Source organism: Staurois parvus, unplaced genomic scaffold, assembly GCF_062004578.1.
Source record: "Staurois parvus isolate SC_StPar_1 unplaced genomic scaffold, SC_StPar_1.0 ptg000393l, whole genome shotgun sequence".
Taxonomy (NCBI): Eukaryota; Metazoa; Chordata; class Amphibia; order Anura; family Ranidae; genus Staurois; species Staurois parvus.
Window position 1 is genome coordinate 21,022 of NW_028318189.1, and position 144,179 is coordinate 165,200.

At 43.2% G+C, this 144,179-nt stretch overlaps 1 protein-coding gene, 2 long non-coding RNA genes and 1 pseudogene across 6 annotated transcripts; 2 read left to right on the top strand and 2 right to left on the bottom strand.

Annotated features, from left to right (window-relative positions):
• Nucleotides 1-14,130: 14,130 nt before the first annotated feature.
• Nucleotides 14,131-34,526, bottom strand: WNT8B (Wnt family member 8B). Of its 2 annotated transcripts, XM_089686191.1 has the most exons (6): nucleotides 34,470-34,526; nucleotides 33,524-33,662; nucleotides 32,887-33,102; nucleotides 27,056-27,181; nucleotides 24,247-24,389; nucleotides 14,131-14,981 (listed from the first exon to the last, which is right to left on the bottom strand). In XM_089686191.1, exons 1-6 carry the CDS (start codon nucleotides 34,524-34,526, stop codon nucleotides 14,415-14,417), a joined length of 1,248 nt encoding a protein of 415 aa, XP_089542317.1. In that variant the 3' UTR covers nucleotides 14,131-14,414. The 2 variants fall into 2 exon arrangements, with proteins under 2 accessions (XP_089542317.1, XP_089542316.1); XM_089686190.1 differs by lacking the exon at nucleotides 32,887-33,102.
• Nucleotides 34,527-38,113: 3,587 nt separating this feature from the next.
• On the top strand, nucleotides 38,114-66,248 carry LOC149455470 (uncharacterized). 3 transcript variants are annotated; one of them, XR_016314049.1, is made up of 5 exons: nucleotides 38,114-38,321; nucleotides 49,143-49,300; nucleotides 53,946-54,063; nucleotides 55,354-55,393; nucleotides 65,767-66,248. It is a non-coding gene; the product is annotated as an uncharacterized LOC149455470 (long non-coding RNA). The 3 variants fall into 3 exon arrangements; XR_016314050.1 differs by lacking the exon at nucleotides 55,354-55,393; XR_016314048.1 differs by lacking the exons at nucleotides 55,354-55,393; nucleotides 65,767-66,248 and adding an exon at nucleotides 61,416-61,639.
• Nucleotides 66,249-72,222: 5,974 nt separating this feature from the next.
• On the bottom strand, nucleotides 72,223-76,200 carry LOC149455471 (uncharacterized; annotated as a pseudogene).
• Nucleotides 76,201-135,948: 59,748 nt separating this feature from the next.
• On the top strand, nucleotides 135,949-137,969 carry LOC149455472 (uncharacterized). The gene is made up of 2 exons (XR_016314051.1): nucleotides 135,949-136,284; nucleotides 137,240-137,969. It is a non-coding gene; the product is annotated as an uncharacterized LOC149455472 (long non-coding RNA).
• Nucleotides 137,970-144,179: the final 6,210 nt, after the last annotated feature.

Consider the following 144,179-nt stretch of genomic DNA (forward strand, 5'->3'; position numbering starts at 1 on the left):
CAGAAGTTTTCTCCTCTATTCTTGTTCCAGTGACAACTTAACTGCTTCCAGACCGCCCTATAGCAGAACTACTGCTACAGGGCAGCAAGGCTGCACAAAATCACGTATTTATATGTGATTTTGTATTTCTGGGTAGGGCGTGCATGCCCTACCCACACCGCCATTGGCGGCTACAGCTGTTGATCACCGGGTCTCGGGCGAAGATTCCCCACTGGCACCCAGTGATCATTGAGTATCACTGACGGGGGAGAGGTCTGTATGTAAACAATACAGATCTCTCTCCTGTCAGCTCCAGCAAGCTGCTTTGAGCAATACAAACTGCATTCCTCCCTAGTAAAACACAGCAAACACAGTAAACCCTTTGATCACCCCAGATGTTAACCCCTTCCTGCCCAGTGTCATTAGTACAGTGTCAGTACTTTTTATTAGCACTGATCACTGTATTGGTGTCACTGGGGATGTCAGTGACAGTTCCCCCCCCCCCCCCCCCCCCAAGTGTCAGAATGCCTGCCGCAGTCCCGCTGTAAGTCGTTGATTGCCACCATTACTAGTATTAAAAAAAAAAAAAATCCATTATATATACCGCCATTTGTAGATGCTATAACTTTCACATAAACCAATTAATTTACACGTATTGGGATTTTTTTTTAGCAAAGCAGAATACATTTTAGCCTAAATTTATGATGAAATTAGATTTTTTACATTTTTTTACTGGATATGTTTTATCGGAAAAATGTAGAAAAATATTTTCTATTTCAAAATGGTTGGTCTTTTTTGTTTATAGCGCAAAAAATAAAAACCGCAGAGGCAATCAAATACCACCAAATGAAAGTTTCATTTGTGGGAAAAAAGCGCATAAATTTCATTTGGGTGCAATGTTGCATGACCGCACAATTGTCCGTTAAAATAATGCAGTGCCATATCGCAAAAAATGGCCTGGTCAGGAAGGGGGGTAAATCCACTGCAGGGCAAGTGGTTAAAGAGTATGTTCACTGTTAATACCATGTTACTTTACACCAGGGGCAGACTGACCATTTAGGCACTGCCAAGGGCCCAGGGTCAGTAGGGGGCCCCATGAAATGCCCCTGGTACCTTCCATAGGCTTTTTTGGATATGGTTTGAGTGTGGGCGAGGACACGGGCCCCATGATCCTCTATTGCTCGGGGGCCCTGTGACTATTGCCAGCCCTTCTCACCAAACTCATGACCGAAGAACTAGCCAATCTAAAACCGCGCTGTCACGTGCGTAACAATGCCATGCCCAGCTGCACCCTGCACAAAGATTTTCCAGCGGATGGACCACAATCTGTTTATCTGCAGCCTGAGAGCGATTGTTACTGGGTTACTCGGCAATATTAGCAATAACACTATGATGTTTGAATAATCGTTTTTATACTGAATGTCACTGTAGACAGATGTATGCAGACATTTAAAACACACAGTAGTGTTCTTCAGAGACAGGGGTGCTTTAGTTTGCATTAAAGAACTGTAGAAACAGTTCAACACTTTCAGAAAGTAAGATTTATTACTAAAAGGTCAAAAGTGTGCAATAAAAATATTTACAGACAAAGATGTAGCTAATATATATATAAACGTACAGAAAGCAATAGCACAGCAAAGAGCTAACAGGAATTTAAACCAAGGCTGACTGGCAAGTACTTTATATAAGCAGATTCCAAGTTTCAGAGCCAAAAGGATGCTTTTATCTCCCACTGTTAGTTCAGATGTTAAAAAAGGGAGATTCTTCAACTTCTTTCAACTCAGCTTAGCTTAGCTTTTTCTAGCAACTCCACAGGGTGTCTCCCTGGCGCAGTAAACCAATTGCCTCATTTGGGGAGAGAGTTGTAGGTGGAGACCCAAGCTATGACCAAAAACTCTCATAGCTTATATTATGGTTCATAACTTATTCTCGGTGCATTTAGCAGCCTTTCCACTAGTAGATTAATATGCAGATGCATCTGCTGAATGGTTAGATATGAAATATCCGCTTGAATGGTTTAGGAGATATAATTTTCTGCTCTCCTGTATATGCCAGATAGGGGGTGTGATATACCAGGAGACTCCCTGGAATGCCTTTGAGCTCAGTGAAGGACTTGGTTTATGGCTTGACGAGCCCTTCACTAGCAAGAGTTTCCTAGACAGAGGGGCACCAGATAGTGTGTGATTTATAACCATGATGCCCTCCCAATTAGTTTGCTGCCTGTGATCTACATCAAACAGACCACATGTCACTCAATAGAGAGGGAGGGGGGAAGAGGAAAGCTGATTTGGGGAGTAGGACATGATAGAAGATGGAAGACCCTTAACAAGATGGAGGACCGCGTCCATCTCTGTATGCATGATTGCTACAGGCCCCATGAGTTGTCAGTCCGCCCCTGCTTTACACCCATATTCAGGGTGTAACATGTCACAAATACAGCAGCCTCGCACCCACCCCAATTGCCCACTGTGGATCATCTCCATGCACCCACTGTCACACACTGCCCACACAGCTGCATCATTCATTCACAGCAGTCTGTGAATGAGTGAACTACAAGTCCCATCTGCCATAGTGGCAGATGGCTTGTAGTTCTCAATGATAGACGTGGGCACTCATCAACTCCCTTGTTGTTTACTGACACTCCTGCAGCTGTGTAACTGTGCCTGTATGGAGGTACAGGCAGACAGCTGTCAGGTGTGTCTGCAGGAGCCTGACACCCACTGATTGCAGGTGCAATGCTTTCTAGGCTCCATGGTAAAGAAAAAAAATAAATGCACATTATTTTTACCTGCAAAATCCATGTGTATTATTTTTTTTGCATAAGGTGAACTTTAGTTTTTAGCATTTTGTTCACTAGGGTAAATCTCAACACCAGGAAAACACTGCAAAAAAAAAAAAAAAGTCAGAGTTGATAGTCCTTCTCAAACTGAAAAAAAAAGTTTTCTCTTTAGATATACCTTTTAGGTTGTCCTTTCTTTTCTCACAGCGTTTTCAATTGGTAAATTCTTATACCTTTAACTGTAAACAAAGGACCCTGCAAAAGGGGACTATACTCTCACTTCTGAAAAATGTGGCATTAGAAGCATCAGATCATCCAAACCATGATCTACAGTAATATCGGGGCGACTTTACTAGAATGAGTACCAAAGATATGGCAACCTTGGGTAGATCATTTTTTGCCATTGGGTTTTTTCTGTCTCCGTACTCAAACTCTGACACACGCTGTAGTTGAGATCATTTGTGCTCCCGTCCTTCTTGGGTATGTACAGAAATCCCCCCTTTCCCTTCCTTATATCTTCTTTCCCTCTTGTTTCTGCTCCCCTCTATTTTCTGACGTAGAAGTTCCATGATGAGAACCAGATTGCACTAATATTCAGTACGGACTTAAAAGTTGATTTCTGAGCTTTGTGACTGAAATGTTATTTTAGTCTTGGGCTGTTCAATTTTTCATCTGCTCTTTTTTTTGTGTTATGATTTGACCTCTGTACTCTGAAATGCACTCAATGAGGGTGCAATCCCCACATTATGTTGTGTTTTTTTTTGTTTTTTTGTACTGAGATGTAACTATAATGCTGTTACTGAATAACAATTATAAAGAAAACCCCTTGATTATAACACCCAATTAGCTGAAATGATACTGACAAAAAGTAGTTAGTGTCTTGATCTATGTACACATTTTAATGCTGGAAATGCCAATTTACGGGTAACTTTACCAACTTGTTTTATTTGAAGAATTAAGCAGAGCCAGTTTAAAAAAAAAAAGAAGCTCTTGGGCTTGAATTTATTGAATTTTCTAAACAAGAAAAATAGGGAAGCACAGTTCTCTCTTAGTAATTTAAAAATTCTACAAAACTTTACATGTATAAACAAACATTTATCCACAGAGCTGATGTAGGTAATCTGTCCAGCTCCTACTTCCAAAAACGGCTAGCAAGCAATCATGTTTTGCTGCAGTCAAGGTTAGACAATAAAGCTGGAATGCTCTGTACTGAGGTTCTCACATTGTCATAGTCTTTCTCCTTCATGTGAAATGACCTAGCCGTTGCATATGTAGGTGGTACGCATATGGGAGTAATTAGTGTAATACAGTGGAAGAAAGGGCCTTTTTCTAGACCAAAAACCTCCCACCAGGAAATCACCACACTAGAATAGGTAGGCAATGCTATCATTGGTGTAGGAAAAGGAGCTGCAACCTCTGCAACATTGAACAGAGCCAGAGTGGGGTATACCTCCAATATCTGTGTACCAACCATCACCCGCATTATAGGCTTGATTAAAAGGATCCTGTCTATTGTAAACCCAAAGGGTGTGTAGGGTCTGGGTGCTCAGTAACGACTCCTCTTTGCTTACCAAAGTGAGAATTGCAGATTAGAAGTATTTAATTACAGATGCTGCTATTTATAAGTGAATGCCATATAAAAAGAGCTGGACAGATATATACCTTTACACAGTGTTTTTACTATGCTGTTTTCCAATTACATGTCCATGTTAAACATTACTAGAAAAAATTATCAACAGATTTCTGTTCTGTACAGGATAGCAAACCACGCTGTGCAAAATTCAGTAAACTCTGCACTTGGTGCTACATCTATAGCAGTCAATGGGGTTGATTTATTAAAGGCAAATTGGGAAGTTGCACTTGGCAAGGTATTTTGCCCCAGAGCTTAGTGAATGTTGTGAAGCATCACTTTTCAAAGAATGCCCAACTATGTGCAAGGAAATTAAAAAAAAAAGGCATTTTTTATTGCACATGATTGGATGATGGAAGTCACTAGGGCTTCACCACATTCATCAAGCTCTGGGGCAACTTCCCTTGCAAAGTGAACAGTCTATTTGCCTTTTGTAAATCAATCCAGTGAATTTAGGATTAACTGACTTTACATGTGCAGGTCACTTGCTCAGAATGACAAAAAATCATCTGGACACAAAATATGAGACTGCTCCTTCAGTCTTGCAATACATTTCTGTTACAGTATTATAGATATAAAATGTATTTCTGATCTTTGTGACTAAGTGGTAAATTTTTAAAACACGCTGAAAGAGTTCTATGACCAAATCTGCAGCTTTTTATGGCACCAAAATACATATGAGAAACTAGCCAAAAATCAATTGTATGGCCCAAATCAAATTCAATATAAAGTTTGCGCCAATGATTTTCTTGCTGTTGAGCACTTGAGCTTTTCTTACTGACTTTCCTCCACTGTGTTATACATATACTTCAGTACCTGTGCAATAAATTAAAGTAAAAGTGCTTCACTTTCTATATACAATCCCATTAAAATGTATCTCTAAATATTAATTGTTAGTAACCAGAAAATCCCTTAGTAACAATGACTAAAAAATTACCTTAGATTATAAGCACATTTAGGCACAAATGATTAATTATTTACAATATTTCTCTATAACAAAATTATATAATCAAAATGAGACAATTACTTTGTCATTTTACATTTTTCATACAAACAACATATTCAAATGTAATAAAAAAATAAGAAAGAAAAACATTGTGAGAGCTTTTTCCCCTCATAATTTACAAAAGGGTGTCCCTAAGCAAAACTCATATTGCAGTCTTGTCTAAAATCTTGTAAAATAAGTTCTTTTGTCTCCTTGGGACTTGTACACCAAGATTTCTGCATCTGATTAAATAAATCTTTTGCTTCGCTGCTTTTAAACCAAAGGAAGTCTTAATATCACTGCATATTGTTTTATTGTTAAAGTACTGAGAATTTTTATTCAAAAACATGACAGACAATTAGCTTTTATCATCAAGGCATTCTTATTTCTTAAAATAAGCCTGTAAGCAGCAAGCTCCCTTCCCCAGCAAAGTCTGATCTTCCACAAGTAGGCAGGAGCTTATGACTTGGTGGATGTCCTTGAGGCTCAACTACAACTTTCATGCTTTAACAGTATATCGGGAGGATAGCACCATCGGTCAAAGCTGCGCACCTGCCTGTCACTTCACAAGGGAGGATGAATGTGTAGGCAGTTGGTGTTTGTAGGGAAGGGGGGGCATGCCAGTACACAGAATGCAAATGCAGCAGTTTCTTTGTGCCCTTTACAGTCCTTTTCAATATGATTGGAAGGGATTGGAGTGCGTAGACCACAGCTGCTACTTTGCCTTAAGCCCCGTACACACTGGCCAGATATTGGGCAGTATTGGCCAGCTCACTAGAAACTGGCATCATTTGGCCTGTGTGTACAGCAACCGGTCCAACAGAAGCTGGCTGAACGTCAAAGGGGCATGACCAAAAAAGGTCTGCCGATCGGCATCCTATCAGCACTCTCAGGTAATGGCCGAGCGCCTGAGAGAGCGCTGATTGGTATTTTCTGGTGGGTGGGGGGGGGGGGGCTGTCCCCCTGTCAGAACACAATAGCTGAGCGGAGAGATCACTGTACTAACTTCAGATTGTTAGTACAGGATCTCAAGCCCAATTCTGCTTTAATACATCTTTAATCTCTAGCAGCACATGCCATTCCTTTGCTCCCATGCTGGTCCATTCAGCTCTCAGGATTTAGGAAATTACCCAATACTGCCAGGTATGGTGGGGCATGTGATTCTCTTCACCTCTAATGACAATACAAATGATATATGACTGACCTGACGTTGTCCCGTCAGTAAAGTGTCCTCAGCTCTGTGTAATCTCCAACTGCAGTAATGCAGAGATCACGCAGGGCTACTTTTCCTTGTTTCAAATGTATACTAACTTACAACTAAATTTGCTAAAGTCAGACATGTACAAGATGAATTGGGATGGACTTTTATGGATTACTGCATTTAATAATCAGCACTGAAGAATTCAGAAAAATAAGTTCATCTATGCTAGATAAGGTTACAGCTGAAAACTCCAGTAAGAAGGCTGTGCCACCAAATACCCAAAAGATGGATGAGAGACCTAAACTCACCAGTATCTACACCAACCTAAAAAAAAGTTTAGATGGATGGCCACTTACAATAAAAAAAATCATAAATAATGCCTATTGTAATTGCCTTGTGAAGATGTACAAGATTTGGTAGTAGAGGCTCAAAGCATCTTGTCTGTGGGTTCTGAAACCTGTTTTCTCAGCATGTTTCTAGCTATTATATCCTTTCCCTGATATTCTTGGATTTTTCATTTTAACAGACAAGCCAGGGCTGCTTTTGTAAGGCCAGCTTCACACAGCAAAGTGGAAGTGCACCTGTGCACACACTAGGGACATTAATTTATTGACACATTCTCAACAAAAAGTAAAACAAGCCACCCCTGACCTCCCTCGCTGCTTGTAATGTGAAGCGATTAATTCTCAACATCACAAACAACAGGTCAGGACTCTATCTTGGGCCACATTCCTGTACAACTCAGTGTGGTGTGAAAAGTGAGCTGAAATCGCATTGGATCGCACAAAAAGTAGTGCATGCACTATTCAAAAATGTGGTACCATGAAATCCGGTGCAGACAGACACACTGCTTTTGCAATCTGCATTTGGGGGTGTCCTTAGGAATATATTGACACCTGGGGCAGATTTTCCGCCCAGTGCATTTTGAATATGGTGTTTGAAATTAGCACAGAATGCGCGTTTCGTGCACCGCATTCTTGTGTGAACGAGCCCTTAGGTCCCTTCCACACAAGGTGGGCTCTGCTAGGAGTCTGTTTGCTCAGCAGGGGATCTGTACACTGATCCCTGCTATGCAGGCAGATGGCTGGTCCGTGTCCACTTCACTATGTAGAGCCGACACAGTGTCAGGACCTGTATCGTTACTTGGGTCACCTTCTGGTGGCATTGTTGTTCCTAGAGTCAAAAAGCGCAGTTCTGGTGGCCATCAACGGTGGTTCCTGGCAGCTGGGCTGTACAAGTATATGTGCGGCACCTGGCATGGGCTGCTGGGAGGTATATCATCCCGCCCTTATCTAAAGTTCAGTGCTTCAGTGTTCTTCCTGCAAGCCGTGTCCCTGCCTGAGCTTGATCCTTGTTCCTGTACCTGTACCTGACTCTGAGACCTGTTCCTGTGACCTGCTCCCTGTATCCAGCCCTTCCAGTACATTGCTCCCTTTGTTTCCTGTCTTAGTCCTGACCTTGCCCCGTGTAAGGAAATATGTTTTATTAACTGGCATCCATTTTGTATAATGCCTCCAGGGGACACAGGCATAGGCTGATTCCTTCACCCTGCTCCCTCCACTTGTATATAGTTAGACTATCGTTTAGATTGCTGCACTTTCACGTTTATTTTATCACTTTACATTATTAATGGTTCATTGGTTTTGGTGTGATATTTATTCTCATAAACTTCATTTAACTTTACTCAGCCTGGTTCCTGATTTCTTACAGTACAGCCCACTGATCTGTTCATCCTTGCTGGATACCTGCTTTTGGTATTCCTGACACACAGACACAGCCCGCTCTCTTCTATAGGCAGTTGGATGTAAACAGACCCCCTGTCCATTTACACCCGACTGCTATCTGATCCAGTCTGCTAGACAGAAGGGGAACGATCCCCATCTGTCTGTTTTTAGCAGATCCGATTGGATGTAGGCGGTTTAAGTGGACACATGTCCATTTACACCCTGAGCACCATAGTGGAAGGTCTGATTAAGTCTGTCCCGAAATACTGACAGGTGGACATGACCGGTCCGTCCATGTGTGAAAAAGGCCTAAACATTTTTAAACCTCTGCTGTTTGATTACATTAGTGGACCGGCAGACTGCCAAAAGTCTGGTACCAACAGAAAGTAACAAAAATTTCCTGTGAACTTTGAAAACAAGTTTCTCCACAATGCCTTTAGTGGGATGTGAGGGATTTTTTGAAGTTCTTTTACTACTTGTTCAAATATGTAAAGACTTTAGTGTGCTTAGGGTGGGCACAGGTTTTTTAAGGTACAGAAGAAGTGACAGCACTATGACTGACGCTGGGTCTTTCTCAATGGTTGAGACTCCCATGTATGGTCAAAAGTTCCATTTAGGATTGTTGAAAGGCAACTCTTAAGCCCCCTATGTTGTCTCCTGAACAAAATTGAAAAGCCTCCTGTAAAAAAAAAAAAAGATAGTGATAGCTCTTCTAGACAGTGAAGAGTCATATATATGTGACACACTTTCAGGTGTCAAGTCCTTGGTCTCCTACTGTGCACAACAGTTTCACTTGTCAGTCTCTACCTGACTTGTAGTTATTATATTATTATACAGGATTTATATAGCGCCAACAGTTTGCTCAGCGCTTTACAATATAACGGGAGACAATACAGCAACAATGCAGTTCAATAAAAGAGGGATAGGAGGGCCCTGCTCCTTGGAGCTTACAATCTAGGATAAATCTAGTTGGAAACAACATAGAAAGGAAAAACCAGGCATCCAACACACCCAAATGTGTGTTAGATGCTTTGGAAGATTTTTTTTGTAGTGGTAAAACAGGTAAAAACAAGATGAAAACAGAGGCAAGGACAGTCAAACAGATACAGTATGTATTAAAAGTATTCTTTTACAGTAAAGCCTTTTTCCAATATTTTTTCCAGGTAGCAACAGAATCGCTTAAAGTAAACTTTACCATGGAAAGATGTGGAACCACAAATAAAACCAACTGACGTGTATGTAAAGGGGACCACAAAAGATATCCAAAGAATATTCATGTATAAAAAAAATTCAGACACCAATGTATGTTGTAGATAAATAGATGCCCCTCTGATTAGAGCTACAGGAACTAAAGAAATAGTGTATAAATAACATTAATTAAAATTAGCATTAATGCGGACTTGTTTCATGCCAGAATTTTCTTTCGATATCATTTGTGGTGCTTGTTACACTTGTGTTGATTAGCAATTCTGCACTAAGCTACCACACCAGATAAGGATACATATTTTCAAAAAAGTGACTTATTTTCAGTCCAATGGGGTATGAAAATGACAATCATATGGCGGAAATAAAATTCCTTATCCTGGCATTAAATATTCCTGACTTGAACATTATTAATCAGTCTTATTTTTAGATTACTTTTATTCCATGACTTGAAACAAACCATCTCACCTATACTTTGTGGAATTAAACTCAAGGGAATGTACAGTGGGGCAAAAAAGTATTTAGTCATCCACCAATTGTGCAAGTTCCCCCACTTAAAAAGATGAGAGAGGCCTGTAATTGGCATCATAGGAAGACCTCAACTATGAGAGACAAAATGAGAAAAAAAAATCCAGACAATCACATTGGCTGATTTGGAAAGAATTTATTTGCAAATTATGGTGGAAAATAAGTATTTGGTCACCTACAAACAAGCAAGATTTCTGGCTCTCACAGACCTGTACCTTCTTCTTTAAGAGGTTCCTCTGTCCTGCACTCATTACCTGTATCAATGGCACCTGTTTGAACTTGTTATCCATATAAAAGACACCTGTCCACAACCTCAAACAGTCACACTCCAAACTCCACTATGGTGAAGACCAAAGAGCTGTCGAAGGACACCAGAAACAAAATTGTAGACCTGCACCAGGCTCGGAAGACTCAATCTGCAATAGGCAAGCAGCTTGGTGTGAACAAATCAACTGTGGGAGAAATAATTATAAAATGGAAGACATACAAGTCCACTGATAATCTCTCTCGATCTGGGGCTCCACGCAAGATCTCACCCTGTGGGGTCAAAATGATCACAAGAACGGTGAGCAAAAATCCCGGGACCACACGGGGGGACCTAGTGAATGACCTGCGAGCTGGGACCAATGTAACAAAGGCTACCATCAGTAACACACTACGCTGCCAGGGACTCAGATCCTGCAGTGCCAGACGTGTCCCCTGAAGTTTGCTAGAGAGCATTTGGATGATCCAGAAGAGGATTGGGAGAATGTCATATGGTCAGATGAAACAAAAATAGAACTGTTTGGTAGAAACACAACTCGTCGTGTTTGGAGGAGAGAGAATGCTGAGTTGCATCCAAAGAACACCATACCTACTGTGAAGCATGGGAGTGGCAACATCATGCTTTGGGGCTGTTTCTCCGCAAAGGGACCAGGAAGACTGATCCATGTACAGGACAGAATGAATGGGGCCATGTATCGTGAGATTTTGAGTGCACACCTCCTTCCATCAGCAAGGGCATTGAAGATGAAACGTGGCTGGGTCTTCCAACATGACAATGATCCCAAACATACCACCCGGGCAATGAAGGAGTGGCTTCGTAAGAAGCATTTCAAGGTCCTGGAGTGGCCTAGCCAGTCTCCAGATCTCAACCCCATAGAAAACCTTTGGAGGGAGTTGAATGTCCATGTTGCCCAGCGACAGCCCCAAAACATCACTGCTCTAGAGGAGATCTGCATGGAGGAATGGGCCAACATACTAGCAACAGTGTGTGCCAACCTTGTGAAGACTTACAAGAAACGTTTGACCTCTGTCATTGCCAACAAAGGATATATAACAAAGTATTGAGATGAACTTTTGATATTGACCAAATACTTATTTTCCACCATAATTTGCAAATAAATTCTTTCCAAATCAGCCAATGTGATTGTCTGGATTTGTTTTCTCATTTTGTCTCTCATAGTTGAGGTCTACCTATGATGCCAATTACAGGCCTCTCTCATCTTTTTAAGTGGGGGAACTTGCACAATTGGTGGCTGACTAAATACTTTTTTGCCCCACTGTAACTGGCAAGATCACTTCTGTGCTTACATCAGCAGTCAGTTGATAAAGATTTCTCTTGGGGTATATGCACACCAGATGTGGTGGGACTGCGTTGGGCGGCTATTCCAGCATATCCCCACCACATGACAAGGCAAAATGTCTTGCTTTGCGGTGGTGTGTGCTGAAAAGTACTGCATGTGTACTTGCACCATACAACAGGCAATTGAACTTTTTGAAATGTCAAAAAAAAAAAAAATGAACAGTGTGTTGCGCTGGACCTCACTGCATATCAACCACTGCATTGTAATTCAGCGGCTGGTGTGAATGGACCGTTAATAATGCATCTCTATGCAAAACCACTGGCTTTGGGGCTGGCCTGATCTCCAAAAAAATGTAATTCACTATAATAGTCACTAAGATATTTTAACTACAAACTATTTCATGAAACTAATTTCTGTGGTTGTTTTGGTTGTGTGTATGATTCAATGCACATTTCAAGAAGGCTATATGTTTGAACTTGATGTTAGGATTTATTAGACATTTGATCCAAACTGATGATCAATATTTAAGACACCTGATTTCAAAAGATACCTTTTAGCTGACTTATGTTGTTAACTGTCTGTCTTAACTCTATAACTGGTGGAGCATGGTTGTACCAAAAAACTGTTTTTTTTTTTTACTGTCCGCGAAGATAATTGTTCTTACAAGAACCTGTCACAAAGTTTGGGGTTATTTTAGTGTTTTACAGTTACTAGTTAAAACCATACATGGGCTATTCCTAGTACCTGTATATGCTTTAACGTGTTACTAAACCCACAACAGTAGACTCAGTCTGTACATGCAGTAAAGTATGCTTGTTATACTCACTGTGGAACCTAAGGGGTTAATCCTATGCACTGTGTAAACAGGCTGTTTAATCCTGACTTTTCTGATCCTAGAGATCATTGCTAGAGAGGTTTTTTTTTTTTTTTTTTTTTTTTGCTTGGGAGAGTGCATGTGATCAGCACAGGGCCAATCAGCACTGCTCAGACAGAGGTCAGGGGTTCTGCATGCTCTTAGAGAAAACGCCTACAAGCTTTAACCAGTGCTCTGCTGAACACTGATAGAAGTCACAGGACTGCTCTAACTGCTGATGAGAAAAGGTATTTAGCAGTTTACATTTAGTAAAATAATTGCACTTCCATGTTCTGTGGGAGACCAGATATAGTAAATGCAGGGTCCTGAGTTTAGTAACACTTTAAGGACCAATTTACTGGTAGGCACTCTATGTTCCTACATGCCGGAGAGCATTTAGGAAGCTGTATATTCCCTGCACACCAGGGTCACCAGAACTAGTGTCCCCACTGGAAGATTTCCCCTCTATGCCTTCTTTGGAGACAACCCAACATTTGGAATTTTTGTTCAATGTTACTATACAACCAACTGTAAACATAAAAGTAGAGCGGGTGAATCTCCCTGATGGGGACACCTGACAGGTGTTGTAACCCTTCTCCACTCTAACCAAAACTCAAAAACTTTTGTCTTTAGAAACCTGATTGGTTACTCTGAGCAAATGCCATGTTTTTCCTTGGCTCACACTTTCAGTAATGACACCCATTGCTGTATATACTTGCATGTGGATAAACATGTTAGGATCCAAAACATATGTACTATATATCAGAAAACCTGGTTCTGTGTCTGCAGTGTCTCCTATAGGCGCTTTAACATAATGTAATGCTTTGACTACTAAAATGGGCAGCAAATCTTCTGCACCTTGTGTATTCTTTCCAAGATTGTGTATTTATAACACACAGTTGTGTTCATGTAGGGGTCGATTTACTAAAAATGGAGAGTGCAAAATCTGGTGCAACTGCGCATAGAAACCAATTTCAGCTTGTTCAATGAAGTTTTGACAAAAAAAACCTGAAAACGGATTGGTTTCTATGAAGAGTTGCACCAGATTTTTCATGCTAGTTTAGTGAATCAGCCCTGCTAGTTTTACAAGGTGAATTCATGAAAAAAAAATTGTTTTATAGAAACCAAAACTGCATATTTTAAAAAAAGTTCCCTATTTTCTCTAAAACATCATACTGCATGGTTACATTGTGTGTTATTAAATGGAGTAGGCAGAATGAAAAAGCATTTTACTGTAGTTGTAAACCATTGTTTCCCAGATCTGACCCTCCAGCAGCACTAATCATGCGTGTTTTACAGACCTCTACACAGAATCACAGTTCTTGTGGATTGATGCTAATTAAAGAGGACCATGCAAAAGGGTCACGTTGCAAAGAAAACACTGTAAATAATATCCCATTTTATTCAGTATAATATGACACTTGAGGTCACTTAGCATTTCTGTGCCTTTTCTATGTAGATTATTTTATTAGCCCCTTGTATTTTAGTATGTGTGTCGTGCCTCCTCCTTTTATATTTCTGTAGATAGTGACAGTCTGAAAGCAAGCAGCTTCTGTGGTTCAGTGCTCTGTGAACCTTGTATCACGAGTGCACGTCATATTAAATGTTAATTTGAAAAACAAGGATTTTAGATAAATATTAGGAAAAATCTATAATGCATCAATTTTAAAATGTATAAATAAATTGCAAACCCATATAGTTTCTCTTTAATGACTAAGTAGCTGGACTGGGCTCTTCTTTATCACTCATTGTAGATTATACTGTTAATTTCTTTTTTTTTGCAAGGTCCACGTTAATACATCGGTGATCCTCTGTTGAAAACATGCAATTATAATGAAGACTGGTTTGGAAAATACTGCTGTAAACCCTGTAGTTTAGTCTCACCAGATGCAGAAATCCATTATGGGATATCCGACTGTACAGGCTGCAGTTTCATAAATGTTTTTAATTACAGCAATGTAACCTTTTTAAAATTTCTTCCTTAGTTTACGTTCTTTCTTGCGGGGAATTCCACCACCACTCCTCTCACGCTTCTCCTTTTTGACGCAGAAATATTTAGTGACAGTTTTCCTGCACTGTTCACATTTAACAGCACAGCACCAATGAAATTTGCAGTTGCAGCTGGAGACCATATCTGCTCTTCTCTCCTCCACCGCCAATCCGCAATCTCCACACAAGCGTCTGCAGCTCCGCTTCTCCCACTTGCTAAGCATCTTGCCTCTCTTAAGGCACTCCCTGCCTTCTGTTCCCAGTAGGCCCAGAGTCTTGTTCTCCAGGCAGTAGTCTGGTGAGTCTTCTAGGTGGACAAGTTCTTTCTTTGAAATGGAGCTAAATGTTTCGGCTATAGCACCCCTGCTGGCTGCACTATTCCCGGCTCCTTGCAGCAAGTCAACTTTCAGAGCTTTGTGATATTTTTCCTTTAAATAATAACCTACTTCTCTAAATTCCGGCAACTGCAGCCAGCAGGTTTGAGTTGTACAGCTTCCAGAAACCCCATGACATTTACATGTCCTCTTCATTGTATTCTTTACCGCCTAAATAAAATGGAAGTAGTAAATAGGATATTGCAGTAATTTCACTATATAATACACAGTATATACCATATCATAGAGAAAAGTTAACCATATCATAGAGACATAATAACATGTACCTTTTGATCTGCAATAAATAGGAGCTCTTGAGTATGGACCCTGAGATGACAACCATTAAAAGCTGTAACTGCTATAGAATATTTTCTTGACCTCTGAGGAAGTCTGCATAAATAAATCCCTGACATATGACAATACCTGCGCATATTGCACCTTTTATCATTATCAAGCCGTCCTTTAGCTCCAGTAAAGTGACTTTGTCTAGGCAGAGATTGTGTCATCAGTTTGCTGCATGAAGCATTTCCTTGGTCTTCTCTGCCCCAGTGATCAGACAGCCAAAGTGGTCCTTATGGGCTGATCTGTGTCAGACATTTGTGAACACAGTCAAGATTGCTATGATTTACACAGGAAATAAATACTGACTCTAGATAATTCCTAAACAAAGATGGCTCAGTCCCTCTGATGAGCAGATGAAGCATTATCAGTGGGAGCACTTTAATTTCTGTTTTTGTGGTGAAAAGTGGGTGTGGCTTGGTACTATAGATGGTACTATAGATGAAAGAAAATGAGTCATGCATATATTTGTACTTGATGCGTTTCAAGACCAATCATAATCTCTTCTTCAGAAGTTTTTTTTGTTTTGGTTTTTGGGGTTTTTTTTAGGATTTTGTGCTGTATATAGTTTAAGTATACTGCTTTTGGTGTTTTCATTATTTGCCATTGTGATTTTTCAAATGGTTTTTGTCACGTGAGTGTAGTTGCTGTATCCACATTTCCCCTCTCCTTTTCCCTCTTTTTTCATCTTCTTTCATCTTCTTTTCCCTGTTTCTATTTTTTCTGTACTTTTTCATATTGTCTATGCTTCTCAATTTGCAATTCTTTTGTCTCTCTGGTGCACAGGGGCCGTGGGTCCCAGGGTTCCTCGGGGTTAGTGGCCTCTAGGACTGGGATTGGGGGTGGAGCAATCTTCCCATCAGGGAGAGTCTTGGTTGCGCTCTCCCCGACCGCTCCCCTTCCTGGTTCTGTTTTTCATGCGTTGGTGGCGGTGGGGTGGCACTGCGTGGCCGGGGAGTGGCCTACGCGGCCAGCATGGGTAGCAATAGGCCTACCTATATGCATCTTATTATCACAGATGCTGATTGGAACATTTCCAAGTCCAACTGGGGGTATAAGAACACCAACTTGAGAGACCTCGTGCAGCCATGGTAACACATTGTCTCATCAGACCTGGTAGGTTAAACACTTTTTTTTTCTTTTTTTTAAATTTTTTGCTACACTAATAGCTTTATATGCCTCTGCCTGGACAATACCATCTGTGTCTGTTACAGGCTTCTAATACCAAAAGGTTTTTCCTTTATGGGATTTGGATGCCAAATCACCACCTACCCATATCAGATGGGTACTTATGTACTCCTAGTAAGTGCTCCTCCTTTTAATCTTTCCTACCCTTACTGATTTTTTGGTATATGTGTGGCATTGTAATCTATTTATATTTTATTGTTTACTTACACGGTATTACCTATATTAATATTGGGGATCAGGCATCCCATTTGGTCGCCCCTTGGTGGCTTTGGAAGGGCCCCTCTAGGAGATGAATAGAGCAATGGTTATTTTCCTCTGTCCTTTTCTTCCTTCACTTTCGGTATGAGAGGATTGTGGAGTCATTAGCTACACTCATCTGACTAATGATTTTAACCTTGGTGGTTTTCTCATATCTTCTGCCCCTACATGGGGCCATATAAGTGTAAAATTATGTTTCATGAGATTGTAACTACATTGTTTTTTGCTAGACTTATGTAAAGATTTGATACATAATGATATGTTTATCATAGGTGTCATGCTTTTGGAGCACTTCTGAAGAAGAGATTATGATTGGCCTCAAAACACGTCAAGTACAAATATATGCATTGCTCATTTTATTTCAGCTATTGTAAAACCACGTTTGGTGATACTGCCATATTCTGTAACTATATGTCTTTTACAATACTGTATAAATAAAACATGTTTTTTTTTGTTTTTTTTAAACTGTTCTTCTTTATAATACTTTTGGTTTAATTTGTGCCTTAAAAGTCCCACTGCTAAGAGGGTTTTTCCACTGTACATAGTGCAGACAGTGGTAATGTTAGGAAGTCCATAGATACAGTGAAGGAAATAGGTATTTGATCCCCTGCTGATTTTGAATGTTTACCCACTCACAAAGAAATGATCAGTCTAAAAATCTAATGGTAAGTGTATTGTAACACTGAGAGACAGAATAGCAACAACAAATTCAAAAGAAATGCATGTCTAACAAATTATGCACTGATTTGCATGTTCATGAGGGAAATAAGTGTTTGATCCCCTTCACAAAACATGACTTAGTACTTGGTGGCAAATCCCTAGTTGGAAATCACAGAGGTCAGACGTTTCCTGTAGTTGGCCACCAAGTTTGTACACATCTCAGGAGGGATTTTGGCCCACTCCTCTTGGCAGATCCTCTCCAAGTCATTAAGGTTTGGTGGCTGATGTTTGGCAACTCAAAATTTCAGCTCCCTCCACAGATTTTCAATAGGCTTAAGGTCTGGAAACTGGCTAGGCCACTCCAGGACCTTAACCTCCCTAGCAGTCTGATTATGTCCATATTTCTGTGCTCAAAGCGGTACATTTTTTTGCATGGAAATATGTATTTTTTTTATTTTAGGCCTGTAATTTTTAGGAATAACTCACTGAAATCTGTCCGAACAAGAGTCTAGTAAACATCCCGGGTATGATAAAACTTGAAACACAAAATCATAAATTATAATTTAATAAATAATCATAAAAATATTAATATGATAAATTTAATTCAATAATATAATCAAACCAAAAACACTGAAATTTGAAATATAGCGCCAAGTTCTCACATCACTGAGCAAAGTCGCAAAATTGTTTTCAGTGTCTGATGACGAATTTCCCCACAAATCATTATCACTCAATTCTGGTGGTTCTGATTTACTATCGCTGTTCTCTAGCTGGTCTAAAACCGCTTTTGACCTAAAAGGATGCTTTTTGGACGCCATGGACATTTCTCAGTTTCCAGGCAGAACGAACAGTAAAAATGCAGGCAGGGCACAGGACAAAGCACTAGGAACAAAATGTATGTGAAATGGTTTGATACAGTAATGTTTTACTGTGATTTTAATGTATTTAATGAATGTCACTTTTTGTCATTTTCAAATTTCCCGCCGTTCCGTCCCCCGTACGTCCCGACGCTCGCAGGGGACGGAACACAGATGACAGATGCCAGCATCCGCCGGATTACATTGCCGGGGACATTGCAGGAGGGACATCGCGGGAGCACAGGACAAGGTAAGTGATCGAGGGATCACGGAGAAGCACCGCATGGTAAGCCCGAGTGTAGCTCGGGGTTACCGCTTGTGGTACTAAAACTTTACCCCGAGCTACACTTGGGAAAACCGCCAGGGAGGTTAATGTGCTTCTTCTTGAGCAACTCCTTTGTTGCCTTGGCCATGCGTTTTGGGTCATTGTCATGCTGGAACACCCATCCACGACCCATTTTCAATGCCCTGGCTGAGGGAAGAAGGTTCTCACCCAAGATTTTGAAGGTACATTGCCCTGTCCATTGTCCCTTTGATGCGGTGCAGTTGTCCTGTCCCCTTAGCAGAATGTTTCCACCACCATGTTTGACAGTTGGGATGGTATTCTTGGGGTCATGGGCAGCATTCCTCCTCCTCCAAACACAGCGAGTTGAATTGTTGCCAAAGAGCTCAATTTTGGTCTCATCTGACCACAACACTTTCAACAAGTCCTCCTCTGCATCATTCAGATGTTCAGTGGCAAGCTTCAGACGGGCCAGGACATGTGCTTTCTTGAGCAGAGGCACCTTGCGGGCACTGCAGGATTTCAGTCCTTGTCGGCGTAGTGTGTTACCAATTGTTTTCTTGGTGACTGTGGTCCAAGCTGTCTGGAGATCATTGACAAGATACTCACATGTAGTTCTGGGATGATTCCTCACTGTTCTCACGATCATTGACACTCCACGAGGTGAGATCTTGCATGGTGCACCTGACCAAGGGAAACTGACAGTTGTTTTGTGTTTCTTCCATTTGCGAATGATTGCACCAACTGTTGTCACCTTCTCACCAATCTGCTTGGCGATCGTTTTGTAGCCCAGTCCAGCCTTGTGTAGGTCTACAATCTTGTCCCTGACATCCTTGGACAGCTCTTTGGTCTTTGCCATGGTTGATGAGTTTGGAATCTGATTGTTTGATTGCCCTGTGGACAGGTGTCTTTTATACAGGTAACAAAATGAGATTAGCAGCACTCCCTTTAAGAGACTGCTTCTAATCTCAGCTTGTTACCTGTATGAAAGACGCCTGGTAGCCATAAATCCTGCTGAATGATAGGGGATCAAATATTTTTTTCCCTCATGAACATGCAAATCAGTGCATAATTTGTTAAACATGCATTTCTTTTGAATTTTTTGTTGCTATTCTGTCTCTCAGTGTTACAATACACCTACCATTCGATTTTTAGACTGATCATTTCTTTATGAGTGGGCAAACATTCAAAATCAGCAGGGGATCAAATACTTGTTTCCTTCACTGTAGATACAGTATATATATTTCTGGATATATGCATATATGTGTAATTTTTGCACTTATTGTTTGCCATAATTTAATTTTATTCCAACCTCCTTTTTTTTTGTTTTGCTCTGTTTAAAAAAAAAAAAATCATTTTCAGCCAATAGCAACACAATTAAATAAATCACCGGCTTTTCCTTTTTTTTTTTCTTGTAAAATTCCAAGTAACCATAAACACCAAAACAAGCACCGAGAGCACTGTAATGTATCACAATGTGTGCTGTGCTGCCGAGACAATTTCCTTGCCTCTTCCTGGCACAGTCAGCACCTCAGTTGGTAATAGACTACCTCACTGTCAATTCCTGTGATACCCAGTGCTCAGACAGACCTCAGCTGCGATTTCAGCATCCTTTCTGCTCCTGAAAACCCTCTAGGGATGCACTGACATTGCAGCACATCCCTCCAGCCTTCCCCTTTAAAGCTGAGCTCTGGAGCCAAGAAAGAGACATGAAGATAGAGAGAGAAGGCACAGTCCTCCCGCCTTCACCCACTCACCTATCACCTTTCAGCCTATCCAGTGTCTATAGAAGTGAGGAGTCTGTAGCTGGGAGCCGAGGCAGGAGCACCACATGGCACCCCTTGGCAATAGGAGGTCATAAGGCCCCTTCTGTCCCCCCCCCCCCACACACACACTCAAGCCACACCCACACAAAGCCCCACCTACATATTTAAGAAAATAACTTGTGATAAATAGTGTGCAGAGGGCAGCAGGGCAGAGCATGGGGGGGGGGGATCAGGTGGGCACAGTACAGAATGCACAGGGGGTCAGGAAGGCACACTACATTGGGAGTAGCAGGGCATATTATGGAGCACATTACAGGTAGGGGGGGTGCAGCAGGGTATATTACACAGGGACAAGGGCACAGCAGGGCATATTACATGGTGGGTAGGAGGGCACATTATGGAGCGCGACAGGGCATATTACATGGGGGGGGTAGGAGGGCACATTATTGGGCACAGCAGGCCATATTACATGAGGGTAGGAGGGCACATTATTGGGCACAGCAGGGCATATTACATGGTGGGTAGGAGGGCACATTATGGAGCACAGCAGGGCATATTACGTGAGGGTAGGAGGGCACATTATTGGGTACAGCAGGGCATATTCCATGGGGGGTAGGGGGGCACATTATGGAGCACAGCAGGGCATATTACATGAGGGTAGGAGGGCACATTATTGGGCACAGCAGGGCATATTCCATGGGGGGGTAGGAGGGCACATTATGGAGCACAGCAGGGCATATTACATGAGGGTAGGAGGGCACATTATTGGGCACAGCAGGGCATATTCCATGGGGGGTAGGAGGGCACATTATGGAGCACAGCAGGGCATATTACATGAGGGTAGGAGGGCACATTATTGGGCACAGCAGGGCATATTACATGGTGGGTAGGAGGGCACATTATTGGGCACAGCAGGGCATATTACATGAGGGTAGGAGGGCACATTATTGGGCACAGCAGGGCATATTACATGGTGGGTAGGAGGGCACATTATGGAGCGCGACAGGGCATATTACATGGGGGGGGGTAGGAGGGCACATTATTGGGCACAGCAGGCCATATTACATGAGGGTAGGAGGGCACATTATTGGACACAGCAGGGCATATTACATGGTGGGTAGGAGGGCACATTATTGGGCACAGCAGGGCATATTCCATGGGGGGTAGGAGGACACATTATGGAGCACAGCAGGGCATATTCCATTGGGGTAGGAGGGCACATTATGGAGCACAGCAGGGCATATTACGTGAGGGTAGGAGGGCACATTATTGGGCACAGCAGGGCATATTCCATGGGGGGTAGGAGGGCACATTATGGAGCACAGAAGGGCATATTACATGAGGGTAGGAGGGCACATTATTGGGCACAGCAGGGCATATTCCATGGGGGTAGGAGGGCACATTATGGAGCACAGCAGGGCATATTCCATGGGGGTAGGAGGGCACATTATGGAGCACAGCAGGGCATATTACAGGGCACACTGCAGGGTGCATCAGTAGGGCACACAGTAGAGCACAGGGCATTTCATGGGGCACACAGCAGGGCACATCATTGCGGGGAGGAGCATGCCACGAGAGGTCTGGTGACAGTCGCTTCCCATGCTAGTCTGCATGTGTTGGCTGAGCAGAACCTCCCATGGCATGCTCCTTCCTGTCAGCTCCTCCTTCCCTGCCATCCACCCCAGGTACTTGTATGTGGCATCAGCTAGGACTGATCTGAAGAGAAGAGGGTCCGGCGAAGATGAGCGCATCACGAGAAGCAATGCTTGCATGCCCAATGGGTCAGTCTGCCCCTGGTGCATTTTATCTTTGGATGTTTTCTTACTCCATCATGAAGGGGGAGAGAGAGAAATAGGAAGAGGGAGAAAGTGAGAGGGCGAAGAGAGGGAGAGGGGAGAGAGAGAGGAAGATGGGGAGGGAGAGAGGAAGCGGGGGAGGGGGGGAGAGAGGAAGATGGGGAGGGAGAGGGGGGAGAGAGAGGAAGTGGGGAGAGGGTAGAGAGAGGGGAAGAGGGAGAGGGGAGAGAGGGAGGGAGAGAGAGGGGAAGAGGGGGAGGGAGAGAGAGGGGAAGAGGGGGAGGGAGAGGGGAGAGAGAGGGGAAGAGGGGGAGGGAGAGAGAGGAAGCGAGGGAGAGGGGAGAGAAAGAGGAAGTGGGGGGAGGGAGAGGGGGGAGAGAGATTGAGAGGCAGAAGAGAGTGCTGAGAGAAGAGACAGAGAGGGTAGCCCTTGCAGTAAGTATCTCTTCCCGGTGCACATCCTCCAGATTACCTTCTCCTGCCTAGCTCTGATAATCCCCCTACACCAGGCAGCTCGGTCATTTGTTCAGCTCAGTTCTGATATTCTGTTCCCAATCAAAGGTGGTGGGCTTGGAAAAGGGGCGGGAACAGCAGCGCCCATTGGCTCAGTAGGTAGGAGGCCAACCAGCTGTAGCTGGATGGTTAACTCTTCAGTTTCTCACTCCTTGTCCTGCTGGCTGGTCGGCAGCTGTTCCTATACAGTTTGAGGCTGCTGAATCCTTCCTGCTGCAGTGCTGCTTCTACAGTCAGTGAAAGGATGTGGGGAACTGCATGGGCCCCCCCATGTACATGGGGACCCTGGGCAGTGTCCAGAGATGCCTGTGCATTAAGAAGGCCTTGACTCCATGTGTGTAGAGTGTAACAGGGCACAGTGGCCCCCCCTACCCTTGAGGCCCATGAGCACCGCACACCCTGCACACATGAATGATACACCACTGGTGAGGGGCCCTGCCAAAATCACCTGGCTAGCCATACTTTGCCTAAGAAATCAAAGGAGATGGTGGAAATCACTGTTCCATTACGTAGTGGGTGATTTGTCCATCCAAGTGGTTTAGTGATGATGGGGAAAACTGTGTATTTCTGCTGTTCTGCCCAGTGGGCTGTAAATCTTTACATATATGACCAGCTTTGCACTTACACATCACATATATGCACCTAAAGAGTAACTGCACTTTTGTTAAGAAAAAACAATCCCTTCTGGGTGATCTATGTACATTGTAAGGAGTCCTACCTTTTGTTATTCTGAAGAAATTGCTGTTTGTTTGCCAGTGTCCATGTGCTGAGTGAATCTGTATGGCAGTGATATCATAAGTATCAATCAGCTGCTGCACCTGCAGTGCTGTAATGAGGAAAAGTGGCAGGATCTGCTTCCCTTTAGGCCTGATTTCCCTTTGAGAGTATCTCACCAAAAATGACATTTTTGGTATCTTAGTGCAGACTTCTGGTAGAATCAGTGAGCCAATCACACTACCAGGAAATGACATACCCATATGGAAGAAAAATATATTTTAAATATATTTTAAAAATATTCTTCCCAAATATATTGCCATATATTTAAGATGCTACAATGTTAGCCATATTCAATATATATTCAAAATATTAAATATATGTTAAAATTACTTTTTTATATGTTATAAAAACTGAAGAATATTTTTAAAAAAGATATTTTTAAAAATATATTCTTCAGATTTTTTTAACACACACACATATATATATATATATATATATATATATATATGCATTCCAAAAATGTATCTTTTTTTACTTTTAAAGACATACAGTATATTTGAATGTATTTTTAAAAATATTTTTCATATATTTTGTAATAAAAACACATTTTAACATGCAGTATATATGTGTATGTATGTGTGTGTATATATTGAAATATATTGAATTTTGTTAAAATTGCAGCATTTCAAATATATGGCAATATATTTGTGAAGAATATTTTTAAAATAGATTTCAAATATATTTTTCTTCCATGTAGGTATCTAGGGGGTGTTCTGTACAGAATGCCCTAGGCTGTCTAATTGCATTGTACAGAAAATTAAAGTGCTGCAGATTGAAAACCAAAGGTAGTTTTTAAGAACATTCAATTACAATATGACTTGTTTCACAATTGTATATGCTCTATTATTATTATATTTTATTTGCGGTTTTCTCCACATGAAAGTGAAGTTACCCTGTAACGTATACACTTATATTAGGCACACTTTAACCAGTGAATTAATAAATAACCACAAAAATGAAAAAAAAAAAATTAACAACATGGAGTTCATATGACTATACCTTCCTTCCAGCTTCATTATTATGAAGATTCATGGCAGCTCTAGCATCTTGTCCAGTCTCCAGTGCATCCACAAACTGCTTAGATATTGCCTCTCCAAAACCAACGTTGTCACTGCAACCACCCCAAAGCCACCCTTGTCCTCCTGTGAGCAGACAAAGGAAACACCTGATATGACTTGTTTAATTCTTTTAATGCTAGATATACTGTTTTCAATGCAAAGTATGCTTAAAAGGTCAGTCAAACTCAAAACTGGTATTGCTGTAAGTTTAAACACTTGACAATGTCGTCTATTTATTAGGGACTTTGTTAGGATTTGTACACTTGTGTTCCTGGGACTTCACTCCTACTGTGGCCATTGTAGGTGGTTTCAACTTTCTTTTTACTGGAATTTTATATTTTTTATACTATGAAAAAGGTAACTGCCGAGACTAGCATTTGTAAAGATGGGCAGTAACAGTGAACATTCCTATGTGGACGGGAATAGAGCTGAGAATTTTGTCAGGGTGATCTACCTTTCAAGATAAATAAGGTGATAAAATATGGGCTGACCCTTTAAAAAATATGTGTATTCATAACTTAGTACAGCGGAAGCATCTAGTGCAGATTGGACAACAGAAGAAACATATTCAGGATAAAAAGAAGCCTGAATTTATGTAATATTAGCAAATATGCAGTCAGCCAGATCAGAAAGTTTTCCTTTTGCTATATTTACATTTGTTTTTGAAGGGTTAATGTACACGATAATGTTAATGTACACAATAAATTCGCTCTGAAGTCATTGGGGATGATTTACTAAGGGTGTATTCACACTGCTTATCAGTGAAATTGCAGAGCAGCTGGAGTAATTCTGTGCTACGGCCACTCTGCATTGCCGGCTGGATAGGGGGCAGAGTGGTACAAATTTAGCGCACCACACGGATTCCTTTTTTTTATTTTTCTTCATTTTGTACAAGTTTTATTTGAAGTACAGTGGCTAAATGGTTACCACTTCCGCCTGGCAGTACTAGGGTCGTTGGTTCGAATCCCAGCCATGGCACCTCCTGCCTGGGGTTTGCATGTTCTCCCTGTGCCTGTGTGGGTTTCTTCCGGGTACTCTGGTTTCCTCCCACACTCCAAAGACATGCTGGTAGGTTAATTGGATCCTGTCTAAATTGGCCCTTGTATATGAATGTGAGTTAGGGACCTTAGATTGTATGCCCCTTGAGGGTTAGGGACTGATGTGAATGTACAATATATATGTAAAGCGCTGCGTAAATTGACGGCGCTATATAAGTACCTGAAATAAATAAATAAGTACAAAATGAACGGAGTTAATTTCCCCCCGGGAAGGATAACATTTCTGGGAAATGGCTTAAAGATAAAAATGCACGTTTGAAGGATGTATTGATCAAAGGGAAATTACACAAGTTTTTATATTTAAAGAAGAAAGACTGTTTATTTTTCACAGTAGATGAGTGGCGGTATTGTCAAGTAAGTCACTTTGTTTCATTGCTTCCACAACCATTGCGGACTGAGGAGGATCTGTGTCCATTTCAAAAACTGGTAAACGTAGCTACAGTTCCTAGACGAATTACTTCTAAGATCTATAGGATTCTAATGGACATGGGGAGTGTTGATCCTCCTCGGTTCTTGTGAAAATGGGAACAGGAGCTTGGAACAGAACTGAATGAACAGCAAAGGAATAAAATATTCAAATTAACACATGAGGTGATGAACACGAGCACAGTTGAGATGAATTACAAATGTCTGGCGATATAGTATATCACATCGAGTAAGGCACATAAACAACAAGTAAATGTTTCACCGGTGTGTTGGAGAGGTTGTGGGGAAAAGGGAACAATGTGACACATATGGTGGGACTGCCTGAATATACAGGGCTAGTGGAAGGGAATAATACAACTCATTCAGGAAATATGTGGGATTACTGTTCAGAGAGATCCATGGATGTGTTTGTTTATAAACCCGACCTTCAATAAACTTTTTCAGGAATAGGGTACTGTATCATTTAGTCTAAGGGCTTGATCCCACAATTTTGTCAAGTTCCAGAGCCACCAAGAGCAAAAGATTGGATAAACAGATTGGAAAATATCTATAGGATGGAGGAGTTATATCATATTGAGGTGAATAAATTTAGGAAAACATGGAGTTGTTGGTTACATTTTAAAAGATCTAAAAAATATCTGGAACTAGTTGAGGTCTAGGTGAAATACATTAGAGGAAGTCTAACGGAGTTCCCGAGAGAAATAAAGGATAGAGGGGTATAGATATGGATAGAGAATCATGAGGGAAGGTAAAACGGAAGTAAGAGGATGTGGACAGGGGTATGAGGAGGGTGGGAAGAAGGGTTGGGAAGGGGGAAATGTGTTGCAAAGGGAACTTATGTATTGGTGATGTACAGCAAAATATTTTAATGGCCGTGCACATGATATCATTCACATTGATACTTAGCTAAAACAACAATTTGCCAGGCTCGCTTTATGTCTTAATGGATACATAAGGGAAAACACCACTTAAAACACTGATGTATACTGCATCATTGTTAAACCAGTTTGTTATTTAATGCCAATATTGGTATCTAAATTTCAAACTTCATTAGCTATGGCAATTAAAATATTACTTTCTGTGTGCTGTCTGTGTATAAAAACCCACAGAGAGGTCAGTTACTGACCATGTGGTTGGTTTGCTACTTTTTCGAACTGGCTTTCTCTAAAAGTACTTTCACTGGCCATTCCCAGTGGGTTTTTTTTTTTCTTTGACCAAACACCTTGTAGAGAGAGAGCAAGAGAACTCTTTCATTGCATATCTTACCAAGTTGTCCATTTCTGGAGTCATCACAGCCACAATTATCAAAATCCCCAAGGCTACAGTTCCGTGTGAGTGTATACATTACTCCAGCTGAGCTGATGGCATGCACAAAGGCAGTTTCTCGATTTGCTGGAATAAAAGAATAATGCATGTTTAGATTTTTTTTTTTACTTTTTTTTGTAACTAAGATATACCTATTGCTTGCTAATAGGTATCTAATCAAAAGTTCCTATTGACTTCTATTGTTCCTCATTCAATCTTTTCATACTTGCAAAAGCTTTTAGGACCGATTTAACTGATCCATTCATTCAACACCCATTAGCTGGGTGTTATTTAGATGGTTCTATCCATCTCTAATGTAATTCTTCATGCAATTTGCTGTGGCAACACCATATTTTATGCAAAGTTGTGCACATACTGCATAACTACACAAACACCATCATCATTGGTGACACCTATACTTTGTGCACCTACAAAACCTACATTGCAGAAAGTATACAGAACTAAACACCCTCTTGGGGTCCCTTGGACCTGGAGGTCCACATGCCTTGCTGCCTGCATATGCACACACTCTACCTGTAGTGTTTGTTAAACCTGACCTGTTAGGATAGAAAGATGGAAACTGCCATTGCTTACTTGGTGTTTAACCATTTGACCTCCAGAAGGTTTTGCCCACTTCATGATTAGACCATTTTTTGCTATTCAGCACTGTACTATTTTAATTGGCAATTGCTTGGTCATGTAACACTGTACCCAAATGAAATTTATATACTTTTTATTCACACAAATAGAGCTTACTGTAGGTGGTATTTAATCACCACTGGGTTTTTTTTTATTTTTTGCTATATAAATGAAAAAAATACTGAAAATTCTGAAAATTTTTGTTCGTAAAGAAATAATCTTTCTTCATAAAAGTAGGCCAAATGTATTCTGCTACATTTCTTTGGTAAATATAACCCACATCAGTGTATATTATTTAATCTGTTTTATATATATATATAATTTGAAAATGAATCAGTTCTGATGTACTGACTGCCTATCTCATTTCTTGAGGCCCTAAAATGCCAGGACAGTGCAAATACTCCTCAAATGATTTTTTTGAAAGTAGACAGTCCAAGGTATTTAGTAAGAGGCATGGCAAGTTTTGTTTTTGTTTTTTGTTTTTTTTTTAGTTGTAATTTTCTCACATTTTTTTTGAAATGGAAGAAATTACATTTTGTTTTTTTTTCACTATTTTTTTTAATATACTGTCACCAGTATAGTACAGCATCATCATATGACTGGTGTGGCGGTGATCAGACATACTGACTGGTGACAGTATGTAACAAATGAATAACTTTTTAATAAAAGTTTTTGAAACATTTTTCTTCTTTTTTAACACGTTTTTTATACTTTTAAGCAAAACTGTTATAAATGGCTTTCATTAATGACAGCTTGCTTACTATTGTGATGCTGTGATTGGCTACAGCTAATCACATGAAACAGGGTGCTGTGATTGGCCCAGGTACCATATGATAGCTGTGGGCCAATCACAGCATTACGCCTACCAGCAATAAATGTACTGTTGGCGGGTGACAAATGGTTAAAGGTGCAATCTTAGTGACTGTCATGCTAATCCTTGTTTCACAACCTAGTAATGGATCTGGAACAAGCATGCAGCCTGTAAAGTCTGAAAAGTATGATCTCTTGCCCTACATGCTTATACTAGTTCAATGACTCAAAAGCCAAAGATCAGGATAACAGCCCTGGAATATGTGTATTAAATACCAAGTCAACAGTAACAGGTCTCGTATTTCGTTCCCTACAGATTCAAATTCTCTGTCACTGTATGCGTACCTGCAAGCCAAAAAGCATTTATTGTTATTTCAGCATGTAGGTACACAGCTCTCTACCATGATTTACCTTTGAAGTTCTCATCAATAAATGTCACCAGTCCTACCAACTAGAGATACAAGCCAATTCTCTCTCAAACACCTAAATCTAACTGTAAGCTGTTAAATGGATGCCTTTTCACAGTCTTAAATGCTTCTTACTGTATTCTGAATTAAAATTATTCTAAAGGCTTAATTAAAATAAATAAACAAACATGTCTATACTTACCTGCTGTGTGCAATGGTTTTGCACAGAGTAGCCCTGGATCCTCCTCTTCTCAGGTCCCCCACCAGAGCTCCTGGCCCCTCCCTCCTGTCAGGTGCCCCCACAGAAAGCAGCTTGCTATAGGGGCACCCGCTGCTCCGGGTGTCCATTCACTCCTTGTGTCTATTTAGTGAGGAAAGGGAGTCCCGGGATAGCCGAGACTCCAGTGCACATCCCTGGATCGAGAGGGGGCTTAAGTGAGTATTAGAGAGGGCTGGAGGGGATGCTGAACAGAGAAGGTTTTTTCCCCTTTGTGCATATAGAATGCATGAAGTTAAAAAACGTTGAGCTTTTAGAACCATTTTCAGACAGATATACCTAAACGTTGAGTTGGTTGAACTACATATAAAATTTAGAAAATAATATTTTTCATGAACAATCACATGCTTGATGCAGTGGTCCAGGGCTAAAATATTGGCGAAAACTAAAACATGGAAAAAGTGAAGCATTGTAAAAAATATTCACTTTTACATTCATTGGAGCCCAGCACAAATGTTTTTGTTGCCTTGGAGCAAGACATTAAAGTGGTAGAAAAGCGCAGGAAAAAAAAAAATGTAATGTCATAATTTGCTAGTATGCATCGCATTCTAGCCCATTATGTAAAACTTACCTTAAAATGAAGCCCTCCAGCAGTGACCCGTCTTCCTTCTGGGTTTGCAAGCTCTGGCCATCTGACAAGCCAGGCAGCAATTACCGATCATGTGCACAGCAGTCCCGATCCACGGCACACAGCTCTGAAGGAATAGCACGGATGTGTCGTTCTTTCAGAGTACATGCGCTGGCCTAATAAAAGAGAGAATATCTCCTAAACGGTGCATATTTAGGAGATATTAATTTTACTTATAAGTAAGCTTTATTATAAGCTTACCTGTAGGTAAAATTAAAAAAACAAAGTTTACTACCGCTTTAAAGAGACGAGCCGCTATTAAAAAGGTTTTTAACCAGAGTTTTAAAATAAAGCATTTATTGCACATGAACTTATTCAGCAACTGACACAGAGAAACAGTGAATAATTGCCGTACTATATAGAACACACATACCGTATATCACGCAGTACATAAGCAAAGCAAGACCATGTGCTAATCAAGCTACTTTGGCAAGAATCAGTCATTTATTTGCTATTCAGGAACCACAATATATCGTTATCCCTTTAACAACAGGCTGGCTCCTAAACTACAGTACAAAGCTGTAATCTAACTAGCAAAAAAACTGCCATAAAATAATGAATTTATGGCATCATTAAATCATAATCCTTTGAATGAGTGACAGGCTTAATTAACCTATACATTAGCAAGTCATGCTAGAACGTATATTTCCAAGGAGGCGGAAGATTTTTGTGTTTTTTTTCCTGAACCTAGTTGTGTTTGATAGGGAAAGGAGCAGCAGATATATATTTGACATTGGGTGTTTAGTGGAATAGCTTACATTTAGAGAGGTGGTACAACTCATGCCTTTACAGTGAACCCCGTGGTAATCTGACAATGGAACCCTTACCCAAGCCTCTAGACTTGTGGACAACGCATGCATAATAAATGGATGGTGTGCTTTGGTAGGCTCTGATAGACATAGCCATATGTTGACTCAAGTGTTACATTCTAGTTCCTATGCAATGACTCAGTTAAGCATCCCAGACTGTACACAATTCAAGCAAAGGTGGCAGGACTCTCACCATCTGTTACAGAGATCCACCAAACCGAAAATCCACCAAGTCACTCCGAGAAATAAAATGTTGACAGTGATTGAAAATGGTCATAAATTCAAGGATAGCATCATCTTTTATCTGCTTTTGTTTCTTCTGTAGGTATATTCGCCTAATAATCAGAAATAAGGCCATTTATGCATTTGACTGTTTTTGCTGTAAAGGGAAATGCTGAAAATGGAAGTGTTCACTGACCAGTGATTTCCAGATTCTCTCAGAAAAAAAATCATAATCCTTTGTGAACCACAATAGAAGATTAAATATTTGCTGTGTATGGACTCTGTTGAATTCAGTGATCCTTAGATTTTCAGTTTCAACATTTATAGATGCATTTGAGGCACTGCAGTTGGCTGTGTGAGTGCAGTGTGAGTTCCTAAAGCAAAGCCTGAGGTTGGTTGTTCCACAAGATCGTTGATGTCACGATTGTGCTATTCACAGATCATCTGGCAGAAGATGAAACTTTACATTGTTCTGCAGTGCAAGAATCTCCCTGCTTCTACTTCATTCCTCCTCCATCAGTCATTAGATAACCAGTCATCGGGGGCCACTCTGACATGAGGAAACAAAGTCCTGTTCCTCTACCAGGATGGCATTTCCACAGTAAGATACAGACATGGTAAGCCAATCATGGGGAAACAATTACAGGGATACCACAGTGCTCACTGAAGTCTAGTCCTTTGCTCTCTGTTTGCCCTTTATTAAGTACAGTTTCCACGGTTCAGGTCCTCTGAGTCCTGTTTTGCCAATGAACAGAGCTGACAGTTGCTATGATTTCACATGTCCCATGTTGTTCCAGCTTCAGACTTCTCAGGTATGTATAATGCAGAATTCAGAAAATCCTTGCTCACAACAGTTTTTTGTCCATTCAGTTACAACGAGCAATGGGATCAAACAATTTGGTTTTTAGAGTCAACTGTAAGAATAAAATATTCTTGCCTTCAAAAAATTATAGTAGAAGCTTTATTTTCCAAACATAACATATTCTTAATGAACAGAAGGGTATTCCATAAAGTAAAAATACTGTCTGGGATGATTGACAAAACTATAAAAGATTTAATTACTGTCTTTTTCAGTCTTACTGGAAGCTCTCGGTGGCAGTGTCTGCCATCCACTAGTCAGTCAATGGTCAGTGGTCCACTTACCAGTTACTGATGTTCTAAGGTCATTCATCTAGATATAGATCAGAGACGTAAGAGACAGGGGCGGACTGACAACTCATGGGGCCCCCGGGATATAGGGGATCATGGGGCCCCTGTGTCCTTGCCCAAACTCAAAAAAGCCTATGAAAAAGGTACCAGGGGCATCTCATGGGGCCCCCTACTGACCCCAGGCCCTCAGGCAGTGCCCGAGTTTTCAAATGGTCAGTCCGCCCCTGGTAAGAGATACACTATAATTTATTTGTGAATTTATTTTCCACCACTTTCATGTCTTTTTTTAAACATTGTGTGCTGCAACATTAAGACATTGGCAGTTGAAGGACTCAAAGTCATGAGCTCTAGGCGCTACATGTTACTTAGTGCACGATGTTTGATGTGTCCCCTTCTGCCTATGCTTTAGCGAGGTCTTTGAGGAGCACAAATGTATACTGAGTTACATATTTGATTCAATGCATTCTTTAAGTCCTAATTGTCAAGAAATACTCGGTGGTGTTAGACTCTAGATCGCTGGGAGCTTGGTGCATGCTCCTAAGAAAAAAGATTTCTTTATAAGTCTTTATTACCTCAAGGAATTAGTTGATGACAAGAAGAAGGCTAAGACCTGTTTCACTATGGTACTAAGTGTCAAGTTTTTATGCAAGAAACTCAAGCTGAAGTGATGCTGTAGAAGCTGCGGGTTGCGTGGCTAAGATTTTTTTTTTGACCTATGAAGTGTTGATCTTATAAATAAACACAAAAATGAAAATCTGTGAAGGACTGGAAAAATAATTTTATGAAACAGAATCTGGAAAAAAATACTTGCACTGTAGGAATGGAGCCATGAAATAGAAGAAAGCTCTAACCTGGAGAAAGGAATCCCGCAGAAAGAAATAATCCAGGTGGTGGGTAATTCGGTGGAAATGGGATCTGAAGACGAGATAAGAATGTCCGGTTGTACTGAGATTCAAGTCTAGAGAAGAGGATCCTGTTGAAGTGAATGCTCCAGACTGGAGAAGAAGGTCCGGTGTCATAGAGGGTGCTGCCTGTGGTAGAAGATCCAGTAGAAGGGGGGGTCCAGTCTGGAAAAGAGGATACTTGGGAAATTGAGGGATTTTAACCCCAACCAATTTATCTTGGAATATATATCCTGAATTGAGTGATGGAATGGAATCAAATTTGACTCCTGTAGGCGTCCACTGGCAAGTGCTATGGCCAAGGGGTTAGGTGATAGATCTTGGGTAGAATTGGTGAAACATCACCACCAGGAAGAAGAACTAAAATCCCCACATTACCACACATACTTTTAGAAAGGTTACCCAGGAAATATTTCATAATAAAACCACACAAAACACGCCATAACTTAAGTGAATATATTTCTAGAACAATTTAAATAAGTAACCTCTTCCTACCTAAATTGTTTAAAGGATATTGTTAAGAAGGGAAGAACAACACACAAGATAAAAAAATCAAGATATGATGAATAAATGAAGAATGAATTACCACTGCGAAGACCACTATGACTGGAAAGCTGTAAGGTTCTCTCTGGACAGTTCCACCGATCCCAAGCAAACTGGTATTTACACTCTTCAATACCACTCTGTGCCCCAGCTGCCACACTGCTTGAGTAAATAAGATAGGCCTATGAGAAAAATCAAAATAGATGATTCTACTTCCATGTAATGATAGAACCAACATTTATTATGCAGGTGGGGTAGGAAACGGGACTTTTTTTTTTTTTTTTTACATGAAGTTGGGCTTTAACTTGTTTTCAATATCCCAAAATGTATCCTATTTTTCTGATGAAAAAAAGTGCTTTTCATTTTGTTACATTTTACCCTTTTGCATTGCTCATTTTCATCTGTTTTATTCTAATATATTTTAAAAAATGCTAGGTCTGTGATCACCCTCATTGCTCCCTCCAGGGACAGTTCTTATGTTACATGCTGCCTACTTTTTCTGGGTTTACAATAGCCACTGCTAGAATTTTCATAAGCAGGTCATTAATGTCATGGAAGGTTTTGTATGTAGCCAAGATAATTAACTTAGTATTCCCTTTTACTAATTCCTATACAGTTAAGAGAAATTGCTTGAAAGGCCACTAAATGATAGATATTACCATGCTATGTCCATACAACTGAGTAGTAGTATTCAGGTATTTTCTATGGCAAGATGGCAGCTTTGGTTTGCCTCAGCTTTTGCCTCTATAGCGGTATCCCTATATTTGAGATAAGGAACATTACAGTTTCAGATACAATGCAGATACATAAGCCTCAAAAACAACAAGAGCTAAATATTCAGAACTAATCCTTGTATCATAAAGGACATGTTACATGTGAATGTGTAGCTGCAATATAAGTGACAGGCCTCCAACTCTGCAAAGGAGATCTCACACAGGACAGAAATCACTCTGCAAAGTGTAAATATAGATCAAAGGAATGTCTCTTACCTTGGGACCAGTCATCAGAAAATTGTTCACTGACCTGCAAGAGACAGAGCAGGCCATTAATTGAAAGAAACAAACTCCAGCTTCCCTATCCAGGACATGCCAGGAATTCTTCATTCGCTTGTCTTAAGAGACGCGTCCATTATAATACAGAGTATATAGAACATTTGGAAGGATACTTCTAAAGAATATGGGCAAAAGTTATAAGGGCATGTTGCGTGGGTCACTGTTTCGCTGGACTAGATTTTGAATAAAATAGACAAGTATACCCAACAGTTAGCCTATATATATATGCACAAGGGAATACTTAAATAAAATGGCATAGCAGCTGTATCCTATCTGAAGTTAAACAGCTCTTAAGTGGCAAATATTGTGTGGATTTATAAATGTTATTCTTGTGAGCTACTATGGTGTTTTTAAATTAACTGATAAATTTAATTAGGTGGGTAAAATAAATTAAAAAATATTATTAAGTGACTAAATTAATAAATATATGAATTGAATCAGTGGGTCGCCTACACTATACACATACCCATACCAATGTGTCTTTATCAAATGAAAAAAAATACTTTGTGTCGCTTTCACCCTGATGAAGCCACGTGACCCGGTGGCGTAACGCGTAGGGAAGGGGCTCTGCCGTCACAATGCTTAAAGGCAAACCACACAGCAAATATATGGGAGTGTATAAAACTAACTAAAAACCAAGCAAAATTGTATCAAAGGCGAGTTTGTATTGTTTTACATGTGAGTGCACTATATTTATCTAATAAATCTTTTAAAAAAGAGGATACGGCACTATATTTTCTTTTCAATTTCATGGAACACACATATATGGAGGAAAAAGTCTGAAAGGAGCCAAGAGACCCCCTAGTGGGAAGAGGGATAACTCCATCCATCCATCCATACTCCGGAAAAGGATCTCTTTATTATGGTGAGACCCCCTGCTGGAAAAAGGAAAAAACTCTATTCATCCATCCATCTGGGATACAGGGATTTATCCATTTGTCCAAATCTGAGTTCAATTAAAGGGGCACAAGCTTATATGACCTCACTTAACGGTTTGGTCATATACATCAGGTGAGAGCACAACTGGTGAAGGAGCACAGTATGTATATATAAATTTAGTGGACTATATTTTATATATTCATTTTTCAATACACTATAGAAGACACTACAGAATCACGGATTGTTTTGAGGATTCCTTCTGAGGACTTTATTTGTGAAGATATGTATGCAGCACTAGCGTGATTGTTAATATCACGTTATGGAAATATATTAGGACTCAGTTTATTATTTTGCATTAATTGCTTAGTGTGTATATTGTTAGTGGAGCATGACATAAAGTGGTTTTTTAAATATTGTGTGCATATTCCTGCAGCAGGCCACTCGCAAACAAAAACTGCTGAACTGTATTTTGGGTGGCATGGTACTTATGAGAACTCATTTCACACCATGCTTATAACTTAAAAATGATGTAAACCTAGCATTTCATATTTCTGATATGTGCCTGCTGTACCATATACTTGTGTGAAAAAGTATCCTGTTCTCTCTGTATGGCTTCCTTAGTGTGAAATCCCTGGTGTTCTTGCCAGTCCCTTTGCTTTCCTACTAAAAGCTGACCACACTAGGTAGGACAACACACAACGGTCAGTTCTCTAGCTGTGCTGGAAACTCAGCCTGCTCTCCTCCAATGATCAGACTTGTCCTGACACATCCCGCCTACATAGCCTATCACTGGGAGGATCAGTGTGCTACTGCTTCTCCACCCCCGGCTCTTATGCAGCTGAGAACAGAGGGTATGTGATCACTTGTAAAAAAAAAAAAAGGGGGGGGAGTGTTTTTTTTTTTATATCTGTAGACAATGTTTGATTTGCCTATCATTCCCATTTTAAATTTATGGGTGGTTTTATGATGTGAGGGTTTACTTTAAATATTATGCACACAACTTTTTCTGGGGTTAAACAAATCTGCCTCCAGTAACATCAGTGGGCATCAGGCAATACCACTAATCCATTAATGCATTGATGTGCACATTTTTAAAATACTGGAGTTAGGTGTTAATTAGCATGTGTTTTTATGTTTGTTTGCCAAGAGATGGCAGAAGCATTGATCTTTTTTTGAGACACAGAATTTTTATAATTCTACACAGGGTCAGATCAGTCTTCCAAATCATTATTATAGTCTTAAGATGGCTCGTGACACTTCCTGTACTATGTACTAACCTCATATTCCTCTATTGTTGTTAGAAATTAATCATAAAATTAAATGGACATTGAATATCTATGCTTAGAAGATAACAAGTGCAAGAGCTCTAATGCCTAGGAGCTAAGCAGGGATGTTTTTGGCAGTTTGGAAAACTGGTGAACTAATGAAGCCATTTGCAGCTATAGTAATCAATTATTAATCACACATTAACTGGCCTTTGAACTGTGCAAAGATGACTTAGAAGGGCCAGTAATGGGAGCTTTCTTATGTGCCAGTCCTGTGCCTATAAAATTTAGGAGGAGTTGAGTAATTTAGGTTGAATGATTTCGCTCATTATTAGTCACTCAATGCAGGTCGAATTATTTTTACCAAATGCTGGGGAAGAGAACACCAGAATCATATAGGAAGAAACAGGCAAGAAACACCAATTGAGTAGCATAGAGGAGGGACAGCAAGCAGGGAGCATAAATTGCCATTGATCTTCCAGTAGCTGCTTCCTACTACCAAGGTGGCTTCAGTTAAAAGTAGGGTTGGAAAGGCAGGGTGGTAGACCTTACCTGTGCGCCAGAAATTGTAAAGAAAGAAATTAAGGGAGAAGAAAAACAGTAAAGCAGAGTTTCACACAGTGGCAGGGGTAGAGCCGGATGGCAAAAGTGGTGGAGAGAGCAGCCATTCTATTCCTCTGGATGGCACTGCCCTATGAATGCAGGCCACTGCTCTCCCCTGGGCTACTCCACATAACTTAGCAATCTGGGCCTTTTTTTAACACATCTAGTGCCAACAGCACAATAGTGAATTCCTTCTTCTCCTCCTCACTCATCCTTTTCTACATTTTCCCCACCTTCACAAGAATCTCCCTTGTAAGAAATCAAATCAAATTTATGATTCGGCACTTATACTGATGGCAAGCTTGCAAAATATTTGGTTTTTATGATAAATCATAATTAAAATTAATATGTTTGAATGGACGCCTTAAGCCAATAGTATTACAATTCTTCAGATATAGCTGAGACTGAAAAATATGAATAAGTTAAGCTGAGACAGTAAACTAAGACAGGAGTTAGCTGAACTAGCTATCCAGCTGAAGGCTGAGTATTCTATATTTAAGCACAGCTGGTTAAGTCTCTAGTAAAATGTCAAGGGTACTAGGAGTGACTCATTATAGACTTACTATTAATGTATTTTTTATAGTATCTGTGAGTATTTAGTATACGTTTCTAATATTGATACATATATAGATTAGTTATTATACATTGATATGTTGTAAAGATATGTTCTTAAGTTATATTATCATTTAAATATGAATAGCTGAGGTTACATCATCAGCTTACAGTATTATGTACATCAGCATACATATGTTCCTGTCCATCAAAAACATTATGTGAGTGTCGTCCCCTCCCTTCTATGCCATACAAGGTATTAAGAATCTCTTGCTACGACACACTCATTCTGCATAAAAGGTCCATAAGGGACAGTGGACGGGTGCTCACACACGCTAACACTTACACTCTTTCATACATAACACACACGCGCACACATATGAAAAGCTGGAACAGATGCTTGCTGCAAAACAAGATCGTCACTTCCGTCTATTTCCGGTTTCTTCCCAAAGTCTCGTGAAGGACAAGAAGAAGATGGACGTTGCACATGGTCAGACAATTATAACAATAATAGTGACTTTTTCTTTAAACTTCTGCTTGATATTTCTACAGTAGTTTTATCTACATGGAACTGTTCATGATACGCTTTATATTGTTATTTTAAACCATTGTGTGATAGAATAAAATCACACTTCATTTTTTATTTCAATGGCTCTTTCATTCATAATCACCTCAAGACACTAAAAGAAGTATTATATGTATCTACAATCCTACATCCCTCTGCATCCATTGTAAAATCTAGGGCTCCATAAGATAGGAATGGAAGCTTGAGGGACTTGCATTATGAGACATCAAGTGGGGAAGAGAGTCGGCATGGGGACATGCAGAGTAGGGCCAAATGTAAGCTTCAACCTCAGCGTAAGTCTCCTTACCCCATCCCACTGTATTCAACAGCTTCCTTGACCAAGCAGGTGTTTCTTCTGCACTTAAAGCAGGAGAACAAATGTAACCCAATCAGTTCCATGCCCATGCTCTCAATGGCAGCTTGGGAAAATTGCTGACTTTACAGATGCTCCCATTCCAGCTGTAGTCCTAACCCTTTCTGCAACTTCGTGGTTTGTGTTGCAATACAGTGGCAGGTACCTATCTACCATTTTCACCCAGAAGGCCCTCTCGTGCCAGACAAGGTAATGGGTGACATCACCACCATCCTGCTGTTGCCCTTCGGAAAGGAAAGTTTCCACACACGCCTTGTTTGAACCTGGTGGCACAGTGGTTCCTACTTGGGTAACTTGGCTTCCAGGATGTTGTGTGGCAGGCCATAAGAGTGCAAAGTCACTTTAGGCAGTTGTGAAGTGTTCAAGCTTTCACCTGGCCAAAATGCAGCGGAATTCACAAGCTTCCTGACAGCCACCCGATACGTGATGCCCCTTATGTGCTGGAATATCATGTTGGTCATGCTGCAGTTGCTGCATCTGTCAAGGAGTAATTGTGCCAGTACAGGGTGAAGACAGATTCTGGGTATCTTTTCACCACATCAGTGACTCTTGATTCAGGATGCATATACCTTTCAAAAAGATGACCAGGATGGTGAGCCTTGTTAAGGCAGGGATTAAAGACGCAATCCCTCTGGTGTTCCTGGCAGAGTACACACTGAGTGGTATAATGGACCGGGCTGTGGAGGCACAGCAGAAAGAGGAAATGGAGAACTTCCTGCTATCTTAGGAGCAGCAGGATCCTTTTACAACTGACGCTATCCCTGTGAGACAAAGACAACAGCAGTCAGAGAACAAATACAAGGAACATGGTTTGAGTCCAAGTGGTGAGAAGGAAGAAGACAGGGTGCAGGCTTCCAGGCATCATTTACCCCCTAAACTCTGGGCTTGTACATGGGTGGAGTGAGATCATTGAAGACACTGTTGTCTTAGTGACACCAAGGACAGGGGATTCTCTGCTGCAAACAATTTGTGGTAAATGGGCTAATACTGTACAAGCAGAAGGTTCTGCACAAGGATGCCAGGATTCTGACCATGAAGAAGAGAGGGACCATTACTGGTTGATCACACTTCTGAATCCCAGATACAGGAGGAAAATGGCAGATGTCATGCTTTCATGGACACTATTTTATAGATTTAATTTTCACTGTTTCATGTTTTTTGGGCTCTGGCTACTTTTTGAGAAGTTTTTTTTTTTACAGAACTTTTATATGACTATATATTTGTCATATTGGTTACAGTATGTGGAATTTTGATACTTACTAGGTGTTTATGTAATTAGGGGAACAGCGCTGCACTGGGGTATGGGGAAGGTGTATGTTTTCCTTATTTGTTTTGAAATACTTTGCACAGGCTCATTACAATAATTTGGTGTTATTTTTGTCAAATAAAACACACTAATGTTGATTTTTGGATTAAAAGCTGATTGTTGTTCCTCCTGCTCAAATATGGCCTACCAAAAGTGCTAAATACCATCTATGGTGTTTGCACAAAACATATTCCTTTTTTCTGGTCTCTACAGAATATACATTTAAATGTGGATATTTGGGATAAAAAAAAACTTGTATGTTGTGTGTCAATAACATAGCTGTAAAAAAATAAATTACACATTTAAAAAACATGGTGACAGAATACAATGTCACTAATGCTGTTTATGAGATTTCACATGTAAAAGAGGGACCCTCTCCAACTCCTATGCAACAAAATAATAAATGCAATTTTTTTTTTAAATCCTACAAATATGAGTTTATTTATGTATTTATTTTAGAAAGGTGGAATTAGCCTTTAAAGTAGGTAGTTTTGTTACCACCAGTCATAGGCAGTGCTGTATCTATGAAAAGAATGCAAATGTAAAAATATTGATAGTTTTCTATTTTATCCCTATTTAGTTTCCCTGTTCTGTTCACATCTGAGAACCACTGCATTCAACCTCCAATAATGCATTCTAGCAATAGATTTTACCTAAATATAAAAATAAGGCAGGGGAGAATTTTGTATGAAAGTGAACCATTAGTCACTTATGCCTAGGGCAGCATGCTGTCTAAATACAGCCCTGGTCACAGTGAAGGCATAGCAATAACTGATACCATTGTGTTTACCCCACTTACACTAGGAACAGTTTAATTTGTAATTTAGGACCTGCAGAAATAGGCATACCTTTGCACAGATGTTTGCATTATGTGCAGATTCTTACTAATAAGCAAACAAACCTATGTTTTATATGTATGGTCCCCTATTAAAGGGCTTGTGTATGTTAGAAGGGCTACAATATCTACTATCATTTAACAAGCAAAAAATATTTTCACTGTCTATGTATAAAAATGTTTTCGAAAGACGGCATTTACTTACTGCTTTACAGTAAGTCAGGTATAGTTATTCATTGTTGCTCTTCACCAGACCACAAATCTCAGCGCTGAACTTGCCGGATTTGGATCTTTCCATTTCAGCCTCAACACTTCCATTTCTATCAAACTCTTGTCTTAAACCAGGTTCCAAACATCATTTAATTTTGAATAGGCTTGAAATGAAGACATGCACACCACGTGTTTTTGAGGTTACTTGGAAACCATTTCTATGGGGCTATTCTCAAACAGGATGTTGAAAGAAGGGGGAACAACTATTGCAGACTTGCATAATTCTACTTTTCCATGTGAATTTTCTTTGTAAGTCTGTTCTGAGGACTTCATGTGACCTCTTCAAACTAAATGCATTTAGGATGGGAAAAGCTAAAGGCTCTATTTCTGTTGAGTGTTTAGGACCAAACAGGATACCCGGGGATTAATTTGAAGAGGTAACCTCTGATACCATGGAACAAAAAAGGATAATGACCATGTGGAAAAACATTGAGATTGGTGGCTAGTCAACGTTATCTTAATCCTATTAACTCTAAACCCAGTCACACCTGGTATGGGGTGAATCTGAAGGGTGGGAGGCTTTATTCCTATTACTAATTTCACCTAATTTGTAGTTGGACTTTGCTGAAAAGAATGGACAGTTTTAAAGAGACCAAATGTTCTAGTCTCCATATTGCCAGTTGTATGTACAGTACAAAATTACTATTTACTACAGGTGTGCTTGAGGTGACACTAAACTCTGATTAAAAAAAGAAAATCAATATGTACTCTGAACTGAAAAAGTATCATCTATTGCTTTTAGCCTCCTTCACATTTTGCTGCTGTAATCCTACTTCCTGTTAGAGTATGGCTATGTTCATTCTTCATCGTCCCACTATGTGTAGGAATACTCTCTTGATTGCTTCCAAGCAGAACATCATGTTTAAAGTCATGAACTGATGGCAACAGATGCCTCTGACTGCCTACATGTTAGGCGATGGTCCGAATATAAAATATAATTTTTTGTGGTTATATCATCCTACATGTCTAATTTAATAATTGCCAGATTTAAAGTGACAGAAAGACACATAGAACCGTGGCTTGGCCCCTGTCTCAGCCAATGAGGAAGAAGTGTCCCCAGACAGCAGAGACTGTTGAGAACATGGATCGGAGGGGGCCACTGCACACAGAAGATGTTTTACTTTCATGCATAGAATGCATGAAGGTAAAAAACCTTGAGCCTTTAGAACCACTTTAAGATAACCATACACAGGTGGACAATGAAATGGATGTAATGAAATGCAGATTATACTTTAATTTGGTGTGGAAGTACTGTACTTGTTACAAGCTGAACAAGCTCTGTGTCCAAGCAACAAGTATTACATAAAATGATATCAGCAACAGCTTTTACATTGTTTAATACATTGCTGAAAATAAATTTAAGGAACACTTTTTAATCAGAGTATAGCATCAAGTCAATTAAACTCCTGGGATATTGATCTGGTCAGATAAGTAGCAGAGGGGGTTGTTAATCAGTTTCAGCTACTTTGGTGTTAATGAAATTACAACAGGTGCACTAGATGGGCAACAATGAGACGACCCCCAAAACAGGAATGGTTTTGCAGGTGCCACTAACACTTTTTTCCCTACTCATCTTTTCTGACTGTTTTTCACTAGTTTTGCATTTGGCTATGGTCAGTGTCACTACTGGTAGCATGAGACAATACCTGGACCCTACAGAGGTTGCACAGGCAGTCTAACTCCTCCAGGATGGCACATCAATATGTGCCAATTGCCATAAGTTTTGCTGTGTCTCCCAGAACAGTCTCAAGAGCATGTAGGAGATTCCAGGAGACAGGCAGTTACTCTAGGAGAGCTGGACAGGACCATAGAAGGTCAACCCATCAGCAGGACAGGTATCTGCTCCTTTGTGGAAGGAGGAACAGGATGAGCACTTCCAGAACCCTACAAAATGACCTCCAGCAGGCCACTCGTGTGAATGTCTTTGACCAAACAATCAGAAACAGACTTCATGAGGGTTGCCTGAGGGCCCGACATCCTCTAGTGGACTTGTGCTCACTGCCCGCCACCATAGAGTTCAATTGGCATTGAACCAGAATTGGCAGGTCTGCCACTGGCACCCTGTGCTTTTCACAGATGACAGCAGGTTCACCCTGAGCACATGTGATAGACGTGAAAGAGTCTGGAGAAGCCGTGGAGAATGTTATTCTGCCTGTAACATCGTTCAGCATGACCGTTTTAGTGGTGGGTCAGTGATGATCTGGGAAGGTATATCCATGGAGGCATGCACAGACCTCTACAGGCTAGACAATGGCACCCTGAGTGCCATTCGGTATCGGGATGAAATTCTTGGATCCATTGTCAGACCCTACACTGGTGCAGTGGATCCTGGGTTCCTCCTGGTGCACGACAATGCGCGTCCTCATATGGCGAGGGTATGCAGGCAGTTCCTGCAGGATGAAGAAATTGATACAATTGAATGGCCCCCACACTTGCCTGACCTGAATCCAATGGAACACTTCTGGGATATCATGTTTTGGCCCATTTGATGCCACTAGGTTGCACCTCAGATTGTCCAGGAGCTCAGTGATGCCCTGGTCCAGATCTGGGTGAAAATACCACAGGACACCATCAGTCATCTCATTAGGAGCATGCCCTGACATTGTCAGGCATGCATACAAGCACATGGGGGCCATACAAAGTACTGAGTACCATTTTGAGTTGCTGCAATGAAATTTTAACAAAATGGACTAGCCTGCTGCATAATTATTTCACTTAGATTTTTGGGGTGTCTTTGAATTCAGTCCACTGTTGATGATTTTCATTTCCATCAAACGATGGGCATCCTTACATTCCTAACACATTACCCATTCCATATCAGTATAGAGATCCAGCGTGATATTTTTCCCCATTGAGATCTGTTGTGTTTTCAAAGTGTTCCTTTAAGCAGTGTATTCAATAGACTGCACACAAAGATATACATGTAGTATCCACCTAGTTAGCTAGGGGAACTCTATTTCAGTTGTAAGATAGAGGCTGAGTAGCAGCCTGGGTGTAATTTCCAGACTGACTCTCTGAGACTTCCCCCTGCTTTGGAACTTTGTAGAAAGACCTCAAAGCAGTGGGCAGAAGTAAAGAAGTGCTAGTCTGTACTCTTAGAGCAGTGGTTCTCAAGCTTCCTAATGCTGTGACCCTTTAATACAGTTCCTCATGTTGTGGTGACCTCCAACCATAAAATTATTCACCCAGTAATTATAATTCATGAAGTGTCGTTTTACCTCCAATACTGCTGCTGTCAGCACAGTAGCTGCTTTTAACAGAGTAGCTGCTTTCAGCACAGTAGCTGCTTTTAACAGAGTAGCTGCTTTCAACACAGCAGCTGCTCTTTACACATCAGAAATATGTGTTTTCCAATGGTCTTAGGCGACCCCTGTGAAAGGGTCGTTCGACCCCCAAAGGGGTCACGACCCACTGTCTTAGAGGATCCTGGCCAATCCCCAACAGGAGACTTGCCAAGGGCCAGGACAGCTTTTAAGGGTAACTGAGACTCCTCAGCAGGGGGCGGGAGTTTGGGTGCAAGATGAGGAAGTGAGGCTGGAGAGCAGGAGCCTGGGAGGGGGCCCAGATAGAAAGGGGCTCACGTACAGGCAGTGGACCACCTGTACAGCACGGAAGGAATCGCCCATCTAGAAGGCCTGATAGTAGCCACCAGCAGCACAGGAGAAAGGACTGAGTGAGGAAACCTGCACCCCCTGGGCCAGTAAGGAAAGAGGCACTCAGGTGCAAAACTGGATTAGCTTTTTACCTGGGAATGTTCACATTGCAGTTATAGGCACTGGATCCCCTGCCCAGGGAAACACTGAGTACAGCTAGATCAAAAGAGGATTCAGCCGGGGTCTGGGACTGTGCTATAGGAGATGCTGGGTAGTTCTCCAGAAGATTATTTTTTGCTGTAAAGACTTACATATTACATAATTGCTAAGGAGTTTGTCCTTTCTTGCTATTACACTACTAAACTACTCGTTCACTCCCTTATTATCTCACGTCTGGACTACTGCAACTCCCTTCTCACCGGCTTACCTCATCGCAGACTATCCCCGTTTCAGTCTATCCTGAACTCAGCGGTCAGACTCATCCGCCTTACCAACCTCTCCGCTTCTGCCACCCCCTCTGTCATTCCCTCCACTGGCTCCCGATTGCCCAACGCATTAAATTCAAACTAATAACACAGACATACAAAGCCATTCATAATGCTGCCCCAAACTACCTCACCGACCTGATACCCAAATACCACCCTACCCGTAATCTTCGCTCCTCACAAGACCTCCTACTTTCTAGCTCCCTGGTCTCCACCTCCCACGCCCGACTGCAGGACTTCTCCAGGACTTCCCCCATCCTCTGGAATTCACTACTCCAATCCATCAGACTGTCACCTACCCTCCTCATCTTTAGGCGCACCCTGAAAACCCATCTCTTCAGGGAAGCCTACCCCGCCCTCACCTAACAGCCGATCTCCTCCCACCACTCCATCCCCCACAGCCACTTCCTCCTGGACCACTATCCCCTCCCTCCTAGATTGTAAGCTCGAAAGAGCAGGGCCCTTGAATCCCTCGTGTTCTGTTTTGTTACTGTATTGTCTCATGTACTGTCCCCACTATAATGTACAGCGCTGAGCAAACCTTTTAGCGCTATATAAATACTGTATAATAATAATAATTACCCTTGGGCATCCCATACTCCCCTTATCCCACCCAAGTTAATTTCCCCTAATAAAACTTCAAAATAAAGCTCAAGGACTGGTTACTGTCTCTTGATTGTAAGTCTGAATGAGGTAATGTATGTTGCCTGGCTGTGAAGGACTACAGGGGACCCAAAACTTCAGCGACTCCTAAGGGGGTAATGCTACATATACAAGTGTGCTACTCAAAGTGTATGTAAGGGCAAAATATAATAAAAACACATATGCAGTACATCTCTGCAATACATGCACATTTCCACATGTTTTATCACTTTAAAGACCCCTCTGCAAGCACAGCAAAATCCCTTGCCAGTATTGAACTCAGCTCTGATGTACTGTTGTGACAGTGAGTGGTGTCAGCCCTGCCCAATTGTTTTCGGTTAAATTAATGAAACCCTCCCAAAACCTTTTTCTCCACATAAAAAAGACTAATTGTTCTTTAGTTCAAGATAAAAACTAGGAGGACTACCCTCGTTGAGATAACAAGGGAAGTTTGCAGAGGACATCTCTGAGTTTCTGACATGATTGACATTTGTTTTTTTTGTTCTTATTTAAGAGATACAACAAAATACTTTCAATGGTATATTCACCAGACCAAAATGGAGCAAATAAGGGAAGTTCATTGTTAGGGTTTCTATACACTTTAAACACTCCTAGACTGGCGTGTTACACCTCCTTCCTATCCAGACCATTTTTCAGATAACCAGTGTTTTTATTTTATTTTTCTTAAGTTTTTACTAATTGAAACAAAAAAGCCAAGAAATAAAAAAAAAAAAAGCTTCCTTTACTTTCTAGTATAGAACAACATATCAATAACAAATACCAGGCCAGTACAAACACCCCCCAAAGTGACTCCTTTTTGGAAAGTGTAAATCTCGATGTGATCTCATTCTTTGCCACAATTTTTTGGAAATGAAGAAACCTTAAGAAACATGATGATATTCAGGTGGTTAAAAAATAATGGCGCATTAAGCCTTTCAAAGTTACCCACCTGAAATGTAAGTATTTTGTTATTGGTTGAAGTTCCCTGCCAGATGAAAATGGATTGCACTGAAATTACATTGTGTGCAATGGCTAGATGTCATGGTTAAACCCAAAACACTTTAAAAACCTTGCCTCCTCCATTGTGAAACGTATGGGAGCACTGACCAATATAAACAGTACTACACTGTTTACATTGGTGATTGCTGTGATTGGTCATCACAGCAATCACATAATACAGAGCCACTCCAATTGGCTCTTTGCCATTAGTTGATGCTCTCCGCTGTCTAATGAGAGGATTTGTGTGTGTGATGAGCAAACACATGGAAGTACGTGTATGTCCATCCACCCCAGTAAGGGTACCATCCAGCCATTTCCTTACAATAGCCCAATGCAGGGAGGTTGAATTGTACCTTTCAGTAACATTATAAGTCTGCATAAATAAATTCCTGATATCCCGTAGTATACTGCAACAGTTTCATTTTTCACCTTTTATTAATAAAAATATGCTCGTAAAGCAGAGCTCCACCCAAAAGCGGAAGTTCCGCTTTAAGGCTTTGTCCCCCGCTCCCCGTTAAGGATTGGCACCTTTGCGGAGCAGGGGAGGGGGCGGGTAACCGAATTTGACAGGTACCTGCCTCCACTTCCGGTTTTGATCGCTTAAGGCGATCGGAAGTCTGGGACACGTGACAGGTCCGAGAACACTATGGGACCGTTCACAAAGCGCAGTGCTACTCGCGCATGCGCAGTGGGCACCGACTGTGAAGCCACAAGCTGTCACAGTGCCCACACAGAAGATGCTGGTTCTGGGAAGAGAAGATGGCTGGTGAAACCAGCTGTGGTGAAGACACAGCTGCACCGAGGGACAGTTAAGTGTCTGTATTTTAAAAGTCATCAGCTACAGTTTTTGTAGCTGCTTTTATTTTTTTTGTTATTCTGTTGGAATGCTGCTTTAAGCTCCTGTCAATGACCATCTGTTGCACGCAGGAGGAAGCATTTCCTTAGTCTCTTATGCCCCAATAATCAGACTTTCACACTATAATTTTGTAGTACATCACAAGGTCACAGGCTGCAGCATGGACTAATCTGTGGCAGACATTTGTGAACACAGCCAAGAACTGCACAGGCACCAACACAAATAGATGGTGACCATGGATGATACCTGAACAAAGATGGCTCCCTCTCTTTGGAGAGAAAAGCAGATTAAATAATCGCCAGGAAAATGCTGGTATGATCAGTGTGAGAGGTGCTAAAAACCCAAATGTGTTGCACTAATAACCATATGAAAAATATATCTGATGTTGGTTCCTATTTATTGTTTGCAAAGTGGTTTATGCTGCAAGTTAGACCATCCACTCTTTAACTGTATTGTAACCTATGTGAGCCCACAGACTCTGCTTATGCCAGACCACAATAGGTTAGAAAATGGCCTTAATGCATTAATAAATAGTCAAATAAAGCGTTTCGGAAACCATTCTTTGTTTCCAGAAGTGGAGTGGCCAATCTCGTGACTAGAAGTGCTCTGCGCTGTAAGCAAGCAATGTGGACAAACAATACACCACACAGTACAAAAACTTATAGCAACTGAAAGAAAATGTTCCCAAATGGCAACTAAAGTATCAGGTGATCCTCAAGTTGCTCCCAGATAGTTATTGTTCCTAATAAATAGTTTCAGCTCAATATTAAACAAAGCAGTCACCATTCACTAAAAATCAGTATCTTTTCCATCTTACTCTCATTTACTAGAGATAGTGACCCATCTATAAAGATTTACAGTACCCAGAAAAAGGAGCAGCTGATAGTAGCAAGCAAAGGATGTAGATGAAGGCTTGAAGCAGCAACAGAATAAGGCAGGCACATTAAATCTGACCGCTGTGTAGAGATAATTTGGCATCAGTTTGGTGAGGTATTTTAAAACTTTCGTATAGTCACTTATCTTCCTACCACCATCCAATCCCCCAATGATGTAGACGTGCAAACGCCCAAATGTTTCCATCCCGTGGGGTCTGTGTACACTGAATTCAGGTGCCCAATGTTGTTTATGGTATCCGCTTTACATGTCATCCATCCTATTGGTCCACTTAGCCCCAGGACTGCAAGGGATATTGACAATGTGACATCAGACCCTATGGTGTCAACGCATTGAGAATAAAAGAACAGCCAATCCAGGTGAGTGCATGGACACACAGCCCCTCCACACTTCAGTTGGTGCCGGCCAATCCGTAAATGTAGAGATGATAAGCAATGTCTACACACTAAGCACAAGTCTGTGTGAAACGTGTCTACTGTTCTTTGTCCTATAGGGAAGCTGCTGTGTCTGCGCTGTATTTTTTATGAAGATTCAAATAAATGAAGATTTATCCAACACTCCGTTGCAGTGCAGCCAACCCATTTGTTCGCTTATCAATGCATTGAGCCACACAGGTGTAACTCAGCTTCGTCAGGACAAGGAATAATTTTGGTAAGGCCAACGGATATAAGGGGGAATTTGATGGGAACTCTGATGCAAGGGGAGATTCTGATGAGGACTCTGGTGTAAGGGAGGACAATGATGGGGACCCTGATGTAAGGGGGGGATTCTTAATACAGACTGTGATGTAAGGGTGGTTGTCGATAGGGACCCTGATGGAAGGGGGAACTCTAAGGAGGAATCTGATGTAGAGGGGGCACTGATGGGAACCCTGATAGAATGAGAAACTCCTTACCTGACTGTGATGTAAGGGTGGTTGTTGATGGGGCTATGATGAAGGGGGGACTCCTAAGGAAGACTCTAATGTAAAGAGGGCTCTGATGGGACCCCTTTTGTAAGGGGGGACTCTGATGGGGATCTTGATAAAAGGGGGAAACTTAAGGTAGACTCTAATGTAAAAGGGGGTTTTGATGGTGACCTTAGTGTTAGGGGGACTCTCATGGGGACCCTGATGTAAGGGAGGACTCCTAATGCAGACTGTGATGTAAGGGTAGACATTGTTGTGGGCTCTGATTAAAGGGGGAACTCCTAAGGCAGAATCTGATGTAGGGGGGACTTTGATGGAAGGAGGGACTCCTATGAGTACCCTGATGGATGGGGGTCTCCTAAGGCAGACTCTGATGGGGACCTTGATGTAAGGTGGGGACACTGATGGAAAGGGGGTTCTGCTGAGGACCCTGATGGAAAGAAGGGGGGACTCTGATAGGGACCCTGCTATTATTTATGAAATATACAATGAGGCCCTCATATTGAAATGTTTGAGGACCCCTATTGTAAAGCAATGCTATGGGAATTCAAGTGAGCTCAAGCAGGATTCTGTAGATGGGATGTGTTGTGGGAACACTCCTCTATAAATGTATCTGTGAAATGACAGATACAATAGGGTTGTATATACAAATGCATCCCTTTGATAAAGGTTTTGTACTCTTACATTGATCTGATTTTTAGAGAGCTAATTTCTCCAAGCTGTCCCTGTTCCCTAAACAAACTCCACTATCTCTTGTTCCTTTGTGTTCCATCTCATTTCCAATTCACTTCATTCCTACAAGGTTCTGCAGGGCTGGGTAAACACATTAGCACAGATGTGATCACAGATGCCTTACTCAACATCAGCCTCCGCTAAATTGTTCATTTCCCAAAGTGAATTGTGTTTAGTTGACATTGGCTATTTGGTCACAGGAAAGTATGGCAGCCAGCCATGGTGAGCATGACTCTTTAGGTTTCTAGTGACAGGGAAGCAGTAATTGCATAATGTTCTTCTTCTTAAAATGTGTCATGGAATTGGTAAGAAGTGGACGTGAAAGGAAGCACAAATATTATGTGTAATAAAACATTCTGAACGTGTTCCATGGTTGTTACAGTTTGGAGATGTTATCTTTGTTCTGTACAAGTGGGTTTATTGCTCATTTTGTGATAGTGAATAGAGCATTGCTAATCAGTCTTTTTTCCCTGCTGCCAGCTGTGCATCCAGAGCTGCTTTTTACATCAAAGATACAGCCCATTAATACAAAGCCTTTTATTCCAATCTGCATCCAGATGTTTCAACATGTTTGGACACCATTTGATTTCCTAAAGCCAAAAAGGCTGTTCACTTTGCAAGGGAAGGTACACTGTGCCAGGGAATTTTACTCACAGCTTAGTGAATACAGTGAAGTAGTGACATTTCACTTTGCAAACATTACCCAATCACGTGCAAGGAACATTTAAAAAGCTGAATTTTGTAAATCAACCCCATGTCTTCTATGAAGTAGGCCAGGGGAACCAACATGGAATAAGTTATAAGCAGACCGGTTATGATGTTTTAGGAACTTTTTTGTTCTTTTATGTTCACATCACCATGATATGTCTGCTTACATTATCTTGTACAAATATAATCAAGCTATTTACATATAATTTGTTCAGACAAAATTTCTTTGGCCAGCACCACACCTACTATTTGATGAAGGTATATATTGGAGAAGATAGTGATTTGTACATTTCAAGTAGAACTCCAGGCAAACAGCTAAACACTAAAATACATACAGAATATGGGAATTATTTTACCCATGAAAAAGATTTATATTTGTTACTATCCAGTGCTGAGATTATACAGCTCTGGTATATAGCACAGTCCTGACTGGCAGGGGAGGAGACTTCATCTTTCTTTGCTGCAGTTTCACTTTCACTGTTGGGTCTCCTCCCCACCCTCATGCTGTGACTAGAAGTAAAAGATGAAGCAACACACAGATGAGCTAATTTCTCTGTCTGTCTGCTTTCTCCTTCTATCAGTATGCTCCTTACACTGCAGCACAACTGAATGTCTCCTTGTGCTGCTTGTCCTTCCATCTCTTTGAGCTATGCTGTACAGGGGCTTTAAAAGGCTGATTGTTTAAATTACGATACTTAAACACATGTAATTTTCTATTAATGATTACATTAGTGCATTATTTTGTGTCTTCTACATCTGCCTGGAGTTTGGCTTTAACCCAACAGATTTTTTCCACATGTATTCTACAAGACAGTCTCTAAATGTCATCACAGTGTGTCAATACTTGCTCCTACAGTACCTCCCAAATTGTGGTTATTAGCCATTAAACCCACATGTCACTATAGTTTTGCCTGTAGTATTTTGCTAAATGTATGGCCAACCAAAACATTATCCACTTGACCACAGATTGCCTGATTTGCTGCAGACCTGGACATTTAAAAAAAGGGCACATTTGGAAGTAATGAGCAGTCCAGGCACGTGACAACTATCCACATTGTGCTGGAGACAACAGAAACAAACAGTGGCTTGTGAACATGCCAGTATGGCTCTTGAGCAATTGGATGTTCCATTCCACCCAAAGACTCAAATTGATAACTACTGAATAGGATAGTTGGGTGTTGCCATTTAGCTGCAGTGAAAAGTAAAACATGAGCCTTCTCCACAGATAATCAGTCTGTTAAATAGTTAATAGGCTCTGTTCAGATTTTAGAATAGAATATTCAGGTGATTTTAAAGACTTTTTTGTGTGTTTTAGGAGTGATTTGCAGTACAGAAGTTTCTCTAGGAAAGGATTGACAGTTTTTTACTTCATAGACTTTTATTATATGAGCACCTCGTGCAGGCATGCAATGCAAATGTTTGCACATTTGTTCTGTTTCAGTGTGTTTATTAAAGTTTTATATCCATAACATTAAAGTTGGACTTTCTCAAGATAGCAAACTTGCATAGTAGTCCCGCAATGCAGGCAGAGTATAAAGTCAAAGCCAATATACTAGGAAGATATAGATGGTTTATAACATAAGTATCAAAATTGTAAGGCAATAGGAAGTTCAATTAGGAACAGCAAAACGTACTAATTATATACCATACCCTCTAGTGGGACATACAGTGCCACATCTGGAAAACCCCCTTATTCCATAGCAGCCCCTTGGTTATAATGGGAGGTAAACTCAAGATCACAATCTGTGATAAGTAAAGGGGTACCATGTCGTCAACCAACAAACAGAAGGAGAAATAATATTGTGAGAAGGTAAAGAAGAGAAGAGAAAGGAAGAAAAAAATAAGTCCTTCCGGCTGCCACCACACCCATCATATAGTTGAAGGTAACGTATCCAGGGACCCCCAAATCCTCTCAAACCTTGAAGCGGTATCTTGCAAAATACTATCTAGGGGTCCTTGACATTAATCATGGTCACCAAGTAGATCAATGCATGTACTCTCATCCAAAACCTTCAGACATTAGGGCACATTCACCAAGTATTGTTTTTGCACATTTTTTGGAGTCTTATTCTACAAAGCCTGGCTTGATTGAGTTCCTCTGGTCTGCACTTTATAGAAACACATCAATTCTCAGTGCTTAAGCCATGGTAAACTATACCCAGCGTTATGACCTGATGAGACCTTCCTTCTGTGATACACATTAGTGTGTTTTCCCATCCATATGGAAAGGTGAGCATTTTATATCAATTCATTTTCCGGACCTACTGGTACTCTTAGAAGTATCCAGTTTCCTTTGTCTTTTTTTCAGTGCATATTCCACTTTGTAGGTCACTGGCCAGTTGCTTGAAGTGAGACAACTACACAACTAACCTTTTGCATTGGATTTCTAGACTCTTCCTATCTTTAGGAAGTTTGGACTTCAAACTGTATGATTCAACTGAATGACAATTTATTTGGCATTACAAACAATTGAATGTTTATAATTTTTTCCATGCATCTCAGTGTTGCTGCCATTCTCCTACAGAAATTTTATACCAATGCACATGCGTTAACCCACAGATTTATATATTAAAAAAAACATTTAAGAATAAAGATTTTGCATTGTGTATATACTAGAAAAGCAGAAAAATGCATTTTATATACACTAATCATGTCATTGGACCTGCCTAACGTGACAAAAAATGAAAATGCTATATGTCTTAGTAAAAGAACAAAAACAAAAAGCCACAGCACAAAGGTTTAGATCTGCCATCCCAGCAATACCCGTTTTTCACTGTAGATCATCTGAACTAGATAATTTTAATATATTCTAGATAGCTTTTAAGACACCGTAGGATTATTTGAATATGTGTGTGCCATGGGAACTTAACTGTTTTATTTAACAATATCTGGAGTGCTAAGACGCAGTTGAACACAGCAGTCTAATCATGCCTTCCCTGCTTTTCACAGGTAAATGCTGCTATCTGCTCTCCACTCTAAACTACAACAACGCACAGACTCCTGCTATCTCTGGGTAAATGCTGCTAGCTGCTCTCCACTCTAAACTACAACAACTCATGGACTCCTGGTAATTTCAGAACAAATAGTGTATATATATTTTTGTCTATGTTGATTAGTTCTCACCTCTAGTTGCACTCTTTTTATGACTGTGGCCTGTGTCTGGTCTGTGTTTGAGAAACATCCCCCCTATTCATGTGATCCTTATCAGTTCCTAATTGGGGCGGTGAAGAGTGCTCATTTGACCATCTCCCTATAAATTCAAACTCAATCTTTCCAAAACTGAGCTCTTAGTATTCCCCCCAGCCCGTGCCACCTCCCCTGACATCTCCATCAAGATCAATAACACAATCATCAGTCCCTCCCCTCATGCCAGGGTACTAGGTGTACTCCTAGACTCCCATCTGTCCTTTCACCCCCAAATCCAATCACTGTCCAAATCTTGTAGACTTCACCTCCGCAACATCTCCAAGATATGCCCGTTCCTAACCTCGGAAACCACTAAGCAACTTATTCACTCCCTTGTTATATCTCGCCTTGACTATTGTAACTCCCTCCTCATTGGCCTACCAAATCGCAGGCTATCCCCTCTTCAGTCTATCATGAATGCTGCTGCCAGACTCATCCACCTTACTAACTGTTCTGTATCTGCCATCCCTCTCTGCCAGTCCCTCCACTGGCTTCCCATTGCCCAACGGATAAAATTCAAAACATTAACAATAACGTATAAAGCCATTTCTAACTCTGCCCCAAATTACATCACCAATCTTGTCTCTAAATATCACCCAAACCGTACTCTCCGCTGCTTGCAAGACCTGCTGCTCTCTAGCTCCCTTGTCTCCTCCTCCCATGCTCGTCTCCAGGACTTCTCCAGAGCTTCCACCATCCTCTGGAACTCTTTACCCCAATTTATTAGACTATCGCCTACTCTGCTCACTTTTAGGCAATCTCTGAAAACCTATCTCTTCAGGGAAGCCTATCCTGCCCTCAGCTAATAATGGAATCTTCTACTCTTCCAACCAGTCCATCCCCCACAGTTACTACCTTTTGTACCACTAGCCCCTCCCTCCTAGATTGCAAGCTCCAAGGAGCAGGGCCCTCCTATCCCTCTTGTATTGAACTGTATTGTTGCTGTATTGTCTCCCGTTATATTGTAAAGCGCTGAGCAAACTGTTGGCGCTATATAAATCCTGTATAATAATATAAATCCTGTATAATAATATCTCAAATGGCAACATTCATGCACATGGAACCATTATCAAGGAGTTCTTTTCTTTCTATGATTTTACTGAAGAAAGGAAACAAAAACACAAATGGATGTAGTGTGTATAAAAACTAATATTTCACCACTGTTTTCCAGACATGAGGACCCATATTTTGTACTTAGGTTTTGGAAACAGGTTAGTCATTTTAATTTACCTTCTTAATTAAAATCTAGGAGAATGTAAATACATTAGAAACTTGAACCCACTTATTTATTAACAATACTATGAATAGTAGTAGAGCGTTGTGCCATGATAGCCATTGATTAATACAGAAAGTTTAGAATTTAAGTGATATTTTTTGATTAACCTCCCTGGCGGTATTCCCGAGTGTAGCTCGGGGTAGAGTTTCAGTACCAAAAGCAGTAACCCCGAACTACACTCGGGATTACCATGCAGCGTTGCATAGGGAGTCCCTGCAGCGCTTACCTTGTCCTTTGCTCCCGCGATGCGTCCCCTGCAGTGTCCCCGGCCATCTCCTCCGGCCGATGCCGGCATCCGGCTTCCGTGTTCCGGTCCCTGTGACGTTGGGACGTACGGGCGCCGGAACAGGCGGCAAATTTGAATTTTTTAAAAAAAAATTCATTTTTTTAAAAATGATTATTACATAGTAAAACATTGCTGTTTCAAGACATTTCACATACATTTTGTCCCTACTGCTTTGTCCTGTCCCCTGCCTGCATTTTGACTGTTCTTTCTGCCTGAAAACTTAGAAAAGTCCATGGCGTCCAAAAAGCGTCCCTTTATGTCAAAACCAGTTTTAGATCAGCTAGAGAACAGCGATAGTAAATCAGAACCACTTGTAGAATTGAGTGATAATGATTCGTGGGGAAATTCGTCATCAGACACTGAAAACGATTCTGCGACTTTGTTCAGCGATGTGCGAACTTGCCGCTATATTTCAAATTTAAGTGTTTTTGGTTTGATTATATTATTTAAATAAATTTATTATTATTATATTATTATTTTTTATGATTATTTATTAAATTATAATTTATGATTTTGTGTTTCAAGTTTTATCATATCCGGAATGTTTACTAGACTCTTGTTCGGACAGATTTCAGTGAGTTATTCCTAAATTACAGGCCTACAATAAAAAAAAATACATATTTCCATGCAAAAAAAGTACCGCTTTCAGCACCAAAAATCTGAAATAATCATACCGCTAGGGAGGTTAAATTAATAAAGATGCAAGCTTTTGGGGCTCTGTAGGTCCCTTCCATAGGGTGTATAATGGCTGATGATCCCAAAAGCTTGCATCTTTAATAACCTATGTTAGCCAAAAAGGGTATCACTAAAACTCCAAACTTTTGCAATAATAATAATGATTATTATTATTTCATATTAATACTAGATATTTAAAACACACTAAGATGCCATGTATTAAAGTTTTGCATTCATCCCAATTTAAATGAGCAAATTCTGCTGACGTTCCTGCAGCTACGAAACTGACATCTGAAAGCAGTACATATGGTTTTGTGAGCTGCAGAGCAAGCACAACATGAGAATCCTACTGTCAAAAGAGATCTATAGTGTGCTGCTTTGCTATTCATATAGATGGCATCCTGAGTCTGAATTATGGAAACATACACAGGATCACTTCCCTAAATCTGATTTTTCGATTTTTATTGAATGTTTGTCAGTTGAAGGCGCAGTTGTCTTTTATCTCTTAGAAACTTTAGTTAAGAGAGATCTGTCTTGTAGTTTCACAGTTCTACCTTTCACAGAGTTTACCACACTCTGGTCATTAAAAAAAGGAACTACTCTACATTATGGGCAATGCAATAGAAGCAGTGAGGTTCAGCCTACTGCAGCATGAGTAGTAAGATGCTAAGGGCGGGTGAGCGAACACAGCTGGGAAATAACAGCACTTTACCAGTCTCTTCACCAAAGTGCCCTAGACCTTAGTAACCCACCAGGGAGCAGCTCACAAAAATAATAGTTTTATGTCAACAGATTTTTTTTTTAATTCTTTTAAACAAAGTTAAAGTGGTTATAAACCCTTATATATACCCAGTGAAGTGACTGGCCTCAGATGATAAACGGAGATTAAAAAACTCTCCTCCATAAGTTGTACTTGTCTATCTACAGCCATCTGTCCCCTACATCCATTTAAAGTGCAGACTTTACACAGGATCTCTCAGCTCTAAAAAGCAGGGGGCGGGAGCTGAAGTCACATCAGCTCTAAGAGCTGATTGGAAGGAAATTTTTCTCGTACGATACCATATTGTACGATTTTTGTTTAATCAGTACAATTTTTGTCCGAAAATACAATACAATTATATTACATCACTCCCAAATTTTCTTTCTGTCATACAAGAATTTTCATAACTCTAGCAACCTCTTCAGTTTCAATATGAAGCTAGCATGCAAAAAAAAAAAAAATGACAATCATTCTTCCAATTTTCTCATCGTGTGTACAGGGCTTAACACTTCTTTATTACAGGTACTTATATAGTGCCACTAATTTACATATATATTGTGGATTCACATCAGTCCTTGCCCTCGCAATCTAAGTCCTTAACTCACATTCATACATGCACATACTGGGACCAATTTAAACAGGAGCCAATTAACCTATCAGCATGTCTTTGGGGAAAACCAGAGTACCCAGAGGAAACCCACACAGGCACAGGGAGAACATGCAAACTCCAGGCAGGTAGTGCTGTCGCTGGGATTTGAATAGACGACCCCACTGCTGCTAGGGGAAAGCATTAACCATTTAGCCACGGTGCTTGCCTCCTGCATCAATACAATGGCCTTTTCTCCACACTAGTATTGTCTCATGTATATTGAAACCATTTTGTTAAACTCCAATTAATGCAGATGTGTATTCATGAAAACATAGACATATTTTTAAATGCAACCTATGTAAGTTCCTGAATTTGGCATTCTATAATGCCCTGTACAGCAGCACTCAGACTGGGAGTCAGAGGAGCAGCATTGGTGTCACATCAGGCTTGCTGCATGTATATAGGATAACAAGAAAGCTGCTGATAGAGCAAGAAAGCAAAGTCCATCAATCGGCTTCTGCTCCTTCATTGTCCAATCACAAGTCAGAGGCACAAAGGAGACCAAGCAGTTTTTCTCTAACTGCAGCATAGAGCTGTGTAAATGTCAGGACTGGCTGGACACAAATAAAAATCCTTTGATAAGAAAAACATCCACATAATTGCAACTACATATTTAGCTGTGTGTCTAAAGTGCAATGTTAGGGCTCATGTACACTGCAGCTGCTAAACTGACTCTCAGGAGCTGTTGAGCATTTTTTTCAGCAGCCCCTGAACACTCCTTTATGTTTTCCTATGTGTCCATGTACACATAGTCATTTACAGTCGTTTACAGGCAGTTGAGGTTACAGTCGTTTTTTTTAATGCACCAAAATTGCTTTCAGAAGTAGATTTCAAATTGGTTTCAAATGCCAAATGCTTGTAAAAGCGGTTAACCGCGTTTATAAGCATTTGCATTTAGATGCGTTTTTTGACAGGTCCATGTCCGGATGCTGTCCAGAGCCTTTTTTCTTCCTCAAAAATGCATGCAAAGCGTTTTCCATGTATTCAAATGGACCTAGTACACCAGCGCAGTCAGTTGCAGGTTTTGCGTGAAGGAAAAAACAGTAGAACGTGCTGCATTATGCTCATGATGGGATCCATGATGAATACACCCAGAAAAGACAGGTAATCTCAACACATACTGCTCTCTCTGCTTCTGCTCTCTCTATTTCTCTCAAAATGTCTGAAATAGTTAATTATCTACTATTTTTCAGTGCATATCTTTTAAAAATACTTCTAAGAGCGCATAAACAAGGTATGCAAACATGGCTAAACTGACTTTTTTTAACCTACGTTTTCTAGCAGTCAGTTTCCAGTGGTCAGAAGAGTTTTCCAAACGCCCCGCGTAAGATGGATAACTAAATACGCAGTTGAAACACATATGTTAGCTATTTACCTTCCAGAGGATTTGTAACTTATTTAGTCTGGAGATGTAGCTGTCCAATTAAATAATGAAGATACAGAGATGACACTGAAAGACACAACCAGCGACCGTGCAGCGTAATAGTTACATTTGTTAAAATAAGAATCAAGTCCAACAAATTCGACCAATGTAATAATAGCAAATGGATCACAAATCAGGTTGAACAGAATTATAAATGATTCCGCCTTTGAAAAGTAAATCAGTTCACATATATGAATTTCAATTATGGATCTAGCAGCTTCCCTGGATCATTATGTTACTCCTACTATATGTTTCTTTTACACATCATTTGTTTATGATAAATAACATAGTCAAGTGCTGTAAATGTTCTTTTTTTTTTTTTGCACTAACTGCTGGGTACTTGGACCTAGAAGAAAAGGGCAAACCCCTGACAGTTTGCCCAAATAAATACAAGTGCACTATTATGGCTATAATCAACTTATTTACAATGAAAGAATCATAATCACTTAAAGTATCTTCCCAGCTAAGAAAAAAAACATCCCTTTATTATTATAATAGAGGATTTATATAGCGCCAACAGTTTGCTCAGCACTTTACAATATAACGGAAGACAATACAGCAACAATACAGTTCAATACAAGAGGGTTAGGAGGGCCCTGCTACTTGGAGCTTACAATCTAAGGGGGAGGGGCTAGTGGTACAAAAGGTAGTAACTATGGGGGATGGACTGGTAGGAGGAGTAGAAGATTCCATCATTAGCTGAGGGCAGGATAGGCTTCCCTGAAGAGATAGGTTTTCAGAGATCGCCTAAAAGTGAGCAGATTAGGCGATAGTCTGATAAATTGGGTAGAGAGTTCCAGAGGATGGGGGAAGCTCTGGAGAAGTCCTGGAGACGAGCATGGGAGGAGGAGACAAGAGAGCTAGAGAGCAGGAGGTCGCGCCAGGAGCGGAGAGTAGGGTTTGGGTGATATTTGGAGACAAGATTGGTGATTTAATTTGAGGCAGAGTTATAAATGGCTTTATATGTTATTGTTAACGTTTTCAATTTTATATGTTGGGCAATGGGAAGCCAGTGGAGGGATTGGCATTCTATCTCAGATAATTGCACCTTTCTAATATACCCATTTTCCAACAGTAAATAATTAAGATATTGCCACTCATTATAACCCGATTTATAACCAAAACACTAATACACCAATAGTTAAATCTGGGTATGTTGGGTATGTTGAAAGGCTTTTTCTAGTGCGCATGCACACACTAGAGCAAGCTTTTTGACATGTCAAGAAATTATGCCTAAATGCGTGTCTGGCCTTGACCTTGAATATTATGGAGTACAAGGTGGTGACATCACATCCAGTCCTGATGTCTATCCTCTTGCAAATCCCTATCCACTGCTGGAAGAGGAAAGGACCAGCATGGAGGTTTAGTGGTCATATGACCACAGAGTAAACATTTAATAAAAGGTATGTTTTGGAGATTTGTATTTGCTAAAACATATATATATATTAGAAAAAGACAACAACAATATAGGGATAATTTGGACCATTGGTTATTTATTTCCGTAACTTCTACTTAAGATAATAAAAATGTTAATAAAAATGTAATCTAATTTTTTTGTATCTTGGCCATGTTTTTTGGGTCTGTTTTTTTGTTAGTATCTTCAAATTTAATCTGTAACTTTCATTTAAGGACAAGAATAACATTTTGTTTCGTGCAGGAAATGAAAAGGTCATGAAAACTCTTAGATCTTAGTTGCCCTTTTACATTTTCCAACACTATCTGATTTTTTTTTTTTCTTTTGGTACAAAAATTTCTTCTGTTTTTTCAAGGGGGCCTGGGTTTTACGGCAGTCATAAACTGGTGGAAATCTTAGCTCTTATCAGAGGAAGAGGCATAAATTATATCTCTGTAAACATAGGCATATAGGGTAAACAAACATGCTTGGCAGCCAGGCAAATCTGTTACATATGGGGCAAGATCATAGGGGTCTATTTTTAAAAACTGTGGAAAGAAATGTATTTACAGGAGTCGAATATTTATCTACAGAAACCAAATGGGTTGAATGTTTTATAAAATATATAAATAGACATTTTATTGATCACTATGCACACTAGAATTGCATAGTATTGAGAACCTCTGTTCCAGCTCTTCATCTAAACTATATATGATTATTCAACATGGCTATTCCTAAAATGTGTTTTCTATTACATTGTATTATTAATAGGAACACTAACAGAATGGACCTGAAAGATGCTGCTTTAGATAAATAAAGAAAACCAACGAGCAGCCGAATAAAAATAAATCATGCCATACAACTGTGAGATGGAGGTGTCTGCAGTTACCCAAGTCAGAACAATCACAGTTCAATCTGTTTTTTATTTCAGAAATGTGTAATAGGAGCAATGTTATATTTATTTACTGCTCAGAATTAAAATCAGATTTCATGAACATATTCTTAGTCATTTACTTCCATTATTCAAATACATATTCGTTATGTGTTTTTATGTTGATAATGGCTTCTCGGTGCACTGTTTCCGAGTCCAAGTATATATTTGGAAGGGGATGCAGTGAAACATTCTGGTCATATTCTGCACAATACCAATACAGTGGAGACTTTTGTTCTGAACATTAAATATCTTTAATAATTAATCTACACAAATGTTGGTTACAAAAACTTTCAGTAATCCTGATCAGTAAATTTGAAATGGAATCATGAATTCTTAAATTTGTTCCTGACATTCTGCTTGAGGTGATTGTAGCCGTATTAGTGCACTTGTGACAGAAACAATTGAGCACTGTCCGTGATACTTTTTTTTAATTGCATTAACATACAATTTTCAAGACAAGCTTTCGGGTATGTGCCCAAAAGCTTTTCCTGAAGGGGACATACCCTAAAAGCTTGTTCTGAAAATTGTATGTTAATGCAAATAAAAAAAGTATCACGGACAGTACTCAATTGTTCCTGACATTCCAAACTGATATTAGGTTGGAAGCTTGTTGGAATTCCAAATCAGTGGGCTTTGGTATGTGGTGATCACTGTTATTACTGGGACACATCATTTGAAATTGTTTACAGGAGAAACATGGTGATTCATGCACAGAGATAAAGAAATTACCCTGGGTGATTTACTAGCATCCTCTGTCTTCTGACCATGATACAAGATAACTAGCTGAGGACCTGACAGGATAATGGCTCCTATAGATCCCATGGGATCTGACAGCATCTGTTGCTTTCTGATGTAGCTATGTAAAGTAACACATGACTTATAATAATCATATCCCTAATTATACAGTCAGAACTAGGACCAAAAAAGATATAATTGGAATGTGTAATTAACATAGCATTATCTGCATTTCATTGTTTGCAATAAAGCTTAGTCACATCAACGTGCCGGAAAAAAACTCATGCAGGCTTTATTTTTGGTGCATTGACCTGCATTTTGTTGAAGTCAGCTCAAAAACATAAAGGGGGTACACATTTATGAAAAGTGTCTTTTTGTTTATGCTGGATAATTTGCTGATTCTTTTATTTTAAACACAATTTGGGGACTGATTTATTTATCTTTTGCATGCATTTTTTTGTAATAATAAATTAATTGCTTTGAAAATTACAATTTTGCACACATGTAAAAAATTCCTTTAGCATATCTAAGTTATGTATCTGTAAAGATAAATTTCTTTTCTAAATAACTGTTTGCAGTTGCAACACAACAGATAAAAGATTTAGACAGTCTTTTTGGCTGCATTATCAATCACACCTAAAATGGTCGTGTTGGTCGCAAAACAGATCCAAAAAGTATTGCTAACATATTTGCATATAAAATGAATATATAAACTACTAATGCAATTTCATTAATAAATGCTGTTTCAATGTATCTACAATTCTGCCAACACAATGCACTGTACTGCATACATTCTGGTGTGAACAAGCATTTACACTATGGAAGGACAAGAAATTCTTTCTAACCACACATAACTTTGGGTTTGATTTACTTAGTGAATGAGGTTGTTAATTTTACAAGGACATTTTTCCTTTGCTTAGTGCAAAGAATACCTAATCACATGCAATACAAAAAAACACAACTGGATACTGAAGTGCAGTAGAACTTCACCTCATTTACTAAGATAAGTAAAATTTCCCCAACCCCATTGTCTTTCTTTGGTATAGTCAGATTTATCATTCTTCTAAATATTCATTGCAAACAGAAAACCAATAACAGTATATACCTAGAAAACAATATATCTACATTTACACTGGACAACACATAGCATGGGGTCATTCTGGGGCTCTCAGCAGAAAATAGCATTTAAAATTGCTCTCTCCAGCCACATTACTTTTATTTATTTATTTCAGGTACTTATATATATTAATATCAATTTACACAGCGCTTTACATATATATATATATTGTACATTCACATCAGTCCCTAGCCCTCAAGGGGTGTACAATCTAAGGTCCCTAACTCCCATTCATACATACACATACTAGGGACAATTTAGAAAGGAGCCAATTCACCTACCAGCATGTCTTTGGAGTGTGGGAGGAAACTGGAGTACCTGAAGGAAACCCACGCAGGCACAGGGAGAACATGCAAACTCCAGGCAGAGGGTGCCGTCGTTGGGATTCGAACCAATGGCCCTAGTACTGCCAGGTGAAAGTGCTAACCATTTGGCCACTGTGCTGCCCATTTATAACATGTCCACTCTATTCAGATTCATCTGATTTTTTTTCCAAATTTAGGAACAGTTCCTATGATAAGAGGCACTAAAAACTTTGCTGCTATAAATATGCCTGTGGTTTAGGTTACATAAAATGAGCATGTGAGGGAGAGGTGAAAGTGTTCCATGTTGTGTCTGGTGTCTACAAGCAGCTTTGCATGTCATTCCTTCTATTTACATGTGTCAATTAGCTCACTCAAATACACCTTTTAGGTTACACTGCAGCTACAAGGATTAGGTATAACTACTAGGTTATTAAAAACATGGTGTGCGTTCAATGCAAACCCAATAATTACTGCTATATTGCTTATATTGCTGCTAAGTTAATATTTATTTGAATCTCATATAACATGCTTGGAATACTAATACTAGTGCTAGAACATGTTGTTTTCTCTAATGCTGCAAGCTAAAATATGGAAACACACCATATTTAACCAACTTCAGATAATTGAATGACATTTCATTTATACAGGTAACAACACATGATATAGATAATTTTTTTTTTTTTTTTAAAGGAATATAAAGTAAAATATAGCTTTAAAAATTTTATACAGATATCATGTATATTTGTACAGGAGACTGACAACAAGGAATAGTAAAAAAAATCCTTAATACAGTCAGCAATGTAAACATAAACCCCTTAACTGCTAGATTAACATTTATTATTTCAATCTTTTTATATATATTAATTTTTCACATTTTAAGCATTGCTGCTAGAAAAGTATTTACCAACCTTGTTGAATTAAAAATTGTCTATCTTAAGTGCTACGTCATAAGTACAGTAACCCTTAACAATGAATCAGACTTCATCTGGTCTTGCTTCAACTTCAGCAAAATGAATTCTGATAGCTTGCTTTGGGGTACTGCACTACAGCATAAAACATCTTTACAGAATAAAAGTATGTATTATTTTTAGATATTGTACAATAAAAAACATTCTTCAAAGTTTCTAAATGGCAAAATCCATTGAATGTTTATAATTTCCAGTAAATTAATTTATTTTTATGTATTTTGTTTTTTTTTAAATGTACATAATAGTTGTCTACTGCAATGGTTCTTTCTGTCTACAAAATAATTCTAATGATTGCAGTGTACAACTGATATGATAATAAAGTGGCAGCATCTACAGTTTTGTACATACACTTATGGAATGTTTCTGAATATATAAGAATATAGATCTGCATTTTAAGCATGTCATAATGCCAAAAAGCAAAAGTGCAAAAAAAAAAAAATAAATACAAAATATATATTATGTTCAGGTGGACACAGATCTAAATATTTATTCACATATTTGTTTTAGTTTTAATATTTACAGTACATTTTATTTTTAATAATTTTTTGTTATAGTGATATACTGTATTCTATAGTGTCCAGTCTGAAGAATTCTAAAAACAAAAAAAAATAATATCCAAATAAAATAATGAAGAATGCAGTTGTATTATTCAAAAATTATTTTGGTGTCTGAAGACTAGCAAATGCTGAGAGAGATGTAAGTGGGTCATTTCTCTGTGAACAAATCTAGAGTATTATTACTACTACTACTACTACAGCTACAAATCTAGAGCATTCATTTCAGCTAGGGGTTATTTCCTGTAAGGGCTTTACATAAGTAAAAGTCTAAATAAATTATGTTTATTATACAAACATTTTTTTAATCTTTTTACATTGTGTATTAGAAAATATATATGTATACAATAACATGCTATAGCCTTACCTCATTCATATCTAGATAGGCTTTGCACCTATTCATTATATCAGGGAACATTGAACAACATTCTGTTTTATGCTACTATATAAAAATCAGTTAGAAAATCCCCCAAAAACATATATATATATATATTTTTTTTTTCATTCAGTATGTGGTCACACATGTTCACACCAGAAAGCATCATGAGATGTCATATAATACCTTACTACTACTCACCAACAATGGCCAAAATGGACTAGAAGTAGGAGGAAGATGATCAAGTGGGATCCAATAAACAACATAATCCAACACTGGAAAACCCTGAACCACTACAAGCAAAGACTGTTCTTCTGCAAGTTTAAATCAGGACCAGTAGGAGATCCCAAGTGAGAGCCAAGGGGTAGAGAAATGGAGCTGCAAACCTACTAAGAAGAGATTATCTACTTAATTAAAGATTTTCTCTCTAAACCCTTTAGCCAATCAGGACTCAAGTGCCAGAGTGAGATTGACTTGATCAAAAGAACACCCCAGGCTCCAATAAAACAAACACCAAGACAGAGGAGAGAAGACAGAAGCTAAGAGGGAGGAGGGAGAGGTTCAACAAAAAGTGATCCTGTGTGTGTACTGTGCATAAAATTCACTTCTATCTTCTGCTTTTGTGATTGTCCTTAAAATCAGTATATTATTAAGGAAAAAATGTAAGATATTTAGATATATAACAGTTTGGAAACCGTTATGGCGGGTTTGCAGATCGGGATGTATGTCCATCAAATGTTCCTGTGGATCAAAGTGGTGAACATGGTCCAAAGTTTTTTTTTTTACAAGACTAAAACAAAAGTGTTGTGCCTTTGGCCCTCATCTTGACAATGCAAATAGTAATTCATGTTTACTCATGTCTTGTCCAGGGAAATCTTTGTCTTTCACTGGTAAGCTTTAGAAATAAAAATGTTTAATGGGTGGTCAATGAAAGGAAATAATAATCGATGACTTAGCTGGAACAAATTTGCTCCTTCCTTCTTTTTTGGCGGAGAAACCTCCCCATTCCACGCTTCCTCCATTCAAGGCTACCTCAATGAAGGGGCACAAAGGACATTTGCCTTGGGTACACCAAGGGAAGGGAGACACAACAAGCCTGAATGGAACATGGAAGCTTATGCTCTAAAGCAATAGCTCATATAGATAGAAAAGTTGTGCATTATTTCAAAGGTGCCAATGTCTACACCGGTGATATTTCCATATATCTTTATTTAAACTATAACCTAAAATTATATGTAAACCCAGTCACTAAAATCTCATATCAGCTTTAATTAATTTCAAAAGGAGTGTTTTATATTTGAAATCTGTTTTCTTTCATTAAATAATGATAATATTTACATATCATTATACCTGGTGATCCTCACATTCGTGTACATCAACAAACATAAAATGGGCATGATCCACTGTTGTCACCATCATGAAACCTGCCATCCCAAAGGCCATGCTGCCATTGCTAGAGAGCATGTTAACAGTTTGTAGCTTTAAAAATAAGCAGCACTGAAATGTAACAAGTTACTAAAAAGGTAAAAACAAGTATATTACTATTTAAAAAAACAAAAAAACACATTATTGGAGACACAGAGCTTCAGCAAACTAAATGTCATTCAGTTAGGGTAACTCTGCTTTAAAAAGAAGCTCTAGTCTAAACAAAAATGTTCTATATACTGCTTAATAATAAAAATATTCCATACAGTATATAGTAGCATTAACATTTTCATTTTCTGTACCAAAATCACATTACATGTTACACCCATATTCAGACTGGACCCCGCTCCCACTTTGACAGCTAGCGGCGGATATTCTCCCCCCCCCCCCTTGCTAGCTGTCAAATTTTTTTAAAAAGTGGCTGTGTAAGGCTCCGCCCACATGGCCATGTCACTCATTCACAGTTATCTGTGAATGAGAGACTACAAGTCTCAACAGCCTTAGCGGCTGTCAGGTTGTAGTCCTCAAACAACTACCATGGCACCATGTTAGTTCATTCATTTTTCCTGTCAGTATATTTGCTTGTTTCCGTACATCCCATATGAGCAAGCAGATATACTGACAGATCTGCAGAAAACTTGCATGGCACCAGCGATCTGCTGATCGCCGGTGCAGTGGTTTACAGGCTCCTGCAGACAAAAATTAATTCATGCACATTTTTTTACCTGCAAAAAATATGAATTTATTATTTTTTTTTATTCTTTAAAATTTTTATTTTTATCTCAAAACATTCCAAAAGTTCAGAACATACTTAACTAGATTGTTCAGATCTGCCATACATGTATACATCTGTGGTCCAACCTGTGAACACAGTTTTTAGTTGTCACAGCTGTTTCTATTTTCCAAAAGCTAAAGGCTACTGTGGCCTGACTCATAGTGGTGCCAATTCCAGCCACGGCACACCTGGGAAGTTTTACATATAGCCATGCACTGGCCCTAAAACTAGTGTTGCTTCTGGGAAGGGTGATGCAACTGCCTCTGGAGCTGGATGTAAGCCTTGGATCTGACAAGTGACATCCATACTGACAGGCTTCTTTTAGATCTTGTCACTTGTGACTGAGCCCCAGTTATATCAGGCAATCCAATTTCTGCAGACTTTAAATCCCAGTCAAAACTGTGAGACTTTATGATCTCTATAAAGCTGACTGAGAAGGAACACTAATCTTTGCCTGTTTCAATTTAAGTAATCTTTTAAGCTATTTTGAATGTATTACTATAGCAATTTCCAGCAAAATTCATGTTCTGTGGTACAGAACTTTTTTCAGTCTACTATTATGGCCCCAGCAATTTTATTATTTTCTTTGGCTTACATGTGTGTTTATGGAAACAATAACATTCTTTAATCCTGTCCCGACCCAGGGGCGGACTGACCATTTGGAAACTCGGGCACTGCCCGAGGGCCCGGGGTCAGTAGGGGGCCCCATGAGATGCCCCTGGTACCTTTTTCATAGGCTTTTTTGAGTTTGGACAAGGACACAGGGGCCCCATGATCCCCTATTGCCCGGGGGCCCCATGAGTTGTCAGTCCGCCCCTGGTCCGACCTAAAGGTTTCAAAGACAAATTTTTCATGGTAACAAACAGACAGTAGGGGGCACATACTGTAGGACTAGAACAGCCATTCTCAACCAGGGTTCCATACAACTCTAGGGTTCTTCCAGAGGTTGCTAAAGACTCCTTGAGCTGTGGCTGACTGACCTCCTATCTGATGGCATCTTTATAGTTTCTGGGTCAATGCCACTGGGCAGAACCAGCTGTGTGACACCAATGATTTTTTTAGCTGTCTATTAGGCCTTTTTCACATGGGCGGCTGTCCTTCTGCAGGTAAAAGCATGTTTTGTTATTTTGAAATTCAAGACTCTAGGCACAGAGAACACTTGCGGCTGTACAGCGCGATTGACAGATTATGTGTGTTTACATGTGGCTGCGATTAGCTGCGGTGGCACATCCTTGCCATTTCTATAGCAACTATATTTTTTTTTTTGGTCCCTTGACTAGTCATAGTGCATTTGTGCCCTCCCATTTCCGGTGTCTTTGTTCAGTATCTGGTGAAAACTAACTAAATCTCAACATATATACAATGTGACATAATAGTGAAACAAACAGTGAATCCTTAATGAAAATTTATGAAAAAACAGTGCAACATCACACAATATTGTGCATATGGTGGAAATGACTGATATAAAGCCCCCTACTGCGTATATATATATATTTTTTATTTCAGCGTTTTATTTATGGTATGAATAGAGTGTGTTGACACTGAGCACTTGTATTGGGTATATCCCCTGTAGTAGGGGGCTTTATATCAGTCATTTCCACCATATGCACAATATTGTGTGATGTTGCACTGTTTTTTCATATATTTTCATTAAGGATTCACTGTTTGTTTCACTATTATGTCACATTGTATATATGTTGAGATTTAGTTAGTTTTCACCAGAGCACTACACTTATTGATTGTTATACTTTGATATTTCACTTTAGGTAATAAAGTGCAGGTGTAGCAGCTTATTTTTAGTCTAGTAGGATTGAGCGCACAAGGTTTTTCCCTATTTGTTCAGTATCTGCATCTTTGGTCATTGAGAGGACTTTGACTTTTGCTGAAGTGTGATCATTATGGATTATGGAAGAAATTTGATTGCAGTGCTCATTTTGCTGCTTATGATGAAAAGGAGGAAACAGATGGATCTGATTCAGCAGAGGAGACATCATCTCTACTGGGTACATCCCTTGATCTCTCAGCATCCATCTATTGGCTACTTTGCCCTCATGTTTGGAGAAATGCGCACTCACCCAGACAAATTCTGCAATTTTACCAGGATGTCGGTGGCAACCTTCGATCAGTTATTAGACCTTGTAAGAGGACATCTGAGCTGAATACACACCAACATGAGACTAAGTATTAGTGCAGAAGAATGGCTGTTAGTTACTTTAAGATAGACTTTCTATATGTTGCATGGATGCTTGAAAATATGTGTAATTTATTTCTCTTCAGGTTTTTATTTTTTCTCATATTTTTTCAATATTGTATTGCAGATACTGTTGCCAGTTTCACCTCCCAACACCATCATTTGTTAATGGGGATCTTAACTGTGTCAACAACTGTGCATCACACTTGACTTGTCCTGTGGGAAGAACTGGAAAAACTCAGTAATGCCAGAACCAACAGCCAGTTTGTGGGAAGAAATAGCTAATGCGTTTTGGGAGAAAGCTAACTTCCCAAATTGCATTTGGGGCATTAGATGGGAAACATGTCCGTCTCATCAAGCCACCTAATTCTGGTTTCAACTACAAAAAATATTTCTCAATTATTCTGCTGGAACTCATTGATGCCAATATAACATTTATAGCGGTGGGTGTTGGGGGCCTATGGAAGTTCTGGAGATTCCAGAATTTTCAGTAATTCTGTGATGGGTTGACGTTTCTAATATGGGGAATTTGACGTGCCACATTGATTGGCCTCTGCCTGGCACTGCTGGGCTGGATCTGCCTCTAGTGGTTGTAGCAGATGAGGCATTTGCTTTATCCACCTACCTCCTTTGGCCCTACACGGGGCATGGCTCCGATTCCAGGGAATGCATTTTTAATTATCGAGTAGAGCATGCCGAACAGTGGAGTGTGCTTTTGGAATCTGTACATCAAAATGGCGTGTTTTATTAACATCAATGCACCTGCAGGTTGAGCATGCAGTCAATGCAGTTTTGGCGTGCTGTGCTCTGCATAACTTTTTGAGGATAAAGGAGAATGTGTCCAGTGAATCCCCAGAACAGATCCAAATGAAACCCAAGGTCCTCAGACTGGCACTGGTCCCAGTAATCATGCCCTCCAAATACATGAACATATTGTGGACTACTTCCTTACCAATGAAGGACAGGTTCCATGGAAAAATAGCTATATGTAATCTTTTGGTTGAAGATTTTTTTTGTAAAATTGTTATTACCACTGCTTTACCATTTTACCATTTGTACATTTTGTTACATTGTTATACAAAGTATACCAGTTTTAACATTTTGATAAAATTTTAAACAAAAGTCAACACTTTTGTCCAATTATTTTGGATTTATTTTTATGTTTGCTTTATGTAAATTAGTAACAAACTTGGTAAGCAAAGAAATAAGATCTTAGGTCTTCCAAATACAAAACCTTGAACATACATGCTTGCATGTGCAAAAAGAAAAAAAAATTTCCTTTGGATTAGTGAGAAAGCTTTTTAGTTTCAAGTATAAAACTCTTTTTTGACCCAGTATTGCAGATCTGATAACATGAGTCACAAAAATCCCTTGAAAAAAATCACAAAAAGTTCAAGTATTCCCCTGTCATGTAATGTGGCAAAAAATATTTTGTTTCAAACAGATGGGGTGTGAGTAGGGGCGGACTGACAACTCATGGAGCCCCCCGGGCAACAGGGGATCATGGGGCCCCTGTGTCCTTGCCCACACTCATAGCACACCCAAAAAAGCCTATAAAAAGGTACCAGGGGCATTTCAAGGGGCCCCCTACTGACCCCGAGCCCTCGGGCAGTGCCTGAGTGCTCGAATGGTCAGTCCGCCCCTGGCTGTGAGCACAGTATACAGATTTGTGTTTGTGCTTACAGTGGCCACATGCATTGCTTGAAAACCTAATTTTTTTAAACAACTTGGGTTCTGAAATGCACAATCACACTTCAAAGTGTGTCCAACATCCTGCTGAGTGTTATTATGCCTCAATTAAAAATATATCATAAACTGCCTGTAGTGATTTTGTGTCGGTAACCTCTACTGATTTTTTTACAAAAAAAATCAGGAATTCGTTTGGCTAGATTAAACAGGATTTGTGAATAGGGAGAACTATACTGTCATTCATCTTACTTGGACACATTCTGGTTTTGCAGGCTGTGTGGAGACAAGATGCCTTGTGAATGGAGCAGAGGACACAAAGGGGAGGCTGAAATTATAAAATTGAAGCAGTTTGACCATGCCATGATAAATACCTGTCTTTAGTGGGGATAGCATAAAGAACAATCAACAGGAACTTGGATATACCTGCTTATAGCAAAGTTATCAGTCAGATTAACCTCAATATAAAATAAAACAGGCATATAAATAACAATCTAGAAGCAATTAACAAACTACAAGTATTCATAAACTGGGTAAGAGGACTGTATGGAAGAATGGATAGGTTCCCTGCCAACATCAATGGATAAATCAGATGGAGAAGATAAATATGAGGGTGGACGGCATGGGTTTGGCTGCTAATGAATTCTCTGAAAACCCTGATTAGATTGGAAAGGTGTGTACATTGTTGGGGGTCCTGAGTAAAGGTGGCTCATGGCAGGTGTAGTGTCATGGTAATGATGGCCGGGCAGTGATTTAGAGCCACTAGATGTATTAAAACCCAATCCCCAGGGCTGAAAGGGCGGAATTTGGAATTGCTCTTTGTAAGCGGAAACTATGAACATAATATATGCATATACAGTTCCTCTCAGGTTTAATCTGAAGGTATGTACATCCAAATTGGAGGAAGGGTTTAGGAATTACAGCTCTTAAGAGTAGCCATCCCTCCTTTTTCAAGGGGACAAAAGTAGTTGGACAATTAAATCAAAAGCTATTTCATGGCCAGGTGTGGGCTACTCCATTATTTCTTCATCAAGCAGGTAAAAGGTTTGGAGTTGATTCTAAGTGTGGTATTTGCATTTGGAATCTATTGCTGTGAACCTACATCATGTGTTCAAAGGAGCTGTCCATGCAAGTGAAACAGGCCATTGTAAGGCTTCAAAAACTAAACAAATCCATCAGAGAGATAGCAGCAGCATTAGAAGTGGCCAAATCAACAGTTTGGTACATTCTGAAGAATGCACTGGTGAGCTCAGCAACATAAAAAAGCATGGACGTCCACGGAAGACAACAGTGGTGGATGATGGCAGGATCCCCTCTATGGTAAAGAAAACCCCATTCACAACATCCAGACAAGGGAAGGACACTCTCCAGGAGGTGGGCGTATCATTGTCAAAGTCTACAATCAAGAGAAGACTTCAGGAAAACAAATACAGAGGGTTCACCACAAGGTGCAAACCATTCATAAGCCTGATGAATAGAAAAGCCAGTTTAGACTTTGCCAAAAAACATCTAAAATTCTTTGGATGGATGAAACTAAGATAAGTCTGTACCAGAATGACAGGAAGAAAAAAGTGTGAAAAAGGCTTGGAAAAGCTCATGATCTAAAGCACACAACGTCATCTGTAAAACATGCTGGAGGTAGGTTGATGGCATGGGCATGCATGGCTTCCAGTGACACTGGGTCATTGGTGTTTATTGGTGATGTGACAGAAGACAGAAGCAGCTGGATGAATTCTGAAGTGTTTAGAGATATACTGTCAGCCCAGATTCAGCCAAATGCAGAAAAGTTGATTGGATGGCGCTTCACAGTACCGATATACAATGATCCCAAACACACTGCAAAAGCAACCCAGGAGCTTTTGAAGCAGTCATTGCCAGTAAAAGATTCTCAACAAAATATTAAAAATTAACATTTTATTTATGATTATATTCATTTGTCCAATTACAGTTGAGCCCCTGAAAATGGAGGGACTGTGTATAAAAATGGTTGCAGTTCCTAAAATTTGTACTTGATATTTATTTTCAACCCCTTGAATTAAAGCTGAAAGTCTGCACTTCAAATTCATTTGGATTGTTTCATTTTAATTTATTCTGGTGGCATACAGAACCAGAAGTATGAAAATTGTGCCTGTGTCCAAATATTATTATTATTATTATTATACAGGATTTATATAGCGCCAACAGTTTTCTCAGCGCTTTACAATATAACGGGAGACAATACAGCAACAATACAATTCAATACAAGAGAGATTTGAGGGCCCTGTTCCTTGGAGCTTACAATCTAGGAGGGAGGGGCTAGTGGTACAAAAAGTAGTAACTGTGGGGGATGGACTGGTTGGAAGAGTAGAAGATTCCAGTATTAGCTGAGGGCAGTATAGACTTCCCTGAAGAAATAGGTTTTCAGAGATCGCCTAAAAGTGAGCAGAGTAGGCGATAGTCTGATAAATTGGGGTAGAGAGTTCCAGTGGATGGGGGAAGTTCTGGAGAAGTCCTGGAGACGAGCATGGGAGGAGGAGACAAGGGAGCTAGAGAGTAGGAGGTCTTGCGAGGAGCGGAGAGTACGGTTTGGGTGATATTTAGAGACAAGATCGGTGATGTAATTTGGGGCAGAGTTATAAATGGCTTTATACGTTATTGTTAGTGTTTTGAATTTTATCCGTTGGGCAACAGGAAGCCAGTGGAGGGATTGGCAGAGAAGGGTGGCAGATACAGAACAGTTAGTAAGGTGGATGATTCTGACAGCAGCATTCATGATAGACTGAAGAGGGGATAGCCTGCGATGAGGTAGGCCAATGAGGAGGGAGTTACAATAGTCAAGGCGAGATATAACAAGGGAGTGGGAAAATATATATGGACCTAACTGTATATCCCCTTTAACTTCAATACGCTTATCAGGAGGGACCTCTATGATTACACACAATAACAGTCTGCAAAACATCACATCAGGGTCTGAGATATTCAAGAATTCATCAGCAACTTGTGAGGCAGAAGCTTCCGATTGTTTTTTCAATTCTTCAAATAGGCAATCAAAATATTCTTCAATAGGAGGCTCATACTGAGGACGGCATGTTCGATGGGTGGTGGAACTTGACTGGACTCTCTTATCTATATTTCCCTGTAAATAGAATGAGAATACAGATTATGCTTTGCTAAAAATGTGTCACTGCACCAACACCAGCTGCCATTTTTGAAGGTGTCAGCAATAACAACAGAGTGATTTACAGAAGGAGGTTGTGACATGACAATTGGGACATTTTGAAAGAAACATACCACAGGTGCTTGAGTAGCTGGGTGATTTTCATCAGGAGAAACTGTCTCTGCATCTGTATCTTGATTTGATTTGCCTCTATTGTCTATTGTCTGATTAACTTGCAGGTACGCTTGAAATGGTTCTAGGTAAACATAATAGCATACAACTTTGAGGAACAAGATTTATGTATTTCTGTACAAACCATATAGTTGTTTCAGTGTTTACATTTTTTAAATTAGAATCCCGTATAGTGTAAACCACAGGATTGCTCTCTAGCAATAGCTGATTGAACTTTTAAAAAATAGGTGAGATGCCTCCAGAATAAGAAGTGACTGTAGGAATACTATGCAGAAATAGTGAGTGTTGCAGATGATAGCAGCGGGCAATATTATCCAGAGATAGAGCAAATAATAAGGTTAAAATTAGACATTTGCAGTTTCTTGGATGTGAAAAATAAGACATAAATAAAACAATAAAACTTACAGTCGCAACTCTGTGGTGCGCCTCAAAAATGACAAGGCCTCTCTTCATGGAGTTCCTGCTTGTAGGGATCTCCATCTAGAAAATCTCATTTCCTGCAATATATTCCTTTGGCAAATATTATAGCAGAGTTCCAGTTACATGGAAAAAAACAAAATCTGTAGCTGCTGACTTTTAAAAAACAGCCACTCACCTGTCCCTCCTCGATCTCTTGGTGTCCTTCCCTCAGCCCGTTTCACCGGCCATCCTATGTTCCAGGTGCTGACATCTTTAGTGTGGGCACCCGGGTGTGACAGCTTGTGGATTCACAGCCGGGTGCCCACTGCACATGTGTGAGTACTGCTGCGCTTTGTGAATGGTCCCGTAGTCTTCTGGGAGCTGTCACATGTCCCAGAAGACTACCGAGAGGAGGGGTGGGGGACAACTACCGCTTCCGATCGCTTAGGCGATCATAGCAGAAGTGGGAGTGGGTACCTATCAATTTCAGGGGCCCACCTCCCCTCCCCAAAGGTGCCAAACCTTAATGGGGAGCGGGGGACCAGTCTTTAAAGCGGAACTTCCTCTTTTGAGTGGAGATCCGCTTTAAACATATGACAAATATGATGGATAGAACATTAAATGACCATAGCAAACAATTCCCCTAAGAAAATGCATTTGCTATTTTTCATGTATGGTTGCTATGGGCAACTGATCCCATGTATCTGCACCTCACACATCAATCAATTCACTCACCGTGGTTCTCCTGTTCACTTGCAGACATATTTTCCCAATTTGGAGTCAGAAATTGTACACTTCCCCCCATTTCAACCTCTTCGTGACTCCTAGGCGTTCAGGGTCCCATATCTCAGGTTGGTCGTGCACCAATGCTAGAATGGCCTCATGAGAGATATCACCAGCCGCCATCGCTCCTCTCTCTATTTCTATCCTCCCTTCAACTTCCTGTGTCATTCCCAGGTATCCCTTGTCATTCAGATGTGCTTTCTGTTGATTTTCTTACTTTTTTGTTGCTGCTATTCGCAGGTGATATATTGCACTGTGATTACCCGTGGTTATGTACAGATAGCTGCAATAAATTGGCCCTGAATGCAGTCAAATTTATTTTTTCTAACCGCAAGTAATGAAACCGTTGCTAAACGCAGTTTGTGAATGGCGCCATAGGAATGCATTGTCTGAGTTTAGTTGCAATAGATAACTTTACCTATCTGCAGCTAAAAGCAGAATTCTAGCCACCCGTGTGAAAGGCGCCTTAGAGAAGAATTTTATCCACAACTGTAAAGGTGGGGGGTTATTCTTCTCACTGGCAGCCAATGTGTGCAGCATTTTTCTCACTGGCCCCTAATGAGTTCAGATTAGCAGGGGTTCCTTGACACTTGAAAAATATTTCAAGGGTTCCTCTTGGGTTAGAAGTTTGAGAAAGGATGAACTAGAGAATTCTTAACTCAAAGCAAGACTTTGCTCTTGCCTTAAAGTTCACATTAGTGCAATACGATAACTCTCGGTAAATGCACATTTTACTGTGCATTACTACAACACATGGCAATGCAATAAACAGTGTGATGCATGGTGGTGCCATTTATTTTTTGCATCGAGTGGTGAAAAACAAATGCTGTATGTCTGCACTTCATCACTATGAAACATATTAGTTGTTTATTTCCATCCAAAACCTTTTTCTATTTTCAATTAAGTAGTGAAGGATTAGTACCTCTGTTTTTATTGCTGTCTGTGTCCCTACTGGGAAAATCTGCAAATCACGATTTGTTGTGGGGAGAGCCAGTGTCATCAGAAGAGAAACTCATGCAAAACCCAAAACATATATAGTTCTCACCAATCGATGGGTAGAAGAGAAATCTTCCAATAGGGTTCACTTTTGCAATGTTCAGAGGACTTACCATAAGTTTACAAAGATTACCATTTACTTCCTGTTATGTCACTGAGGACAGGAAGAATAAGGAAAATAATGATAAAAGCCTGAAAATTAGGATACAGCCAGCGACTCAGTAATATCCAGTTAAGGTTATATTTATTTAATTTAAATCAGTACAGCATACATATGCTTACAGTTTTTCGGCCGTAAGGCTATGATTAAGGCCTTACGACCGAAACATGTAAGCGGACTTACATTGTACTCAACGCCGGGGCTACCACTAGGCAAACTAGGCAGCCTCATCAGTTCACCAGAGGGGCTAAGGAGGCGAGCAAATGGGGACTCTTTTTTTAATTTTGGGCACAGGTGGCTAAAGCTGCACTGTGTTTTGCAATGCTGATCAGCGGCGGCCAGCTGTGACTGCTCACAGCCTTTCACTGATGGAGTGATTCTTTCACTGGCGGTGTGATTATCCCTTCCTCTGCTGGAGGACAGAAGGCAAAGGCGAGGCTGTAGCCCAGAGGCGGGAGGTGATTCAACAGAGAGGTGGTCAAGGGCACAGGACTTTACCATCCCTCAACCACTCCCCATTATGCTACAAATGCACTGCCACTGAGGGAAGGCAATAGTGGATAGGGTGTTGTGTAAAACCCCTCGCTGCCATACTACAGTGGCAGTGCCTTTACAGCTTAATGGGGAGTGGTTGGGGGCCAGTAAATTTGACTCAGCCACACATTTTTAACATCCCTCAAACACAAGTATAATAAAGAACTAACAGGAAGCATCTCAATGAGTGTGAGTAAATCTGGCAGGCTGACTGTCAGGTAAAAACATTCCGTTAGCTGTGCATCCTCCAGATCACTTCTACACCCCCCATTTGCCCTGCTATGCTTCCCAGGTTCCGCACTGACAAAAGCAGACCTGGGACCTGCATGGTGGGTGCCACCGGTAGAAGGGAGGGAGATCAGCGAACGCCTGTTCACTGATCTCCCCTTCCTGTTAATGACCCAGAAGCAACATGTAAAATGTAATTTCTGGGGCCTGATGTCCCTGTCCCTAGACAGGACTGGATGCTATTAGCTGCATAATATAATTACATAATTATATTATCATCCTGCAAACTTCAGTCAATCCATGAAGAAGAGCTATCCAGGCAATGAGGTGCTGTACAAGCTGTGCTTCCTCCCAGCTCCCCAGTCAGTCTCCATAGGGAGCTAACATTGGCAAAGATTAGCTCAGTGTGGAGTTTTGTTTTGAAGTTTTTTTGTTTTGTTTTGGGTTAGTGAAAGTAGCTCGTCTTGCATAGGGCGCAAAATAGTTTAGCACTGGCCCTGGCTGTACTCACTTTTAAGCTAAATAAATATGACCGCAACTGCATGTTACTGACTGTATCCTACGAGTGATACTGGAGACACTAACAGCTTGGACATCGTTTTTTCCCAGCTTCCAAGGGGGATCCCAGTGAAAGTGTTGCTTTTTTTTCCTTTTAAACTATAAAAATCTGACAAAGATTCTAACCCTTCCCCACTCTATCCAAAACTAAAAAATCCTACCCTTAGAATGTCTCCCTTCTTTGCAGAGCACTAATAATGGTAACAAGCAATACGTACTGTACACTGCTGGGTTCTAATTTGCATTGCCAGATGTCAAGCAGAATTCAGTACACATTACGTTTTGCCAATTTTTGCCTAAACTGCAGTAAGAGGAATGTTCACCAGAGCACAAATAAGGAGAATTAGATGGAGGGGGAACGATCTTCCAGATGAAACTGGAGGGGTAAATGTGCCTGCTGTGTAGGTTATTGAATCATGGTTAACAGTTCAGAGGTGAGAATCCAGCTATGGGTGCACCCCCCCCCCCCAACATCATGGCTTATCCACAAAGAAGACCCTTTCAGGTTCTAATAATTGTCCCACGTATACTATATTCTATTTCAATGTATTATGCCTCATAGTTATCCTAACAATCAGTAATTGAATTCACTGTGAATATACTGGTAAGCTGGCCATACATGTTTCAAAATTCATCCAGTTCCACAGAGACTAGCCAAATTTCAATTCATGTGTGGCCACTGCAGTTGAACAGAAGTCAATTTATTGATCGACTTCTGTTCAACCACCCTGTCAGAAAAGAGTTGTTCAATTTGCACATGCACCCAATGGCTGCAGCGCTGATCTGTGTATTTTGACAATGTTGGGAATCTCCCTGCCTCCCCACTGTCAGAATACAATAGCGCAGCAGGGAGGTTTCCCCCACCAACCTTGTATATGGGGATGGGGAAATGGGTTCATTTTTTTTTGTTCAGCAGCCTGGCTGTACAAAAAAAATCGTAATAATGTACAGTACAGCCATTTCAAGTGTTAGGCCCAGTTGCTATGAGACATGGTGTTTACCCCACATTAAAGTGGTTATAAAGGCTGAAGATCGCATTCTCGGCATTAAGGTTAAAAAATATTCCATAACCAGTTCCCCCCCAGCCCCCCTAAATACTTACCTGAGCCTGTTCTGGATCCAGTGCTGTGCCCGAGAGCAGCAGCGCTGCTCTCTCTCATCATCCCCCTTCCCGTGCCCCCCCCCCATCCTTTCCATCACTACCAACAACACCACCATCAATCCCGCCCAGCAAGCCAAGGTCCTTGGCATCATTCTGGACTCAAACCTTTCCTTCCAACCTCATGTCAAATCACTCACAAATACATGCAGGCTCCACCTTCGCAACATCGCCAAAATACGCTCCTTCCTTACCCCAGACACCACTAAACTACTCGTTCACTCCCTGATTATCTCACGCCTTGACTACTGCAACTCCCTCCTCATCGGCCTACCCCAGTGCAAACTCTCCCCGCTTCAGACCATCCTGAACTCAGCTGCCAGACTCATCCACCTCACCAGCCGCTCCACCTCTGCCACCCCCCTCTGCCTCTCCCTCCACTGGCTCCCCATTGCCCAATGCATTAAATTCAAACTGCTCACTCTGACCTATAAAGCCATTCACAACACTGCCCCTAACTACCTCACCGACCTGATTCCCAAGTACCACCCTACCCGTACCCTTCGCTCTTCACAGGACCTCCTTCTATCTTGCTCCCTGGTCTCCTCCTCCCACGCACGACTGCAAGACTTCTCCAGGTCCTCCCCCATCCTCTGGAACTCACTACCCCAATCCATCAGACTGTCACCTTCCCTCCTCACCTTCAGGCGCTCCCTGAAAACCCACCTCTTCAGGGAAGCCTACCCCACCCTCACCTAACAGCCGCTGCCCTTCCCTCCTCCTACCACTCCATCCCCCACAGCCGTTTCCTCCTGTACCTCTACCCCCTCCCTCCTAGATTGTAAGCTCGAAAGAGTAGGGCCCTCTTACCCCTTGTGTGCTGTTTGATGTTACTGTACTGTTTCATGTATTGTCCCCCCTCTATTGTACAGCGCTGAGCAAACCCTTTGGCGCTATATAAACTCGATAAATAAATAAATAAATAAATAAATCATCCATCTCCATCATTGGCTCCTGCAGCTGTGAATCAAATACTGTGAGGAGGGAGCGGGAGGCAGGGCCAAGCCACACTGTCAATAGACACACACCATGCCACCATGGCAAGTGGCTTCCTATGGTGGAACACAGAAAAGAGGAGGAGCTGAGAGCACTGGCAGGGGACCCCAGAAGAGGAGGTGTGGGCCACCTTTACAATCACTATAATGCACAAGTTATGTAGATTGGTCACAGCCAGTGAATTTGCTTTGTGTAGAATAACATTTTTTGAAATTGTTGATGTACATAACAAAACAACAGTTTGACCTGGAAAACATACAATATAGTCCCTCCTTACTGTGATAGTGATTCTGGGGTTTGAAGAAACAGTATGGGTAAGATATGATACTTAGAGCATAGGTACCACAGCAAGTTAGATAATAAAGTGGACATTCTAACACTGGGAAAAGTTACTGAATTGCAGAACTTTCTTTGTCTACAAGATGGCGTTGCCCACAATGCCTTGCTTGGCCAATGAATGGGTTTGCACCAGAGTAGGCTGGGAGATATAGTCTTGAAGAAGGATTTTAACTATAAAAAATAAAAAATTGCAGCGCTAATCAAAAACATATAATCACAAAGTCAAAATAATCAGAAAGATTTCTATTATAATGTCCCAAGCGGAGTTCACATGATCCACCATCACAAAATCACCCGAATGGTTAAGCCTCTTACCAGACGTTATGACCGAAACACACCGGTCAATAAACACAGCTCAAAATGAGGGATGAATAATGCAGATAATGAAGCTGGCAATCCTCCCCAAGATAGATTTCAATCTTCCTCTCAAAAGATCTTTACAGGCCTTAAAAAAGACTCCCATCCAGTATTTTGGATGTGCTGGCTTCGGTAGTATGAATGGACGAGCTGCGATGACGTCACCCTCACGCATGTGGCACAGGGCTTCTCTCCATGCTCTGGTTCGGTCACAGGCGTCCTCCTCTGCTGTTAGTCTCCTTTCAGGTTAAATGATTCCCAGCATTATATTTCCTGTAGGGTATCAAGAACCACCCCTTGGGTCATGTCTTCAACCAGCCCTGGAATCACAGGAGAATGCTGTAGAGAGGGGTGTACCAACCATATGTGACACTTGTCTGCAGCATTAACAGCCTGAAGGATCCCACTGGGGGACTTGGAAGATCTGCAAGAACAGCTAGCAGACCTGAGGTCAACAGGGATCGTTAGGGAGTCAAGAAGCCCTTATATGTCCCCCGTAGTCATGGTGAGGAAGAAGAAATGAGCCTTGTGTATGTATATTGACTACTGAACTCCTAACCAAAGGACTATTACCGACCAGTATATCACCCCCTAGGATTGAGGATGCATTACAATGTCTATTGGGGGCCAAATGGTTCAGTGTGTTGGATCTGAAGAATGGGTACTACCAAATCCCCATGCACCCTGAAGCTTGGGAGAAGACAGCTTTCATCTGCCCGTTAGGGTTTTTGAAGGTCAACCAGATGCCTCAAGGGCTGTTGGGAGCCACTTTCCAACGGCTAATGGAGTGTCTTGGTGTGTCTGGACGATATCATAGTGTTTGGGAAGACCCTGGAGGAACATGAAGAATGCCTTGAGAAGGTATTGCAAAGGTTCCATGAAGAGGGACTGAAGCTGTCTCTGGTAAAGTGCCAGTTCTTTCAAACATTTGTCACGTATCTGGGGTACAACATCTCTACTGCAGGGAATGCAACAGACCCTAGCAAGATAGAGGCCATCACTTCATGACCCAGACCCAATAATGTCACCGAGCAGAGATCATTCCTAGGGTTCTGCTTGTACTTCATTGAAGGATTTGTGAAAAACAGCGCTCCTGCTCAACCGAGTTGTTGAATAATAGTGTAAGTAGTGCCAGCACATTTCCAGTAAGCAAACCTTGTACATGCTAGTCAAGAAGGGCTGGGAGGTGTACTATATTAGGAGCATGGGGGACAACTATGACCAGTAGCATTTGTGAGCAGAAGTTTATCCCCTGCTGAGAGGAATTACCCTACTCACAAACTCGAGTTACTGGCGCTAAAGTGAGCCATAATAGACAAGCTTAAAGAGTTTGTGGTCAAAACAATTCAATCCCTTGATATATATATTCAGCAAGGGCCATGCTAGATGCCACAGGACACTGGCAGCTGGCTGCCCTCTCAAGGTTCCGCTGATAGCAGAATGTAAGCAAAAGAGCCGGAATTATATATATATATATATATATATATATATATATATATATATATATATATTTAAAAAAAACCTCATACCAGGCCCTTTGGGTCTGGTAAGGATTTTGAAAGGAACCCCATGCCAAAAACACAAAACAAAAAAAATGGCATGGGGACCCCCCCAAATCCATACCACACCCTTATCTGAGCATGCAGCCGAGCAGATCAGATCACATGTTGTCAACATGGGGGTGTACTTTGCGCTCTGGCAAAGCACTTTGTCCCCATGTTAATGAGAACAAGGGCCTTTTGCCCACAACACTGGCCTGGTGGTTGTGGGGGTGTGGAGGGTAGCTTATAAGAATCTGGCTCCAAATCATGACCCCCCCCCAAAAAAATGTCAACAGTAAAAAAACATAAACACAGTTTTTGACAAGTTCTTTATTAACCGCTTCCGCGCCGCCCTATAGCAGAAATACTGCTACAGGGCGGCACGGGTGCGCAAAATCACGTATATATACGTGATTCGTGCTCCCGTGGTTTCTGCGGGACGGGGGGGCACTCATGCGCCCCTGCCAACCCACTGGTGCCGTCATTTGATCCACAAGGGTTCAATCATCCACTTTAGGCCAGTGATGGTTGGTCTAAGTTGGATGATAGATCCCTGTCCTATCAGGGATCTTCCTGTACCTGTGTTTAACTTTAAAAAATTAAAGATTAAAAATAAAAAAGTAAAAAAAGCATAAAAAGTACAAATCCCCCCAAAAATAAAAAATTTTAGAAACCAAAAATAGTTATAGGTTTTTTTGTTGTCGTTGTTGTTACTGTTCCACTGTTACAATTTTACTGTTGTATTGTTACTGTTTTATTGTTAACCATTGCTGTTTTCTTTGCAGGAATGCCATTCAGCTGTAGCACCAACCTGTTTATTCTGACAGCAACAGGAACATACAGAATATACATAAGTCAGTGTGGGCAGTGCTGTTGGATGAGATTTTTCATCCGCAGTTAAAAAAAAGAGCATATGTGCCGAAGCATGGGGGCCTTGGATGGCCAGTGGGTGAATGGCCTCTATGCTTCGGCATGTATATTTTATAATATTTTTTGGCACATTTCATGTGTGCCCACCATTAGAAGTGGGTGGATACAGGGCAGTATATTCTAATGGTGGGCATACCACACATTTTTCTGGCAGAGATTTCTTCTTTTTTTTTCATTCAGCCCACAGGCTGCATATAAAAAAAGAACATAGCATATGCACCCAACAAGGACCAGTGACGTACTGGTACATTACCGGACTTTGTTTTTTTCAGCCGGCGATCGGCGTTCATGTAAAAGCTATCCTAGTGGCTATTTAGCTGCAGTATTGCTTTTACAAGCAGTGGGAGAAGATGCCCCCCCTCCTCCGCTGCCTGCATAGTGTGTATTTTGCAGACCTTGTTTGTTGACACAAGTTTTTAGAAAATGAAGAAAGAAAACAAAAACATACTTTTTCTCTTCTTTTTTTATATTTCAAAAGCTTGTCAGAAAAAAATGAGATCTGAAAAATACTCACCATGCCTCTTTTTAAATTCCTTGGGGAATTCTCTCCAAAAAAGGGGTCAATTGGGGGTGTTTGTACTGTCCTGGTATGTTAGCACCTCAAGAAATGTGATAGGCAGTCAGAAAGTAAAAAGCTGTGTAAATTCAAATATCTATACCATAGTTTGCAGATGCTATAACTAGAGATGAGCGAAGTATTCAAAAATTCGATTCGACTGATTCGGCGAATTCGTAGAAAAATTTTGATTCGAGTCGAATATATTCGCTGTGAATTTAACTTAAAAAAGGGTGTTTCTAGGCTTCAGAGAGACTTAATATTAGTGCTGAACACTGTACCTTTAATTTAAATGCCCTTGGAGTCTGCTGGGGAAGAGAAATAATACTGTCAGGCAGTATGACATGCAGATGAGTGCCGTCGATCTTAGAATCACCGCACACTTCACTCATTTGGCCAGTCACGGGGCCAAAACCAGAGTGTGGAGCCACAGTGTGGCGGTGGAGGCAGCAGCAATGGGAGGCCATACAGCACCCTATGACAAAAATGGAAACCACCAGCAGTGTGAGGAGACCTGAAAGTGGCACATGGCAGAGTGTGGCGATAGAGACAGCAGCAATGGGAGGCCGTACAGGGACCCATGACACACTCTGGACCTGGCAGCAGCATGAGGAGGCGGTACAGGGGCCCATGGCAGATTACGAGCCTGGCAGCAGCATGAGGAGTCGGTACGGGGGCCCATGGCAGATTACAGGCCTGGCAGCAGCAATGGGAGGCCGTACAGGGACCCATGACACAATCTGGACATGGCAGCAGCATGGGGAGGCGGTACAGGGGCCCATGACAGATTACGGGCCTGGCAGCAGCATTTGGAGTCGGTACGGGGGCCCATGACACACTCTGGACCTGGCAGCAGCATGAGGAGGCGGTACAGGGGCGCATGACAGATTACGAGCCTGGCAGCAGCAACTTGGACAGGAGGACGTTCAGTTTCTGCACCGTCTGGTGCGTGCTCGCAAACTGTTGTCTCTTGGAAACGGATTCCAAGAAAGACTGCTGACGGAATCCGTGAAGAGGAGTAGCAGGAGAAGGAGCATCTGAACGAGCGGAATATGCCAACAAGCGACAACAGGGGCCCATGGCAGATTAGGGGCCTGGCAGCAGCTATGGGAGGCCCGTAATCTGCCAGCACCCTATGACAAAAAATGGAACCCACCAGCAGTGTGAGGAGACCTGAAAGTGGCACATGGCAGAGTGTGGCGATGGAGACAGCAGCAATGGGAGGCCGTACAGGGACCCATGACAGACTCTGGACCTGGCAGCAGCATGAGGAGGCGGTATATAGGGGCCTATGGCAGATTAGGGGCCTGGCAGCAGCTATGGGAGGCCCGTAATCTGCCAGCACCCTATGTCAAAAAATTCTACACACCAGCAGTGTGTGAGACCTGAAAGTGGCACATGGCAGAGTGTGGCGATGGAGACAGCAGCAATGGGAGGCCGTACAGGGACCCATGAGAGACTCTGGACTTGGCAGCAGCATGAGGAGGCGGTATAGGGGCCCATGGCAGATTAGGGGCCTGGCAGCAGCTATGGGAGGCCCGTAATCTGCCAGCACCCTATGACAAAAAATGGAACACACCAGCAGTGTGAGGAGACCTGAAAGTGGCACATGTTTGGGGCATGATTCATGGCGGATTTAGTCAGTTGTGTCAGGAACTGGTGGTTTGAAATCCAGACTAATCCACGCCTGATTCATTTTCACAAACGTCAGTCTCTCCACACTTTGGGTGGACAGTCGTGTCCTCCGCGGAGTTGCAATACCTCCTGCCGCACTAAACACGCGCTCCGATGCCACGCTACTGGCCGGGCATGACAGCCTTTCAAGGGCAAATTCAGCTAGTTGGGGCCAAAGGTCAAGTTTCGTTGCCCAGTAGTCAAGGGGATTGTCTACCTCGGTTGGCAGGGTGCTGTCCAAGTAGGCCTAAGCCTGTTGTTTGAGGTCCTGCTCCAGGTCCACCTGATGCTGCTGCTGCTGCTGCTGCTGCGGCTGGTTAGTAGTTTCCTCACTGCGCTGGTGAAGAAAGCTACTCATCATCGACTGCAGACTGAGGCAGCCGCTGCTGGTGGAGCTGCCACTGCTCCTACCACCCCACCCCTCCCCTGCTGCCATGGCAGCGGAACGCGAGCGCACAGGGCCCACAGTGTCTGAGGATGGACGTTGGCGCAGACAGGCAGAGACCAGCTGACTACATAGGTGGTTTTTATAGTACGTTATTTTGGCCTCCCTCTCAGCAGGTGTGAAAAAGGCCACCATTTTTGAACGGTAGCGAGGGTCCAACAAGGTGGACAGCCAAAAGTCATCCCTCTGTCCGATGGTTATTATTCGGCTGTCGCTACGCAAGCAAGCGAGCATGCTATGGGCCATTTGTGCCAAGGAATGCGAGGGACTCCCTGCCTCCATCTCCACAGCATACTGCCACGGTGCGTCTGGGTCCTCTGTCTCCTCCTCCTCCTCCTCTACCAGATGCTCCTGCTCCTCCACTCCTGTCCGCTGAGTGGAAAAACCACCCATTTCACTCAATAATTCCTGAGCACCAATGTCCTCCTCTACCTCCTCCTCTTCTTCCTGTCCTGCCCCCACAGGGGTCATGTGGCGTTGAGATCTGTGCGCCACGTCTACCGCACCCTGACCAGCCATTGTTAACAGCATTTGTTCCAGGACGTGCAACAGAGGAATGACGTCGTTCATCCCATAGTCCTGCCGACTCACGAATAGCGTGGCCTCCTCAAAGGGCCTGAGCAAGCGCAGGTGTCACGCATGAGCTGCCAATGGCTGACATCTAAGTTACACAGGGAGTACCTTTATCCGCTTTTAACATCAGGAAATCGGTGATGGCCTTTCGCTGTTCGTAAAGGCGGTCTAACATATGTAGGGTTGAATTCCACCTTGTTGCAACGTCACAGCATGAGGAGTCGGTACGGGGGCCCATGGCAGATTACGTGCCTGGCAGCAGCAATGGGAGGCCCGTAATCTGCCAGCACCCTATGTCAAAAAATTCAACACACCAGCAGTGTGAGGAGACCTGAAAGTGGCACATGGCAGAGTGTGGCTATGGAGACAGCAGCAATAGGAGGCCGTACAGGGACCCATGACACACTCTGGACTTGGCAGCAGCATGAGGAGGCGGTATAGGGGCCCATGGCAGATTAGGGGCCTGGCAGCAGCAATGGGAGGCCCGTAATCTGCCAGCACCCTATGTCAAAAAATTCTACACACCAGCAGTGTGAGGAGACCTGAAAGTGGCACATGGCAGAGTGTGGCGATGGAGACAGCAGCAATGGGAGGCCGTACAGGGACCCATGACAGACTCTGGACCTGGCAGCAGCATGAGGAGGCGGTATATAGGGGCCTATGGCAGATTAGGGGCCTGGCAGCAGCTATGGGAGGCCCGTAATCTGCCAGCACCCTATGTCAAAAAATTCTACACACCAGCAGTGTGTGAGACCTGAAAGTGGCACATGGCAGAGTGTGGCGATGGAGACAGCAGCAATGGGAGGCCGTACAGGGACCCATGAGAGACTCTGGACCTGGCAGCAGCATGAGGAAGCGGTATATAGGGGCCTATTGCAGATTAGGGGCCTGGAAGCAGCTATAGGAGGCCCATAATCTGCCAGCACCCTATGTCAAAAAATTCTACACACCAGCAGTGTGTGAGGAGACCTGAAAGTGGCACATTGCAGAGTGTGGCGATGGAGACAGCAGCAATGGGAGGCCGTACAGGGACCCATGACAGACTCTGGACCTGGCAGCAGCATGAGGAGGCGGTATATAGGGGCCTATGGCAGATTAGGGGCCTGGCAGCAGCTATGGGAGGCCCGTAATCTGCCAGCACCCTATGTCAAAAAATTCTACACACCAGCAGTGTGTGAGACCTGAAAGTGGCACATGGCAGAGTGTGGCGATGGAGACAGCAGCAATGGGAGGCCGTACAGGGACCCATGAGAGACTCTGGACCTGGCAGCAGCATGAGGAAGCGGTATATAGGGGCCTATGGCAGATTAGGGGCCTGGCAGCAGCTATAGGAGGCCCATAATCTGCCAGCACCCTATGTCAAAAAATTCTACACACCAGCAGTGTGTGAGGAGACCTGAAAGTGGCACATGGCAGAGTGTGGCGATGGAGACAGCAGCAATGGGAGGCCGTACAGGGACCCATGAGAGACTCTGGACCTGGCAGCAGCATGAGGAAGCGGTATATAGGGGCCTATGGCAGATTAGGGGCCTGGCAGCAGCTATGGGAGGCCCATAATCTGCCAGCACCCTATGTCAAAAAATTCTACACACCAGCAGTGTGTGAGGAGACCTGAAAGTGGCACATGGCAGAGTGTGGCGATGGAGACAGCAGCAATGGGAGGCCGTACAGGGACCCATGAGAGACTCTGGACCTGGCAGCAGCATGAGGAAGCGGTATATAGGGGCCTATGGCAGATTAGGGGCCTGGCAGCAGCTATAGGAGGCCCATAATCTGCCAGCACCCTATGTCAAAAAATTCTACACACCAGCAGTGTGTGAGGAGACCTGAAAGTGACACATGGCAGAGTGTGGCGATGGAGACAGCAGCAATGGGAGGCCGTACAGGGACCCATGAGAGACTCTGGACCTGGCAGCAGCATGAGGAAGCGGTATATAGGGGCCTATGGCAGATTAGGGGCCTGGCAGCAGCTATGGGAGGCCCGTAATCTGCCAGCACCCTATGTCAAAAAATTCTACACACCAGCAGTGTGTGAGGAGACCTGAAAGTGGCACATGGCAGAGTGTGGCGATGGAGACAGCAGCAATGGGAGGCCGTACAGGGACCCATGACAGACTCTGGACCTGGCAGCAGCATGAGGAGGCGGTATATAGGGGCCTATGGCAGATTAGGGGCCTGGCAGCAGCTATGGGAGGCCCATAATCTGCCAGCACCCTATGTCAAAAAATTCTACACACCAGCAGTGTGTGAGACCTGAAAGTGGCACATGGCAGAGTGTGGCGATGGAGACAGCAGCAATGGGAGGCCGTACAGGGACCCATGAGAGACTCTGGACCTGGCAGCAGCATGAGGAAGCGGTATATAGGGGCCTATGGCAGATTAGGGGCCTGGCAGCAGCTATAGGAGGCCCAAAATCTGCCAGCACCCTATGTCAAAAAATTCTACACACCAGCAGTGTGTGAGGAGACCTGAAAGTGGCACATGGCAGAGTGTGGCGATGGAGACAGCAGCAATGGGAGGCCGTACAGGGACCCATGACAGACTCTGGACCTGGCAGCAGCATGAGGAGGCGGTATATAGGGGCCTATGGCAGATTAGGGGCCTGGCAGCAGCTATGGGAGGCCCGTAATCTGCCAGCACCCTATGTCAAAAAATTCTACACACCAGCAGTGTGTGAGACCTGAAAGTGGCACATGGCAGAGTGTGGCGATGGAGACAGCAGCAATGGGAGGCCGTACAGGGACCCATGAGAGACTCTGGACCTGGCAGCAGCATGAGGAAGCGGTATATAGGGGCCTATGGCAGATTAGGGGCCTGGCAGCAGCTATAGGAGGCCCATAATCTGCCAGCACCCTATGTCAAAAAATTCTACACACCAGCAGTGTGTGAGGAGACCTGAAAGTGGCACATGGCAGAGTGTGGCGATGGAGACAGCAGCAATGGGAGGCCGTACAGGGACCCATGAGAGACTCTGGACCTGGCAGCAGCATGAGGAAGCGGTATATAGGGGCCTATGGCAGATTAGGGGCCTGGCAGCAGCTATGGGAGGCCCATAATCTGCCAGCACCCTATGTCAAAAAATTCTACACACCAGCAGTGTGTGAGGAGACCTGAAAGTGGCACATGGCAGAGTGTGGCGATGGAGACAGCAGCAATGGGAGGCCGTACAGGGACCCATGAGAGACTCTGGACCTGGCAGCAGCATGAGGAAGCGGTATATAGGGGCCTATGGCAGATTAGGGGCCTGGCAGCAGCTATGGGAGGCCCATAATCTGCCAGCACCCTATGTCAAAAAATTCTACACACCAGCAGTGTGTGAGGAGACCTGAAAGTGGCACATGGCAGAGTGTGGCGATGGAGACAGCAGCAATGGGAGGCCGTACAGGGACCCATGAGAGACTCTGGACCTGGCAGCAGCATGAGGAAGCGGTATATAGGGGCCTATGGCAGATTAGGGGCCTGGCAGCAGCTATAGGAGGCCCATAATCTGCCAGCACCCTATGTCAAAAAATTCTACACACCAGCAGTGTGTGAGGAGACCTGAAAGTGGCACATGGCAGAGTGTGGCGATGGAGACAGCAGCAATGGGAGGCCGTACAGGGACCCATGAGAGACTCTGGACCTGGCAGCAGCATGAGGAAGCGGTATATAGGGGCCTATGGCAGATTAGGGGCCTGGCAGCAGCTATGGGAGGCCCATAATCTGCCAGCACCCTATGTCAAAAAATTCTACACACCAGCAGTGTGTGAGGAGACCTGAAAGTGGCACATGGCAGAGTGTGGCGATGGAGACAGCAGCAATGGGAGGCCGTACAGGGACCCATGACAGACTCTGGACCTGGCAGCAGCATGAGGAAGCGGTATATAGGGGCCTATGGCAGATTAGGGGCCTGGCAGCAGCTATAGGAGGCCCATAATCTGCCAGCACCCTATGTCAAAAAATTCAACACACCAGCAGTGTGAGGAGACCTGAAAGTGGCACATGGCATGAGACACTGTGGACCTGGCAGCAGCATGAGGAGGCGGTATATAGGGGCCCATGGCAGATTAGGGGCCTGGCAGCAGCTATGGGAGGCCCATAATCTGCCAGCACCCTATGTCAAAAAATTCTACACACCAGCAGTGTGTGAGGAGACCTGAAAGTGGCACATGGCAGAGTGTGGCGATGGAGACAGCAGCAATGGGAGGCCGTACAGGGACCCATGACAGACTCTGGACCTGGCAGCAGCATGAGGAAGCGGTATATAGGGGCCTATGGCAGATTAGGGGCCTGGCAGCAGCTATAGGAGGCCCATAATCTGCCAGCACCCTATGTCAAAAAATTCAACACACCAGCAGTGTGAGGAGACCTGAAAGTGGCACATGGCATGAGACACTGTGGACCTGGCAGCAGCATGAGGAGGCGGTATGTAGGGGCCCATGGCAGATTAGGGGCCTGGCAGCAGCTATGGGAGGCCCATAATCTGCCAGCACCCTATGTCAAAAAATTCTACACACCAGCAGTGTGTGAGGAGACCTGAAAGTGGCACATGGCAGAGTGTGGCGATGGAGACAGCAGCAATGGGAGGCCGTACAGGGACCCATGACAGACTCTGGACCTGGCAGCAGCATGAGGAGGCGGTATATAGGGGCCTATGGCAGATTAGGGGCCTGGCAGCAGCTATGGGAGGCCCGTAATCTGCCAGCACCCTATGTCAAAAAATTCTACACACCAGCAGTGTGTGAGACCTGAAAGTGGCACATGGCAGAGTGTGGCGATGGAGACAGCAGCAATGGGAGGCCGTACAGGGACCCATGAGAGACTCTGGACCTGGCAGCAGCATGAGGAAGCGGTATATAGGGGCCTATGGCAGATTAGGGGCCTGGCAGCAGCTATAGGAGGCCCATAATCTGCCAGCACCCTATGTCAAAAAATTCTACACACCAGCAGTGTGTGAGGAGACCTGAAAGTGGCACATGGCAGAGTGTGGCGATGGAGACAGCAGCAATGGGAGGCCGTACAGGGACCCATGAGAGACTCTGGACCTGGCAGCAGCATGAGGAAGCGGTATATAGGGGCCTATGGCAGATTAGGGGCCTGGCAGCAGCTATGGGAGGCCCGTAATCTGCCAGCACCCTATGTCAAAAAATTCTACACACCAGCAGTGTGTGAGGAGACCTGAAAGTGGCACATGGCAGAGTGTGGCGATGGAGACAGCAGCAATGGGAGGCCGTACAGGGACCCATGACAGACTCTGGACCTGGCAGCAGCATGAGGAGGCGGTATATAGGGGCCTATGGCAGATTAGGGGCCTGGCAGCAGCTATGGGAGGCCCGTAATCTGCCAGCACCCTATGTCAAAAAATTCTACACACCAGCAGTGTGTGAGACCTGAAAGTGGCACATGGCAGAGTGTGGCGATGGAGACAGCAGCAATGGGAGGCCGTACAGGGACCCATGAGAGACTCTGGACCTGGCAGCAGCATGAGGAAGCGGTATATAGGGGCCTATGGCAGATTAGGGGCCTGGCAGCAGCTATAGGAGGCCCATAATCTGCCAGCACCCTATGTCAAAAAATTCTACACACCAGCAGTGTGTGAGGAGACCTGAAAGTGGCACATGGCAGAGTGTGGCGATGGAGACAGCAGCAATGGGAGGCCGTACAGGGACCCATGACAGACTCTGGACCTGGCAGCAGCATGAGGAGGCGGTATATAGGGGCCTATGGCAGATTAGGGGCCTGGCAGCAGCTATGGGAGGCCCGTAATCTGCCAGCACCCTATGTCAAAAAATTCTACACACCAGCAGTGTGTGAGACCTGAAAGTGGCACATGGCAGAGTGTGGCGATGGAGACAGCAGCAATGGGAGGCCGTACAGGGACCCATGAGAGACTCTGGACCTGGCAGCAGCATGAGGAAGCGGTATATAGGGGCCTATGGCAGATTAGGGGCCTGGCAGCAGCTATAGGAGGCCCATAATCTGCCAGCACCCTATGTCAAAAAATTCTACACACCAGCAGTGTGAGGAGACCTGAAAGTGGCACATGGCATGAGACACTGTGGACCTGGCAGCAGCATGAGGAGGCGGTATATAGGGGCCCATGGCAGATTAGGGGCCTGGCAGCAGCTATGGGAGGCCCATAATCTGCCAGCACCCTATGTCAAAAAATTCTACACACCAGCAGTGTGTGAGGAGACCTGAAAGTGGCACATGGCAGAGTGTGGCGATGGAGACAGCAGCAATGGGAGGCCGTACAGGGACCCATGAGAGACTCTGGACCTGGCAGCAGCATGAGGAAGCGGTATATAGGGGCCTATGGCAGATTAGGGGCCTGGCAGCAGCTATAGGAGGCCCATAATCTGCCAGCACCCTATGTCAAAAAATTCTACACACCAGCAGTGTGTGAGGAGACCTGAAAGTGGCACATGGCAGAGTGTGGCGATGGAGACAGCAGCAATGGGAGGCCGTACAGGGACCCATGACAGACTCTGGACCTGGCAGCAGCATGAGGAGGCGGTATATAGGGGCCTATGGCAGATTAGGGGCCTGGCAGCAGCTATGGGAGGCCCGTAATCTGCCAGCACCCTATGTCAAAAAATTCTACACACCAGCAGTGTGTGAGACCTGAAAGTGGCACATGGCAGAGTGTGGCGATGGAGACAGCAGCAATGGGAGGCCGTACAGGGACCCATGAGAGACTCTGGACCTGGCAGCAGCATGAGGAAGCGGTATATAGGGGCCTATGGCAGATTAGGGGCCTGGCAGCAGCTATAGGAGGCCCATAATCTGCCAGCACCCTATGTCAAAAAATTCTACACACCAGCAGTGTGTGAGGAGACCTGAAAGTGGCACATGGCAGAGTGTGGCGATGGAGACAGCAGTAATGGGAGGCCGTACAGGGACCCATGACAGACTCTGGACCTGGCAGCAGCATGAGGAGGCGGTATATAGGGGCCTATGGCAGATTAGGGGCCTGGCAGCAGCTATGGGAGGCCCGTAATCTGCCAGCACCCTATGTCAAAAAATTCAACACACCAGCAGTGTGTGAGACCTGAAAGTGGCACATGGCAGAGTGTGGCGATGGAGACAGCAGCAATGGGAGGCCGTACAGGGACCCATGAGAGACTCTGGACCTGGCAGCAGCATGAGGAAGCGGTATATAGGGGCCTATGGCAGATTAGGGGCCTGGCAGCAGCTATAGGAGGCCCATAATCTGCCAGCACCCTATGTCAAAAAATTCTACACACCAGCAGTGTGTGAGGAGACCTGAAAGTGGCACATGGCAGAGTGTGGCGATGGAGACAGCAGCAATGGGAGGCCGTACAGGGACCCATGAGAGACTCTGGACCTGGCAGCAGCATGAGGAAGCGGTATATAGGGGCCTATGGCAGATTAGGGGCCTGGCAGCAGCTATGGGAGGCCCATAATCTGCCAGCACCCTATGTCAAAAAATTCTACACACCAGCAGTGTGTGAGGAGACCTGAAAGTGGCACATGGCAGAGTGTGGCGATGGAGACAGCAGCAATGGGAGGCCGTACAGGGACCCATGACAGACTCTGGACCTGGCAGCAGCATGAGGAAGCGGTATATAGGGGCCTATGGCAGATTAGGGGCCTGGCAGCAGCTATAGGAGGCCCATAATCTGCCAGCACCCTATGTCAAAAAATTCAACACACCAGCAGTGTGAGGAGACCTGAAAGTGGCACATGGCATGAGACACTGTGGACCTGGCAGCAGCATGAGGAGGCAGTATATAGGGGCCCATGGCAGATTAGGGGCCTGGCAGCAGCTATGGGAGGCCCATAATCTGCCAGCACCCTATGTCAAAAAATTCTACACACCAGCAGTGTGTGAGGAGACCTGAAAGTGGCACATGGCAGAGTGTGGCGATGGAGACAGCAGCAATGGGAGGCCGTACAGGGACCCATGACAGACTCTGGACCTGGCAGCAGCATGAGGAAGCGGTATATAGGGGCCTATGGCAGATTAGGGGCCTGGCAGCAGCTATAGGAGGCCCATAATCTGCCAGCACCCTATGTCAAAAAATTCAACACACCAGCAGTGTGAGGAGACCTGAAAGTGGCACATGGCATGAGACACTGTGGACCTGGCAGCAGCATGAGGAGGCGGTATATAGGGGCCCATGGCAGATTAGGGGCCTGGCAGCAGCTATGGGAGGCCCATAATCTGCCAGCACCCTATGTCAAAAAATTCTACACACCAGCAGTGTGTGAGGAGACCTGAAAGTGGCACATGGCAGAGTGTGGCGATGGAGACAGCAGCAATGGGAGGCCGTACAGGGACCCATGACAGACTCTGGACCTGGCAGCAGCATGAGGAGGCGGTATATAGGGGCCTATGGCAGATTAGGGGCCTGGCAGCAGCTATGGGAGGCCCGTAATCTGCCAGCACCCTATGTCAAAAAATTCTACACACCAGCAGTGTGTGAGACCTGAAAGTGGCACATGGCAGAGTGTGGCGATGGAGACAGCAGCAATGGGAGGCCGTACAGGGACCCATGAGAGACTCTGGACCTGGCAGCAGCATGAGGAAGCGGTATATAGGGGCCTATGGCAGATTAGGGGCCTGGCAGCAGCTATAGGAGGCCCATAATCTGCCAGCACCCTATGTCAAAAAATTCTACACACCAGCAGTGTGTGAGGAGACCTGAAAGTGGCACATGGCAGAGTGTGGCGATGGAGACAGCAGCAATGGGAGGCCGTACAGGGACCCATGAGAGACTCTGGACCTGGCAGCAGCATGAGGAAGCGGTATATAGGGGCCTATGGCAGATTAGGGGCCTGGCAGCAGCTATGGGAGGCCCGTAATCTGCCAGCACCCTATGTCAAAAAATTCTACACACCAGCAGTGTGTGAGGAGACCTGAAAGTGGCACATGGCAGAGTGTGGCGATGGAGACAGCAGCAATGGGAGGCCGTACAGGGACCCATGACAGACTCTGGACCTGGCAGCAGCATGAGGAGGCGGTATATAGGGGCCTATGGCAGATTAGGGGCCTGGCAGTAGCTATGGGAGGCCCGTAATCTGCCAGCACCCTATGTCAAAAAATTCTACACACCAGCAGTGTGTGAGACCTGAAAGTGGCACATGGCAGAGTGTGGCGATGGAGACAGCAGCAATGGGAGGCCGTACAGGGACCCATGAGAGACTCTGGACCTGGCAGCAGCATGAGGAAGCGGTATATAGGGGCCTATGGCAGATTAGGGGCCTGGCAGCAGCTATAGGAGGCCCATAATCTGCCAGCACCCTATGTCAAAAAATTCTACACACCAGCAGTGTGTGAGACCTGAAAGTGGCACATGGCAGAGTGTGGCGATGGAGACAGCAGCAATGGGAGGCCGTACAGGGACCCATGAGAGACTCTGGACCTGGCAGCAGCATGAGGAAGCGGTATATAGGGGCCTATGGCAGATTAGGGGCCTGGCAGCAGCTATAGGAGGCCCATAATCTGCCAGCACCCTATGTCAAAAAATTCTACACACCAGCAGTGTGAGGAGACCTGAAAGTGGCACATGGCATGAGACACTGTGGACCTGGCAGCAGCATGAGGAGGCGGTATATAGGGGCCCATGGCAGATTAGGGGCCTGGCAGCAGCTATGGGAGGCCCATAATCTGCCAGCACCCTATGTCAAAAAATTCTACACACCAGCAGTGTGTGAGGAGACCTGAAAGTGGCACATGGCAGAGTGTGGCGATGGAGACAGCAGCAATGGGAGGCCGTACAGGGACCCATGAGAGACTCTGGACCTGGCAGCAGCATGAGGAAGCGGTATATAGGGGCCTATGGCAGATTAGGGGCCTGGCAGCAGCTATAGGAGGCCCATAATCTGCCAGCACCCTATGTCAAAAAATTCTACACACCAGCAGTGTGTGAGGAGACCTGAAAGTGGCACATGGCAGAGTGTGGCGATGGAGACAGCAGCAATGGGAGGCCGTACAGGGACCCATGACAGACTCTGGACCTGGCAGCAGCATGAGGAGGCGGTATATAGGGGCCTATGGCAGATTAGGGGCCTGGCAGCAGCTATGGGAGGCCCGTAATCTGCCAGCACCCTATGTCAAAAAATTCTACACACCAGCAGTGTGTGAGACCTGAAAGTGGCACATGGCAGAGTGTGGCGATGGAGACAGCAGCAATGGGAGGCCGTACAGGGACCCATGAGAGACTCTGGACCTGGCAGCAGCATGAGGAAGCGGTATATAGGGGCCTATGGCAGATTAGGGGCCTGGCAGCAGCTATAGGAGGCCCATAATCTGCCAGCACCCTATGTCAAAAAATTCTACACACCAGCAGTGTGTGAGGAGACCTGAAAGTGGCACATGGCAGAGTGTGGCGATGGAGACAGCAGCAATGGGAGGCCGTACAGGGACCCATGACAGACTCTGGACCTGGCAGCAGCATGAGGAGGCGGTATATAGGGGCCTATGGCAGATTAGGGGCCTGGCAGCAGCTATAGGAGGCCCGTAATCTGCCAGCACCCTATGTCAAAAAATTCTACACACCAGCAGTGTGTGAGACCTGAAAGTGGCACATGGCAGAGTGTGGCGATGGAGACAGCAGCAATGGGAGGCCGTACAGGGACCCATGAGAGACTCTGGACCTGGCAGCAGCATGAGGAAGCGGTATATAGGGGCCTATGGCAGATTAGGGGCCTGGCAGCAGCTATAGGAGGCCCATAATCTGCCAGCACCCTATGTCAAAAATTCTACACACCAGCAGTGTGTGAGGAGACCTGAAAGTGGCACATGGCAGAGTGTGGCGATGGAGACAGCAGCAATGGGAGGCCGTACAGGGACCCATGAGAGACTCTGGACCTGGCAGCAGCATGAGGAAGCGGTATATAGGGGCCTATGGCAGATTAGGGGCCTGGCAGCAGCTATGGGAGGCCCATAATCTGCCAGCACCCTATGTCAAAAAATTCTACACACCAGCAGTGTGTGAGGAGACCTGAAAGTGGCACATGGCAGAGTGTGGCGATGGAGACAGCAGCAATGGGAGGCCGTACAGGGACCCATGACAGACTCTGGACCTGGCAGCAGCATGAGGAAGCGGTATATAGGGGCCTATGGCAGATTAGGGGCCTGGCAGCAGCTATAGGAGGCCCATAATCTGCCAGCACCCTATGTCAAAAAATTCAACACACCAGCAGTGTGAGGAGACCTGAAAGTGGCACATGGCATGAGACACTGTGGACCTGGCAGCAGCATGAGGAGGCAGTATATAGGGGCCCATGGCAGATTAGGGGCCTGGCAGCAGCTATGGGAGGCCCATAATCTGCCAGCACCCTATGTCAAAAAATTCTACACACCAGCAGTGTGTGAGGAGACCTGAAAGTGGCACATGGCAGAGTGTGGCGATGGAGACAGCAGCAATGGGAGGCCGTACAGGGACCCATGACAGACTCTGGACCTGGCAGCAGCATGAGGAAGCGGTATATAGGGGCCTATGGCAGATTAGGGGCCTGGCAGCAGCTATAGGAGGCCCATAATCTGCCAGCACCCTATGTCAAAAAATTCAACACACCAGCAGTGTGAGGAGACCTGAAAGTGGCACATGGCATGAGACACTGTGGACCTGGCAGCAGCATGAGGAGGCGGTATATAGGGGCCCATGGCAGATTAGGGGCCTGGCAGCAGCTATGGGAGGCCCATAATCTGCCAGCACCCTATGTCAAAAAATTCTACACACCAGCAGTGTGTGAGGAGACCTGAAAGTGGCACATGGCAGAGTGTGGCGATGGAGACAGCAGCAATGGGAGGCCGTACAGGGACCCATGACAGACTCTGGACCTGGCAGCAGCATGAGGAGGCGGTATATAGGGGCCTATGGCAGATTAGGGGCCTGGCAGCAGCTATGGGAGGCCCGTAATCTGCCAGCACCCTATGTCAAAAAATTCTACACACCAGCAGTGTGTGAGACCTGAAAGTGGCACATGGCAGAGTGTGGCGATGGAGACAGCAGCAATGGGAGGCCGTACAGGGACCCATGAGAGACTCTGGACCTGGCAGCAGCATGAGTAAGCGGTATATAGGGGCCTATGGCAGATTAGGGGCCTGGCAGCAGCTATAGGAGGCCCATAATCTGCCAGCACCCTATGTCAAAAAATTCTACACACCAGCAGTGTGTGAGGAGACCTGAAAGTGGCACATGGCAGAGTGTGGCGATGGAGACAGCAGCAATGGGAGGCCGTACAGGGACCCATGAGAGACTCTGGACCTGGCAGCAGCATGAGGAAGCGGTATATAGGGGCCTATGGCAGATTAGGGGCCTGGCAGCAGCTATGGGAGGCCCGTAATCTGCCAGCACCCTATGTCAAAAAATTCTACACACCAGCAGTGTGTGAGGAGACCTGAAAGTGGCACATGGCAGAGTGTGGCGATGGAGACAGCAGCAATGGGAGGCCGTACAGGGACCCATGACAGACTCTGGACCTGGCAGCAGCATGAGGAGGCGGTATATAGGGGCCTATGGCAGATTAGGGGCCTGGCAGTAGCTATGGGAGGCCCGTAATCTGCCAGCACCCTATGTCAAAAAATTCTACACACCAGCAGTGTGTGAGACCTGAAAGTGGCACATGGCAGAGTGTGGCGATGGAGACAGCAGCAATGGGAGGCCGTACAGGGACCCATGAGAGACTCTGGACCTGGCAGCAGCATGAGGAAGCGGTATATAGGGGCCTATGGCAGATTAGGGGCCTGGAAGCAGCTATAGGAGGCCCATAATCTGCCAGCACCCTATGTCAAAAAATTCTACACACCAGCAGTGTGTGAGGAGACCTGAAAGTGGCACATGGCAGAGTGTGGCGATGGAGACAGCAGCAATGGGAGGCCGTACAGGGACCCATGACAGACTCTGGACCTGGCAGCAGCATGAGGAGGCGGTATATAGGGGCCTATGGCAGATTAGGGGCCTGGCAGCAGCTATGGGAGGCCCGTAATCTGCCAGCACCCTATGTCAAAAAATTCTACACACCAGCAGTGTGTGAGACCTGAAAGTGGCACATGGCAGAGTGTGGCGATGGAGACAGCAGCAATGGGAGGCCGTACAGGGACCCATGAGAGACTCTGGACCTGGCAGCAGCATGAGGAAGCGGTATATAGGGGCCTATGGCAGATTAGGGGCCTGGCAGCAGCTATAGGAGGCCCATAATCTGCCAGCACCCTATGTCAAAAAATTCTACACACCAGCAGTGTGAGGAGACCTGAAAGTGGCACATGGCATGAGACACTGTGGACCTGGCAGCAGCATGAGGAGGCGGTATATAGGGGCCCATGGCAGATTAGGGGCCTGGCAGCAGCTATGGGAGGCCCATAATCTGCCAGCACCCTATGTCAAAAAATTCTACACACCAGCAGTGTGTGAGGAGACCTGAAAGTGGCACATGGCAGAGTGTGGCGATGGAGACAGCAGCAATGGGAGGCCGTACAGGGACCCATGAGAGACTCTGGACCTGGCAGCAGCATGAGGAAGCGGTATATAGGGGCCTATGGCAGATTAGGGGCCTGGCAGCAGCTATAGGAGGCCCATAATCTGCCAGCACCCTATGTCAAAAAATTCTACACACCAGCAGTGTGTGAGGAGACCTGAAAGTGGCACATGGCAGAGTGTGGCGATGGAGACAGCAGCAATGGGAGGCCGTACAGGGACCCATGACAGACTCTGGACCTGGCAGCAGCATGAGGAGGCGGTATATAGGGGCCTATGGCAGATTAGGGGCCTGGCAGCAGCTATGGGAGGCCCGTAATCTGCCAGCACCCTATGTCAAAAAATTCTACACACCAGCAGTGTGTGAGACCTGAAAGTGGCACATGGCAGAGTGTGGCGATGGAGACAGCAGCAATGGGAGGCCGTACAGGGACCCATGAGAGACTCTGGACCTGGCAGCAGCATGAGGAAGCGGTATATAGGGGCCTATGGCAGATTAGGGGCCTGGCAGCAGCTATAGGAGGCCCATAATCTGCCAGCACCCTATGTCAAAAAATTCTACACACCAGCAGTGTGTGAGGAGACCTGAAAGTGGCACATGGCAGAGTGTGGCGATGGAGACAGCAGTAATGGGAGGCCGTACAGGGACCCATGACAGACTCTGGACCTGGCAGCAGCATGAGGAGGCGGTATATAGGGGCCTATGGCAGATTAGGGGCCTGGCAGCAGCTATGGGAGGCCCGTAATCTGCCAGCACCCTATGTCAAAAAATTCAACACACCAGCAGTGTGTGAGACCTGAAAGTGGCACATGGCAGAGTGTGGCGATGGAGACAGCAGCAATGGGAGGCCGTACAGGGACCCATGAGAGACTCTGGACCTGGCAGCAGCATGAGGAAGCGGTATATAGGGGCCTATGGCAGATTAGGGGCCTGGCAGCAGCTATAGGAGGCCCATAATCTGCCAGCACCCTATGTCAAAAAATTCTACACACCAGCAGTGTGTGAGGAGACCTGAAAGTGGCACATGGCAGAGTGTGGCGATGGAGACAGCAGCAATGGGAGGCCGTACAGGGACCCATGAGAGACTCTGGACCTGGCAGCAGCATGAGGAAGCGGTATATAGGGGCCTATGGCAGATTAGGGGCCTGGCAGCAGCTATGGGAGGCCCATAATCTGCCAGCACCCTATGTCAAAAAATTCTACACACCAGCAGTGTGTGAGGAGACCTGAAAGTGGCACATGGCAGAGTGTGGCGATGGAGACAGCAGCAATGGGAGGCCGTACAGGGACCCATGACAGACTCTGGACCTGGCAGCAGCATGAGGAAGCGGTATATAGGGGCCTATGGCAGATTAGGGGCCTGGCAGCAGCTATAGGAGGCCCATAATCTGCCAGCACCCTATGTCAAAAAATTCAACACACCAGCAGTGTGAGGAGACCTGAAAGTGGCACATGGCATGAGACACTGTGGACCTGGCAGCAGCATGAGGAGGCAGTATATAGGGGCCCATGGCAGATTAGGGGCCTGGCAGCAGCTATGGGAGGCCCATAATCTGCCAGCACCCTATGTCAAAAAATTCTACACACCAGCAGTGTGTGAGGAGACCTGAAAGTGGCACATGGCAGAGTGTGGCGATGGAGACAGCAGCAATGGGAGGCCGTACAGGGACCCATGACAGACTCTGGACCTGGCAGCAGCATGAGGAAGCGGTATATAGGGGCCTATGGCAGATTAGGGGCCTGGCAGCAGCTATAGGAGGCCCATAATCTGCCAGCACCCTATGTCAAAAAATTCAACACACCAGCAGTGTGAGGAGACCTGAAAGTGGCACATGGCATGAGACACTGTGGACCTGGCAGCAGCATGAGGAGGCGGTATATAGGGGCCCATGGCAGATTAGGGGCCTGGCAGCAGCTATGGGAGGCCCATAATCTGCCAGCACCCTATGTCAAAAAATTCTACACACCAGCAGTGTGTGAGGAGACCTGAAAGTGGCACATGGCAGAGTGTGGCGATGGAGACAGCAGCAATGGGAGGCCGTACAGGGACCCATGACAGACTCTGGACCTGGCAGCAGCATGAGGAGGCGGTATATAGGGGCCTATGGCAGATTAGGGGCCTGGCAGCAGCTATGGGAGGCCTGTAATCTGCCAGCACCCTATGTCAAAAAATTCTACACACCAGCAGTGTGTGAGACCTGAAAGTGGCACATGGCAGAGTGTGGCGATGGAGACAGCAGCAATGGGAGGCCGTACAGGGACCCATGAGAGACTCTGGACCTGGCAGCAGCATGAGGAAGCGGTATATAGGGGCCTATGGCAGATTAGGGGCCTGGCAGCAGCTATAGGAGGCCCATAATCTGCCAGCACCCTATGTCAAAAAATTCTACACACCAGCAGTGTGTGAGGAGACCTGAAAGTGGCACATGGCAGAGTGTGGCGATGGAGACAGCAGCAATGGGAGGCCGTACAGGGACCCATGAGAGACTCTGGACCTGGCAGCAGCATGAGGAAGCGGTATATAGGGGCCTATGGCAGATTAGGGGCCTGGCAGCAGCTATGGGAGGCCCGTAATCTGCCAGCACCCTATGTCAAAAAATTCTACACACCAGCAGTGTGTGAGGAGACCTGAAAGTGGCACATGGCAGAGTGTGGCGATGGAGACAGCAGCAATGGGAGGCCGTACAGGGACCCATGACAGACTCTGGACCTGGCAGCAGCATGAGGAGGCGGTATATAGGGGCCTATGGCAGATTAGGGGCCTGGCAGTAGCTATGGGAGGCCCGTAATCTGCCAGCACCCTATGTCAAAAAATTCTACACACCAGCAGTGTGTGAGACCTGAAAGTGGCACATGGCAGAGTGTGGCGATGGAGACAGCAGCAATGGGAGGCCGTACAGGGACCCATGAGAGACTCTGGACCTGGCAGCAGCATGAGGAAGCGGTATATAGGGGCCTATGGCAGATTAGGGGCCTGGCAGCAGCTATAGGAGGCCCATAATCTGCCAGCACCCTATGTCAAAAAATTCTACACACCAGCAGTGTGTGAGACCTGAAAGTGGCACATGGCAGAGTGTGGCGATGGAGACAGCAGCAATGGGAGGCCGTACAGGGACCCATGAGAGACTCTGGACCTGGCAGCAGCATGAGGAAGCGGTATATAGGGGCCTATGGCAGATTAGGGGCCTGGCAGCAGCTATAGGAGGCCCATAATCTGCCAGCACCCTATGTCAAAAAATTCTACACACCAGCAGTGTGAGGAGACCTGAAAGTGGCACATGGCATGAGACACTGTGGACCTGGCAGCAGCATGAGGAGGCGGTATATAGGGGCCCATGGCAGATTAGGGGCCTGGCAGCAGCTATGGGAGGCCCATAATCTGCCAGCACCCTATGTCAAAAAATTCTACACACCAGCAGTGTGTGAGGAGACCTGAAAGTGGCACATGGCAGAGTGTGGCGATGGAGACAGCAGCAATGGGAGGCCGTACAGGGACCCATGAGAGACTCTGGACCTGGCAGCAGCATGAGGAAGCGGTATATAGGGGCCTATGGCAGATTAGGGGCCTGGCAGCAGCTATAGGAGGCCCATAATCTGCCAGCACCCTATGTCAAAAAATTCTACACACCAGCAGTGTGTGAGGAGACCTGAAAGTGGCACATGGCAGAGTGTGGCGATGGAGACAGCAGCAATGGGAGGCCGTACAGGGACCCATGACAGACTCTGGACCTGGCAGCAGCATGAGGAGGCGGTATATAGGGGCCTATGGCAGATTAGGGGCCTGGCAGCAGCTATGGGAGGCCCGTAATCTGCCAGCACCCTATGTCAAAAAATTCTACACACCAGCAGTGTGTGAGACCTGAAAGTGGCACATGGCAGAGTGTGGCGATGGAGACAGCAGCAATGGGAGGCCGTACAGGGACCCATGAGAGACTCTGGACCTGGCAGCAGCATGAGGAAGCGGTATATAGGGGCCTATGGCAGATTAGGGGCCTGGCAGCAGCTATAGGAGGCCCATAATCTGCCAGCACCCTATGTCAAAAAATTCTACACACCAGCAGTGTGTGAGGAGACCTGAAAGTGGCACATGGCAGAGTGTGGCGATGGAGACAGCAGCAATGGGAGGCCGTACAGGGACCCATGACAGACTCTGGACCTGGCAGCAGCATGAGGAGGCGGTATATAGGGGCCTATGGCAGATTAGGGGCCTGGCAGCAGCTATAGGAGGCCCGTAATCTGCCAGCACCCTATGTCAAAAAATTCTACACACCAGCAGTGTGTGAGACCTGAAAGTGGCACATGGCAGAGTGTGGCGATGGAGACAGCAGCAATGGGAGGCCGTACAGGGACCCATGAGAGACTCTGGACCTGGCAGCAGCATGAGGAAGCGGTATATAGGGGCCTATGGCAGATTAGGGGCCTGGCAGCAGCTATAGGAGGCCCATAATCTGCCAGCACCCTATGTCAAAAATTCTACACACCAGCAGTGTGTGAGGAGACCTGAAAGTGGCACATGGCAGAGTGTGGCGATGGAGACAGCAGCAATGGGAGGCCGTACAGGGACCCATGAGAGACTCTGGACCTGGCAGCAGCATGAGGAAGCGGTATATAGGGGCCTATGGCAGATTAGGGGCCTGGCAGCAGCTATGGGAGGCCCATAATCTGCCAGCACCCTATGTCAAAAAATTCTACACACCAGCAGTGTGTGAGGAGACCTGAAAGTGGCACATGGCAGAGTGTGGCGATGGAGACAGCAGCAATGGGAGGCCGTACAGGGACCCATGACAGACTCTGGACCTGGCAGCAGCATGAGGAAGCGGTATATAGGGGCCTATGGCAGATTAGGGGCCTGGCAGCAGCTATAGGAGGCCCATAATCTGCCAGCACCCTATGTCAAAAAATTCAACACACCAGCAGTGTGAGGAGACCTGAAAGTGGCACATGGCATGAGACACTGTGGACCTGGCAGCAGCATGAGGAGGCAGTATATAGGGGCCCATGGCAGATTAGGGGCCTGGCAGCAGCTATGGGAGGCCCATAATCTGCCAGCACCCTATGTCAAAAAATTCTACACACCAGCAGTGTGTGAGGAGACCTGAAAGTGGCACATGGCAGAGTGTGGCGATGGAGACAGCAGCAATGGGAGGCCGTACAGGGACCCATGACAGACTCTGGACCTGGCAGCAGCATGAGGAAGCGGTATATAGGGGCCTATGGCAGATTAGGGGCCTGGCAGCAGCTATAGGAGGCCCATAATCTGCCAGCACCCTATGTCAAAAAATTCAACACACCAGCAGTGTGAGGAGACCTGAAAGTGGCACATGGCATGAGACACTGTGGACCTGGCAGCAGCATGAGGAGGCGGTATATAGGGGCCCATGGCAGATTAGGGGCCTGGCAGCAGCTATGGGAGGCCCATAATCTGCCAGCACCCTATGTCAAAAAATTCTACACACCAGCAGTGTGTGAGGAGACCTGAAAGTGGCACATGGCAGAGTGTGGCGATGGAGACAGCAGCAATGGGAGGCCGTACAGGGACCCATGACAGACTCTGGACCTGGCAGCAGCATGAGGAGGCGGTATATAGGGGCCTATGGCAGATTAGGGGCCTGGCAGCAGCTATGGGAGGCCCGTAATCTGCCAGCACCCTATGTCAAAAAATTCTACACACCAGCAGTGTGTGAGACCTGAAAGTGGCACATGGCAGAGTGTGGCGATGGAGACAGCAGCAATGGGAGGCCGTACAGGGACCCATGAGAGACTCTGGACCTGGCAGCAGCATGAGTAAGCGGTATATAGGGGCCTATGGCAGATTAGGGGCCTGGCAGCAGCTATAGGAGGCCCATAATCTGCCAGCACCCTATGTCAAAAAATTCTACACACCAGCAGTGTGTGAGGAGACCTGAAAGTGGCACATGGCAGAGTGTGGCGATGGAGACAGCAGCAATGGGAGGCCGTACAGGGACCCATGAGAGACTCTGGACCTGGCAGCAGCATGAGGAAGCGGTATATAGGGGCCTATGGCAGATTAGGGGCCTGGCAGCAGCTATGGGAGGCCCGTAATCTGCCAGCACCCTATGTCAAAAAATTCTACACACCAGCAGTGTGTGAGGAGACCTGAAAGTGGCACATGGCAGAGTGTGGCGATGGAGACAGCAGCAATGGGAGGCCGTACAGGGACCCATGACAGACTCTGGACCTGGCAGCAGCATGAGGAGGCGGTATATAGGGGCCTATGGCAGATTAGGGGCCTGGCAGTAGCTATGGGAGGCCCGTAATCTGCCAGCACCCTATGTCAAAAAATTCTACACACCAGCAGTGTGTGAGACCTGAAAGTGGCACATGGCAGAGTGTGGCGATGGAGACAGCAGCAATGGGAGGCCGTACAGGGACCCATGAGAGACTCTGGACCTGGCAGCAGCATGAGGAAGCGGTATATAGGGGCCTATGGCAGATTAGGGGCCTGGCAGCAGCTATAGGAGGCCCATAATCTGCCAGCACCCTATGTCAAAAAATTCTACACACCAGCAGTGTGTGAGGAGACCTGAAAGTGGCACATGGCAGAGTGTGGCGATGGAGACAGCAGCAATGGGAGGCCGTACAGGGACCCATGACAGACTCTGGACCTGGCAGCAGCATGAGGAGGCGGTATATAGGGGCCTATGGCAGATTAGGGGCCTGGCAGCAGCTATGGGAGGCCCGTAATCTGCCAGCACCCTATGTCAAAAAATTCTACACACCAGCAGTGTGTGAGACCTGAAAGTGGCACATGGCAGAGTGTGGCGATGGAGACAGCAGCAATGGGAGGCCGTACAGGGACCCATGAGAGACTCTGGACCTGGCAGCAGCATGAGGAAGCGGTATATAGGGGCCTATGGCAGATTAGGGGCCTGGCAGCAGCTATAGGAGGCCCATAATCTGCCAGCACCCTATGTCAAAAAATTCTACACACCAGCAGTGTGAGGAGACCTGAAAGTGGCACATGGCATGAGACACTGTGGACCTGGCAGCAGCATGAGGAGGCGGTATATAGGGGCCCATGGCAGATTAGGGGCCTGGCAGCAGCTATGGGAGGCCCATAATCTGCCAGCACCCTATGTCAAAAAATTCTACACACCAGCAGTGTGTGAGGAGACCTGAAAGTGGCACATGGCAGAGTGTGGCGATGGAGACAGCCCACCGACTGTTTTGCTCGCTGCCAAGCTGCCACCCTCTTCTCCTGATGATGCGGAAGCAATAGCCTGATGACGACGAGGCTACCAAGTGCGATCAGCCTCATCATCATCAATTAGGGTCTCCGCCTCACTACTAGCCCCCTCGGCTGCGTCTGGGTCAGGAGACAGACCTGTCTCTAGACCGGCTACCGAGCCACTCTCCTCGCCACTACTTCTTCGCCTGGCTGCTGAAAAGGCGGATGTCTCCCCCCGTTCCTGACCGCCCTCTGTTAGCTCTTCCTCACTGTACAGTGGGGCTGAGCCCACAGCATGCGATACTTCGCTTGGTGAGGGAACACCAAAGGACAGGGGCAGGTAGAGGACACGTGATTTCAGTGGGCTTGGTCCCGGGCCATGCCAACTAACGGTTGTGTCTGACGTACCCACCGACCGTTGGCTGTAGGTGTCAGAGGTGACCTGGGAAGAGGAAGACGACCGAGCCAACCAATCGACGACGGCAGGGTTGTCGGTGGAGACACGACCGCTGGATGACACCGGGAGCACTGGCCTCTCGCTGCGAATAGTGCTGCCTCGACCCCTTCCTCTGCTGCCACGTCTGCTCGCTCCTAAAACATTGCCTCCTCTGCCACTCCTCTGCATGTTGTCTGACATACTCTTTAATTAAACGATTATGTGTCCCTGAGTAACAATTCTGTGTCCCTGAGTAACAATTCTGTGTCTGTGCGAGTAACAATTCTGTGGCCCTAAGTAACAGTTCTGTGGCCCTCAGTAACAATTCTGTGTCCCTGATTAACGTTTCTGTGGCCCCAAGTAACAGTTCTGTGGCCCTCAGTAACAATTCTGTGTCTGTGCGAGTAACAATTCTGTGTCTGTGCGAGTAACAATTCTGTTGCCCTAAGTAAAGTTTCTGTGGCCCTAAGTAACAATTCTCTGGCACTCAGTAACAATTCTGTCTGTCCCTGAGTAACAATTCTCTGGCACTCAGTAACAATTCTGTCTGTCCCTGAGTAAAAATTCTGTGGCCCTAAGTAAAGTTTCTGGGGCCCTGAGTAACAATTATCTGGCACTCAGTAACAATTCTGTCTGTCCCTGAGTAACAATTCTCTGGCACTCAGTAACAATTCTGTCTGTCCCTGAGTAAAAATTCTCTGGCCCTAAGTAAAGTTTCTGTGGCCCTGAGTAACAATTCTCTGGCACTCCGTAACAATTCTGTCTGTCCCTGAGTAACAATTCTCTGGCACTCAGTAACAATTCTGTCTGTCCCTGAGTAAAAATTCTGTGGCCCTAATTAAAGTTTCTGTGGCCCTAAGTAACAATTCTCTGGCACTCAGTAACAATTCTGTCTGTCCCTGAGTAACAATTCTCTGGCACTCGGTAACAATTCTGTCTGTCCCTGAGTAACAATTCTCTGGCACTCAGTAACAATTCTGTCTTTCCCTGAGTAAAAATTCTGTGGCCCTAATTAAAGTTTCTGTGGCCCTAAGTAACAATTCTCTGGCACTCAGTAACAATTCTGTCTGTCCCTGAGTAACAATTCTCTGGCACTCCGTAACAATTCTGTCTGTCCCTGAGTAACAATTCTCTGGCACTCAGTAACAATTCTGTCTGTCCCTGAGTAAAAATTCTGTGGCCCTAAGTAAAGTTTCTGTGGCCCTGAGTAACAATTCTCTGGCACTCCGTAACAATTCTGTCTGTCCCTGAGTATGAATTCCGTGGCCCTAACTAGCGTTTCTTTGTCCCTAAGTAAAGTTTCTGTGGCCCTCAGTAACAGTTCTGTGTCTGTGCGAGTAACAATTCTGTGTCTGTGCGAGTAACAATTCTGTGGCCCTAAGTAAAGTTTCTGTGGCCCTAAGTAACAATTCTCTGGCACTCCGTAACAATTCTGTCTGTCCCTGAGTAACAATTCTCTGGCACTCAGTAACAATTCTGTCTGTCCCTGAGTAAAAATTCTGTGGCCCTAAGTAAAGTTTCTGTGGCCCTGAGTAACAATTCTCTGGCACTCCGTAACAATTCTGTCTGTCCCTGAGTAACAATTCTCTGGCACTCAGTAACAATTCTGTCTGTCCCTGAGTAAAAATTCTGTGGCCCTAAGTAAAGTTTCTGTGGCCCAGAGTAACAATTCTCTGGCACTCCGTAACAATTCTGTCTGTCCCTGAGTATGAATTCTGTGGCCCTAACTAGCGTTTCTTTGTCCCTAAGTAACAGTTCTGTGGCCCTGAGTAACAATTCTGTGTCTGTGCGAGTAACAATTCTGTGGCCCTAAGTAACAGTTCTGTGGCCCTCAGTAACAGTTCTGTGTCTGTGCGAGTAACAATTCTGTGTCTGTGCGAGTAACAATTCTGTGGCCCTAAGTAACAGTTCTGTGGCCTTCAGTAACAATTCTGTGTCTGTGCGAGTAACAATTCTGTGTCTGTGCGAGTAACAATTCTGTGGCCCTAAGTAAAGTTTCTGTGGCCCTAAGTAACAATTCTCTGGCACTCAGTAACAATTCTGTCTGTCCCTGAGTAACAATTCTCTGGCACTCAGTAACAATTCTGTCTGTCCCTGAGTAAAAATTCTGTGGCCCTAAGTAAAGTTTCTGTGGCCCTAAGTAACAATTCTCTGGCACTCAGTAACAATTCTGTCTGTCCCTGAGTAACAATTCTCTGGCACTGAGTAACAATTCTGTCTGTCCCTGAGTAAAAATTCTGTGGCCCTAATTAAAGTTTCTGTGGCCCTAAGTAACAATTCTCTGGCACTCAGTAACAATTCTGTCTGTCCCTGAGTAACAATTCTCTGGCACTCAGTAACAATTCTGTCTGTCCCTGAGTAACAATTCTGTGGCCCTAATAACGTTTCTGTGGCCCTAAGTAACAATTCTCTGGCACTAAGTAACAATTCTGTCTGTCCCTGATTATGAATTCTGTGGCCCTAACTAGCGTTTCTTTGTCCCTAAATAACGATTCTGTGGCCCTCATTAACAAGTCTGTGTCCCTGAGTAATGGTTCTCTGTCCCTAAGTAACTTTTCTCTGTCCCCAATTATCGTTTCTGTGGCCCTAACTCTGTCCCTGTCCCTAGTACAGAGCGGTCTGCCTCTGTTCAATAACTGCAGGCAAATGAAGAATTCCAAAATGGCCGCTATTTATAGCTCGACCATTACACAGTGCTGGCTGGCTGGCTGCTGATAGGCTGATGCGATCACATGTAGTTGAGGAATGCATTATGGGTCAGCGCGCCTTGTCTGCGCGCCTTCCCAGACATCCCCGCTCCGTCGCCGCACATGTCAGCCGCCATTTTCTGAAAAATTTCGATTCGCGCGTCCGAATTAGGCTATTTTTCGGATTCGGCACGAATCGAAATTTTTCCGATATTCGACTCGAATTCCACTTCGGATACTTCGATTCGCTCATCTCTAGCTATAACTTTCACCAAAAACATGTAGCAGAATACATTTTGGCCTAAATTTATGACAAAATTTGGGTTTTTTGGATTTTTTTTATGACAAAAATGAGAAAATATCAGTTTTTTTCAACATTTTCGGGGTTTTTTGTTTATAGAGCAAAAAATAAAAAGTGCACAGGTGATCAAATACCAACAAAAGAAAGCTCTATTTGTGTTAAAAAAAGGACATAAATTTCATTTATATACAGCATTGCATGACCATGCACATGTCAGTTAAACTAGCGCAGCGCTGTATAGCAAAAAATGGTGTAAGTTGCAGTATCTATACCATAGTTTGTAGACACTACAACTTTCACACAAAGCAATCAATATACACTTATTGGAATTTGTTTTTACCAAAGGCATGTAGCAGAATACATTTTGGCCTAAATTTATGACTAACTTTGAGTTTACTTTATTTTTTTATACCCAAAAGTAAAAAATATTGTCTTTTTTTGTTTATAGCGCAGACTGACATTGCAATGTTGCAGTCAAATAGTAACAAGTTTGAGAAAAAAACGAGTGACACAGTTGTAGTAATTGGCACAGTGACTGCAGGGTATAAATGCCATCTCCAAAATGGCAGATTTTGCACTTCCTGATGACGATCAAAACGCATCGAGGTTTGATGGTGCAGCTTCCGCTGACGTCACTTCCGCCCTTTGGAGTGCACGCTGGAACGCGGCGGCCATCTTGGCTTTCATTCACAAACAACAAGGCTGAATACACTGAGTGTGAAGCGAAAACAACCAAAAAGCGCACCAACCTTGTGCATTACCTCAGTAAGCCAAAAGCTTGGTCAAGCTCTGATGAAGAAGGTTCCCCTTTGAAATGCGTCAGCTGTTCCCTGGGTGTCCACTCCTCTGATGGGACTCACGCAGGCTTCTTTTTTCCTTAGTCCCTTTGAGGACTTACACGCATGATATACTTCAGTGTTTGTGAGTATTATTCTGTAATTAATACATTTTTGGCTTACTGAGGTAATGCACAAGGTTGGTGCGCTTTTTGTTTTCGCTTCACAGTATTGGTCGGGCTTCCCCAGCCTTGTTTGGAGCTGCACAACCCCATATGCACTGGTGTTAGAAACTTCCAAGTCCTGGCTCCATCTACCTACCCCAGTTTGGGTCATAGAGCGCAGGAGAGTTCGTTTTCTTCCTATGAATACACTGAGGGCAAGGTTATGGGCACTTTGCTTGTGAGTTGTATTTTTACATTTTCTCCCCAATATTAAAGTTTTATGGTTTTACACTAGGGGATGTCCGTTTTTGTCTCTATTTTTATGTTAATACTTGCTTTACTACCTGTGGAGAAGAGGAGGAATTCTGATACAGCCCTTGTGGAGTTTCACTGTTACCATTAGCAACGCTGTTTACAGCCTGTCATATAACATAATTTACCACTAGCTACGCTGCATAAACTCCCCCTCCCCCGGGAAGGATTATTGGTTATCACTACCACGCATCACACTGGGATAGTTCCCAACAAAGCGCATAAGACCATCCTAGAGATAGGGGGTCATGGGATAACAGTGAGTGCAAATCCATGTGGGGCTTCTGTTTGAGCACAGTGGAGCACCTGTCACTTTATTACGGAGTTCACAATCAAGCATGTAACACTTTTGCACTTTATTCTCACGAACTGGGACTCAATAATAATATTAATATAATATATGTGTATTGACTATCACAATCATATATATATTTCATTGCACCAAATTTATTGTATATCCATATAGTATTTATTTGTTACACTGTAAGCACACTGCTTTGTATGGTTGTACTATGCAGAGCCATACAAAGCAGTGTTCAGGAGCTGACGGGAGAGATCTGGGTTATTTATACACAGGTTTCTCCCCTGTCGGTTATACTCAACGATCGCTGGGTGCCAGAAGGGAATCATTGGGCGGGACCTGGTGATTGACAGCTGAGGCCACGAATGCTGCCGTGGGTAGGGCACGTGTGCGCCCCCTACCTGGAACTGCAAAGTCATATATATATATATATATATATATATATGTTATTTTTCGCACCCGTGTCACCCTGTAGCAGTATTTCTGCTATTGGGCGGCGCAGAAGCGATTAACCTGTTCCCACCAGGGGTACACATATATCCGGCTACCTCATTGGATGGGATTTAATGCTGAAAGACCACATATATGCATCCTTATATAAACATATTTCTGTGATGAAAGTGTGCTGCCTGTGAGCTGTCAGCACAGTCACCAGCAAGTACTGGAAAGTTCCCGATATTGCCAATCACAGAGGTCACATGATCAGAATGCCTGGCTCTACCTCCCAGCATTTAGAACCTTTTAAAGGGCCAGGAGGCCGCGGCAGGAAGGGGCTAAGTTAAACTACTAAAACTCTTTCTTCTCTTCATCTCTACATCACAAGAACTAAGGCAGGCCATAGACGGGCCGTTTATCGGCTGAATTTTCGGCCGATAAAAAGAAAAATCGGTTGGCCCCATTGCTGATGCTGCCACCAATGTCCATGAAAAACGTCCGTTTTTCCTGGATTTTCCAGCATGACCGATAAAACGAAACAAGAAGATCTGCGAAAAACGGCCGACGGGCTGGCCCCACTAACGGAGTGATAAACGACCCGTCTATGGCCTGCATTATTGTGCTCTAGTTGAAGATAAGAACTAGGAGGACTAAGTGCACTCCTTGAGCTAACACAGGACCTCTGCACAAGACATCTCTGATTATAGGACATAATCAACAGGTACTTTTTTTTGCACTTACCAAACAGATTCTGTATAACAAAATTGTAATATATATATTTAACAAACCAAAGGGGAGCAACAGGGGGAGTTCACTGTTAGGATTTATATATACTTTAAACAGGCCCAATGATCCAAAACAGCCAAATAGATTGTCCATTACATGTTTTCAGCAAAGCAAGAGAGAATGAATGGTTAAATCTGATTGACTGATATGGGCAAAACAAAATACTCTGTTGTTAGGTATTTTATAAGGCCAACACTGTTTATTCAGCTTTATTTTAGGAAGCACAGTGGAAACAGGGTACCTTGAGCTGATTAACAGAAGAAAAGGAAAGCGTGGTTCACCTCTGGCAGCTTATCAGAGCATTTGCAAAAATAATAGCTTCAATCTGACACCAGGCACTTTGTCAGCTTATTCAAAGAAAATCTGGGTACATTTTCAGTTAGTACACATTTTAAGGCTTTATCTGTAAAACAATGTACAGTAAGTATAGCACAAAATGCAAAGTGCGCTACCCATAACATCCAGAACCTGCCTTGCGATGATTTAAAGGCTAAGCTTACCTTTAAAAAAATAACGTTTTTTGCAGGTATAAAAATGTGCTTGTTATTATTTGCTTTCTTAGGAGCCTGCAAAGCATTGTACCCACGATCAGCAGATCACAGGTGCAATGCCAAGCTCCTGCAGACTGTCAGTAGAGCTGTCTGTCCGTACCTCTGATACAGGCAGGGAGTTACTGACGTCCAGGGGGATCAATCACCAGCGCCTTTGCATTTCCTTGAGAACTACCAACTGTCAGCACAGCCATATTGTGACAGTGGGTACAGGGGGAAGATCCCCGCCAGCTGCCACAATGGGGGGTCGGGTCAGGGTGGCAGCAGGGGATTTAATAACATGTTGCTTGTTACACCATAAATATGGGTGTACCATTTAACAAGTTACTAAAGGTAAACTTATCCTTTAACTACATTAAAATGAATTCTGATTTGCTATGGGTTAGTGAACATTTACAAATTATTCCCAGTCTTTATGAAATAATGTTTTAATTTATTGAAATTGGATAATACTGCACCCAATTAATGTGAAATTTGTATCAATAAAATAAAACAAAATAAAATTTTGAAATAACGATCACAACTGTTCCATCACCTCACGGAGACCCCCCCACCAATAATGGCCTTGCGGATCACAGGAAGGTCAAAGCAAGTATTACTAGCATATCAGCTCTGCCTCAAAACTTGGGATTTTGTACTGAGAAAAGAAAAAAGAAAACTCCCATAGAATAGTAACATTGTTATAAGGGTAAAACATCAGAAAGAAAGCCACTCACATTTAGATGTGTGTGTTTAGTTTTGATTCTTTTTCAGATGAAAATTTCACTTTCGAAGATTTGGATGTATACGAATGTCCAAATGGATATAGTAATGAATGTCAACGAATATGAAAAAAGTTATAACATAATTAACAAATGCATTTGTTTCATCCGGGTGACATCACATGATGCAATAGTTCAGGCCCATGGGGAAATAAATTTCATTTTCAAATTTGTTTGATCATTTGGATTCAGATAACGAAGGGATCCGAATTTCGTTCTATTCGTTAATTTGGATGCACGACAGTCAATATTGTCTAATCAGCTCCTGCCATTTCTCTTGGTGGGTTGAAATAGCGTCCGAAAATATAAAATCCTTCTGATACAAATCTGTTCTATTTGATAATATATAGCTATCTGTCAGGGCTCTGGGTAGGACCAGAGATGCGTGAACTGAACACAGGGAAACGCAGGCTCAAGTATGGTGTAACAATATAATTTATTAATGGTTATACACAAATATAACGCACAATATAACAAAACCAAACCTCCAACTGATAACGGAATGTACACAGATAAGAGCAGTCAGGGCTGGCGAGGTGGAGTGGTCAGGCGGGCCGGGTCAGAAATCATCGGGCAGACAAGACACAAAGGAGTAGGCAGAGCGTAGTCAGACGGGCCGGGTCAGGAACAATCAGGCAGACAAGGTACCAAAGGAGTAGGCTGGAGAGTGGTCAGGAATAGCCGAGGTCAGGACAGGCGGAGTTCATTCAGGGTCAGGATCAAGCAGAATCAGGAATTAGGCAGGAAGCAGACAGGATGCAGGTACAGGGGCTCATGGGAAACATACACCAAGGCACTGACTGCAGGTCTGGCCATTCCTTAAATACACTTCCTGCAATCAGCCTCAGGTGATGGCTGACTGCAGGAGTGAGCTTCTGGTTGCTGAGAGCACCCGCTGGCCAGCCCTGGTACTGCAGCCCACAAGGCAGGTGAGTCCCTCCACCATTGGCAAGTCCATTCCTGACACTATCTTCCGGAAAAACTGCTACATTTTTCAAATCCACCCGGACCAAAAACAAACAGGTTCAAAATAACAAATATGACGAAATTAAATTCTTCAACAAATGAATGCATCCACAATGAAACAAAAAGAAAATTTCCGGAGCGCACATGGCTACTCATGTTTAAAAAAGTTAATTAGTGGCACTACAATTCACACCCGGCAGGGGTATAAATTTGTTTGTTTGACGTCATAAACTCCTGATGAAGGCATTACATTGAAACGCATGGCGAGTGTTGACATCATCGCTTATAACACTATGGGCAGCACAGTGACTAAATGGTTAGCACTTCTGCCTGGCAGTACTAGAGTCGGTTAAAATCCCAATCATGGCACCACGGCTTAAATTTTGCATGTTCTCCCTGTGCCTGCATGGGTTTCCTCCAGGTACTCCGGTTTCCTTCCACACTCCGAAGACATGCTGGTAGGTTAGTTGGCTGAGCTCCTGTCTAAATTGGCCCTAGTATATGAATGTGAGTTAGGGACCTTAGATTGTACACCCCTTGAGGGTTAGGGACTGATGTGAATGTACAATATATATGTAAAGCACTGTATATTGATAGCGCTATACAAGTACCTATAATATTATTATTATACAGGATTTATATAGCGCCAACAGTTTGCTCAGCACTTTACAATATAAAGGGAGACAATACAGCAACAATACAGTTCAATACAAGAGGGATAGGAGGGCCTGATCCTGGTAGCTTACAATCTAGGATAAATAATAAATAAATAAATAACACTGACAGGGGCGCCTACAATGATCAGCTTTTATTAATTTATGTAAAACCTATATCTCAAAGCGAAAAAAACATTTTTGCTGTAACTTCTTATAAAGTGTTAGCTGGAGTTCAGCTTGAATTTGTCAGTCAAATCCATCTAAGCCCGGGTTTACACTGATGCGGTGCGGAATTTGCAGCATTTTCTGTGTGAATTCTGCACCGCATCAGAATCACACCGTTCATGCGAACCACTGCGGGTGTGTATGTTAAGTTAACAATACCCCGAAAGCAGTCCACAAAACAGTACGATGTGCAGAATCGGATCGCAGTTGTGAATTCTAGTGTGGACCCAAAAAAGGGTCCTGCACCTTTTTTGGTGCGGGTGCGGTGCGATTAGAACCATACAAAATGTATGGCTGCAACCTACCGCACACAAATCGCATGTGATTTGCACAGGAATGCGGTGCGGTTCCTGTGCGAATCACATGCGATATACCGCACTGCATATACAGTCATGGCCGAAATTGTTGGCACCCTTGATATTTCTCCAGGAAATCATGTATTTCTCACGAAACGTATTGCATTAACACATGTTTTGCTATACACATGTTTATTCCCTTTGTGTGTATTGGGACAAAACAAAAAAAGGGAGGAAAGAAAGCAAATTCGACATAATGTCACACAAACCTCCAAAAATGGGCTGGACAAAAGTATTGGCACCCTTTCACAACTGCGGATAAATAAGAATGTTACAAGCATGTGATGCTCCTGTAAACTCACCTGGGGCAAGTAACAGGTGTGGGCAATATAGAAATCACACCTGAAAGCAGATAAAAAGGAGAGACGTTCACTTAACCTTTGCATTGTGTGTCTGTCTGTGCCACACTAAGCATGGACAACAGAAAGAGGAGACGAGAACTGTCTGAGGACCTGAGAACCAAAATTGTGGCAAAATATCAACAATCTCAAGGTTACAAGTCCATCTCCAGAGAACTAGATTTGCCTTTGTCCACAGTGCGCAACATTATCAAGAAGTTTGCAACCCATGGCACTGTAGCTAATCTCCCTGGTCGTGGACGGATGAGGAAAATTGATGAAAGATTGCAACGCAGAATAGTCCGGATGGTGGATAAGCAGCCCCAAACATGTTCCAAAGACATTCAAGCTGTCCTGCAGGCTCAGGGAGCATCAGTGTCAGCGCGAACTATCCGTCGACATTTAAATGAAATGAAACGCTATGGCAGGAGACCCAGGAGGACCCCACTGCTGACACAGAGACATAAAAAAGCAAGACTACAGTTTGCCAAAATGTACTTGAGTAAGCCAAAAGCCTTCTGGGAAAACGTCTTGTGGACAGATGAGACCAAGATAGAGCTTTTCGGTAAAGCACATCATTCTACTGTTTACCGAAAACGGAATGAGGCCTACAAAGAACAAAACACAGTACCTACGGTAAAATATGGTGGAGGTTCAATGATGTTTTGGGGTTGTTTTGCTGCCTCTGGCACTGGGTGCCTTGACTGTGTGCAAGGCATCATGAAATCTGAGGATTACCAAAGGATTTTGGGTCGCACTGTAGGGCCCAGTGTCAGAAAGCTGGGTTTGCGTCCAAGATCCTGGGTCTTCCAGCAGGACAATGACCCCAAACATACGTCAAAAAGCACTCAGAAATGGATGGCAAAGAAGCGCTGGAGAGTTCTGAAGTGGCCAGCAATGAGCCCAGATCTAAATCCCATTGAACACCTGTGGAGAGATCTTAAAATTGCTGTTGGGAAAAGGTGTCCTTCCAATAAGAGAGACCTGGAGCTGTTTGCAAAGGAAGAGTGGTCCAAAATTCCGGGTGAGAGGTGTCAGAAGCTTATTGATGGTTATAGGAAGCGACTGATTTCAGTTATGTTTTCCAAAGGGTGTGCAACCAAATATTAAGTTAAGGGTGCCAATACTTTTGTCCAGCCCATTTTTGGGGTTTTGTGTGACATTATGTCATATTTGCTTTTCTGCCTCTGTTTTATATTTGTTCCAATACATACAAAGGGAATAAACATGTGTATAGCAAAACATGTGTTAATGCAATACCTTTTTTGTGTGAAATACTTGATTTTCAGGAAAAATATCAAGGGTGCCAACAATTTCGGCCATGACTGTATGTGAACCCAGGCTTAACCTGCTAGTCTAACAATACCCTCTCCCTAGACTGACAATGCAGTCAGGTGTATGCTTATCTGGAATGCTGACACCCTAAGACAAGAAGTATGTTACTGGTAGGATCACCAAGTGAAATAAAGTGAAAAAAGCCTAACAAAAGAAAACTAATGCACTAATGCAGCCGCTATGTTTAAGAATGAGTAAACTGCAATATATTACATTTTGGGTTTAATACACTTTATCCATACTACTACAAGGATTAATCTACCGCAGCGTTCCCCAAACTGTGGCCCGTGGGTCGGATGCAGCTTTTTGCTCACATTTATTCAGCCTTTGGGACACTATTCTTCCCACTGACACCAGGCACTATTCCTCTCACTGACACCAACAATGCTGTGCTATATCTTCCATTGACACCAACTTTTTGTCCAGCACGCTTGTATCTCAGCAGTGGCAGGCTCTATCATTATAATTTTGCTTTGCAGTATTGCATTTCATGCATTTTAGGTAAGTTCACATTACTGCTGCATAACTATGCAATTTCAGGGCATTTTTAGCTAATTTTTGCATGTTTTTGATGCATTTTCATGATCGATGCTTTGTTATAGGAGAGAAGACTGGTTGTTGAACACAAAACCTGCATAAAACTCACCAAAAACACATGTACATGCATTTTTCATGTGCTTTTCGTGAGCCCCCATTAAAGTCTGTGGCCCCCATTGAAGTCTGGGGCCAAAAACACACTCTGCTGCACCAAAATAAGCACCTGCATCTTTTCAAAAATTGCTAAATAAATCTGATGTGCAGCCATTTCCTTTCTCCTGTGTTGCGCATATTTGGAGGCTTGGTGCTGTACCCTTTGGGACTGGTTCGCACTGGAATCGCACAAGAACATGTGCTGCGTTGATGCACAGTGTAATTCTGCAAAAAAGCTCAAATACAGTGCCAAGCACGATTCTCTATGTACACTTTTGCTTGTTATGTAATGTGGAAGACACACAGCAAAAGTGTGGCAGCTTCCCACACTTTAGGCTCCATTGCCATTAGGGTGTTTCAAATGGTGGGCAAAATCGCCGCGATTCTGCCCGCAACGCGGTGTGACAATGTTAAAATACACAATCGTGTTTGGAGTTGCCATTTATTTCAACAGACCTGAAAACGCGAGGCGTTTTTGCTGTGATTGTGCTTTTTTCTGCGTAACAAATGTGCTGTGATCGCGCAAACAAGTTGCATGACGTGCGAAGCCCAAAAGTTTTGGAACCCTTTTTGGGAGTTGCGTGTCCTGCGATTTTGTTTGTGCGATTGTAATTTGAAATGTCCTAATGTGAATGGAGCCTAAGCCATTGCATTTCTCATGACAAAGAAACTTATATTGGTAAGGAGATAGATGTAAGCTACTTTTACTTGTCCAGCATCATTTTAAAGGAAAAGTACAGTCAAAGCTCATTTGGCTGTACTTCTTCTGTGGATCACAGGAGTGTAGTTCGTTGTACACTCCCGTGACCCGTTTTCAGCCGACTGCGGGCTGAAGCCCACTGTCAGCTGACATCACAGAGCCGGTCCAGGCCAGGATCCACCCAGATCCCAGGACCAGCACCTGGCTCAGCCTCTCATTGATTTGCTGAAAGTCGGAGCTAGCCCCTTCCACCCCCTCCATAGTCCAGCACTCCAGTGAGCTTTGGGGGGGGCAGAGCAGAGAGTCCTTAGAACCATCGGGGGACAGATGAGGCATCGGATTAAAGCTGCATCCACCTAGATAAGTAGAATGATAACAAATAAAATCCTAAACTTTTCTTTTAAGCAGTTCAGAAATATATTCCATGTCTTTACAAACTATTTTCTTCATTTATATTTATGTCTGTATAGGAAATAGTTAAAACACAGTTGGAATAATTTAGCATGGCTGGTGTATTAGGATGACAAGCACAGTAATACACATTGCAAAACTTTCACATAATTTGCATGAAATTTCTAAAATTCTCACATCACCATTTATAATTCATAGCAAATTATGCTGAACGTCTGGTATGTATAATTTACAGCCGTGCGTGTCTGGCTCCTCTGTCAGAAATCCACTATAAAAGACAAAAGATTGGCGTTTACAACATCATAAAAAATAGATTTAATCACCTAAACTTGAAATTGGGCCATGTGACATTACAAGTGAAAAAAGGTGGGAGCAGTGTCAATTCAGCTGTTTCTATTTGCATATAATATAGGAAGGATTTTCCTGGGGTAGCCCAGTACTAGTGATATGTGTAGGTAGGGGTGAAATACTGTAGGCTTGTGTAGGATTTGTAGTTGTGAGTGAGGAGCCATCTAGTGGGTATAACATGTAGGGGTGGTGATGATCAGGAGGAGCTCCTAAGGCAATTCACTACTAATCATCTCTGGGCAGTACAAGGCTTTGTTCGATAAATCCTCCAACCTATATGGACTGTGTATTCATTACTGCTAACTTTGATACAAACAGCACATGCAGCACTGCTTAAACAGGGTACTGTTTTTTGAGCGACGTTGAATTAAAGTTTACCTACTTTTCTACTGGGGCAATTTTTTTAATGTTTCGCATACTTGTTACAATTTGCTTTTTTTGCTGGAAATGACATTAAACCCTCGAACGATTATATATATTTTTAATATCAGAAACCCTGTAGAATAAGATGGTGGCAGTTGCATTTTTTTTTTTTAAATAAAAAACATTTTTTTCTTGAAAAAAATACACTAAATTTTAGTGCAAACAAACAATATAATACCCATTTTTAAATAAAATATATAAGATGGGGTTGCATTGAGTAAAAAGATGCCAAATATGTCATGTCTTAAAATTGTGTCTGCCTGTGAAAAAATAATGGTACATAAAATTCTTATTAGGCAACTTTTTAAAAGCCTCTACAGGTTATCAGTTTAGCGCTAAGTGCTCATGCACATTAGACGTTTTTACAGCGGCTGTTCTTGTGTTTTGCCATTTATTTCTACAGCCAGTAAACTCCCCAGCATGTTATCCGATGAGTCCATGCACACATAGACTGTAATCAATGTTTTTTGGCTGGGATGTTTTTTGGCTGAAAGAAAAACCAAGGACTAGTGGGTTTCTAGAGAAGTTTTGTAACTGTAAAAACACTCTAACGCTGAAAAACGCTGAAACACATGGCAAAACGTAGTAAACCGCCACAAACTGGCATTTTTGTACTTTTTTGACCCCTCAATTTTTTTTTTGGTCAAAAAACGCTAAAAACCGCAAACTTGGAAAAACGCTGCTAAACGCTAATGGAAAAACTGTAAAAAAAAGTTGAAAAACTCACATTTTTAATGTGACTTTACACAGCTAATGTTATCAAAACGCCCAGTGTGCATGGAGCCTAACAATAATTATTGCTCCTAGAATTCTTGCTTTAATTCGTACATACACTTGCTTTCCCTAAGCTGTGCATTTTTCCCAGAGTGTGTACTGGGATAAGGGGGTGCTTTTCAACCTTTACTTCTTATTTTTGTTTCCTTTAGTGTATTTGTTTGCACTTTTTTGTGGAATTTATTCTTATCACAAGGGTGCAAACAAGCTACTTATATGATGATATGGGCAGGTCCTCTTCATGAAGTCATCAGTAGTATATTAGACCCCTAATGTCATCCCTGCCCACTGTCATCCCTGCAAAACAGGGAGCAGAAACAGCCAGATCTCTACTAAAAGCAACACATGTCACACACATTATACTTGTTAGGCACACAGTTAACCCTTTGATTGCCCCTTGATGCTAACATCTTCCCATCCAATGTCATTAGTATGGTGACAATGTACAGTATTATATCTGATCACTGTATTAGTGTCACTACTGATGTCAGTGTCAGATAGTGTCAGATAGTCAGTGTATCTCACAGCCAGTGTCAGCTAGTGCCAGATTGCCCATCACACTATCAGTCACACTATAAGTCTCTGATCACCGCCATTACCAGTAAAGCATCATACCTGTATAAATTCCTGTATATATGCTATCGTTTTTAGATACTATAACTTTCACACAAACCAATTAATATACACTTATTGTGATTTTGTTTTACCAAAAACATGTAGCAGAATACATTTTGGCCTAAATTTATTTATTTATTTATTTATTTATTTTTTACTGGTTATGTTTTAAAACAGAAAGTAGAAAATATATTTTTTTCAAAATTTTGGTTTATATAAATAAAAAACCCAGTGGTGATCAAATATCACCAAAAGAAGGCTTTATTTCCATTATTTGTATGGAAAAAATGATATAAATTGTATTTAGGTACAGTGTTGAATGATTGAGCAATTTCCAGTTAAAGTAGCACAGTGCTGAATAGCAAAAAAATGCCCCGGTCATGAAGGGGGTAAAACCTTCAGGAGGTCAGGTGGTTAATGTTCACAGTTAGTGGACAACAGAGACTAAGGCATTTTGCAGGTAAATAACAGGGGGCAGTATCTGGTCTCTGCGGGTATTGTAAGGTGTGGGGGTGCGATCGGTGGCCATGGCTCCTCCAGATTGGGTCCGGTCCAAGCAGCAGGCTGATCATAAGCTGCAGTGCCGGCTTCCTTTCCAAGATGGCATCGCCCCCCCCCCCCCCTTGCAGATGAGACCATGAGACAGTCCTTAGGAGACTTGGAGGATTCATTTGACAGCTCTTCACAGTTCCCCTCTGCAGCCATCCCACGTGGATCAAGATTCGGTTCTGTTGGGTAAGATTCAAGGGATTGTTCAGGAGGAACTTGGAGAGATCTCTAGCTAATTATCATCAGATTTACTCAAAGAACTTAGAAATGTGGGTGAGAGGGCTGCTCTTCTAGAACACAGAAGAAGAAGAAGAATTCCAGTCGCTATTATATTTGACATGAAAAAGTATTGCGGTTGCAACAATGTATCTATTTGTATCCGAATAAAAACATCTATCCAAAATGGATACAAATAGATACAATGTTGCAACCGCAATACTTTTTAATGTCAAATATAATAGCGGAGCTCTCTGCAGGGACCGAAGTAATTAAATGCCAGCCGAAGACGGGATGAAAATCGGCCGATTTTTTTCTTACCGTTGGTGGTAACATTGGCCTATTGAATGACCGATTTTTTGTTTTCTTTTAAAAAAAATAGCCAGTTTTTGACCCATCTATGGCCTGCATTACCGATTAAAAAAATGTGCCAAAATCCAGAAAAACAGCCGACCTATTAACCCATTAACAGTGTGAAAATCGGCCTATTTTTTTTTTTCGGACAAAAAATGTTTGGGCATATTCTCCATTCCCATTATCTGGTTGATGCCTGGCGGGAATTACATCCCACTTTTAGGGACTAAACCTTTTTCTCCAACCCTCATTCTAGCCATTCTCGTATTGATCACGTTTTTGTGGCCCCTTCTTTTCTCCCATATTTACTCTTGAAGAGGTTTCCTACGGTCTCTTGGTCTGACCTTGATCCCATTATCACGCAGTGTTCAGTTCCCTCTCATGGTTCACAAGCTCCCTCTTGGTATCTTAATGATTCACTTCTCTCTTTTTCCTCTGTAGTTGAGGATGTTCGGATCCACTCCTTGGATTACTTTTGGAATAATTTTAGTACCGTCTCTTCGTCTGTTGCTCTTTGGGAAGCGTATAAAACAGTTATTAGGGGCCATATCAAACAGTTGACTTCTAGGTGATGTAAAGGAATGGGACCAACATCGGCAGAATTTGGAACGTGAGCTTGAAAGGGGTACAGTGCTGTTTAAGAGGTCTCCAACGGCTTAGCTCCAATGGAAGGTAGATAGTCTTTGCACAGATCTCAATCTTTGTCTGACTGACGAGAATGAGCGCCATCTACGGTGGTCTCGTCAGACGTTTTATGCAAATGGGAACAAAATAGGGACTATGTTAGCTAATAAGTTATAATCGTTTGCTCCTCGACAACATCATTATACTCTGAAAACTAGGAAGTGTCTGAGAACCTCTAATCCCAGGCATATAGTGGATGAGTTCTCTCATCATCTTTCGAAACTTTATGCTGGTTCGGGGGATGCCCCAGCTGATGTCATTGACACGTTCCTTTGAGAGACTCCTTTACCTCATATAACAGATGATCAAAGGGACATGTTTGGCGCTGATATTACGCAGGATAAGCTTCGGCAGAAAATCCAATCTTTGAATGTGCATAAGCGTGCTTGCCCAGATGGTTTTATGGCTCTCTTTTATAAAAAAAATTTGCGATATTGTAGTTCCTGTTTTGGCCCAGGTATTCAATCGGCTTGAGCGAGATGGTCAGCTGACTTCGGAAATGCTAAAGGCCCAGATTGTGATGATTCCTAAACCAGGGAAGGATCAACAATCATGGTCGAATTATCGCCCTATTTCTCTGTTGAATGTGGACGTGAAAATTCTTACTAAAACTTTGGCCAATAGATTGAATGTGTTAATCCCTACCTTAATTGTTAAGGATCAAGTGGGTTTCATGCCTTGACGCCAGGTGGCCAATAGTATTCAATGCTCTATTTTAATTAGTCATTTCCCTCAAATGCGGTCCCGTGATCTTATGCTTCTGTCCTTGGATATGACTGAAGCCTTTGATACTCTTTCCTGGACTTATTTACAGAAGGCCTTGCAGAGGTGGGGTGTGGGAAATTATTTTCTTCAGTGGATTTATAGACTTTATAGTATCCCGTCTGCTACGGTCCGTTATCATGGGGTTGAATCCTTTCGGTTTCCAAGTAAGGGTGGTACGCGTCAGAGTTGTCCCCTATCTCCTCTTCTTTTTATCATGACCCTTAAAACCCTTGCTGTTCGCATTCGGCTTCACCCGGACATTTTGGGTCTCGAGTTGGCGGGATTGCATCATAAGATCGCCCTTTTTGCGGATGATATTCTGATGTATCTTTTGTCTCCACTTATTTCTCTCCCCAATCTCTTGTCACTTCTGACTGATTTCAGTGGCTGACTGACTGAGTCAGTGGCTATGAATGTTTCCCTCCCCCAACCGCTTGTGACACACCTTCAATCTCAATTTCCGTTTCAATGGAGCTCCTCACTTCTTTATTTGGGAGTTAAACTTACACCTTCTTATAATTTGTTGTATGAGGTGAATATTCCTCCTTTACTTTCTCAGCTAACCCAGTTGCTCTTTTCTTGGCAGTCCATGTCCTTATCCTGGTTTGGTAGGGCCCAAGCAATGACTTAAAATGACTTATCTTCCCAACTACTTTATCCTTTTCAGGTACTCCCTGTTTGGATTCCACCCCATATACTCCGTATCTTACAACGCCAAATTGTACGGTTTGTATGGGCTTCTGAACGTCCTCGTTTGTCTAAACAGCTTTACCGCCCACATATTCGGGGTGGTCTTGGTCTTCCGAATGTTCATTATTACTATATTGCGGCCCAAGTTACTCCCCTTGTTCAGCTCTTTTCTCTAAAAGACTTACCCTTGTCGGCACTGATAGATACTTTGGACACACATCCCCTTCTGCCTTCAGCCTTGCCTTGGCTTCCCCTGTCCTCGCGACCTAAATTGTTGAATCCTGTCTTGACTCACTCTTTAAAAATGTGGGACTTGTGTAAGTACTCGGCGGGTCTATTTTCACCGCATTTACCTCTCTTACAATTATTTGACTGTCCACTTTTTTCCCCCAGGGGCTCTGATAAGATGGCATTTCATTGGTGGATCATGGTTTTACGACGGTTCACTCGTTAATCACGGGTTGAGGTATGCGTACGTTTGCGCAGATTCAAGAGAGTCATTCTATTCCTCCCTCGTAGTTATTTCATTATTTGCAATTACATCATTTTGTTGTACCAGCAAGTCTAAATGTTGAAGAAAAACAACCTACTCGGCACCCAGAACTACATGTCATGGGCATCAGGCGATATGAATTTTGCATCCCCGATTTCATCTGTCTATTTAGCTGTTTGCCTGGAGTTCAGCTTGTAGGCAGGTGGCTTACTTTAGTCATTGAGTGGTGGTTGGTCCAGGCCAGGAGAAGGGGTTAAACTATTCTATCCTTTTTTCTGGGCTTTTGGGACCCATAATACCCGCTCTGTGCTGCTAATAAAAAAAGGGGGGAAGGCAGGGTACCTGTTTTTCCCTTTGCTCTTGGGATTCAGCTACCTCAAGGTTGATTTAATTTGAACTTGGCCTTCGCCCAGTCCCAGGCATTGGTGAGTGTGCACACACACACACACACACACAAGAGTGACCCCATCCATTCTGCCTGGCATAGCCCAAGAACCTGGGGGGATTACAATCACGTGGTAATAAGGACAACCTGCCGCCTGGCACAGCTCCCATACAAGCTTTATTGGTCCCCAACACAGAGAGATTGAATCTCCCTGAAGGGGACACAAAAAGCTAGTGAAGCCTGACAGAAGTTCTAATCTTCCCCTTCTCTATCAAAAACAAAAAAAAAGGTTTGGCTATGCATGCACATTAACCCCTATTCTGAAACCTGCTCACTTCATCATACTGTAGGAGCTTCTGAGCAGATAGCATGCAGGTCACATGCTGAACATATTCATGTATGCATGCTGCCATCGCAGTATAGAATCATTAGCTGATTACAGAAAAGATAGCCAAGCCAAGTCATAAGTGCTTCTTCCTAAAATCTGCTCGATAGTTGTCTGGCTTTTTATAGCATTTTGATGGATTTCCTATCAAAGTTAAAAATCAAGCAATTACTTATAACAGTAACTGTACTCATAACTGTAAGAAATATTTCAATAAAAAATAAGTATTTTTCTACAACATTTTTATAGCATATATTATATAGAGCATCATATATTCTGAACAGGTCAACCAACAGGGATGCCATAAACACTTCTGTCCACTAGCTGGAGACACAATCCACACTTCAGACTGAAACAGCATAAATGTAAACCTATTCATTCGTGGGTTAGTAATATGCATTCCACATACAGCTGGGGTAAAATTGGGTGAATTAACAACAGGAATTATAAGAATGTTTGTGTTAACTGAACACAACCATAATATGCAACCTCTAAGGCGCCTTTCACACGGGCGGTTTGATTGCAGCTTTTAGCTTTGGTTAGAGGAACTTACTTACCGCAGCTAAATGCAGACAATGCATCTCTATGGCTCCATTCACACACTACGTTTAGCAACATTTTCATAACATACGGTTTTATGCGTTTAGGAAAAATAAAGTTCACTGCGTCCAGGAGCGTTGTTCTGCAGCTATCTGTACATAAACGCAGTTAATCACAGTACAAAGAAAAAAGTCAACAGTGGCATTAGAAAAGGCAAAAATTTACTACCGCAGCTAAATTCAGCCACATGTAAATGCACATAAACACAGATAAATGCAATGTACAAATGAAAGTGATTTCTGTGCCAGGAGTGTTGGAATTTCAAAATAAAAAAAACCTGCATTTACAAGCAGTAGAACAACCGCCCGTGTGAAAGAGGTCTAAAGCTAGCAAAAGCTATTAATCGAGTATAAGAAGCTTGGATTTAAAGGAGAAACATAATTTTCCTGCACAACACATTAGGCCAGGCTAACCCTAAATATTTATAAAAAAGCATAAGCTGAAACTCCTATGCTGGATGATGAGCTCCGCAATGTCAGAAACCCTACATGGTGTACTTTTTGGGAATGAAAGCCTTGCTGTCCTCAACGGACCAGGGAAATCCAAAGAAGGTGTGTGCAAAGAAACAGAGGACGCACGAGCCTAGTGCATTACCTTTTAAAAATGAGATTTATTGACTAAATAGTAGTATACATGTTTCCAACAGAGGGCTCCGAGGAAGAGGTTCTGCCGCGAAACGCATCAGCCATTTGGAGGCCTACAGTTCCCCAATAGCCATCATCTAGGGAGATTGGACCATGCTGTCTTTTTTGTGTTGTGCCTTTGATTTTATTCTTTTGTGAGTACACTGCTTTTTATTCAATAAATCTCATTTTTAGAAGGTAATGCACTAGGCCGTGCGCCGTCTGTTTCTTTTCACTCACACTAAATATTTTTGGTACTGGCCCCCCACAAACACATCCTGAAACTGGAAAGATTGCAGAGAAAGGAAAATAAATTAATATAAGGCATGTTAGATCTTGGATACAATCAATAAAGCATTTTAACACTTAAGAAAGGGTGATACAAATATAAAATGTTCAAAAAGAAAATTCAATGGCAAGCTATAAATTCTATAAGAGTCCAATCAGTTCAACCAATTAAAAAAAAAAAAAAAAAAAGTTATAATCATATACCCACAGTTGATCCAGAGGAAGGCAAAAAAACACAGCAAAGCATGATCCAATTTGCCTCTGCAGGGAAAAAAATTCCTTCCTGATCCCCAGAGAGGCAATCGGATATTCCTTGAATCAACTTTACCTATAAATGTTAGTATCCAGTTATATTCTGTGTATCTAGGAAATAATCCAGGCCTTTTTTAAAGAAATCCACTGAGCTGACCAGAACCGACTCTTGAGGGAGTCTATTCCACATTTTCACAGCTCTCACTGTGAAGCCTTTCCGTATTTGGAGATTAAATCTCTTTTCCTCCAGATGTAAAGAGTGCCCCCTTGTCCTCTGTGATGACCTCAGGGTGAATAACTCTACACCGAGTTCACTATATGAACCACTGATGTATTTATACATGTTGATCATATCCCCCCTTAATCTCCTCTTCTCAAGAGAGAATAAATTCAGTTCCTCTAATCTTTCCTCATAGCTGAGCTCCTCCATGCCTCTTATCAGTTTGGTTGCCCTTCTCTGTACTTTCTCCAGTTCCCCAATGTTCTTTTTGTGCATTGGTGCCCAAAACTGAACTGCATATTCCAGATGAGGTCTTACTAATGATTTGTACCGGGGGAAATGATATCTCTCTCTCTGGAGTCTATACCTCTTTTAATACTAGAGAGGATTTTGCTCGCTTTAGAAACCTCAGCTTGGCATTGCATGCTATTATTAAGCTTTTGATCTACCAGAACTCTCAGTTCCTTCTCCACCATTGATTCACCCAGTTGTACCCCCCCTAATATATATGATGCATGCATATTCTTAGCCCCCCAGTGCATAATCTTACATTTATCAACATTAAACCTCATTTTCCACATAGTTGCCCAATTAAACAGTGCATTGAGGTCGGCTTGTAAGTTGGAGACATCCTGTAAGGACGTTATTCCACTGCACAGCTTGGTGTCATCTTCAAAGACTGAAATGGGATTTGTTAACCCCAGACCCTATATCGTTTATAAATATATTAAAAAGTAAGGATCCCAACACTGAACCTTGGGGTACACCACTGACAACCCTAGACCACTCAGAGTATGAATCATTAACCACTACTCTCTGAATACGATCTTTTAGCCAGTTTTCCATCCATTTACATACGGATTTTTCCAAGCTCGTAGACTTTACCTTACACATTAGCCATGTGTGGGGAACTGTGTCAAACGCTTTTGCAAAATCCAAGTATACCACGTCCATCCCCACCCCTCTGTTCAAGGTTTTGCTCACCTCCTCATAAAAAGAAATCAGATTTGTTTGACAACTTCTGTCTTTTAATGAATCCATGCTGTCTGTTGCTTAAAATATTTTTTTTTCCAGCAAGAGCTCACCTATGTGGTCTTTTATTGACCGCCTCCCGCCTGCCATATAGTACAATGACGGGCGCAAGGCGGTTCTCTCGTTTTGGGAGGACGTCATATGATGCCCTCCCATTCTAACAGCACATGCGCGGCTCCTGGAGCGCGCAGCGCCGCGATCGGTGGTGCGCTGTGTCCCTCGGACACAGCGGATCACCGATCGACGGAAAGAGCCGAAGATGTTGGCTTGGTCATGTGATCAGCTGTGTCCAATCACAGCTGATCGCATGTAAATAGGGAAATGCTGGTTATCGGCATTTCTCTCCTCTCGAGCTGTCACGCTGACAGCTCGAGAGGAGAGGAGAGCCGGCAATCGGCATTCCTCGGAGGGGACATGTACACTGATCATCAGGGCACTGATGATCAGTGTGCCCTGATGATCTCTGTAGCCCCAGAAGTGCCACCTGTCAGTGTCCATCAGTGCCAGCTGTCAGTGTCCATCAGTGCCAGCTGTCAGTGCTCATCCATGCCACCTGCCAGTGCCCATCAGTGCCACATCAATGCCACATATCAGTGCCTACCAGTGCACATCAATGCCATATATCAGTGCCCATCTGAGCTACCTTTCAGTGTCACCCATGAGTGCCACCTATCAGTGCTGTCAATCAGTGCCAGTCAGTGCCGCCTATCAGTGCCGCCTATCAGTGTGCATCAGTGCCGCCTATCAGTGCCCGTCAGTGCTGCCTAGCAGTGCTGGCTGACAGTGCCAGTCAGTGCCACCTAACTGTGCCAGTCAGTGCCGCCTATCAGTGCCAGTCAGTGCCGCCTATCAGTGCCGCCTATCAGTGCCATATATGAGTGCTGCCTTTCAGTGCCCATCAGTGATGCCTGTCAATGCCCATCAGTGCCACCTACCAGTGCCTCCTCATCAGTGCCCATCAGTGCCACCTAGCAGTGCCCAACACTGCAGGCTCATTAGCACACATCAGTGAAGGAGAAAAATCACTTATTTACAAAATGTTATAACAAAAACTAAGAAAAAACTTTTTTTTTCAAAATTTTCAGTGGTTTTTGGTTTGTTTAAGAAAAAATAAAAAAAACCCAGAGGTGTATAAATACCACCAAAATAAAGCTCTATCTGTCACAAAAAATGTTTAAAAATTTCATATGGGTACAGTGTTGCATGACTGTGCAATTGTCATTCAAAGTGTGACAGCGCTGAAAGCTGGAAATTGGCCTTGGCAGGAAGGGGGTATAAGTGCCCTGTAGGCTAGTGGTTAAACTCTTCAGTATCTTCCCAACTATAGAAGTTAAACTAACAGGTCTATAATTACTTGATAAAGATTTTTACCCCTTTTTAAACATTGGCACCACATTGGCCTTACGCCAATCCAGTGGTACTATGCCAGTCATTAGAGTCCGTAAAGATTAGGTTTAGGCAGGTTTTGCAGCTGAAAGAAAAGCAGTTTATCATGGGGAACAGTCTTTCAAACAATCCAACTCTACTAGATACATAGTTACATAATTACATAGATGGTAAGGCTGAATAGAGACACTGGTCCTTCCAGTTCAACCTGAGGGTGTGTGTGGTGTGTGTGTGTTCATGTCACTGCCATTTTCCGTATCCCTGTATGTTATGTTCACTAAGAAACACATCTAAAAGTTGTTGTCATTTATCAAGACTGCAGAACAAAATGAAAATGAGAAGCGCACCAACCTTGCGCATTACCTCAGTAACCAAAATTTATTAATTATAAAAATATACTCACAAACAGCGAATAAAATCAGGCATGTAAGTCCTCAAAGGGACTTGAAGACAGCGCAAATCCCATCAAGAAGATGGATATTCAGTACAGCTGACGTGTTTCGAAGGGTGTCCCTTCTTCATCTAGCTCTGATTTTATTCACTGTTTGTGAGTATATTTTTATAATTAATAAATTTTGGTTATTGAGGTAATGCGCAAGGTTGGTGCACTTCTCGTTTTCATTTTGTTCTGCAGTATTGGTCGGGCTTCCCCAGCCTTGTTTGGAGCCGCACAACCCTACATGCATATGTGGTCGATTTTTCCAGGTCTGGTTCCATCCATTCGCCACCTGTCTGGGTCCTAGAGTGCAGGAGAATTCGTTTTTGATTTATCAAGACTGTCCATTGACACCATCAACTTTTGAAGAAAGTGCAAAGATAGCCCTGACTCCATAGGGTCATCTTTACTGGCATTGTTATATGAAGGTATTAATGTTGGTGTAAATTATTTGGTTCCTGGGAAAGTGGTTTCTACACCACAGAGGATCTCCACAGTCTCCATGGTTTGTAGTGTAATGTAACGAGACTTGAAATTGAAGAGCCACAGCACTGCTAGGAGGTCCAGATACAACTTTATTCCATTAAAGTAGGAATAAAAATGGAGTACAATCCAAAAAATTACCAATGCATTTCAGGGGTCCAACGCCACCTTCATCAGGGCTTAACTGACAACGATGCAAACAAACCAGAAGTGAACTGAACCTACCATTGTAATTTTTACAGTATGAATTACAAGCACAGGCCTTATCAGCAGCTTTTTTGGCTACATGAATATGATTTGTTAATACTTTCACCAGCAATGTTTTTATATCTCTTTTTCTGGGGTCATATATGATATTTTTGGAAATAAGTGATTGGCTCACTAAAGCATAACATGTAGCATTGTAGGGGAGCACAGGATGTGATTGTGATGTACACAGAAGGATCTGCATTGTAGTTCTCCAAGCCACCACCAGTTGCCTCTGTTCAGTGATGATGATTGTAATTTAGGCAGCCATTGGGATAAGAGCCCTTTAAGGTGCTGCCCTATCTCACTGTTTTTAGAGGATTGTACAAGGAGGTATCATGGGAAGCACAGGGGTAGCTGCTGGATGGTGAGCTGGTGTGGACAGACATTAAATAGTGTCTCTTCAAAATAAAGTGTTAGAGAATCCTAAAGGTTTTTGCCCATGTAAGAGGTGTAAGGTGTGTAAAAATGCACAGACTGCTTGTATCTCCTGTTTTTATCTAATGTCATCTCCAAAAATGATAAAATCTGTGATTTTATCATGTGTAGTTCTAAGGGGTGGTTTACTTCTTAAGTTGCACTTGTGGCCTCCAGTATGTGGGGAGCACCACGAGATCTCAGAATGTTCGAAATGGGGAACATCTAGCTAATATTAAGAAGGGTTTTCCATCACATAGCCTTTCTAAGCACTTTGCTTCACACCATAGCAGAGACCCTTCCTCCTTGCAAATTATAGGTATAGAAAAATACACTGGAGAAGGAGTATCATGAATGTCGCTAAACACGATGAATTTTTTACCTTAAAGCTAGGTTCACACTAATGCGGTGTGGTACACTGCATGTGATTCGCACCGCATTCCTGTGTAAATCACATGCGATTTGCATGCGGTGCGATGTATGGCTCCAATCGCACTGCACCCGCACCAAAAAGATGTAGGACCCTTTATTGGGTCTGTACTAGAATCAGATCACATGGGTATTCACAGCTATTTGATCCGATTCTGCACATCACACTGCGTTTTGCGGACCGATTTTGGGGTGTTGTTAACTTAACATACACACCCACATTGGTTTGCATGAACGGGGTGCAATTCTGATGTGGTGCGGAATTTCACAGAAAAAGCTGCGAATTCCGCACCGCATCAGTGTGAACCCAGCCTTAGACCCACCAACCATGGGGTCTTAATGTTGAATGGAATATCAATTCCTTTATCAATAATAATTAACCACCTCCCGTCCAGCCGTTGTATATAAATGGCCAGACGGTGGCACTGCAGGGTCGGGTGGCCGTCTATAAACGGCCTCCCTGCACCCTGCTTGTGCGTGCTCCCTGGGAGCGCGCAGCACCGCGATCTGGTGCCCACTGTGTCTCCGGACACAGTGAAACACTGATCGTCAGACGGGACCTCTGTACGAGGTCCCGATCATGTGATCACTGATTGGCCAATCAGTGATCACATGCAAAGTAGTAAGCAAGATGTCACTTATGACATCATTGCTTACTACGTGTGAAATCTGTGAATGATCACAGAGGTCACATGGTACAAGGCTATTCACAACAGCCTTGTACCATGTGACAAGCTGTGACTAATCACAGCTCACTCAGTAGTTCTCAATGGCTGCAGGAATGCAGACAGAGAGAAAGAGAAATGATTGCTTTTACATCCTATATGGGTGTAAAAGCAATCAGTGTAAAAAAAAAAAATCTTCACCACCCCCCACAAGAAGTACAGTGTCAACATGGTGACACTGTACTGCTAGGGTGACAGTATGTAAAAAAAATAGTATGTACTAAAAAGATAATGGAATAAATTTTGGCCACGATTTATGATGAAATATTATTTATTTGCAAAATTTTATAAGAAAAACACTTTTTTTCAATATTTTTGGACATTTTCATTTACATAGCAAAAAAAATAAAAATCCCAGCAGTGAATAAATACCACCAAAATAAAGCTTTATCTGTCTCAAAAAAATGGTAAAAAATTCATATGGGTACAGTGTTGCATGACCGCGCAATTGTCATTCAAAGTGTGATAGCGCTGAAAGTTGAAAATTGCCCTGGACAGGAAGAGGGTAAAAGTGTCCGGACAGGAAGTGGTTAAGATACAATTTGGGTTATTTACAAAAAATATTTTTGGGTCGCATTATGATTAATATATTAAGATGTATTTCCATCCTTTTCCTGCCATGTTGTGCATACTTTAAAAAATTTAATGTATATATTTTTTAGTCATCTGAATGGCATTTTTATTCTTGTTTGATTTATATTATATTCATTTATTTATTTGTGGTTTTTTTTATTCATCCCAATATTGTAATCATTTTTATTGTTAATTTTTGCTTTAGAGTATTGCATTGAATAACATGTACACTTTTTTGGAGCTTACATGCAGCCACAAGATGGTGCCATTCCATTTTTATCTGGTATTTACTGCGGTTAAACATTGCGTACATATATTTGTGGTCATTTTAAAATATCTTTTATTATATTTCATTTTTAGTTTTATGTAAGTTTGGGTAATGATTATTACCTAATTCTGGTTAATTTTAGCCATTTCGCTGCTTTGGCAATAGGTTTATATTGTCATCTTGCAGGTGTATGTATTCGGAAAGTCCTTCCAGTGTCTTTTTCCCTTTAAAATGACAATTGATGACGTTACACAAGTGATCTCCAATCCCAGAGGACACCATTTTTGGGGAAATGCGTCAGACAGAATCTTTGTGTGACGTCATCGTGCACCAACGTGCTTACTGACACCGCACCACTGAGGCTTCTCCTTGCTTAATCCTTCCATATATCATCGTGATGAACTGTACAGGACATTAGAACCGATTCTTGGTGGGACTGCATACCTTTTTGCTGAATGCAGTTATTTTTCCAGTGCTCTGGCAGTGAGAGTGCCAGCCTGGAGTTGTGACGCACATGCTTGCTTGATCTCTATAGCTTGCGATCATTTCATTTTGGTAAGAAGCTTGCTTTTTTCTTAGAAGCACCTTCTGAGCACAGAAGCACTTTATATGATGTTTTGCAGCACAGAGCACTTTCTCCACGGTTTACTTTGGAACTTTTTAATTTATTTATTCATTTATATATTCACTACTCATATTGATGGTATATATTTGCATATGAATTTTCATTCTTTTATTTAAATATTTATATATTCGCCTCTGTTCATGTTTATGGTGAAGTTATATATTTGCAAATTAATTGTGGGAATATTGTTTCACTTATTATTTATATGGGCACATATTATTGAATTTATTTATGCATATTTTATTTAAAGGAACAGCACAGTCTATTTAGATTGATATTTATTTAAGTATTCAGATAAATCGGTTGCAGCAGTTCACATTTGGTGTAGTTAAGTGCAGATAATTATTGGACACTCATGTAGTTCTCATATGTCTGTTTATGCTAGGACTGCTAGTAACTAGCACTAGATATCTTAACAGCAGCAAACAAATGTGAGATCATTGACTTGACTGTACTCTTGGCAAAGGATCTTCTGGCATCCAGGACCTGTACCGAGTGACTGCCCTGCTGCATAGTCAACACAGAAGGTCAATTTTTCGGCATAGGCATCATTCAGAAAACACGCTGCATTTGAATGTGTTTTTTGTTTGGTAAAGTCCATTTATTCCAAAATCGAATATTAAAAGCAAACAAAATCTTGAAATATTTTCAAATGACATTCAAATATTCTGAGAAATTTCATACAAATTTTCCTAAGAATTTTTTAAAAATGTCATTAGAAATTCTACTAGTGTGTACCCAGCTTTACATATTTAATAGCAGTTACGGAAAATGTTAACGTTAAAAATAAATTAAAAAACCCCTGTGCCTACAGTTGAGTTTTGAAGATTTTTGATAAATATCAATGTAAAATTTCACCTTGACAGTTCTCACAATTTGTTCCAGGTGTTCGCATATTCCTGTATGACGCCAGTGCTTATAGAACAGGATTTTCTGCCATATGGAAAAGGGCACCTTGAGTGCACAGTGAAATCTATGAACAGTTTTTATTATGAAATACACAGCGGACGATGGAGGTCAGGCAACTTAATAATCTTCCAAAAGCTGAGATTTAGCCAAATTTTTGTGCTCATAGTGACTGAAATAACTCTTACCAAACTTGTTTGGACGCCACTCTCTGAAATCGCCATTCTGAAATACTTCTCCGAGCCAGAAATCTTCTGGTCTTGAACACTACACAAAATCAATAGTAACTTGTGATTTTAATGGATGCTGGCAAGGCTAATGGGCGGCTATAAAATATCTGTAAATCTTTACACAAGGTCACTTTGATAAGCATTGACTTGGTAGGGTACAGTTGCAATACAAAAGGAGAAATAAATATATACTAGAAACATGGACATAACTGTAGTGATAGCATGCCATGCAAACTTGTTTGTGTATAGAGCATGAAGAAGCAATATGACAAATCTTCATTTCTCCATGGATTTGGTATTTATGCAATTCTGCTTTGTTCCCTGTATGATCTAGTAATAGAAAAGATCAAGAAGATCAGGCCATGCATGGTCCATGAGTTGAGACAACAAGACATCAAGTCTGAACATATTTGGACAGTCTGATCTGAAAATAAATGCTCAGCTCTAAATTCCCAGAATAAATGTGTGCTGAAGACTTTGCATGTTTTACATTGCTTTTTGTATTCATTTTTATTTTTTCCTTTTATACAAATTGTGTATGCGTATTACGCATGTGTTTGAATATCAATAACATGCATATTGATCTACTGAGCTAAAACCCGGCCATAGATGAACAGATATATCCCCAATAAGGATAAGGAGAGATATCTGTCCATCCTCCCACAAGTAAATCTTTGGTCAGGTTTCCATGTTTCTCACTCAATGTTGACAGTAGCACACAAACAGTACTTCTGGCCCTGATAATGAGTATCACCAGTTGCTTAAGGCACTCATTTGCGACCCTCTTACAGTATAGAAACTGCTCAAAAGTCACAAACAATGCTTGAAATCCAGTCAATTGGTTAATTTGATATTGTCTATGACAGGGGTGGGCAAACTTTTTGACTTGAGGGCCGCAATGGGTTCATATATTGGACCCGGGGGCCGGACCAAGAGTAGATGAACGATGTGTATGTGTCATCCATAGTAAGTATAGTAATATTCCCCCATAGTAAGCATAGTAATTAATCCCCCATATAGTAATTCATCCCCCATATAGTAATTCATCCCCCCATAGTAATTCACCCCCCATAGTAATTCATCCCCCATATAGTAATTCATCCCCCATAGTAATTCATCCCCCATAGTAATTCATCCCCCATATAGTAATTCATCCCCCATAGTAATTCATCCCCCATATAGTAATTCATCCCCCATAGTAATTCATCCCCCATATAGTAATTCATCCCCCATAGTAATTCATCCCCCATAGTAATTCATCCCCCATATAGTAATTCATCCCCCATAGTAATTCATCCCCCATAGTAATTCATCCCCCATATAGTAATTCATCCCCCATATAGTAATTCATCCCCCATAGTAATTCATCCCCCATAGTAATTCATCCCCCATATAGTAATTCATCCCCCCCTATAGTAATTCATCCTTCATATAGTAATTCGTCCCCCATATAGTAATTCATCCCCCATAGTAATTCATCCCCCATAGTAATTCATCCCCCCTATAGTAATTCATCCCCCATATAGTAATTCGTCCCCCATATAGTAATTCATCCCCCCTATAGTAATTCATTCCCCATATTAATTCATCCCCCATATTAAGTCCCCAAGTCCCCCCTGTGTCAATTCACTTACCTTTGCTCCGCGCGTTCCTCTCGCCGTGTCCGCGCCGTTCCGGTGTAGCATGAAAATCTGTCTCCTATGAGGATCTGTCCCCCTCAACGTATCTGCGCATGTGCCAGTTTCAGGCATTAGCAGCCGATCGGCGATCTCCGGCACGTGCGCAGATACGTCGAGGGGGACAGATCCTCATAGGAGACAGATTTTGCTACACCGGTCTTCAGGGCGGACTGTGAGAGGAGCCTAGCTCCGCGGGCCGGATTAAAAGGTTCGCCGGGCCGTATACGGCCAGCGGGCCGTAGTTTGCCCATTGCTGGTCTATGATCAGCCATATGGGTTGACTTATAAAACTTGCAAATCCAGGCATGGTCACCTGCCAGTATTCATCCTCATCGTTTGTACTTTCATTGGGAATGTTACAGAGGGAGAATAGTAAACAGGCAATAGAATAGTATAAAATATAAAAAAAAAACAAAAAAAAATCCATCGTTCTGAATGCATCCAGGTAAATCTTTATGGAACATGCAATGACAGCCATGCTTTAAATACAGTTATGTTACAGAAGCTGGCACTCAAAGCTGAGTGATATCATGCTTTATTGGATAAATTATTATAATATAATATATATTATTTTTTACCAGCAATATGTTGTATGTAACTTCCTGAAAACATCACAGCACCCTACCTTAGTACTCTTCTCAAGAGCCCAAGGTCCTGATCAGAGCAGTGGGCTGGCTTTTGGGAGTTATGTAAATATCAGAATGCCTTCATGGGAGGATGTCAGTCTGGAGGAGTGCGCAGTCCTAGCAGACATTTGAATACAGACTGTCCAAGGTATGAAATGCCAGCATGTGATGCCAAGCCTCCATGAATGAAAGATCTGAATTCCAATGAATGTTTGGGGCAGACCAAGGACAGTGAGGCTGGGATGGAAAGGGACTAGGTCAGTGGTGGGCAACCTTTTTTTCCAACTGAGCCAAATCTCGCCAAAGCCACGATTGAAATTTATTTTGAGAGCCACATTTTTAAAACTGAAAATACATCCCCCATATAGTAATTCATCCCCCATAGTAATTCATCCCCCATAGTAATTCATCCCCCATATAGTAATTCATCCCCCATAGTAATTCATCCCCCATATAGTGATTCATCCCCCATAGTAATTCATCCCCCATATAGTAATTCATCCCCCATAGTAATTCATCCCCCATAGTAATTCATCCCCCATATAGTAATTCATCCCCCATAGTAATTCATCCCCCATATAGTAATTCATCCCCCATAGTAATTCATCCCCCATATAGTAATTCATCCCCCATAGTAATTCATCCCCCATATAGTAATTCATCCCCCATAGTAATTCATCCCCCATAGTAATTCATCCCCCATAGTAATTCATCCCCCATATAGTAATTCATCCCCCATAGTAATTCATCCCCCATATAGTAATTCATCCCCCATAGTAATTCATCCCCCATAGTAATTCATCCCCCATATAGTAATTCATCCCCCATATAGTAATTCATCCCCCATAGTAATTCATCCCCCATAGTAATTCATCCCCCATAGTAATTCATCCCCCATATAGTAATTCATCCCCCATAGTAATTCATCCCCCATATAGTAATTCATCCACCATATAGTAATTCATCCCCCATAGTAATTCATCCCCCATACAGTAATTCATCCCCCATACAGTAATTCATCCCCCATATAGTAATTCATCCCCCATAGTAATTCATCCCCCATATAGTAATTCATCCCCCATAGTAATTCATCCCCCATAGTAATTCATCCCCCATATAGTAATTCATCCCCCATAGTAATTCATCCCCTCTATAGTAATTCATCCCCCCTATAGTAATTCATCCCCCATATAGTAATTCATCCCCCCAAAAGTAATTCATCCCCCATATAGTAATTCATCCCCCATAGTAATTCATCCCCTCTATAGTAATTCATCCCCCCTATAGTAATTCATCCCCCATATAGTAATTCATTCCCCCTATAGTAATTCATTCCCCATATTGTGTCAATTCACTTACCTTTGCTCCGCGCGTTCCTCTCGCCGTGTTCCCGTGCCATTCCGGTCTTCAGGGCGGACTGTGAGAGGAGTTTGTCACGCTGCCCCGCCTACATCCTGACAGCCAATGTTTGCCACGCTCCGCGGACCGGATTAAAAGGTCCGCCGGGCCATATATACGGCCCGCGGGCCGTAGTTTGCCCATTGCTGGGCTAGCTGCAGAGTCCTGACTTTTGGGGCGGCCGCCCGAGAGGAGGGAGGGGAGCGGGCGCACACAGAAGAGCCTCATTAAAGTGTGTAAAGAGCCGCATGTGGCTCGCGTGGAACTGGTCATGCTCCAGCCTGGAAATGAGGTGGGATCTATCTAATTTGCTGCAGCTTCTAATTCACACTGTGAGAAGCCTTCACTGTGCAATGAACTCAGAGTAAGCAATTTCAGTGCAGGTGTGGAGCTTGTACAACTCTGCAAGGCAAGGTTGGAGTTCAGCTTTAAAGAGGAACTGAACTCTGGAAGCTGTGCCCAAAAAAAAGGCAAGCAGAGTTCAAAGGACTAATCGCTAAAATTGCCTTTGATCTCCCTGCAACTAATATTTCCCTAATACTGACTAAGCCTTGTTCTGCATTATATCTCTGCATGAAGGTGGAAACCTTGGTAAAGGCAGAGCATTGCTTTTTTATGGCAGAGCCTCCATCAAGGAGAACAGTGAGCAGCGCAGTAGTGACATCACCAAATCTCACTTCACATCTCCTGAGCCTAGAAGTCAGTGCCTTGGATCTCACACTGAAAATATACAGCTACATTTGCTAAGGATATGCCAAGACAGCCCTGCTTTTTTGTCAGTTGTCCTGCAACTATAACATACTCTTGTTCCTTGCACTATGTACATTACATAATCCTAACCCATACACTTAGTATGTTACCCACTGCTGACTTCTGCACTCTGTACGTGACATACTTCTGACCCTTGCACTCTGTGTCTAGGCCCAAGTTTTAAATTCCTTCCTCTGTTGCTATACAGACAATTTCTGCTCCTGTGGATGCTCAAGAGTGCCCCAATTTTTTTTTCCAAATCTTGGGATGTCATCCAGATAAACTATCCTATTAATTGAGAGAGCTGTCCCCCCTCACCTCCCAGGTAAAAAAAACAGTCTGACCCCATGCTGTCTAGACCTGAGCAATCACTAATACAGCAGTATGTATATCTATAAGACAACTTCATCTGGTAAAGTAGAATATTAGGCTATAATGATCAAATTAAAAAAATCCCCCCCCCCCCACATTCTAACACCTATACTAACTACCCTATAAAGCATGGGTGTCAAAGTGGCAGCCCTCCAGCTGTTGCCAACCTACAAGTCCCATGAGGCATTGCAAGATTGACAGTTACAAGCATGCTCCCAAAGGCACAGGCATGATGGGACTTGTAGGTTCGCAACAGCTGGAGGGCCACCAGTTTGACACCCCTGCTGTAGAAGAAAGATGCATACATTTACCTATTCACAGGGTGCTCCAGTCCAGTCACATGATCAGCTCTTCGCTCTCAGATAGCAGCAGGTTCAGGGGGGGAGGGAGCACTGACAACTGATGGCCCATAATAAAAAGCCTATGGTTGATGTCACCACTATGGCATTCCATCTGATGTCGGAGCGCTCTCTCCTCCCCCCTGTAGCTGGTGCCTGCTGATACAGGGGAGACCACATGACAGGACGAGAGCACCCTGAGCATAGGTAAGTACTATATATGCATCTTTCTTCTACTGAGTAGTTAGTATAGGTGTTAGGAAGGGATTAAGAGCAGTTTACAATTCGTTTTAGCCTGGAGTTCTTTAATTTTTTTGCATGTAGTGGGATTAGTGTTTACATATACTTTTTTACATACTTTTAGTACCAATGTTTTGTTTTTCTTTAGAGCCATAACTATAGCTCTCTTACAATGTATGTTTAATTAAAGTATGGCATTAGGTTAACAATTTGCTTCTTGTAGAATCACCCTCATGTTAAATGAATGCCTCTGCCTTAATTAACTATTTCCTGACTGCGCTATAGTCAAATGACAGCTACAGCACAGTTGGCTGGTTCTGGGAGGGTGGCAATTGACGTCCCCCAGAACCCCGCCCCCTGTGCCCCCCCAGGGCGAGCATCGGGAGCACTCTGTGATCATTGTGTCCTTGGTAAAAAAAAAATGGTAAACATTTCATATGGGTACAGTGTTTCATGAGTGCGGAATTGTCATTCAATGTGTGACAGCACTGAAAGCTGAAAATTGGCCTGGACAGGAAGGGGGCAAAAATACCCTGTATGCATTCTCCACCTGCAATGGCTTACTGGATCCACAGAAAAAAAAGGGGTCCCTGGAACAATCCTGATACAATCACATAGCAGAAGGAGCACTGCTATTTTAGGAGGAGTTCCAGACAAAAGGCAGATTTTTCAGAGTATTGCTTAGGTACAACTAACATTTCTACATTTTTCCTACAACAAAGTAAATGTTTACTTTTTAATTTCAGTTTTATTTTAATACAAAGCAGAACAAATGTATATGTCTGTAAGTATGTTCATGAGTAATACAGGTAGGATAGCCAGCCTGTACTCAGATTGGATCTCCTACGTGATTTTATATGGGGTTTCTCATACAGGTACTCTGCAAGAGATTTCCTTAAGGAAATGTGAAGTTACAGCAGATTGGGATGACAGAGACGTGCAAGCAGCCGAGGGTACTGACAGAATCACAATGATGAAATGTGTGGCTGGGCAGCACGAGACTGCTGAGTACAATGGGCAGTGCTGTGGCCCACGAACAGCAGTATATTCATAGCTTTGTACCAGTTATTCTCTCTATCCACTCATGCCAATCACAAGACCTCTCTGAGGACCAAGACTTGTACATTTTCTGGTTTACAAATATGCCTGCCTCACAGTTTCAGACACTCCAATAAAACCCACTCTATAAGGTACAGAATGCTGGACTTCTCTTTACCATTCTGATTTAAATCACCAGACTCTTTTCTAGACTTCATTTAAAGTGGAACTTTACACATAACTAATTG

Bases quoted from the DNA above. Each gene is read 5' to 3' on its own strand.
- WNT8B (XM_089686191.1), bottom strand. From the start codon at position 34,526: ATGGCCTGCTCTGTCTCTTGCAGGTCAGTGAACAATTTTCTGATGACT. The intron at 33,663-34,469 runs GTAAGAGACATT...TTTTTCTCATAG, and splicing joins TTCTGATGACTGGTCCCAAG to GCCTATCTTATTTACTCAAG. The intron at 14,982-24,246 runs GTATAGTCATAT...CATTTTATTTAG, and splicing joins ATAATGAAGCTGGAAGGAAG to GCGGTAAAGAATACAATGAA.